The sequence below is a fragment of the Galendromus occidentalis genome, unplaced genomic scaffold (assembly GCF_000255335.2).
Source record: "Galendromus occidentalis unplaced genomic scaffold, Mocc_1.1 scf7180000075420, whole genome shotgun sequence".
Taxonomy (NCBI): Eukaryota; Metazoa; Arthropoda; class Arachnida; order Mesostigmata; family Phytoseiidae; genus Galendromus; species Galendromus occidentalis.
This window is the reverse complement of record NW_003803410.1, coordinates 411,397-550,667: the sequence shown is the minus strand read 5'-3', so window position 1 is coordinate 550,667 and position 139,271 is coordinate 411,397. Positions and strand designations below refer to the sequence as shown.

Genomic DNA, 139,271 nt, shown 5'->3' with positions numbered 1-139,271 from the left:
CCCTTGAATCATGTCGCGGATCATCGGGGGATACCTAGAATAAGATCCAATCGGAATGCGATAAACTTCTGACTATTCCATCGGGCCATTTCCCAAATGAACTTCCCCGTTTCCGTCCACCGAGGTATCTAGGATCTGCCTGACAATACAATCGATTCGCAGTATCGAGTCAAGTTCGACAGATCGTGAATGCGGATCGCCCCGGTGAATCGTTCTGCAGCTTGATGGTTCCATCAAAAAAATCGGTCAGATAAGCTGTAAGAAACGATGTACGCAACAGATGTGGAGAAGCCTATTCAGCAGATCCCGCGACGCTGACTGTCCAATCGGATTCCTGCGCTGTCGGTAAGGGGTGTTCGGCGGAAGGTTCAACGTTTCTTTGCCGTACATATTCGTGTATTTCCATTGCTTGGGGCTCCAGATAACGTATCGGCGAGTTCGACTTTTCTGAAGGGTCGCAACGTCTCGAATGCCTGAGATCGCGGCTTGAAGAAACACGAATCGATGGAGAAGGCTCCGGAACGACGGTGAGGACCATCGAGCGAGGTCTACGTCTGGCATCGGTAACTTCGACTCCATTCTTCTCCATTCTCCATCAGACGGGCACTTTTCGGGAACAGAAAATCTTGAGATACGTTATTGGACTCAGGAATAATATCTGGTACAAATAGATTAGAAGCGCAAGAAGAATGAAATGATGTCAGCCGCGCCGTAGGGAAGCGATCTCACATTCGAATTCCCAATGGAATGGATAGACCCTCTCTGATAAACGAACCTGGTTCGAGTGTATTCAAGAACAGACGAGCACGCCCGTCCTAATAATGGTTATACCGTACTTTCTACATGGTACGGTATTCCTATTATCTATCATTATAGGGGGTGGTAATATTCATGCCATATTCAACTATCTCTCGTTCCGACAGAGCATGGATTCCTCCCAACTTCCAGTCCCGCGAACCACATTCCATGCAATATCGGCGAGTCCCTTGAGCTTTGTCTTCGCGTCGATTCTAGAGCTCAGATCTCGGAGAATCGTATCCTGCCCGATCAGGAATTCAGTAATCATCGAGCTCCCCTCAAAGCGCTAATGACCTGGAAAAGAATGGCGATTCACAGACGATAGATAGGCTATCCTTTCCGTTTCTTCAAGAGCAGACGACCCAGGAGTTGACGGTCAGTGGAATGACATAACCGTTGCCGAAGATCCGGTGGCCGCGTTATCGTCATCGGCCTGTCCTGACTTTCTGGAATACACGATGGATGGAATATGGAGAGACCATAGCGGGCGCGCAGAAGCCAAAGACTTCTGAACGATGACATGCTGACCCCTTTCCAGCCAGCCAGCAGACAGGGTTTGCCAGCAGAAAACGACTAGCGCAACAGATTCTGATAGTGGAAGAGGAAGAATTAGAAACAGAAGAACCACCGGGAGCAGCGGTGACGACGATGATGCCGGCAAGATCCTCGCCGACGGCGCCAGCAGCACCGACGGTTTCAGCACCGCGGCCAGAATCCGCCGAGCCTGCCGCTGCCGCTGGTTGGTACTACAAGATCGTGCTGGCAGCAGCGAAACGTTAGCGTATTCAATTGGAATATTTCAATTGAATGACAGAATACGGCGAGGCGCCGCGTCGAGAGAACAGGCGATCACCGCAGACAATTCCTCATCCGGTGGATTGATTCACACTCAGAAACGAGCCGAATCGTTCGGATCAGCCCCGTCAAGAATTGGGCGGGCCTGGCTCCTCTGATCCCGATATCTGCTCCGGTAGTCTGTGGAGTCATCCTGAGGTTCATGAATCTATCCATCTCATCTAGCGGTCTCTGCTGCGGCTCTCCAGCGTCGGATACACTGTCCTGACGAGCGACGTAAAGATATCAACGATTTCGTTATTTGCGCAACACGACACGGGGGTATAGCGAACTCGCAGTCTGTCGCCCATCTACCGCCGATGGCTAAAGGCATGAGCCCCGCACGCAAAGGCCGAAGAGGATTTTTCGGGCTTTTCGGTTCGAGACGACTCCGCCCCGTCCCTCCGAAAAAACTCACGCGAGCGCGACGCCCTTCGCGGCAATCGGTGAACCTACAAAAGGAGCGACTTCGAACCGAGGTTAGCCGAGTACTATCTGGTCCCCGTCGCCTACGCACCGCCGGAAAAGCGGTCTATTTGGTCCGAGAGATCGGCGGGCGAGCAGACAGGCATGCAGCTTCCCGCATCTCGGAGCTGATCTTGGCGGGCCACAAATGAGCCGAGTTAGGCTGTCTCCTCGGTCACCCCCAGGGGGAACGGATCTGCGGGTGACAAGATCCGCAACTCAAGTAGATTCTATAAATGGTGTGAATCGGGTTCCAATGGAAGGGATGCATCAATCTACTCATCTCCCTTCGCGTACAGACCGGACGAATGGAGGCGAAGAATCTGGGAGGCGGCGATTGAGATTACGGAACCCAACTGCTGACGATCTTCTAAGAAGCAGCATCAGTTGAGAGCTAGCCGAGAACTAAGTCGGGAATTCGGTGTCGACGAAAAGATTCTAGTACTTATAACACTTCCGTGAAATAGATCACTCTCGGGCCGACAAGCCTTCCTCCCCATCGATGCTGAATAGTGATGTGTTTGCTGGGTCAAGGACAAACTTCAAACGAGCGAGCGACCTTCCTGAAACTTTTCTCTCTTCCTCGAAGATCGAAATCGTGAATCCTCAAGTATTGAGTCGCGCCACAGCTGCGATGAACCCGACTGAAATTACTCGGCTGGTGGACTGGAGCCTGAGCCGCTATGTTGTAGCAACTTTGAAAATTCCGAACTCGCCGCCTCTCTGCCCTTAAGAAATGCGCGGGGAAGCCGAGCAGCGCACTTCTCGACGCTCCCAGAGTCTCTCGTTCATCGAAGCGGCCTGATTCTGCATCAATGCTAGCATTGAAAGCTCTCAGGGGCGATGTCACCACCTTGATGTCCACGTGACTTCGGATGACCAACATCGGTTAGGGAGGTCCCCGTCGAAAATTCCTCGAGTCTGCTGCAGTCTTGGAATTAACATCAATGCATGTGATGGCTATTGTAGCTTCTTTTCCATTTTTTAATTGATGCGTATGATTAAAATTTCCACCTAATCATAAAATCTACGAGCCAGCTCATCCATCACTCGGATTCAAGGAATTCCGATACAGACACTCTCCCATACCCGATTTCTCAGATGATGAAATATTTCAGCTTCGTGTATTCGTCATTGATGAGGGTTGCTGCAACATGTCATGTCTCCGCGTCCAGATTCAAGAAGAACAAGCTGAGGCAGGAATTCCGTACTACATAGTCCGTGAGTTGCGCCTCCACCCTGCATTGAAAGGTAATTAAAGACTACGTTGGTGGATGTCGCCTCTCGTTATTTGAGTGTCCACAGGAAAACTCTTAGGAATAAGCAGGAATGAAATGCGCGGAAGCGTAGGAACTCCGCCCTATGAGTCTGGCGACTGCACTGGAATCAAAGAGGATGTGAAGCGGCGTTTTGCGTCTACGGGCATCGGGGAGTCGGGCACCTCAGTCTGTCGACACCCTCGTAAGACCTTGAGTCCAGTCTCCTGCACCGGTGGCTTCGACTTCCTGACCTAGACCCGGAGGTCATGTTCGATGCAGAGCACATTCGTCCCTGTATCAAATGAGAGGATTCCTCGATCTATGGATTCAAGATTTACAGATGTTGGAGCCTTCGGCCTGGAGCCGCCAGAAATTTCTCAGACTCATGCCATTTTTCTCGGAATCGGCGACGACCTCCATGTTCACATTAATTTCTTGTAGGCCTAGATTATGACAGAATACATTGGGGTGGGATTGAGAGGAGTCTGAAGCGGAGTTTCCCCTTGGCGGGCATTTGGCAATCGAGTACCTTTGAGGAGTCTACGCCGGTGCCGATGGCTTCCTACGACCAAGACCGGGATCCGATACAGCATCATTCGTATAAAACCGTAAATATTCTAATTGAAGGACAGTCTCTGACATACGAGTAGTCTCTAATACACGGCCAATGTCCAATCAAAGGGCTCTTCGATGGATAGATCTGAGGTACCCGAGTCGAGATCGCAAATCTCCTCTCGCGGGTGCTTTGTCCGAGTTTTGGGTATGCTGACGGTGAAAATTTTTTCGATTCAATATAGTCTATCAATATGAGTCACCGGTCTCGATCCGCTTATTCGAGGACAGAAGAAGCGGACGGGCGGTCTGCAATTGACGGGCAGGCTTCACAGGGGTCGAAAAATAGACGGGCATGCCCTTCAATCAGAATATTTAGGGTATATGGAAAGATTCCGCAACCTTTCTCGGACATCCGGGAATCAGACACCCGTCACGCATATAATCAGATCAGGAGTCACCACAACGGAGGCGTGAGCTTCGTGTTCAGGGAATCGGATCTAAATATTGAGCGAATTTCGTTTCCTTCTTTTCAAATTGGAAACTCCGGTCAAGCTCCTTATCTCTATACCAAGTCTGAATCATCCGTGTGAGGGAATGCCGAGTTGCAGTGTCTTCCAATAAGCCCGAAAGGCTCGAGTTAGTGATGGAGTGTCTACCGGATGGATAAAGTCACATTGAACCTGAACAACTCCGATCATCACACTTTTTAGCAAAGGATCAAGCAAATCGGTCCTTATTTCTTTCCAAAAGCCCCGCTCCCCGTACCCGACTCTCGCAGCGCGAAATCGCGCTAATAATGGTTGAGCATTGGGTAGCTAACGGTAGCCCGTTTATCGCACGGCAGGCTGCTCCAGACTTCACTGAGTTCGTAGGAGGGAGATGTTCGAGGTAATTGAGAGGCATTAGCCCGCTCCCCGATTCTATGGAGTTTCGCCTGAATACAACGCACAATTCCAAGCCTGCAGGAACCCTCCTCCATCGCATTATGAGAGGGAATCGCTTGCAGAGAGAATATCAACATCTCTAAGCAATGTTTTTACTAATAAGAGGGAGCTGCACAAGGGTTTTCGCACGTGATGAAGTCTCTGAGGTGATATACTAATCAGGCTCTCGTGAGCCCAGGGTGATCCGATCATAAGACCATGGGAAGAGGGGGGGGTTTATCATCGAGTTTTCGGAATTCCAGAGTGAAATAATTCAGTATAATCGAGTGAAAAAGGATCGGGTTTGATGCAGTGGATCGCGAAAGAGTCAGCGGACATACAATCGAGCTTGTGCTGTAATTGAGCAGAGGCTGCAACGGATCATCGGAGCCAACGTGTCTTGGGTCGAAGATGGGTCGTATCTTAGTGATTTGTGGAGCGATGCTCGTGAAGCCACCGGCCTCTCCGGCCTATTCGTGCAGGAGCCTGGAAGAACGGGAGCTGCGAGGCGGGGATCCAGGAGCTGCTCATGCATTTCAACTTACGAGCGTGATGCTCGGTGAGGCATTGAATCAACTGTTAGAAGTCCCATGCGGAGGAACACAGGCAGAACTCCTTCATTTATTATGTTAATATTTAGCTCGTCGTCTCCAGATCTAGTTCCAACCTCAACGGCTAGGCTCCACATTAGACCACCACAGGAAACCGTGGTAGCAGCTGCTCGATCGAGTGTCTCTCCGAGAAGTCTGGGGAGCGGGGATGGCGAACCGGGACGTTCCGAATGCAGATCGCGGTATCGGTCATTGGTCCCGGTCTCGAGATCGAAACGACATTGAATTTAGGGTCCACATCTTCGCCTCCCCCTCGCGGGACGATCTCTAGGGAGCCTCATTCACATTCTATGGACATGCTCAAGAAAAGCAAGCGCTGGAGGATTCTCTGATAAAAAAGTATTACGTAACGTTTAATCATCTTGTATCGTTCTGCCAACTCGTTGAAGTATCAAAGCTTCCGATGAGATGGGTCTAATTCAACAAATCAATCAGACCTCGATACAATCGGTGATCTCAAACAGTGTTGCTCACCACTCAAACCGGTCGTGCCGGAGACAAACGACGTCTCCCATTGTTTAAAAGAGAGTGAACATCTTAGGGAGTATATTCTCCGTTTGCAGGAATAAACTTTCGGTCATTGGGAATGGCTTTCTGCGGAGCGATATTCTCTCTAACGGGTAATATGGTATTATTCCTTTTTCTTCGCCAAAATCCGCGACGCCGTTGGTTCGGATATCTGCTCATCGGCGAGGTAGGGTATATTCGAGCCTTGGAACACCTTCTTGCCGATAGGTTTGAATATCTGGAACGATTCGTTGCGTTTTTAGCTCTCAGCAACCGGATGCGAGCGGGTCGGAGGATGGCCTATCAAGCAGAGGTTACGAAAATTTCTTTCCGCTCCAAACGTTCCGTCGGTAAACAGCATAAGTACTCACAAAAGTAAACGTTAATTGGGCTGCTTCGTCGATGGCCTTGCCCACCTCCCGCCGTTCTCCGGTGAAACGTACGTAAGCCCATGCTGCGAAAGTTGCGAAGAGGATCCCTGCAAAGGCATAAGTGATGATCAAGAAGGTTGGAAAAGGGAGCGAATGATTTCTAGAGCGAGAACGTGTGAGGAAGTCCCACATCATTCGAAACTGTTCACACGGACGATCCAGAAGCTACCGACTCGTCAGTCGTTGGTTTTTGGTTTATGACCTAGGGTATAAATCACGGTAAGGGTTCCCTTTTTCCCAGCGTCAGGCCTATCGTTCTCACCGCCGAGCTGACCAGACAAGCTACTGGGGAGCAATTAGAATCCGATTTGTGCTTACATATAATGATTTGGCAGAAATTCGCCAGGCTGTAGATGCCGAACATCGAGAAGGTGCTCATTGCAGCGAGTGCTCCGAGGACGAGACCAAATATACACGCTGGGGTTCTTGCTTGAGCGAAGAAATTCTTCCCCTCGTTGTATTTCTGGTAGGACACGAAAGTATCATCCAAGTCCTCTAGAAGCTTCTCTAGGTAGATTTGGCAGAACTCCTCATTCCCCATCTTGCGCGTGCCCTCGAACCTCCTCTTCGCAGCGTCTTTCAGCGCTTCATGGTGTTGGAAGAGCTCACGCGGCGTGATGTAGCTCTGTTCGCCACCGCAAATTTTCTCCATCTGCTTCTTGTAGACGTCTTTGCATTCACTGATCGCATTGAGATTGTTCGCCTCCGCGGTGGCGATCACCATGTTCTTCGGTTCAGGCAGCTCGTTTCCTCCGAAAATCTCAACGTACGCGCGTATGTACTGCAGGAGCTCTTTGCAGGTGACATCCCTGCCGTTGACCTGCTTCTTGACCAAGTTCTCAGGCGCAAGCAACGACGGTACCAACTCTCCCAGCTGAGTCTTGAAGTCGTTCTCTATGTCTGGAATGAACGAATGGGGAATTCGGATTCTGAGGATGTGCAATCGCAGAACCCTGACTGCAGCGGACGAATATCTTTCCACGGAAAAGGTGTCAAGCTGGAATTTCATGGGAAACGCCGATGTTCCTCCGTACCTTTGTTCCTCCCGTCGAACTCTTCGGATGTAGCGACACGGAGGCCGGGGTGAGGTAATAGGAAACATTCAAGCGAAGAGAAACACTTCCGAATATGCTTCCGCAACACCTGGAGCTCTGTGTGCTTCTCTGAGATTTGCAGTCTCCTATCAAGGATTTTCTGTCCACCCTCACTACCGTACGCAGCATCTTTGATGTAATACCAATCCCGCACCAAAAACAGCAATTTTTGGAATGGTGTCCCTTCGAGGTTGCCTTCTTCGTAGGCCAATCGCCCGTATTCAGTGAAGAGTTGCAGGTGCTGCAGATCGTCTTCTTGAATATTCTGGAAGGCAACAGACACATTGTCTGGGTTTCGTCGCGACGGAGTGCAGGGATTCCTTTATTTTGTAAGGGGTAAACTCGCGAGCCCCCCTAAACTAACCTGAGATAAGTTGTAGATTAATGTCGAGGAGGTCATTGTCGACAACGCGAATATGGTACAGCAGTCCTTGACGGTGGAGTCTGAGTCGAAAGTGCCTTGAGTGTCCATGAATATCACAGCGAGTTCCTCCCCCTTCGGAGTTTTTACCTGCCAAGGATAGAGTCGTTTCAAGGATTCCGCTTCGACTTGCTCAAGCGCGAAATTCAGCTAGCTCGCTTACTTTGAAGACCTCATTCCAGACAAGGATTCCTGTTGTGTCTCTCTCACAACCACCTCTCCAGGTGAAACCTTGAAGCGGAGTGTCATCGTCGCCCATCCAATCTTTCGACCCATTGGCTCTCATGTATCTGAGGAGTGAATGGTTCACGATTAGGCCTGGAACGTTAGGACTCTGATGGAGCCGTGTCTCATGTTTGTCCTCGAAACATCCCATACATCTCCCCCACGTGGCCGACTGATGGCCCGGCTAAAGATTCCTGACTTCGCAGGACGAATCCTCGATTCCCAAATTATCCACTATCTATTCTGTGCGTGAGACCAGCGTGAGACGAGCGGCAAGATGTATAGACCTAGGCTCCGCGCGATGATGCGAGCTCTTTTGTCAATGTTGAGCCGCGCAAATAATATCCAAAACTTTCCTGATGCAGACATTTGATTCTCGTCTCTTCGATTGCTCGTCAGTGGTTCTTGGTCCCTTCTGAGGCCAGGTCGACAAGTCAATAAACCCGCCGCCGCCACGACAAAAAAGAGCTGTCTGACTCAATGATCAAAAAATAAGTCAAGAACTTGACATCGTTCATTCTGCGACGAGGAGCCTTCTTCGAGAATGAGCACCATGATCGTCGGAAAATTCGGCGCACCCCCAGTCGCAACATCAGGACGCTCACGGGTTGCGGTGCGATATAACTCGCTCAATGTAGATCCCTCGTATTCATAGCATAGATACGCCGGCCAGGGTACGAACCTGAGAAAAAAGTCGAGTAAGAAGCTCTTTCCTTTCCTGAAGGCTCCGGCGACCGCAACGACAACTACTTTGAGATCACGAACATCTTCCCTCAGAAGCAGTTTACTGAGCTCTTCCTCATTCAGGGTGAACGTGTGATCCTTTTCAACGGCTAAGAGCTGGATTGGTCCCGCCACAGGTCCTCGCTCAGACTGGATCGCCCGCTCTTCTGGACTGATCGACGAGAGATCTTCCTTGACAGTCATGTTGTCCACTGGAGCTGAAATGGAACGAAGGCACCTGATCTCGAGCCTAAGGATGAGGACCCCAGGATGAATGAAAATGCATCTAATCGGGCCTCGGCGGCCAAGCACCGACTCGTCGACTCGATCTGCTTCTCCTGGGTGATCTTAAGTGGCGGAGCGGGGAATCTCGGGCCCTGATGGCATGCAGCACCAAGGGACAGATCTGACGGCCTCTCCAACCATTGTCCGATAGTCCATCTGTAGCCCTGCTATATACCGCTGATGGAGTTTCCTTCCGCTTATACCGATGTACGATATCCATGAATCACAGAATGCAAGCAGAAGATTTTGGACTCGGAGGCAAGAGGAATATGTCGGATGCGGGAATCATGATCGAGAGGCGCACGATGTCGTCGAAGCTGTCAATCTCATAGAAGCGCTAAGAAAAGTCAGACCGACAGATCCAAATGGATTTTCCGACGAGCTCGCTCGCGGTTCTCGGAGCCGGAAGCTCTTGTTAGGATAAAGTTGGATTTTGCAAGGGCTCTACGCTAATGATTTCAATCCAATCTGCTTAAATTCTCCGTCCGGCCATGCGTTACTAAGCCCGATTGCCACCCTTCTCGCGTGAATCTCCACAAGGTCTCTCGTCGCAGAGTGCGAATTCTCAGAATAGCTGCAAGAGAACCTCATGAGTTCATGAGAGACTTCCGACAATGGTCTCTCTAGCCTTCAAAATCGGAACGATTGAAGATTGAAGCAACCCTCGGATCACGAGAAGTGGCTCGGGAGATTTCTCTCCGCCTTCGGGATGACATGCGCACTTTTGTTCCGAAACCCGTCGGCGTCAGTCCAGACGTCATAGATGAGGAAGCGGTCGCGATCCTAACGAAAATCAGTCCGCTCCGGATGGCCAAACTGCGCTCAAGATCAACCATGGCACATCAAATCGAATTCTACCCGATAATCACGGTCTTGACCAGCAGTTGTGGCCTGAGCCAGCGAAATTTTAATGCATTCGAATCGTGAATCGTCAGCCCTTTCGTTCCGTGGGACACCCGTCAGCCGAGTCTACCTGGAACCCGCTAGAGTTCAATACAGGCAGCCCGTGGCTCAATCACGAAGGGCAAAACATGTCGTCTCGGTTTACATCGTGATAGAGGAAATCGATCGATTACTACGTGGCTCCCAGTTTTCGGAAAAATCCCCGCGATGTTTTCGTCATTCCAAAACAATTCACTGACACCTACCGATAAGTTGGGAGGATCTTCGTGAATTCGAAATAATTGGAAACTCTTTCTCACCACTGGTCTACAAGCAGGACTACTTAAGGCGATTGTAGCTGTCGCCGTAGTAGTCGTCGTGCTACAGCAGCGGCGGCTGGTGCTCTGCTGCTGCGACCCTGCTGATCGTTGTGGTTGTGGCGATGGTAAGAGGGAAGGAGCAACAAAACAAGAATACAGACGAAAAAGGCGATTTTTTGTTTGGCAAGCTAGATGCCCGCGCCAGCCAAAACGCTTCCAAGCAGGGGTGAGCTATCGCAGGTTGCTGTCCTTCCTTGCCCTCCTCCCTTGACCATGTGTCGAGACAATGATCTCTGCGTACCAAAAACATTGATACGCCGGCGCGGTGCATATTAGGATAGAGGACGTGAACTCCGACTATAAGGGTGCAGCGAGCAATACTCGGTGCTCATCATGGATCTGATCTAATCCCCCTTTATAATCACTAATCACCCCTACCTAATCCTTATAGATGTATATGGATGAGTTATGCATCTCTGGATATGCATATGTTCACGCGTAGATTGTAGACAGACATACATGTTTAGAGAGACTCAAGTTTGGAGTTTCTAGTTCGGTTCACCGACGATCCAGATGAGGTTTCTGAGGGAAAGATCTTTTCCGTTCGTCCCTGTACTTAAACAGCAATCGACTGCTTCCTGGGACTGAGCAGCGATCCGAGAGGTAATGGGGCGAGATAGTCACCTTGTACCCTCTGTTCGAGTTCATCAGATCGTGCAATGCGAGCCAAGCTATGACGCCCAGATACAGCGCAATTCTGTACTGGAGAGTTCTCAGCATGCCCCTCAGCGTAGACGGAGAATGTCCGGAGTTCTTCCCGGTCGGATCGAGACCAAGGAAGACTCGGGGCCTCCCCTGACGGGCTTTCCGAATCGGCATGGATCCGGAGTCTGCGACTCGAAAACAGCCATCAGCGTTTCCGTCAGCGTAAGGTGGATATGCACGGAGTGTGGGCATCCTCACAAGGCGCGCGCACCAAACACAGCTCTGTCGGTCGAAGATGATTCGATGGGTATCTCTTCGAAACAGATGAATTGATTCGCGGCGAGAGTTTGCCCAAGGAAGGACACCGATCTGCTGAGTCATCGCCCGTGCACGTTCGAGGATAACCGCACCGATAGAAATGCTATGGGAGGAGGTAGTTTGGACCCTTGGTCCCTTCGGGATCCAGCGTCTGTCCGGTCCTCCTCCTCCAGGAGTTATTCCGTATACGCTATCCCCCCTCGCTACAGCTTGAATAGAATAGGAAAGTCGAGGAAGGGAGTCTATGTTTCGTGCATACATTCATGTATAATGCGGAGATTCTCTGTAAGGTCTTCCTGTCTCCCGGTTTAGGCTCGTTTGCGACAGCTGATGGCGCATAAACGATGCACCCTGACACTCCGACTGCGAAGAAACTCACCGTTCGACGACAGCGGGCTCTCTTTCGTGGATCGCTCTTCTGCTTGAGAGCACGGTAGCGATGCCTCAACCATTGATGACTTTCGGAGCCAACAGCGCTCAGACGCGAAACGAATCCGAGAAAAAACGAGGAAGATGAACGCTGTTCGGATTTTTTCGAGATCGTTATTTGTCGTTATAGCTGGCCAAGCATTTGATTCTCGCGCTGGTCTGTGTTTTGCGATGTATTCTGGTTTGAAGTTTGGATCGAGCATTTTTCGTCTGCTCCGACGGAGACCGAAGGAGAAATGGGTTCTAAGTTCCGAAAGCTTCGGTCTAAGAATCTGATAGCTTTGTCACATGCCCAGATCTCGACGGCGACATCGTACGATGGTCTGACCCTTCTTCCCCGCAGAAGCATTTTTGCTGTGCTGGAATTCGTGTGCAGATTCTGTCGTTGTCTTCGTCGCTCCGAATGGTGCTAATGATGATCTCTGCCACATTGAGATGAGGCGGGTGCTGAGCGGCCAGCGTAGTCCATGGAACAGGGCCGACCCTACTTCGAGCGTAAGGCCCGATAAAACTCCCAAGAGATTCTCCGTAGGGAGCAATTCGACGACCAGACCTCTCGGGGAGTTTCCGATTACGGAACGTTGCTCTTCAGCCGATTCGTGGACCGGTGGCCTAAACTAGGGGCTTTGGTATTTCCAGCATCGGGCTGGGAGCTAGCGATACTCAAAAGCAGCGACTACGCCCCCGCAGCTGAGGTTACTTCAGAAATGAAGCAGCACAAATCAATCAGTCAATCTATCAATCATTATTTTCGGGTCACCTATTCCGAGGATTTCCGGAATTGATTCTCGTGCGGGCTCCATGCTGTGGACGAAAGTCCGATTTTTTCCGGATTCGATTCCGATACGGCTTTGAGCTCTGTTTTAATTCCGCTCTTTCTCCTGCTCGAGCGCTTCAATAAGCTTGTCGATATCATTCCTCGGCGGCATCCCCCTCCCTGAGATCAGAGAGCGATTGCTCCTCGATGGATGGATGGATGGATGGATCGATCGATCAGGGAGACCTCCACAGATTGTATCGCTCGATGAATCCGTCGGCGTCGTGAGGATGATTTTCAATCGCTTCGTTCGGTGCTCGCCTTACGTATTGACTATCGGATCGGAGTTGAGAACTCCAGTCTCACGGAATCCCACCTAGCCAGAGTTCTACGCGAGCTTGCCTTAGACCGTCATAGATGGATCCGCCCGTGTGCTCCCGCCCGCGGCGGCTCACCACTTGCGCATGGCGACTTGAGAGGACCGATGGTGGAGCTCTGCCGCGAGAGCTTGGACGAGTTTTCTGAGAGATTCCCATGGAAGGCAAGCTCCAGGAGTCGAGGCATTAGACTTCTATATATCGAGAAGGAAGGACTATCGCTTTTTCGAGTCGGACCCAGGTACCAAACTCAGCTTCTCGGTATGCGGTCCGCTTCATGAATGGGAAAGCCGCAAGGGCTCTAATGAGCCATCGGGGGTCGCCGAGGAGCCCGGAGGAGATGGGATTGCGAGAATTGAGAAATTTCTCTGAGTGTTCTTCCACGGTGAATCATTGAATGACGGAGGATCGATACAGTTCAATTCTTTCTGAGGAAAATAGTCTTAATCAGTCGGAATCTTGCCAAATAATCGGGAACGCTCTTTGTTGACGTCGATATCGGTCCCTGTTCAGGGTGTGTGTGGACAGTCTGCTCGTCCACCCCTAGTAGTAGCTTAGGCACGGAGAGTCACTGTGGGGCACCAGTAATGGCTTCTCGAGTTCGACGCCAGGAAAATCACAGGGACGAGAAGAAATTCCGGAACCTAATCATGACTTCCAGGATCCAGAATGTGTATTCCAGAGCTTCTGGTATTTAGGTCTTGCTATTACACTGGGCAAGAAGAATAATCGCCGTTTAAGTCCCAGAACTTCAGCTACTCAGACAGTCACCACCGTGGATCTCTCGGAATTCGTCTCGAGAGTCGCATTACGAACGGAAAAATTATAGATTGAAAAGATCATTGGGATCATTCGCCTTTTTTGTGATAGGCATTGCTGTCAGATTTTGTGATTCCAAGCCTTGTGCTCTAGTCAGGAGCTGGCACTGATCGAGAGTAGAGGTTCAGACCGCACGAGAAGTAGTTTCGAATTGTGCGCAAATAGATCGGTGTGTTCTCTACCTTGATTCTTGGTCGGGTCAGAGAGATGCAAGTCTCTTCCGATTGGACGAGAAGGAAGTCACCATCAAGATTCCCCCGGGCATCACACGTCTCATTCAACCCTTGGATGTATACTGTTTCCAGATGTGGAAAAACTTCGCTAAGAGATTGACTCGCGCTTGTGGAATGATTGGCCGCCGCATCGAGCGCCGTGACGATGCTCCACGAATGCAATCCCGTATATACAATCAATTCCAACATTCGGAATTCCGCAGCATGTGGCTGTGTGGGTGGCGAGAAGGCGGCTTCGACGTGCCGTCAAAACCTTTCCCGAAACTCGCGGACATGCTCTTCTGCACCGACGCTGCCGGCGCTGTATGCCACGCTTTCCCATTCATTAAGGGTGTTCACTGCAAGGAGACTGTCTGTGTCAAATGTTTCTTCGTTGATTATCAATTATCATATCCATTGAGAATTTCATTAAAGCTTCCAAAGGCTCAATGCTGAAGGGTCCCATTTCTGACGATATTTTTGGAGGCCTTAAAGTGGCCATACGCAGCTAATATTTCAGTTCTGAACTACTCTCGCGTAGAGGATCATATGACCAAAATTTCAGCTCGATCGGTCAAGACCATGTTCTGCCAGGACATCGACAATATTTATAAAGAACGCTTACGTCGAGAACTTTGCCGGTGTCGAAACTAGTCGCTGTAACTAGCCCGTTGAGAGACGTGAATCCTCCTTCCTACCAGGAGCCATCGAGAGCAAACGCGATGTCGGTCGACCCATCATTCGAGACCAAACTTTCCATCGCCGCCCGTTTCATCGACTCCTCACATACTTTCTCCGACATTGTACCCGATATCTTCGCGAATTTTTCGTATCGGCAGCAGGCATTCGGCATGTCCATGAGGCCGCAAAACATTTTCATGGCCGACGCGCCTTTCCCAATGCTCCTAAAAGCACGCGTGATGCGCACGTTGAGATTATTCACTCGGCTCTTCTCTCCATCTAGGGAATTTTTTTTCCGTATTCTTGTAGGTCGCTTTATGTCGACAGGAGTCGCAGGCGACATCGACGTGCATCGCGACTCCCTCACGTCTTACTACCGACATAGATAGAGAAGTATGACATTGGTTGCAAACTGCCACTTTCTGAAGAACGGCATTGAATGCTTCGATGTCTACCAAGTCATACGTGTTGCCTCCCCGATATCGGTCGTATGCTGAAAGGTTAGAGCGGACCTTGTTGGCGGAAGATTGATCATTGTTATCTACTGCTCCCGGTTGAGGATCACATCTCGTGTGATAAATGCTCCTACTCTGGGGAATGGCTTGAAGGGAGGAATGCTCGACTTATTTCACCTCACTAATTTATTGGCGGATACTCGATTGGACTGAGCGTCGCGCGTGCCGTCGGCTACCACATCCAACTCTCAACTGACGTCATTAGGGCCTACGGGGACGATCATGCAACGTGCACCTGACCACAGACGTCCCTGATAGATTTCGCCTATGACGCTCGCGAACGGGACGGAGACGTTTTATCCAGGACCATCAGCGGAAGGCTGGGGATTGATCTCCACGGATGAGGACAACGCTCTAAAGAGACAACGGCGACTCAAAGTCGGCTTTCGGCTCCTGAATATTTTACGAAGGCTCCGAGGCATCGCTGTGAGCTCGGAAACACAGCTAGCAACGTTGTCGGTAGTGATTGATCTCATTCAGGAAAAATTCTCGAAATTTATACCGTTGAGCCGCCCTGATCTCACTCAACTTTTGAGCATTCGCGAAAAAAAATTTGGAGTATGTTGGCCTCCATAAATCGTGGGGGCATTCCCTGGAGTAACTCCCATCGGATCGAATGAACCAGAGAACATTTTCCACTCTCCCTGCGGAGCATGGAGCCAGGAACCTCGGAGCATAACGAATAACGAGGAATTCCGAATATCCAAGATATAATCAGCTTTTTCACTGAATATGTAGTACCTGAGCATCCGTTGCGGAGGGAATGCGGAGATAATCCATAGTAGCCGAGGCATGATGAATAACCATTCAGTAATTCTCCGAAAATATACTCGTTCTACGATTGGATTCAGTGACCGCAACTCTGCGCTCAGGAACTCTGCGCAGTACAGAGTTCCTGAATCGTTGCCTTCCCACACACGATCTCCTCCGACGAGTTTGAGAAGTCGCATTCGAATTTGAATGCGGTGTAAATTCCGCGCGGGGAGACGAATGAGGACGAGTAGAGCGTGCATAGGTGACCAAGTATATATTCTCATTTGCTGCTCAGAGAGCATCCGCGACGGTATTCCGGCAATAACTCGATCGAATGCCTCGGCGTCTGCCGAGAGCCATCGACTACACTGAGGGCATTCTACGATCCGCTGGACTCTGGGATTGAACTAGCGAACCTCCGAATTTCAACTCTTTGAGTTAGCGAAACTGACCACCGAGTCCAGGGGCGTATACAGGATTCTTTTGGGAGGGGCCGGCAAGGTTTCGAGGGGGGGCAGAATCATGATGATGATGATGATCCCCATAGATCGCAATGTACGAAGGCGGCTTTTTGGGGGGGGGGAATGGCCCCCTCGGCCCTCCCCAATATACGCTACTGACCGAGTCATCGAGTCGGGACTCGGGACCTGAGTGAGCTAGCGAAGTGGTCCTGGAGACCGCAAATCCAGCTGGACATTCGGTAGCAGAGTGTGTACCACGGAAAATAATTGCAAAATCCTCTCTTTGCGCATTTTGATCCAACAACCCCCACCCCCTCCCCGACCTCCTTCTCCTTCTATTCACCCCCTGGGAACCTATTTTATATAGCTCCCTGCTTGTCGGGGGGGCAAAGAATGTGCCATCGATAAATCAGCCTCCCCGGTCCAAAACTGAACTCAAAGCAGGTAAACTGGATTTTAGCAGGGATGGGACGAGGATCCGGGGCTGCTTTGATTGATGAGCTTGAAGTATGGATTGATGTGGGATCGTACTGAGACGGGGTTTCAGATTCACCATCTTCACTGCCGTTCATTCCAACAATTGCGATCTATATCAGTGAGATGCTGCTCTCCGAGTTGAGAGAACAGCTCATCAACTTGGCTGTCTTCGAACGTTGTCCACGGTTGGGGAAGCGTGATGGGGACGTCTCCCGATGCTGATAGATCTGGAAAGCATCAGTCGTCAGCTCGGTCCCTCGCGAGCCGAATGATAGATTCAAAGGGGGGGAAGACAGCAAGATGAGAGGCAATGCACAAACCTATGAGGGGTGGTAGATGATTTTCACTCTTCGTCTTGTTCTCTTTCTTCTCCTCCTCCTGTTCCTGCCTGGATTTCTTCCATAGCTCAAAGGCAGAATTAAAAGCTTGAGAAATCGTCAGAGCGACCGCTTGAGCAACCCTTTTTTTCGAGCACAAGAAGGCATGACATTCCATCAATTCGTTCTTGTTGGTCGCTATGAAGGCAACGACTCTGTCATACGTAGCATCGGCAGAACAATAGGAGATCCTGAAAAGCATGGGATAGATTTGAAAGAGGGAGCACTCTGGCTTTTATTCGAGTGTCTCGCAGAGACTCCCGTTAATATCGATCTACTGAATGCCGCCCGCAACAAGCGATTAAGCTTATCAGCTGGAGTGCAGGTCCCGGAACAAAACCAACAGAGGCCCCTGCGAGAGACGAGTTGACTCCAGATGAAATTTTCATGGGATGTGCCTCTGATCTGGATCTCACATTTTCATTGCCAAACTTTTTCTTCCTCGGTTCCCCATAAATCTTCAATCAATGATTGCTAAGTAAGACTAATAATGGATTATGGAATAGCTACCCTCATTCTCCCGAGCCGCTGTGCTACCGTACCTAGCCTTTAATCCGTCTGGAAATAACAACGGGGAGGCCGCGTTTGGCAACAGAACACGTCCTGTTTTGCGATTCGTTGTCATGAATCGCGTCGCGGTCAATGTCCGCTTCAAAACACTGCGTAATTCTGTCAGCTTGGTGGCCAGCCACAATCGGACCGGCGCATCCGGCCGTCTAGCGAGTCGCAACTGGTTCTGATAACGTGTCGCGTTTCGGACGCGAGCTAACAGTTCTCTCCACCTTTCCTCGAATCCTTGCTCAATTTGCGTCTCCTGAGGATCTCTGGAGAGCTCCGCAGCAGATCACCGACTCGACACTGCAAACAGGGATCGAAGAGACGATCTAGGGATCAGGCTTACCTGTAGATACTGACATCGATGTGAACATCCTCGGAAGGCATCTCTCTTGTTTGAATTCCCTTCGGCGAAATGGTCACCGCAACTTTCTTCAGCTTGTTCCCTCCCGCTTTTGCCAGTTGGATAACTTTCTTGATAGCTTCTGCGGTCGATGCTTCACCCTGATTCATAGGAGCACTTGAGATATCGGGGTCAAAAGGGGGTCATAAATCAGAGTCAATATCCTTTACTCTTTCTTACTTTCGCGTTCTCGACGAATGTTGACCCTAGATATTCAAGGTAAAACGTCATGCCTTCCTGAACGGGTTCTTTTGCTCCCGAGCCCCATTCTTCCGAGAGCTCTGCAATGCCATAGGAAGAGACTATTAGGTGGTGTCATGGCTCAATAAATTACGGCTTGCTCCCACAGGACACTGACGAGCGGGAAGTTCCTGCTGAGGGTTCGGGAAGCGTTCGAAAATAAGTGAAGCTTTTCCGAGCTGTCATCATTTTCTATCGAAGCATCCAAGATACTTCGCATGAGTGATGTGGGAACTGAAGAATTCCTTAAGCATCGACTTCGTGATGGGAGTCGACTATGATCATCGTTGCTATGTACTACCTGCTCTCTTCAAGGGTTTCTTCACTCCTCCTGGGAAGGGTTGACGGCGACGACCGTCTGAGAAAGCTTCCAAGTTCTCCCCCTCCGACTAGTTGCCGACTTGAGACTTGAGAATCGTCAACGGCAGCGAACGGCCTATCTTACGGCGAAAAGGAGGATTGAGCTGAGCCAATAGGCATCAGAGGAACCTTGACGCTTCTTCCGGAAGTCTCTCGCCTCGAGATGTCACTTTGACTCAGCCGCAGGGCTTGGGACAATGGGTAGATTTCCGTTCACCGCATTGTCTAGGACGCAGCAGACGAGGGAATTCTTCATGAAATGATCTCATAAGTCGCATGCCAATCAGAATTTTCCTAAGAAGTTCCGACAGAATCTTCTCGGATGAGACGCCGAAGCAGATTTCGGCGCGTGTAATGAACGTTCGTTTTCTGGCCCCTCACCAAAAAACTCGTATGAAGGTCGATCATCATCACCAGCCGTCAAGAGACTTTCAGTTTTTGTATCGCTTGTCGAGAATAAGAGGGAAATTCGAATGAGGGAACTGAAAATTTTGTACGCCTGCGATAACCGATCGCTGAAGTCGAAACTCGAGCCTTTCCCCGGATACAGTATAAGGTGGCAGCAAACTCGTGTGACATACCACAAAATCGTAGCGGCAAAGCGCAATGAAAGATATGAGCGGTGTACTCAGCAAGCTATGGGAAACCACTTTCTGGCTTGCTTAGAGAGTAGGTCGCTTGGATTCTATGTCTCACGCCGCACAAAGGGTTGCAGCTCTCAGTCGACGGCCCGCTCTTTTGTCTGCCGCAATGGACGGGGAACGAGTGGAAGTCTTTATCCCTTCCATTCACGCTGTTCGTCTCACAAAACTGACGTCACCTCAGGAAACGCTTCCGTGGTTTCATGCTTCAGTGCTCGACGCGGCGTTCAATTAATACATTCGGTCTTCCCCTCGACTGGAGACAAACTCTGATCCGAATCGGCTGCTACTTATCCTCTCGAGAAGAATCAATATCTGAATGTCCCGTCCTCAGAGTCCATGCATGACATCTTATACGTTTCAGTAGCGATTCTCTATTCAAACCGTGGAATCCGCGATGTTTCCGCAGAAGCACAGAATCGAATGGAACTCTAAAGGACTTCACGGTGCCGAATGAAATGAAATCGTCCGTATTCTGGAGTTCGACGGGCGTTCTCCGTTTCCTAGTCCCACTCACTTTTATGCTTCCACTTGCCGAGGATCCCTGACATGTTCTTCCAACTGGAAGACATTCTGAAACTTAAGACCCGGCAGTCAGTTTCGTCCACGAAATCGAGAGATGTCGCTGGATCAGATCCAGAAGAGATGGCTTGACGCCTCTCGTCTCAGTGGTGGCGAAATGAATACGAGCTTCGAACCTCATCACGGAAGGCAAGCACCACTACTGAGGCGTTCTCACTATCCAGAGAGATCAACTCGAATGTGAGCTACGACATGACGCTGAACTGTTCCTGCTCTTACTTTTTCACGGCTTATGTCACAGCGTTGACGTTGTTTTCCTAATAAGGACTGGGTCACCGACAGATCGGACTCTCTCAGCAACACGAAACACTAGTCTTCACACCACTGACCGCTGGCAGCGAATTATTTGTTCAAGCATATTCCCGACGATCCTATATTGGAGTCAAACTTCTGTGGCGGCACTGAGAGCTCGCTCGCACTCCTCTCGGGATCTCTCTGATGATAAGTCAGCGAGCCAGCGAGTCTGTCAGTCACTCTGTTAGTCAGCCAGACAGTCAGAAATGGTGGTCTTTGGCAGCTGGAGTCTTCTGCTCCATGTTGTGTGGTAAGGGCTCGTCACCATGGTAATGCTCTGCGAGGGTTCCACGATCACCAGCGTGTTGCTTGAGGGGTGTTGTGATCGGGATCCATCTACATATCGCCGAGGAAGACGTTCCTCGAGCGGAGGACTCGCGACGGAGCGTCGCGTATCACCGCAAGCCCTGCGGGATCCCGGAGCTACTTCGTGGGCCCCCCGAGTTGGTCAGAAGGAGGATAGTCCATTTCCGCGCTTACTCCTTGATCCCTGCCACACTCTCTCGTTGAATCGCCTTGACTGCGAGTCTTCGCTCTTGGAATCGACGTGTGTTTCTTCAGAGTGATCCGTTCGGATCGAACGGATCTCTCTGACTACACTGCTTCACCCTATATCCGCGCTATCATTCTGGATGACGATCCGAATAATTCCAAGGAGTCGAAATTTGCTAGTGGTCGCGTGCGCACTGGGCGCTCTGTACGGATCTATCTTCTCCTCGTAATACTGGCGACTCAGGAACGAGTCGCTCAGTCAGAAGGACGAAAATCTCCCGCGTGGGCCTCAGAGTCATGAATCAGAAGCCGAACGGCCGTCCCTGGGGCGTCGTGCACGGTTCCGGCGGAAATAGTTTGAGGAGCACCCAAAGTGGATAAACATGATGTTCATATACATGGATGAGGTCTCATAATGAAGTCTTAGCCGACCTACAGTCCTCGTCCTCGACATGGCTGAGTGTCAGCTTCTCGGATCTCTCCAGTATGCGGTCCAGCGCACCGACCATATGAACTCAATCCACAGGTGGGCGAGCATTGAATTCATCATGGCACACGCTCGTTGCAATGAGTGGCTCTGAATCTCGAGAGATAGACCTCGCGGTTCCTTGGAGCTTATCGCACAGGAAAAAACTGGTGTGTCTCTGCGATACCCGTCTACAAGGCAGAGCGGGGTACTCTTGCCGCGTCATTCTCCGAGGTTCGCAGAGCTATCAAGGTAGCCCTCTAGGATTTCACCAAGGTGAAAGGACATGAATCGATGAGGGCTTGAAACACCTTAATCGGGTGGTAATGATTAAGCGTATTAGAATATAGGCTTGCTCGGAGAACAGTGAAATACGCGAATGCTCCTTCTCGATGTTTGCATTTATCGGGTCTGCGCGGAAACCAAATCGGAGTGCATGATTCGTGGCCCCGGCTCCCGATCGGAAGTTGAACATCCTTTCAGTGGTCATCTCGGCCCACAGCTTCTGCTGGTCTCTCACTGCCTCGTCGAGTTGCATGTTTCTTCATGGTGTTTCGAGAGATCCGAAGGAAGCGTGAGTTTCCATCGCTAATCGTCTTCGTCAATGGCCGCCGCAAGATGCTGAAGGCTTGGGATGAAGGGGTACTCGCGCGTATTCGTCGTACGAGCAGGGAGAGCTCTAGCGGCGTAGCCCCCCCTTTCACTGAGGGCCCCCTCTTCGCCCATGATTGAAGCGCTTTCTGATGTTCAGAACCGGTAATTCATGCCTCGTCTATGGAAAAATAAAAGGAATATCCAGGACTCCCGTCCCATGAAGACGTACCTGTGTTTAGGCTTCGCAACCGCGGTCATTAATCGCAGCTGCGGTTTTTCTCTAACATGGGACTCTAAGGGGGACAGCGGATAGGCGCAATCAATAAAAACGGTTTTTCATGAGATATGCGTTTTTTTGCAAAGCCTACCGGATTTTCATATAAAAAGTACATCGTTAAGACATAAAGAGTGCATGAGCTGTACTTGAAGCAGGTGCTCTTCGAGATTTCCGCGTCAGGGACTACACATGCTCCTCCTCGCTCACTCCCCTGATGAATGCCCGAAGAAACGTCATTTGACACGGCAATCATCCTTGTCCCGGACGATCCGTGAGCAGTAACTCAAATTTCGGGAATATTTTTTCCTATGGAGGACGCTTCTTGGACGAATCCGCAATAGGGTCGATAATGTGAAGCTGAATCAACCTTGAGGCCTCCCTTCCAAAGCCCGACTTGAAAATCAGAGTCTCCGCATCCATCGTCACGAGAAATACCTTGGCGGGCGAAATGACGCAGTTTTTTTCCCGGCAGGCTTCCGGATCAAGAATGGCTCCATTATTCCCGTCGCCGCCGCAATTAGTGCCGCACGACGGAATCGTCCTTGAGTAATCAATGCCAGATGAAGATACTTCCGAGCGCCGAATACCTGGTCTTCCCCGTCTTACTTCCATGAGAACCGATGCGATCTTCATGTCTCGTGATCCTCTAGAGCTCCGAAAAATAAATTATCATGACCTCTGTATTTTTTCAACGTTCACGTCATGGATGGCGCCCCCTCTCCCTTCATCCTAGATTTGCTCTCTATCCATGCCTATGACTGACTTTCTCGCTCTGCAGAACGCTTTCCAGAATGCCTCCCTCGAGAGAATCATGCCACAACCTCCATAGAGGACAAGAGGGTATAGGCCAAGTACTCGAGAACATCTTTCATCGATTCTCTCGTTAGGTCGGGTCCGGGTCTCGTATAGATACGAGTTTTGTCGCCGACTACGGTGAACTTGTTGCTTCGAGAGACACCGTGAACTCCGTCCAAGGATGCAATCTGACCCGAGGAGCTGACTGTGGCTGCGGTGAGCCTCGACGTACGCGCTCTCGAGAGTCCTTCTCCAATCGATGGCGGAGCATTCAATTATTCAGGAAGACTGTCAGGTTTTCGATGGCACCCGGGCAAGTCTGAGAGATTGAAAAAAAATGCGGTCTTTCGAATGTACATCGGAACCTTTCTGAGGCTTCGCAGTGTGGTGTTCTGGACTCCGCTGGCTCGATGGAAATCCCCGAAGAAGAAGAACGTGTGAAAAAAGACAGCTGCCTCGTTTATTTCATTGGAATCATTTGGCGCGATCCTGAGAGCGGTGATTCCTACTCCCATCGGAACAAAGGAATTCCGATGAATTCCATCAATCGTGGGGATCAATAGAATCGTATTCCGTGCGGAGTTCTCTACGTAGGTAGCACTCTCGCGCTGATGAATCGGAGGCTTGGCGCGTCTCGGACTTCTGGCACGAACGTGTCCTTCATAGAGTATGAAGCCACGACCAGGGTTCGATCGAACCCCAGAGCTTGGCGAGCCCTTGCTCGAGCCATTCGGACTCTAAATATTCAGCCTACCTAATCAGATCAAATTGCTGTGTACAATGTAATCAGTGTACTCGATGCGATAGCAGCCCAGAAGAACGAATGTGGAGTCACGAAACCCCGCACAAGGTTTTTGCGGGACCTCAGTTGGATCCCGCACAGCAGGAAGGGTTTGGTGTCCCTGCTGTAGGGCAATTCGCCAGGTTGCATGATATAATATCGGGACGGTCAAACGGGTGACGAGACGGTCGGAGGGCGCCTACGCGTAGTTCCAGCAACCAACGGGGATCTACCGGGTGTGCACTGTCTCGGGCTAACTTTATTTAGATTCCTCTCTCCATGAAGATGAATATGGAGAGATATGATATCGCTATCGATGATTATTCATCGTACAGGTCTGTGAAACGCGGCCTTCGGCCGCGCCCTCACTCCCCTGGGCCCGAACGGGAGCGATGACGGAATGTGTGAAAGTAGGAGGGTGGAAGGGGACGGGAGGAGACATTCGCAGGTCGATTTCGATGTCTCGAAATCGCCTCGGTCGAGATCGCGAAGGGAGATATAGCATAGCGTAGGTAACCTTCATCGGAAACAATCTCCCTCCCTTTTATCTTACTTTGGAGCTCTGATAAACATTCTGAGACTGCATTCTGAGGGGGATGGGGGTCATTGGAGGAAGGCAAGAAAGGAACGAGCATTTGTGAGCGGCGAAGAGGAAATAAGATCATTCCCTCCTCAGAACTCAGGGTGAGTAATGCACTTCGCCTGGTGCAGTTCAGCAGAAGATGAACCTCGGTCAAAACACACGGCTCTCATGAGAACCGTGTCCTTCGCCTCGATTTCATGGAAGTTGACGTCTGACTAAAGCGCTCCGTTCAACCCCGTCGTGATATCAGGGAGAACGGCAAACCGGTTGTTGGACGGCGTTCCTTCTCATCTCCGATTTCTTAACTGTGATTCGAGCGAAACGCCAGACGTAGGGTCCTCTTGAGTGAGCATCCTCACTTTTTTGTCTCACTTGTTCTAATTTTTTTATCAAGGTCGGTGTGGCGATGGTTCTCCAGAGCGACTCCAACTGATTCCGGCGGATTCCGGAGCGGATACCCAATGCTTCAAATGATGCGAGACCGACTCTGCAGGAAGTCTTCGGTCACGGCGACCGTCCGTGCAACAACGGCTGCCCGGACTGCGTGGGTGAGTCGCAGCAGAATAACTACCCTCAGGAGCTCGAATCGAAGCCTGTTTCAAGCGAGGACGAGATAGAAGATATCTCGAACTGCATTTTCGAGGCATTCAGCCATCATACCTTCGTAGCAACAGCTTACCGGGGTGCTTCGATTCGGAAACGTAGGGAGTCGCAAGAGACTCCCACATCCCTTTTACCGTCCCCGGCTTTCTCACCGCTCTTACCACTCGAGTCTCGGAGACATTCAGAATCAAGGTTAGAGCGCCAGCGTTTTCCCCCTGAGCAGCAAACGCTCCTTTCGCGAATCGTCGCTCTCCACTGCGGCCGCACCATCTTCAGTCACACAGCAGTCATGAGTTCGTGAGCTCCGAGGCAGGCTCTGACCTTCGATTCCCATGGCAGTGGAACCCGCTCATGAGAGACCTTCCACGAGTCCTCTCAATGAGTCCTCAATATATGGTCTCCCGATGTTAGCGCTTTCATCGTGTAGGGACCGGATTGGGAAGTCTTCGGGAAAGAGGGAAAGTCTTCGGGAACCCCCAAAATATCCTAATCAACCAGGGACTTGTCGGATTACCTGAAATGGATGTACTATTCGTGAGGATGCACCCTTCAGATGGGCCTAGGGAGATGAGCCAATGGCAGCTTCCTCAGCCGTAGATTGTACGTAGATATCGGAGGGCTGAGAAATCTTCGATCTGATTCTCTCAGTGTAGGAGCATGCTCCTCCTAACACACATCCAGTGTCTGCTTCCCGGCATTATATGCGGAGATGACGATTCTAGAGGACGAAATTTTCTGCGCAAATTCAGCGCCCTCTCTTGAATGCTCACATTGCTCCAACAGATGTGCCCAAGGTAGCGGAATGGTACGCCGGCATGCTTTCGGAAGAACTTTCTGTGAGACCTTCCGTCCCATTCTTATTCCACTAACAGCCATCATACTTACGCGGTCTCATCCGATAACAACTATCTATATTTCTGAGTTACATCGTCCGCCATATGCTACGAAAACCCCCATGATAAACAATGGTCATTGCTTGAGAGAATATCTCTTCAATGGGAAACTTCTCGTTCAGACCGCGTTCCTCACAATTCATCATCATGCCTGCGCTGTTGCAGATCGGCGACTGCGGTAGGATTCTGCAATATCCGGAAAGTATGCACTCTGAGATTCGCGACTCCGGGCAAGAAGGGCCTCGCGAAGTCCCGAATCCTGCGGGAATGCGACGTCCTTATTCCAGAGTCCAAATCTCGCTCTTGACTTCAGCACAGGATCAGAGAGTTTTGGCCTTCAGCTCGGAAGAACTACTGCGGAGCACAAAGCGATCGGAGTGCCTGAGCTGCTGTTTGCGATGGGCCAGAAGCTGTGCACCAAGCTTGGCCGAGCTTCAGAGCTTCCCCGAGCTTCCGTACTTCGCGGCACCCTCCACGCCATTGCAAGTCGCGAGTGCAGAGGTGCGACCGCGCACCCTCGCTCCGAATCATCCCCGTCAAACGTTCGTTCGAGCTATTCGCTCAGTGCTTGTTAATAGATAACTTGAGGTGAGATAGGAAGCTTGCCGTTAATGCAAAATCGGGAGGAATACCACTCTGGGAATCGAATCTCGAGCCGTGCTTCAACGGCATGACAATCTGCCGAGAGGAGCGGGATGCACGTTCCTCTGTTTGGAAACAGTTCCTCAATAGACTGAAGAGTCTCTAATCGTTCGCCTGACCGCCTCGCGGCCTTGCATTGGACGTCTGAGTTCGAATTGTCGGGAAAACCGAGCATTCACTGAGAGGTCTGAATCTGAAGCATTCCGGGGCGGGAGCTCATTCGAGCCGTTCTCTCATTCTCTTGGTTGGCGGCTAATCGACCTCAATACTATTTGTCGTGTATATTACGGAGATCGTTACCGTATCGGGCAGACGTTCGCAGACGTCACTAGTCTCTATATTTCCGGCGAAGCGCAAAAATCGGCGGCACGAAAACGCAACTTCCCGTCCATTTCCAGTCCTTCATGTCTTACTAATTATTGTCTACTCTACCATTCCGAACACCATGTACGGCCGGCTCGACGGCAGACTCTACAGCGTGCCGCGGAAAATTCTCCCTACCTCTCTTAGGCGTCGATCGGTATTCGAACACGACGCGAGTGGGTCTGGGATGCAAGACGATCGTCTAGCGCGGTACACCCACGGATAAGTGAAGCGATCGGGAGTCAAGCCAACGCCGCGGATTCCAATGGGAGCTCCCCATTTTGCAGATTCGATCCAGGGAAAGAAAATTGCCGTAGAGAGAAAATCATGATTCGTCAATAATCACGTGCTTGCTCGTTCCCACAGGGAAAAACATGGCGGCTGCATTCGCTGCGGAATTTCTAGCCAGGGCCAAAGAGAAAGCACCTGTCATCGTGGAAACTGTGAAAGCATATTGTCCAGGAGCTTGTGCGGATGGCTCTGGTCCTGGCGGTCCCAGCGAAGGATCCGGTCTCAGGAGCGGAACGGAGATGTCCAACTTCCAAAAGTGAGTTCGAGAACTATTCTCCGAAAGCTTCCTGTTTGACAAGCCCTCTTTAACGCCGGATTCGCCAATGTAGCTACACCGAAGAAGGAGGATACGCGGAAACTAGCCTCACCAACGGGGCTCGTCTGGAGCGACAAGGGAGCAGTGTAGAAATCGACGAGTTCGGGGGTAAAGGGAACGAACAAATCGACGAATGGCAAGCAGGCTGGAACGTCACCAACGCGATTCAGGTATATAGGCTTGCTCGGCTCGATACGATGAGGATTTTGAAACACGCAGCTCTTTGCTAATGTTGGTCCGAATCCGCAGGGCATGTTCATCGTGAGTCTGCCCTACTCAGTTCAACAAGGAGGCTACTGGGGAGTGTTCGCCCTCGTGTTCGTGGCCTACATATGCTGCCATACTGGAAAAATTCTGGTCGAGTGCCTCTACGAATACAATGACCGTGGCGAACTGGTTCGCGTCAGAGATAGTTACGTGTCAATCGCCAAAGTTTGCCTCGGCAGCAAATGGGGAAGCCGATGTGTGCATTTCGCTCAAGTGACCGAGCTCCTAATGACCTGCATTCTCTACATCGTTTTGTGCGGCAACTTGATGGTCGGCTCCTTCCCCGAAAGTACAATCGACCAACGCTCGTGGATGATGATTTTCACTATGGTTCTGTTACCGTGTGCCTTCTTACGGGATCTGCGGTCGGTTTCCATGCTGTCGTTCTGGTGTACGATGACCCATCTCTTCATCAATGTCATCATCCTCGGTTACTGCTTGCTCTGTGCCGGAGACTGGGGCTGGTCGAAAGTCAGCTGGTCGATCAATATGGACAAGTTCCCGGTGACCATGGGAATCGTCGTCTTCAGTTACACTTCACAGATCTTCTTACCATCCCTCGAAGGGAACATGGTAGACAGGAGCAAATTCCACTGCATGCTGAATTGGTCTCACATCGCTGCGGCCGCCTTCAAAGGTAAGCCGTCGTCCCCTTCGCGAAAAGGAGCAAGCCCGATGATGCCCGATAATTCCCAAAAGCTTGCGGAGAACTACCGAGTTTCATTCCCATCCCATGCTCGCTCAGTCTTCTCAAGTCGTTCCCTCCGCAGCCATCTTCGCGTGGATGTGCTTCCTCACGTGGACGGATCAGACGGAAGAGGTGATCACGAACAATCTTCCGACTCGGGGCTTCAAGATCGTCGTCAACCTGATTTTGGTCGCGAAAGCGCTATTTTCCTACCCGCTACCCTATTTCGCCGCTGCCGCCCTCCTTGAGCACCAGTATTTCAGAGAGCGACCGAAAACAATCTTTCCCTCGTGCTATTACATCGACGGCGAGCTGCGCGTATGGGGTCTAGCGGCGCGTATAGCCCTAGTCCTTTCCACAATGTTGCTTGCGGTCTCAATTCCGTATTTCGCCCTTTTGATGGGCCTGATCGGGAGTTTCACGGGTAGGTCCATTAAGCCCGAGTTTCGCATCCGATGCTCACCTCATTATAATTGACGCTTGTCTACCCGAAGATCTGTGGACCATTCTTGTTCCCGTCTAGGTTCATTGACAGATGGGATTCTGCTTTCAGGTACGATGCTATCCTTCATCTGGCCCTGCTACTTCCACATGAAATTGAAATGGAATCAGATGAATCATCAACAGATCTGCTGGGAAGTTTTCATCATCGTTTTCGGGGGATTCTCCGGAATCATCGGAATCTACACGTCGTTCGCTGGTTTAGTGGAGGCTTATCATCTACCAATGCCTCCTATACCAGTTCTGAATGAGGCCTGAGGACGCAAAAAGCTTTCGCAATTCCGGCGTCCTACGGGCGTCTCTAGATCGCCACTTGATTTGGATGAGTGAGCTCGGAAGCCAATGAGATTCCTTACTGAGGTTGTTTCGAATAATTAAGTAGTACGATTCTCACTCGGAAAACCTCCGAGGATTTCTGTTCTCGTTTCTTGGTTGTTCGCGACAACGATAGATACCACTCCCGGCTGAGGTACAATGAAGGAATCCATGGTCGTTGTCGTTCCCTTCGCAACACTTTCAGATTGAGTTGACGTGGGAAATAGGTAGATTCCCGTTGATATTTCAAAAGAGGCTCTCAATTGAAGCACCTACCAGACATCGCCTATTATAATGTTGCGGTTCCGTGGGGGAACAAACATCAGTTGCTACAAAGGATACAGATGATTGCCTTCGGTTGCAGGGCATCTGCCATAATCTGCGGCTGGAGCAATCGAATACTTGATTTGTACATACGTAGCTGTGATCTTCGATCTGAGTGAGTTGCGGTTGACTTGGTGTACTTTTTTCTCTAATGGAGGCTGAAGTTTCTTTCGCAGTTCAGTTGGCTGGCACTGTTTCTGGTTCCGGCGACCCGTCTTCATTAGCCGAGGGTCGCCTGCCGCTCCAAGTGCTGCGAACCGCTGCTTGAATCCCGTGAAAGGCATCGTAAGAAGAGAGCGATAGAACGATTCCGCGGCTCTCAATGTGGATCTTGAGAGTACCCGTTCTCGAGCGTCGATACTCTGCCCTTGAATGTTGTAGGTATTCTCGGAGAGCTTTCGTCGCGCACGAACGATCCAAAGCTGACGGAGATCATGGATGAAATGGGGCATTAGTCGGGAGCTCCAGTCATACCATTCCATGATACACATACAATATATGAGTGCACGACGTCTCGAATGGAATTCAGAATTCAAAGCGTGATCACCTTATAGGAAAGACTGGCTGATCAACTCTTCGAATGATTGAGGAGTCGGTTTTTATAGCAGTCCGGGAGCCGAGAGTGAATGCGGAGAAATTCATCACTCCCCCCACATTCGAGAGGATTGACTCGGATCGATTCCAATCGAACACAATAGACAGTGCATAAGCTACAATACTCGATCAAACAATTGTCTCCGGCAGATTCACTGCTCCGATGATTGGATTTACAAGAATAGTCGGGCAATCTGCTCAAGTCGATGGAGATCTCATTGTCTATCATTATCCAAGATTGAATAGAAGTTATAGATGAACAGTAAGGTGCGCAGCAGTTATCAGGAGAATCATCTGATCTGAGTTAGAAGAAATTAGATGATCTCGCATCCTGAGAGACGGTATGATACTGAAAACTTTGGATCATCCAAGGCAAGAGAACAAAATATGTCTTCCAATCCGGATCCGGAGGGGTGGAAGTTTTTGTGGGCTGAGTCCTCGCGAAGAGGGAAGGGCACGAATTCAGTTGCGTATCTTGAGTTCGGATTGAAGAGATGCCTCCGTGAACGTACGTACATCTCACATTGTAAAGTTTTCAACCTCGAGTCATCCTTGAGAGTGGCCAAAGGAGCCTAACCTTCACTAGCCCGCAGTATTCTAGCATCTTCATTCCTACTGTATTCGGGGATCTCCACATTCAACATCTAACGTGGAGGACAAAACTCGGATCATAACAGTCGACGAATCCGAGACTGCCAGCATGTTTCAAATAGGAATTTCCTCAACCCCTTTCCCCGATCCTCGAGTAGAGAAATTCCCGCTGAGTATTGAGCGAGATGATTGATACGAGCCCAGTACCGTTCGGAGTGCTTCTGAAGAAGAATGAAATGAAAAGTGGATCAGAATGATGATGACGGCACGTTCATCGAGAATCACAATCATATAGACATCCGAGGAGGTCACGAGCGGGACTTTCGGGGTGTCGTCGAAATAAGCGAGAGTGCGTATGAGGGACAGATAGATAGCACAAGAAACGAGTTTTTGGAGTCCATCATGTCTTGATTTGAATTGTAGTGCCGAAAAGTTGAAGACGGTTTCGTGTGCTGTCGCGTGAATAAACTGTGTTACTTTGACTGAGGAATCACGTCGCCATCCATTCAGCAGAAATGCCTATTGTATCCCTGTTCTGGCATGCCCCGGCGGTCAGCCAAAAGATCGAGATGTTTCTGAAGAGAACATGCTTCCACTAATCCAGGTGGAAGACGTATTAATACTTCGGTGACCGATCCCCAAAGGGTCAAATCGAGAACACGGGGGTTTCGATCGCTCTGCCCCATTGTTCCCCACTCGAACCATTGCACCGGAGCTCGCGGTTGACTCAAGTACCTCATCTGAGTCTCCACTAATCATTCATATTACATTCTACAAGAATCATGTGGGATCATGATTTCCTCCGTGAGTGAAGCATCTATCGGAATCTATTGCGCGCCTTTGTTATCCCGTGATAAATTATTCGAAGTTCTCGGTATTCATGGGAGGATTGGATTCAGCAACTACCGAAGATTATCCTCGAAAGGACCAGAGCCCCGAATCGAATCCGGCTACTAGCTACCATATGACGCCGGGCGTGCCGAGCAGACGCTCGGGGTCTCGTCTTAGTTGAGGGAACAATGATGTTCGAGATTCCCTGGGATGATCCTCTGGGAATACTGGGAATCCTCGAGCAAGTGACCCATGTATTACATGGCATATGCCGATGCATTCTCGAGACTTCGCTGCCGTTGGGCTTTTGCTTCTTTGGAGCAATTCCCATGCAGCCTTTCGCATTCGCTTTCATCCTTCTATGCGCTTCGAATTTTATGGGCGGCTCCGACTCCGATCCTCGAGGCCTTATGAGAGGTGCGTCAGGAGATATCCCAAATTCTATCGGAAGTCATTCGGAATCGTTTTCTCGTTTACTCGTGCACAATGCTTTGACACGTTTTTCAGGACACGGCTCGCTCCTTCTCGGTGCGTTGCTCGCTCGATCCGTCGTCTACTTTTTGTCCTTCGTACAGTACAATGACTATGCGCCTGGGGTCCCGAGGAACTGCCGCTGTGACGGTACGAATGATGCATCGACAGTGTTGAGCGGAGTCGTCAAGTGGTTTTATTCGAAATGGGCGGAAAGTCTCGAGTTGAGAAAGATCGTGAGTTGTGAGTTGTGAGTCCCAACTTCATTATTTGTTCGTTGTATCCGGATCGGCATTCGGTCCCTGTTGAGGTGCCGGTGTCGTTGTCGAGGAGGTACCAGGAGAGAGGGAGGACCAAGGCTCCCGAATCCTATTCGTGACATCTCTACGCTGGGGAAAAGTTAATTGTTTCCTTTATCCCATTCCCCAGCTGAAATCAAGAATGAGCTGTCGAAACAGATTTTGAAACTCCGCCTCTTTGACTTCAATTTCGGGGAACTGAGGCGTATCGCCCTTAGCGCAATGCAAGTGCGCAACGTGGAAACACATGCTGACACCCAGCGACTGAAGAGTTTTTCAATGGATTTCAAAATTGACTTCGAAGGCAGCCTGTCATTGACGATCGCCGGCATAAGGCAAATCAAAATCGAACTCAATGCAAGTTGATCCCATCCCAGACTCTCGATGAACTCCCACCGAGGTCGATCTTGAATAATCGCTTTCTCCTGAAGCAGCTGCTGAAGTTCGAGGGTATGGCTCGCCTACACGTGGGGCGCGATCCTTGTCCGCACTTCTATGTTTCGTTCCATTCGATGCCGCTCTATGTCATGCCGACGAGGTCTTCCATGAAGGTTACCATGATGAATCTGGTTATGTACAGGAACGGTATCGAATCGCTGTAAATTTACTCTCGGAAATAATTCCTCCATATCCAATGTCCAGGGAACCCGCAGAATCATTAGAGCAGCCGCGAGGCGAGCCATGCAGACAGTACTCAGAAGGGCTGCCATCCTGCCGAAATTTCGTCCCATATATGTTTCCCCCTTAGGGAACTCGAAATTGTTCGCGACGCGATGCTGCCTTGCGTGGAGCAGGGACATGATCGAATCTTCTTTGCTCATAAGTGTTGATCGTTGTTGGAATGTCACACCTGCGCCGAACTCGGTAAGCGCTCACCGCCGTAATACTCCCAACGAATTTTTCTCCGCGAGGACATAATCCGCAATTATTATACGAGCATTCGATAACTTTGTTCCATGAACTCCAACAGAAGCTCCAAGTGCTTTTGCAACTCTCCTCGACCCCTTTATTTGACCTCAGTCAAGCGATATTCAAGCCTCCGATCAGTTTCCATCTGAAGGCCTTCATTTCCGATGTTTCACCTCTCGGCATCGTCTTGGGCGCACTCATGGCGGACGACGGTGAGGCTGTGGAGATTCTGAAAATTGCCAAGGGTTCTCGGTTCGAAGACATCCTCGAGCCGAAGGACCGAATTCAAACGGTTAACGGGAAACCCGTCTTGGTAAGCTAGGCCTCGATCTTCGCGAGGGGAATCGGCATGCATGCATGCATCCATCCATCCATTTGTAGAAGCGGGAGAATCACCTTGAGCGTAATACGATCGATCGATCGATGGGCTTGTCTACAGAAGGTTCGCGACGGGCACGAACTACTGCAATGCGCTATCGGTCCGGTAGAGATAGAGGTTTTGAGGAATCCAGCTTTCCACTGGTCTTGCAAGAAGAGAAAAATGATGCCAAGAGACTCAAAACTCAAGTTGCATCGAGACCTCTACTACCAAAGCCACCTCGACAGATGGAATGAATGCAGCGCTGAAAGTGAGTCGATTTTGAATTTGACTTTGAGCTGCTGGAGAGCGACCTATGGGCTCATCGATGAAGTGAAGAGGATTCAGTCTCTCCATCGGAAAGTCTCTCATTTCGAATTCCTACTCTGTTCCTCGTTGTCAAGTTCGAGGCAAACTTTGAGAGTATTCCAGAATGCACGCGAATTCCACTTTCTTGGGCCGAAAAGCATATGAGCGCGACAGGGCATCCTCCGTTTAGAACAGTCCCGTCGTTTACGATGGCCTTCTATGAATCATTCAGGATGACTCTAGCCGAGGGTTACTCGATAATTAATGTAGCTGTCTTTTCGGTAAGTCCGCCTATCCCAAACAGTCTCACAATGAAGCAGATCCCTTCGTTCAGCTGTCGCTACACTCCCGATTGCAGATATCCCAGAATTCCGACAGCGAACTGCTGAGCTTTGCCGCGATCCCCCTGAGCCTAGTCCTGTCGAACTGCTGCAGAACGCTCTCTGGGCGAACGTCTCAAGTGAGTACATCGAGCTGAACTTCGACGAGCATTTCTCCCGTCCATTGAGTGAAGCTAATCGGGCTCCCTCTCTATGAAGATCGTGCCTCTGCTCAATCCACACATTGCTTGCTGGAGCTTTAGACCCGGAACGGAAATCGAAAAACTATTCGGAAACTCCGAGTTCGATCCTCGTTGGTGCCACGGAGAGATCGAGATGACTTTCTCTTGGAAAGCGATTGCCATCTAGAGTCGGAAGCTTCGCAGGGGAATGAAGCACAGCAATCGAGTCGGATAGGGCCCTGATCCTGCCAGCCTGGGAGCTTCGAAGCTCTGCGTCAGCGGTCGATGGCGATCTCAAGGATGCTAGCGATCCTCTCGATTCGATCCTCGGTGACTCCGATGGAGCTGTCGTCGGATTCTGAATTCGGGGAAATCGGCTCCACAATGAAGCCTCTCGGACATGTCGGCTTCCATGATAGTATTTGTCAACATGTGTACATCAACCCGCCACCGTCAAACCATGTGAATACCTTCAGGAATTAGCTCACCATAAATCTGGACTCGAAATTTATTCAATCGTTCATGGAAACCTGGGATTCCTAGCAGGAAGAGAGTTTGAGCACTCGACTGGCTCTGAATTGCTGGATGATCCGCTGACCTTGTGGGAGCGGACTGAAACCCCGCTAAGATAGGGTGGTGATGGTCATCGATTGAAACAACGGTATCAGGATGATTAGCAAGGAGCTCGCCGCTGCTCCGCAGGCTGTAGAGGACGCCTGTAGGGCGAGGATGGGATCCGACGCGTCCGTTTAGGAAGAGCCACCCGCAGCCTCAGCCTATTCGGGAGACATGGCTAGGCCCTGAGCTAGTCGCGAATGAATGATTCAACCCTGATCGAGCTGGCTGGGGGGGGGGGGCAAGAGCCAGTTTCGTGAATCGTGATGGAACCATCGCAATCGTCTTGTCGCGTAACTGTCCTCCATTGTCCAATTCAGCGAATTTCAGAGTGCCATTCCCCAGAGTTCAACTCCCAATGTTAGACGCAGACGTTGGGATGCGGGCGTAAGGCGCACGGAGGGGAGCGTCAATATTCCCGATTGCACAAGAAACTGGATGGCGTCGATGGCTTCCAGAGTTCGACTCGAGGGTGGTCAGAGATTCGAGAGCGGATCATTTCGATACTCAGCCGCAATTTCTGTGGCGAATTCTGGTCTGAAAGCCCTACGCCACTTCCCGTTCGAAAAACATGGTTCCGGAAATCTTAGTGAGATGGCGCCACTCGTCGCGTGCTCCAGGATCGTGAGAAAGGGCTTGGTGCGAGAGAGCAAGGGGAGCCGTGCGTTCGTCCGTCAAGCAACAAAACACGCTTCTGATTCAGAAGCATCCAACTACAGAGTAGAACGAGGCGGAGAGAGCTGTGTCGCAGTCCAAGTGGCCGCCGCAGCAGAAGCAGCTGTTCCGAGGATCCAGCAGAAGACGCGCGTCCGAATAAGTTTGCGGATTTATATTGAAGTTCAGCCGACGGCCTAGGGATGGAGGTGCAGTGCGTGTGATTTGGAACATAGGAGAGCCGTTCGACTCGAAGCCGCTGTCGAACAGGAGTGCGACGACCCAGTGGTTTTGTGATTCATCGTCATCATGATGAAAGGATACGTGCTATTCGTAGTGATCTCTCTCGCATTCGTCGCTCACTCTCAGGATACGTTTCAAGGTGCGTTACGATCAAAACCGGCAGAAATTCTCCACTGTGATCCCGGTCCGAGAGCATGGAGGCTCACGTTCCAGCGAGGTACTTCTCGATTTTCCGAACCCGCGCGGCGATAGTCCACAAACTCGGCAAGGGAATGATTTTTTTTCCAAGGATCGGCGTTTCCGGCTTCGCGTTGTTTCCTGAGTGCGAGCTTCTCGGTCAAAATCCCGAGTCCATGACGGTCCATGAAATTGCACTCGGACAGATACGAGCTCACGCTGCATCTCGCTCATTCTTGGAGCAGCAGAAAAAAAACTCCTCGTTCGCCGGCTTCTAAAAACCTGCCATCCATCGCGAATGTAGCGGACCGCGCTCGTTCCAAACCAGAACCGGCCTGGCCGTGAGCGCGAATGAACAAATGTCAGAGAACACCCGCGAATTGACTCCGGTTACTCTGCACCGTTCGTTCCATGATCGTCACGAGAAACCACCGTCGTCGTCACGGACCCCAAATTGAAATTATCGATAATAATCATATCGTTTGCCCGTCGACTTATTCACCCGTTTGCCTGATGACGCTGTGTGGCCAGAGCCGGCTTCACAAAATAGCGAGCTTTCCTGTCTCGAACGGACCTTTCGCGCTTCATCACCTGTCCTGAGTCAGTGATTGCTGTCGTCTGTCGTCTCGTGAAAGTTCGTCCGCCTCGTCTTTGTTCCGCTCTCTCGGCATGTGTTTCTTGTCAATCCATGAACTTGAAAATAGTCTGTTATCGATCTGTAGCGAGCCCATGGAATCATCGAAGGCTCCCCTCGATTGAGACGGCTCGTAGGCGTAGATGTTTCTGGGAACATCTTCTTGGGCAATATGTTGCTCGAACGTACCGGTTTCTAGGTTGCTCTCCTGTCGTGGCTGCGGTGCGCGCTCCGGTCGGCTTGGACGATCGGCTCGTTACCCGTCACTTTCGACGGCGACGATATGGGTTAGCGTCTTCATCGTCCTCCGATTCGGCGCCGAGGGTGGGCTCGCCGATAGTATTCAGTCCTGCGGAATATTTCCGTTGTGTATCCGTTAGCGTTTTCTTCTCGTTACTTCTCCGCTGTCCGATCCTGGCGGACGCCGCGCGTCTTGAATATCTACGTAGTACGACGACGGCGAGACTCGCTTGCTCGGCGCTTACCGTGGCCATTTGATTCTACGTTCCGTTTGTCGCCGCCGTCGTCGTCTCCTCGGTTTCAGAAATGTAAATCTCTCTCGTCGTCTCAAACCAACGCGACCTTAAGTTACATTCTTGTTCTTCGACGTCGTTGTTTTGCCTCCGTCCCCCGCCATGTCTGTCGGTGGTGAGTCGATGGCTTGCTCGTTTCAACGGTTGCCAACAGCACGCATACATTTACTAGACGAGACTCGAAACAAGCCATGCTGTCACCGACAGGCAGATTGGCTCATGGATACTCTTCACCGAAGGGAAAATGAATTCTGCTCTTGAAAAATCTATGCGACCGTTTCACTCCGAGGAGGATTCGATTCATCCGCTTCCTGGAGATTCCTAGCGGCGGAACCAACGTGGATACATAGTCGAATCGTCATACGACGATGCCTGCTCGATTCTGATTTCCGCTTGTGGGCGGTGCGGGAACGCTGGCCACGCGAGGAGGGAATTTGTCTCGGACTCAACAAGATATCATCGAACGATCCGCTGTGATCTGTCTAACGGTACCAGTAATCGCGCCCGGTGCGCGCGTAGCGTCGTCGTTCTCGTGTGGTCGCGTACCGTTCCGCCGCCGCTCTACCGACGATTAGCCGATTCCGGCAACACATGGCATCGTCTCCGGCATCGAAGTCTCGGAGGTAAGTGATTGAATGCCGGATCTTCTGCGACTCATGAATTGATTGTTCCGAGCGGCTTTCGGTTTGCGAGTGAGCTCGCAGATTCGACACAAATGGCGCGTGAAAGCACCTTGGTTGACTGGTTGCTTCCTCCATTGGCCAAGCTCTGACTCAGATCAGGTAGTCGGTCGGTAGTTCGGTCGAACGGACGATGGGGAGTTGGCTAGGTGGATTTGGGAGACGACCATCCATTATAGTTTGCATACTACCCCTTCTCCCCCCGGTGTCTTCCCTCGCTAAGTCGTCTGGCCCGGTCGGTCGAGTATCTGGGGAAACTAATGGTGTGAGCGGTTCGATCCGTGTGAGCGCGACTCCGGCAGGGTGGACCGCCAAGATGCTCGGCTGGCACTGTTTACATCGATGCGTATAGCCGGCGGCTAGAAGAGTTTAATGGAGCGCGCGTCGAGCGTGGAACCTCATTCACTCTCAAGCGTCTCGGAATCGGTCGAGACCATGGGCGCGCCCTGTGTTGTCACGAACCTGATCGGCAGTCAGTGAGGATTGCTGAGCAGGTTCTCCGGCGAAGAACTAATTAATCAAGAGGGAGCGCGCTATCTCTCGTGTTATCGATTCGCCTGCAGACAGAGGTTGACGTTGGGATCGACGTAGGCGTGCCATCGCTGCTGGAATATGCCGCTTGTTCGGCTACCGAAAACACCAAACTCACCAAAACCGACTCTAACGCTTCGGTCAGACGCCCGCGAACCGACCTGATTAATGGACTAATCCATTATTATTGCTTTTAGCTATCAAGCAATGTCGACGAGCCTGGCTGGCCGGCCAGCTAGCCGGCTATCTACTAATTGTCACTAGCTCACTGACGGGGAGGAACCTGGCGCGCAGAGCGCTGTCTGCGGGAGAAGCTTGCCTAAGGCTCTCACAAATCACTCGAAATCTATCCTCTGCCCGTGTGTGCTTTATATTGCATGCTCCTACTCGAATCACTAGATGCGGTCCTCGTCGACCTATAGGGACTTTTTGTCGCTCGTCCGGAGCCCGCAGCTCCGGCTCTGACGATATCTCAGTTTCCGTGGAGTCTGAAGATTCAAGGAGTGTCTTCGAATGACCCGTGCGCTCGGTCTCCTTAGCATAGACGATTCGTTTGGGCAGACGCTTTCAGACGGAGCACAATCATTAGACTGAGATAATAATGAAAAGTGCTGGACGTCAGACGCGTCACGTGCTTCTGCGTCCTGGAGAACGATCAGGCTCGAGCATGGAGTCAGCAAACATATCCCGAAGAGAGGGCGAAATCCTCCGAATGCAACTCGAGTAGAAGGGTCGACAGGCGAGGGCAGGATTTCGGCAGATTATTGCCAAAAGAAACAGGATGAAATCGATGGTGCTAGGATCTTACCCGAGGTCCCACCATGACTGAAGTTAGAAGGTTTTGAGCGTTCTAGGGAATCGGATGGACCAGCCACAAGCTCGAGAGGCAAACGGTGGTGGAAGACGACACCATCGAGCCGAGAGACCTCCGCGAGCCGTAGGGAGGCTCTCAATGGTACCTGCTCCCGCGGTGAGCCTTGATAGGCAGCGCTTTCCATTCGCCGAGCGAATTCATTGGGAAGCCCGACAACATGACTCGGTCCTGGGAGCAGGACGTGGTTCATCGTTCTGATTAAATATCGAATGCTTGAATGCTACCGCGAAGAACGATCGCCGTGAGCTCAGATTTCATGCATCCGGTACGGGAATCCAGAGTGAGCCTCCCTCTCGTCATCACTGTGTTCTGCCTCCAAACTCCTTCTGCCGGGATTTTTCCTGGAGCATCATATATGTACAGGATCGGACCTCACACTGGAAGGGCATGCCTTCTTTCGCGACTACTGAAATCATGAATTTCCATGAAGATTGACGAGAACGGGGCCCTGCTGAGCTTCGCCTTTGTCAAGACCCAGTGGAATTCCGTTCCGCTAGACGGGCTATGGCGGCGTCGAAAGGTTTTGAGCGAAGTCATTTTCAAGGGAAATCGACCGCTCCTCGATCGGGGAATGTCCTCGTCGGAATAACGGAGGCACTGTTCGAACGCAAGGCGACCGATGCGGAAGAAAAAAAATCCTTTCCGAATCGGTAGTTGACCGAGATTTATGCGCCGCGTAGTACGAACCAGGTAAACCACAGACACACGCTTTAGCCCACTTAGGGCATGCCTTTTCCTTGGAAAAAGGGACTTCCCCCCCCAACTTACCAGGCTCCGGCTCTGGAAGGAGAAAATTATATTGATACTATTCTTCAAACACCGACCTAGACAGGGAATCGAACAGGGAACCGGTCTCCCTATCATTCGCCATCTCTGAGCTCGGGGAACAGCGGTCAGTTGCGGCAATCGTTGCGTCTCGCTCTTCGATCCCGACCGAAGAATATCCGATCGGAGCAGATCCTTCAGAGACTACCGGGTCCATCAATGCAGGTGGAGCGATACGTGGGTCCGAAAGCACCCTGTCGGTCAGTCTGTAAGTGAGTTTCAGGCTCCGAGCTGAATCTTTGGAGCGAGTCCATTCACCACGGGAACCTTACATAGGCAAGTCGGTCGCTTCTTGGTCAGGCGGGCAGACGCTGGCAGGGTCCGTTAATCAGCGTTATCTGGACAGGAGTTCTTCTTCTCCATCCTCACAAGAGCCGGCTGCGAGAACCACTCATGAGCAGAGCCGATGGTGAGCTGCTTTAATCATTCTTTTTCTGCTGCTGCGGTGTTTACCTTCTTCACAGAGGGACGAGGGAAGAACGACGACGTCCGCCGTCATCGTCTCTGGAGAATCAAAGTCCCCCCCTTGACCGGCTACCGAGGCTTCCAGCGGTCGGTCAAGTTGCTCAAACAAGCTCTCGATGCACTTTCACAAAGTCACGATATGCATTTCCAAAGGGCGCGGCGAATGGATTTCATCTCATCCAAGGGTGTTCTGTTCAATCGAATCCGCAGAAGCGTTGAGCTTGAGTCAATGCAGAATGGAACGACAGACAGATAATGAATAAACGGCTGGATTACCGAGCTTCGATCAGATTTATGCAGGATATTCATCATGGTGAAATTCACTCAGTGGATCGCAGCTCGTCAGCACGTCAGCAGGTGGCCAAGGGAAGCCCTGTCTTAACAGGGCTTCCGAGAATCGCTACGGAATCCGCTGGCTGCAGCTCAGACGGCGATGTCGGCCGCCCAACCTATCTTGGTTGCAAGAGAGCTACCCAGGAAGCCAAAGTATTCTCCCGAAGACTTGTTGTGCGGATGATACTACCACGGGGGCTACCGAGCGGGTGAGGCGGCAACAACGAATAAGGTGGGGTGAGTTCGGCCAAATAGCCTCTATTAGGCTTTTCTTGCTGGGCCTGTTCTCTTATATTACCCACCAGGCCGAGTTAGCGGAACTCGTGGCCTCCTCGGCAACATTGCATGCTTGGTGGGTCCTCGGGTCGTTCGGTTTTCGTGAAATTGCTTAAAAGAACAGTCAGCGACTCCTATGGACGAGCCGGCTTCTGAGCGAAGCAGGCCGGTCGATTAAGCAACAATTGGATTAGGGAACCGGTTCACAATGAGCGCGTCCATCGAAGCACTGGGGCAACATTATATGAGCAGCAGATCGAAGTTGCTTTCATTGGCTGTCGTGAGCCGTCATGAGAAGCACAGTGTAGGCGTTGTTGGCGCCGCGGGACCTAGGCCGACGATCATTCACAACGACTCGACTTTGCGTGAGCGCTGGCCGCACGAGCGGAAATATAACAGAGACACACCTGCTATGCTTTCCGAGTGTCCCACGTGATTACGCCTGCGAATTCAACAGAGGGTACTCTCCCTCAATAGCGGAACCTTTTCCCGCGTGTTTCGTTTCCGTTTGTCGGGAATCCTTCCAGAATGAATGGAGATCGATTCTCGAAACTGCTACCGTTTGGCAGCCACGTCTGATTTCGGTCCTGAGCTACGAGCACGCTCTCCTTTTGTGATGACGCGTCAGAAGAATCGGTAGCAAAAAGTGAGGGCCGGGTCACTTGATAACAGGAATGGAGGTTGCCGAGGAAGTTGCGAGCTTATTGCCGCTTTCCAGAGGCCGATCTCTCCCGATTGATGACGCCAATTTCCGGTCTAGCTTCCGTTTTTTGGCTTCTGAGTGAATGCACATTAGAGGGAGAGCGCTCCACTCGGGTCTTGCCCGCTCTGACATCGGACCCCATGCTGAAACTTTGCCTCAAGTAGGAGTTTATCGTCACATTCGCTCTGTGGGGAGGGGTTAGGCAAACATGGAGCTGGTATGCGGTGCAAGTCAACGAACATCCCTAAGATAGAATAAATTTGTCCACAAATCGGAGCTGCTTGTCTTCGACACGGTGTGGAAGCCGACGGGGGCGTGGGTCCTTTTCATAAAGACATGAATGCATTCACGGAACCGTTTGAGGCTCCTTGTTGCATGTGTCGGAGTCGAAGTAGTTCTGTTCAAAACTGTGGGTAAAGAAACAAGGGGTCGTTGAACTGTGGATTCGAGATCCACAGAGTGAACGGACGTTTCGAACTGTTTGTCGAGCAACAGTAATATAATATGCTGATCAATGAGAGCTTACGAGTTTCCGAATGTTCAGAGGAATTTCCGCGTCTGCTTCGACCTGTGATTTGTATCTTCCATTATTTGTCACCTTCGCCTATGAGAAGGATCTCTCGGAGGCTGCGCTCGGAACGATTCCCTCTCCGCTCCCTAAAAGCAGCGATCGAACGTCTTTTTCGACCCAAGCGAGAGGAACGACTCGCCCGCTTATTTCGCTAGATCGCCCCCGGCCACCTAAATTCGCTCTGGCCGCATGTTGTCTCTCCACCGAGACTTTTCTCATCGTTCCCGGGACCCGAAGCCATTCTTCCGATGAGTCGATGATGAGTGCGAAACCGGTGGCAATATTCTTAATCTAGTGTCTGCCCCAAGTTCGCCACCAAGCGAGCTTACCTCCCTCGCGTACCCATCTACCTGGAGTAGGTTGAGTTGCTCCGAGTGAGCGGGCAACCCCCGGCGAAGTCTCCTCGTCGATCGAGCGGTGGTGACTCACCACCAGCACCACCTCCACCTTTGTCGGTGATGCTGCTGCTGCTGCTGCTCCCATTCTTCTCCTCCATCTGCAGGAATTTTTTCCTCGAGAGCTCCCTCGCTGCTCCCATGACGGTTGGGATTCTTTCCGTCGGCCAACCTGTGCAGGTTCGAGAGGCTACTTCCTCGAGATTTTCGGGTGCAACCGCTCTATGTAGCGGTTTGCACCTAATTTCGGCCGCGATCCGTTTCCGATCATATTGGTCGAAAAAATGTCGGGAGACCACGAGAAACGATGAAGAACGGCGAAAGTTCATAAGAATATTCCTCGGCTCATCTTCCAGTCGTCCGAAGAGATCCTCAGCAAAAAACACGGGCAGGAGAGCTTACAAACTATGGCTGCTACTTATTGGCGGCAATCAAATCATGCACCAGCGCCCGACTAGTGTCGCGAAGTCCTGTTGCAAAGCCGGTTCCACCCGAGAGTCAAAGCCGCGGAGAACGGCTCAGTCAAAAGGAGCGAACTTAGCTCGCTCGATTCGTGAAGGAGTCTCTCACCGGTCTTCACATTTACTTCGCCATCAATTCTCATCGGACGTTGCCCCGTGGGTCTCGTCTCTCGCTTTGTTTAGGCGGCGGCGGCTTCCGGCTTCATCTTCACAGTGTTTACAGTAACCCCTCTCTGTACCTCACGCTACTCTCTTTCTTCATCCTCGTGTCTCCTCTCCGGTCTTTATTTGCCAAGCAGTGCATCTATTGTCTCTTGCCCCAACCGCTCGCATGGCGGGGCATGTCGTCGTAACACCGCCGCCGCTGCGTCTCTATTCGCTTTTGATTCCGGGGTTGTCTTCGTTCGAACGAGTCAACGTCGCGGACGGGCTCGCCATGCTCTAGAAACGGTCGACTCCGATCTCCGAAGTCTAGGGACCAGTCCTTCTCTATCATAGGACCGCATCGGGAGCCCATAGGAATAATTTCCCAGGGAGGAACTCGCTGGGCTTATCGAGCCTCATTGAACGACGATGTGAGCTGCTGGTCTAGGTGCTCTATGAGGAAATGAAACTTTCAAAAGCTTCGGGTGTATGGTGCTCCACTCAGAGGGAACGATGCGGGCAACGGGCCTATTTGTCGTCGAAAAACATGCAAAACTGCTGTTGGTGTCCGCATCTACTCCAGCGCATCCGAGCTTGCATAATTGACGCGAAAACGTGAAAGCCACGACAACTCGACGCCGCGTCTCTCGGGGGCTTTCCCTATTTCGTGAGGAGGAATACTATATTACGCTGTTCTCCACTAGCGTCTGATTGCCTACTGCTTTCAGCGACCGAGATCCGAAAAGGAACAGGAAAAGGAACTCTGGGTTCGTGCTCAACACAGCTCGATCGAATCCGGTAGACGGACTCCGTGCCGGTTCCCGACAATAATCGGAGCATTACCGCGAGGCTGGAGGAGGCGAAAGCGAAAAAAAACTTCCATCTTCGTCCCTCGTTGAGGAAATTGTGAAATATCAGCCTTTCCTGGCCGGAGTAGCCTCCGCGGTGCGCAACGAAATTGAAGTCGGAGCTTTTTCTCTGATCAACTGTGATCCGTCAATTTAGTCACCCTCTCCGGCACATATTCCTCCCGGATCATCGTTGCATATCTTCCTCTGCCGAGTCTTCCTCCGTCCCCAACTCGGGATGGCTAGATCTGTCGGATGATGTTCGCTTGGATAAATGATCCAGATGAAGGGACCACTTTTGACTGGGTCTGTATTCGAACACTTCGATTCAAGCGGGCCGTCATGGCAGAGGGCCCTCGCGGAGGGATCCATTAGTGCTCTGCTGGCCAGCTGGTCCAACGTGAGCGGCGAAAAACTCCAAACCAAACAACGTGTTGCTTGCCCGCCTGTGACTGTTACCTTCTTCGTTTGGCTCTCCCGCTCACTTGGTCGTTTTGGGCTTGCCGTTGTTCTGATCCCTAGGGGTATAGGTTCTCACGCGACACGTGCCGATCGAGAATATTTTGATCTTCTCCCTCGTCGTAGCAGCCCAGCGTTTGGATGGGCGACTCATACAGTACCTACCTACCTACCTAGACGCATTCCGATATCAGAAGCAGCGCTAGGTTTCCTAGTTGCGACGGAGACGACGACACTCGCGGCGACGATAGTTGCTAGGCGAGTCGTTCTCCTCTTACACAATATATCAATGTCGGCTGGGATGCCATCGTCCGTATTCATAATTCGCGACCATGATACACTCGCTGTATAACAAGCGTCGTAAATTTGGGCGATAGTGGCGGCGGAGATCTCACTCCGCGCGGAGCCGCGCTCCGACAAGAGTTAGCTGAGTGGGCAAGAAGATACATTGGAGAAGTTCCTTTCATATTCGAATTATTCTATGCAAAAGAGTGAGCCCACTCCCCGCTGAATATGGAGGAAACTTGAGCGGGAGGGTCGGAGAACGCCGTGCCCGGCACACCGCGTCCGCGCGAGTCAAGCGACGAGCGCGTCCTGAGCTGAGTCGTGGCAGAGAAACGATAAACATTCCATTAGGACCGGAGCCCTTTGCGCAGAGATGCATCGTTCCCGAGATAGCGGGCGTTACGTACGGCAGAGTTCCAGCGCGACTCGGGAACGCCAAGGAGAAGGAGCATAAAAAACGGCCGGGCATAGTTGACAAATAGAAACCATGACTCGAAGTGGATGAAGCGAGCTTTCGGTCCGGAGTAAGAAAACAATTGTTTCGGGAGGATCTCACCCTGTCGAGGGAAGAATCGATCGGGTAATACGAGAGCGGCGATTCTTATTTTTTGTACAGCGTTCGCCTTCGGTGTGGAGATCTGCAGCATCGGCGCGAAAATTAGCTGTTCCCTTCACCACGAGAAGGAAACTTGAAGCTCTTCTTCCAACAATTCTCCTCTTCCAATTCTTTTTTCCTCGCTCTCCTTCTTTTGGTAACATGATACTCGAGCCAAGGGCAGCTACGAGGCAGATAGAACGACGAATAAAGTCGCGCTGCACCGAATCAAGAAGATGATAGTAAGGGATGTTTATCAACATGGAAGGTAATATGTTCTCCTTTCTTAATGTTCTCCGGTGTGGCTGCTCCCGTCGAATCCGGCCAAGCAGTCGTCCCGATTCCAGATAACGCAGTAGCTGCTTGGTTCCGGCTCGAGTATCTTCGATCACCGCAACACCGATCCTGCAAGGTGGAATCGGAATGGACGTGCACACCTTTTCAGCAGGGAGATCTCTCAGTCGCGAGGCTGGTTGGTCGCTTGCTTTCAGTTTGAGCGTTCGCTCATCTTTATTCACCCCTCGAGTCCCCTTTCGCTTCTCCGTGCCGCGGCCGCCAACACCACGACCATGGAAGCCGCCACCGCCGGTGCTGCAGCGACCATAGGTCCCTTCGGCAGCGGAGACAGCACGCTTCGAGTGGGGACTTCAAAGAGTCTCTCTATGTGTTTCTAATATGGGGCTCCGGCCGAGTGAGAGGCACGAACGAAACCTGTTGAGATTCGTTTTAGGGAGCCCTCTTTCCCGTCACCCCTCGGTTTTCCTCTCTCGTAATTAGAGCTGACGGAGTTTCCACCGAAACAAACGAACAATTACTGAAGACGAGCTGTGCCTGAATAAAGTTCAGCCCAGCGCGGAGCGAGGCAACCTCAGGGAAACCACTCCGGCCGTACGATAACCCGCGGCATGCCTCCGTATCTATCGACGTTGCAGTATCTCCTACGAAGATTTCGCTTCCCATCCGTGGATATGGAAAAAGGGCAACGAGAGGACATCGATCGAGCGTTGCGAACGGAATAAAGACAATGCAAGGCCGGATTGAGACAGGGCGTCGCGGAAAGGAATATAAACTCTTCGCCCATTGAAAATTGTGACTGCTCATATCGATATCTGGCCACAGATCAGGCTCCGATCCGTCCGCTGCTGTAGATTCCGAAATCTTCTGCAACATATGGACGTTCGGGGCGAGCTTCCGCACTCGTCTGAGCTCAGTCAGACATCGACGACGTGATCGCTGGTTCCCGCCGCTGCTTACCACAACAGAAAGGGTAGACGATGCTGTCGATTGTGTTCATAGCCCATGATGAGAGCCGCACTCATCATCATCGAGGGAACTCCCTCAACAGATGGTCGACGGGCGTGCGAGCGAGAAACGCGATTAGTTTTGACAGACGAATCTAGTCTCTTTTCTTTGTTCGTTCCGGATCTAATTGGGCTTCATTTGAAGGAACAAAAGCGGATCGCTCGGCCAGACCGAGATACGGAGCGAAGAGGGAGAGAAACCCTTCCAATACCGTTCTCTCGTTGAATGTGAGAGAAGTTCTGCGACCGTTCTCACCGATCCCACTTTCAACGTTCGTATTGACGAGTCCAATTCAATAAGAATGTCCACTCTCATGTCGATGTGCTGTACCGTCATCCGAGGGCTCCAATCCACTTCTGTGGGAATCTTCGGAAGCGAACTGTATCGACGAAAAATCCATAAATCATATCTTCAGCAAAAGATCCGGGCTGAACGAATAAACAATACGAGCTCGCCTGTCCGATTCCGCGGACTCGGTCGCCGGAGAAATTCATGTACAACTGGCTCAGAGATAAGTCAGCAGACAATCGAGATTGGCTTTGAGTTAATAGGAGGCGCCCAATCGACTAACGAAGTGAAACCAAGCGTCCTGGAGCTTGGCTGTCGCGCTTCTGGGTGACAATGAGAAACGATAGGGAGAGCGGTCTGTCTGTCTGTCTGTCGGTCGGGCGAGCAGGCAGGCGAGCGGGCAAGCGGCTCCGCTGGTCGGTCTCCTCTTCGTCGTCTTTTCATTGAATAGTTCCATTCCATTCGTCGTCCGCCGTTTGTCCGCCGAGTGTGATCGTAGGGAATTCATCGATTCCTTCAATCAAAATCAAAATCATCGATCGCTGTCGATGCCCTTGGTGGCCCGGGTCGGGCTCGCAGGTCTGAATGCTTTAGCTGCGAACTGGATGTGAGCTCCAACATTCAGATTCGAAGACGACTCGGAGCCACGGAAAGACGGTGACCTTTGAGGGGCGGAGCATGTTTTTAAAAGTCGTTCTACTCGTATTACGTTCTGCTCGAGATACTTGTGATTTCACGTAGATTGGACTTCGCTCGCTCATTCGACTGCAGCGAGCGACCAAGTCTTACGCGGTCAATTTAAACTCAATCCGTCTATACGGCGGCCCACCTGTACTGCCTACCGTCGCGTCGATTCCGTTTCGATTCCCTCATTCACATGGCGCTCGTCGGTAAGAGCCAGAAGATTCCTAGCAGCGTTTTTTCCTCTGATTCGTTCCACTGGCATAGCTTCAATAAGAACCGTCATTGATCAACGACCAACGTACGAGGGAAACCGAGAGACCCTGAAGAAACGAAGACAAATATGTAATCATCTAGTCCGTTCGTCGACTCCAACATTTGTGCGGGTACAACGGCGCGGCGGCTTCTCCTTCCAAGCCATTCGATGCGCTTGCCGCACCGTTACCCGCTGCCCACCACCCGTCGCCCGCGTATTCAGAATGTCTCTGTGCTGCTGGAAAGGAATTCATGAGGTTCCGTGAGAGATCTCCGAATATCGCTCCTCGGTGACAGTGACTTCTCGGAGTCGACAAATCACGGCTGTGGCGCAAGATGCCCCTGACACCCTAGCGACGCTTCACTCTCTTTTTTGACAGTTTCAAAAAAATGTTCACAAATGTCATGGCTCTCGGCTCGCTCGAACATGTGTCTCCTCGTTTAAGGGTTCGTTGACGACCAACTTGTAGCTGGTAGACTGATGAATCCGTGTTCCGAGTCGTTAATGTAGAGTTTCGACTTGCCATCCTGAACGATAACTTCCTGCTTAGAAGACATGGGGACGCGTGAAAGCGCGTTCGGTTCAACGGGAACTGTCCCAGGCCGAGAGGATATTCAGATTTCAGTTTGACTGCAGGGTTTCTATAAATACCGTATTTTTGTCCCGAGTGAGTGACTGAATGCCCAAAGACCGACTCGGTAACGACTCCGGAGCGAAATTGTCGTTGTGGGTTGTCGACTCGCTGTGCTGTGGTTTTCGGCGCCGAGCACACTCCACCCGCGGGTTGTTCGGGCTTCCAGACCAGAAGCGGAGTCAAGGCACGTTGGTGTCATGGTGATGGAACGCACCGCGTTGATTGACTGCATTCAGAGCACCGAATGAATATGTCCCTTGAAGGGCGAGCCTGTCGCGCGCTCGCTTAGTTTCTCGAACACTCGCTCACTAGATATTCTTATTTTTTGTCTTTCTTTCCTCATCGTCGATAGCATCTCGATAACGAGGTCTGTCAGGGCAGGGCGGACGAGCGCCATGTCCTGCAATGTATCCGATTTACGAGACAGCGTGGAGATGATATCCCTCCGTCGCAGGATAGCTTGAGGCGTGCGAGTCGAAAGGCGCGTCTTCTTGCCTCTGACTGAGTGGGTCGAGAGATGTGATAACAAGTCCCTTCCCGAATTTCGATCGGAGCTTGTCCACATCATTAAGATTGGAACGCGAACATTCTTTTCTCGCTCCCTAATTGAACGCGTTTTTCGAAGACTCCGCTGTCCTACGGTTGGCTTTCTCTATCACTCGTCTGGCACCAGTCGACTAGGGGGCGTGAATGTTTCTCAGAATGCCGCGATCTCTTTCTATTTTTGGGGTTAAACGGGCTGCGATTCGCCGCAGCGGTGACGGGCCTGTCTGCTTAGTCCATCTCTCGCATCAAGTAGGTACATCCCGGAATCGCTTCGATCTGATCGATGGGCTCCTCATTGAAAAGGGCTCCCCGGAGCATTCTGTGAATGTGATCCGGAATCGCTTCGAAAATCAAGCATCCGAGCGGGACTCCGCATGTTTGGCCGACTCTCGAGAATGCGTCGCCACGTCGACATGGTGCGAGCAAAAAATGTGGACTGTCTGTGCGCCCTCGATGATCTCTTCTTCTCGTGGTGTGCGCCAGAACACCCACGAGTGGCCCCGATATCCTAGCTGGCTGTCACTTTCTCATGGCTGGATGCTCGCTCAGAGGACAGACCTACTATGGGATTTATCACAATCCCAGCGACTCGGAGCCGAGTGATCCACAGCACATACTTTCAGCGCAATGTATCAGTCTATATGGCGTTATGATTCCTGAGGTGAACTCGCACCGCAGAGCGAGTCTACGCGGTTTCGAGACTCGCTTTCCAGACATTACTGTGTTCTTCTCCCGCGGGCGCGAAAAACTTTCAAACGCCGGCTTTTCTCCCGGGAGAAATCTCTCCGGAAGGTGGAGGTCAGTGGTCTACCCCGATGGAGGCAGAGTGCCGGCGGATGCCCGCGTATTCCCGAAGTCGCTGTTGTGACGGGTGCCGGCGGCGGTCGCGGCATTGGGCGAGCAACTCCCGCTGGCAGTCGCAGAGACTCCGTTTCCGGTCGGAGATAGCCTCCCAAGTCGGCTTTCGTTCTCGGACCTACTGTGCAGAGGGGTCTCGAGCGAATTTTCGGTCTATCGCGACTCCTTCGGCCTGAAAACTCTTCCAGATTCCGGAAGACCGAGCTGACCAAGCTGACGCAACAAAGAGCTGTTCTCGGAGCCTATGACCGGATCGAGCTATCGATGCGAATGAGCACCCCGTGCATGAGTGTGACTGACAAATTTCGATAACATCTTTTCACGGCAACGACCGCTTCCCGGATGCTATGCCTCAGGAGCGAGGAATATGTTTCTTTTCGTTACGCGCTTTGAATCGCATAGCCTTGCGAGAACACAATTCATCCGCAGGGCGTCTCGACCCCACTTGCAGCGCTTGCTGCCATCGTATTTCATTCAACGATTCGGAGCTTCGACACGAGTCTATTGGTCGCTTGCAGGACCTACGCGAGACGAGGATTATGGTCGGAAATTTCAGTGTTCCGTGTCAGAAAAGAGGCATAGAGCACGCTCGTACCTAAATCTCTCAACACTCGACGATTCGGCGTACAGGACGCGTTTCTGACACGCTCTTTCTTTCTTCCAGGTGAGACTTCGGGACACAAGGCTCGAATATCGTGTGGTATCGTGTTACTGCCGGACGCGCTTAGGATCGTTACTGTCTCCTTTCTTTCGCTTTCAACGATCCATAGGGTGTTGCCGATCTCGATTCTGATGTTGTTTCGCTCTAGAGTAGAACTCTTACTAGATCGCAACACCATTCCAGCAGCTGTGCTTACCGAAAACCGGTTTATGGGGTACCTTAACTACCGGCAGTTCAACTTCGAGCGGCTCCCTCGAGATCAATACGGAATCGACGCCCCGCGGATCATCGACAAACTTCCTGTTATGGGTCGTTTTCGGGAGCTCTTGGTCGGAGCTTCGCAGCTTTCCCCTGCGGCATTCGATTCTATTCGAAGGCTATAGCTTTCCTTGACGACGTCCCTTCCAGAAACGAGTTTGTCGACAATCGTGGCTATCGGATGTCTCGGATAGCGTGCGTGGTTCGGAGCTCCTGGAACGGGTGCTAAACGCGCCTCACAATGTGAGTAGCTATGCACAGACAATGGGGCTCTCCGAGAGATTCCACGCTGCCGCCGGCCTTCCGGCCGGAGGCTCCCACAGCGACCGCCGCGGTATACCGCTGCGCGCGGAAGCTCCCATCGAGGTGGACAGGTTAGCCCTGAGAGGACTCTCGCTAGGGACGTAGCGATGTCCTCATCAGCCGCGACGCGCGTCGTCACGATCTCCCCCGCGCTTGGTTTCCTTTCTCTACCCTGGAATGATTGAGGACGATTCTCCCCATACGCTCACGAGCAAGCTCGGTTAGGTGTCGGGTTCACCTCATTGGAGGCACGAAAAAAGATGATCTCCGCTTTTGAATAGATCGGAATTCATCCGAGAGGCAACTCCGCCGCTGCCCTTATCAGCTATTGGCAACTCGTTGGAACGGAGCCAACGCCCCCCCCTCCCCCGTAGCTCACTCTGAGGTCAGTGGCCGAGCTCTAGTATCTGGGAATCGTCGCACGACTCATTGGAGACACGACGGAAATTCGCCGTCGCATACTCGCGCACACACAAACGAGTCGACTGAGCGTTCGTTTCCTTTTGTTATCAACTGTTCGGATTCGGTCGGCTCCTGAGAAAGCGAACCGCGACGACGGAATGCAGATTCGAGCAGCCCAGCAGGCTCTTCGAGGGAGAGATGCAATTACTCCATTCATCTCCGATGCCGCCGTATCTGACTATCAAATTATCGAAGACAGCTTCTCCCCCGACGCATATCCCGGGACACGTATTGAAATTAATGGAAGCGATCACGAAGAATCCCACAACTTTCCGTAAACTGAATCTTCTACGCTGCCGCCGCTGCTTGTTGGGTCCTACCCTTTTCACAACTCAAGAAGCTGGGGCACCGCTCCGGAGATGGAGCTCGTCACTCGCTCGGAAGGGTGAAAGCCATTCTCGGAAGGTCTCGAAAGTATTATTGTTGATCCTCTCGGAGTGTGAGCCTTTCGTGGAGGGAAAAGGCGATGATTTTTCGCCATTGAATCGACTAATGAATCTGTAGGGAAGAGCGAGACGTTTCTCCGAGTCGAAAGTCGAATCATGGGACGTTGGCGTCTAATTCTCGCCAGACATCTCCAGGGTCCTCCAGGAGTCACTGACATTTCGTCTCGTATCTCGAAGTCATTTGTCAACGCTATCACTTCCGTCAGCGGCAACGCAGCCAAACGGGACGCAGGCCATGACCCTCAATCAATTGGCGTGGAGAATTTTCAATAGTCGTTTCGGAGCAATTTTCGATTCGCGGCGATCGTTGCCATTTTAAACCAGATCCTCTACGCTTGATCGATTCCCCGCTCCAAACTGCATCTGTAGTTCCCCAGCTCGTCGTGCCTACCTCGTGCTGCGTTCGTATCCGGGTGACAGGCAAAGATCGCCTGTCCGCTGCAAGGATGCTTTCTCTCAAGCTTCCCGATGCGAGAACGTGTCTCCACGTCTCAGATCGAGAAAAAGAAATGCGCAGCCATTGATGATTCCAAATTGGAATGATTCCAATCGACTGTCGGACATTTGTCGCCTAACTTTCCTAAAGATGACTGGTATACGAGGATCGACAGGAGGAAGGAAGGGACCCAATACTCCGGCATTATCGTAGCTTCTTCTGTATTCACTGCCTGGATAATACCTTGTGTTCCTCGGGGAGAGAGTATAGAGGTTATCTACCATCGACACGAGAACACGCTTCTCGCCGTCACTGCCTCCCATCAGAAGCCGAGGACCAAACACATACGAGGATGTCCGAGGGCCCAGAATCCCGCAGGCACTCGTTGATTGTCCCGCTTTATCGCCACGCTCTTATTGATAAAAACAAGCGAATACAAAATAAAATCAGTTTTTATCCGCCGAATCTCTGCTCGACCGTCGTAAATTTATCAGCAGCCGCAGCAAACAAGTTAGGCAGCCTGTCAGTCAGTCGGTCGATTGGAGCCGTTTTCTCGACGCTGACCGAATTCCTGCATATCATGGATCGCACTTGGTGGAGGCGAGCAGGCGGTCAGAGAATTTCCTCAAGGAGCCAATCTCGAACGGTGCATGCCTCTCTGATAAAAGTTACCTGCGGCGAATCGCGTCGGTGTGCTCGAGAAGACCCGATGAAAATACGAATCGACCGCGTCCTCATGATGAAGCAAGCGAAAATCCAAAATTATTTACCGCGCTTTAATACAGTCTTCATCGGCGGCCGTCGGAGCTTGTCGACGCGTCGCGACGCGTTGTCGTGAGCTGGTGATTAGCGTTCAGAACGTGAGCTTTCGGCTGCGGCGGCAAGAGGAAAAATACACTCCACGGGAAACATAACGCTGATTAAACATCGTCAGCAGACCTCGAATCAATCTCTCGTCTTAGTCGTCATCCGCTAGCTTGAATAAACCAGCTTCAGGATGAATAAATTAGGCATCACAATCGGCCATGGATTCGAACGCGAACATGGTCGGCGCCCACTCAGATGAAGGAAGGAAAATAAGACGGACCTGGATTCGTCGGCTCAATCGGGAGCCCTCTTGTTGTTTCAGTTGTCTGTCCTCACGCGTTCTTGAATCCAATCAAATCCCCGCGGCCGGTTCTTCGTGCACTTCGTTCGTTACTTGTGTCGGTGGTGCAAATCAAATTTTCTCCCATCTGTCAGGTGCCCCATTCCCCGATTCCTCCCCCGCCCCTCGAGCGCTTAGCCCCCGCTCGTGTTCAGCAATGGGAAGCGAATCAAGAACTTGATGAGCTCGTGATTGTTGCTCTCGCTCGACTCCCGTTGCAATCACGCCATGAATTCGACTCTTCTGGAAGAGCTTCCAGTCCACGGTGAGAGTGAGCGTGGAAGCTGCGAACGGTCCCCGGGTTATCGCCTCGCATTCGATCGGCGAGCATGAACGAAGGCGTCTTGAATTCAGTATATTTCAGGCGATGTTCTCTCAAGCCTTTTCTCCATTCTACGGGTTGCCAGTCCTGCTGGGAAGCCGTATGAATCGCGGTGGCACCCTCTCGTATGTCCCCGAAGTCGGCCGCTCCTCGTGGTGCAATTAGCGCGTCTTCCCCTCGTCGTGGTCCCCGGGCTTGGGTCTCGCCCCTCCGCGAGCTCCTCTATCCTCTCCGCCACATGCCGCCGCCACCGTCGCCATCTTCGTCCCTTATTCTCCGCTCCCGACAGACCCCTCTCACTCGAGCCCACTATGAGCCTCGGTGCTCCGAGCTTGAATGGGGTTTGTCGCTTCACGATAGCGCAGCGTGCGGGGGTGAAAGTATCGCCATTGCGACTGCAGGGTTAATATTAAACCTTATGTTGAGCGTCGTCGTCTGCTCTGTCAGAGGTTCCCTCCTTACGCGCCCCTCAGTGACGCGAGAGCGGGCGCGAAGCGAGGAGTGCGTCGGAAAATACGGTCATCGAGAAATATATTGCGCATGAACTTTGACGGTTTCCAAGCCGCCTTCTTGTGTGTACGCTCACATCTTGAATGGCTGCCGGTCGACGGGTATTCACTGCGTGTTAATTCTCTCTCCAAGAAAGCTACTTCTGCTGAGCAGGTGGGGTCCTCTCGCCACACGATCAAATTCAACGATCCAGGAAAATCGTAGTGTTTGCCGCCCTCTCTTCATGGAGTTGGCTCTAAATACCTGTCCTCCCTGAGTCGGAGAGCCCGGCTGCGATGCCGGAGAGACGTTCCGAGGGAATCGCAATCTGTAAAAAGCGTGCATTCGAGGAATGGTGTACGCTCGATTCTTCTCCCCGCGGATCCGAAGCGCTCGCTCGGGACCGGGGACGTAGTTTGCGTCTCCCGACGATGACTCGGCAACGACGCAACGGAAACATTCGGAGCTTGTCTACCGACGCTCGCGGCGTCCCTGAGCTCGGGCTGTCGGTTTCAGTGTCGCGCACAGAAGTGGGTTCGGGCCCTCGTTAGGATGTAGTAGTTTTCATCTAGTTGGTAATCCGGCCCAGTGATAGCGCGACCCCGAGCCGGCGGAGAGCTCCAGGGGAAAGACTGACTAGATGAACAACAAACAGGGAGTTCATGGCACTACCCGGGCTGGTCAGGTGGGACTCGAATCGAAAATCGGTCAATATTCCATCTCGACGCATCCGGAAAGTTGCAAGCTCACTCGCACCAGATTCGCCTTTCAGGTCCCGGAACCAAGCTTATCTATAATAAATCATATTGGGATACCGGATGGTTTCGAGGGATGTGCGGTTGACGATATGTTCGCATCACACCAGGTGTTCCGACGGCGATTTCGTGTCGCCGGCAAACCCCGCCGATCGCTCACTCACACGCCGTCGTCGCGCGTCGAGTGAAAAACACGGAGTCTGCGACGGAAAGTTCAGCCAATGTGCTCGTGTGTCGCACCGACAAGCTTGCGAGCAGGCGGGTGAGGGGGGAACGCGCGGGCAGAATCGCTTGAAGTGCGCGCCTAGCTTGTCGGACGAAGCTCGGAGTCAACTAACATGGTAACGCTGAGAGAATTTACACAAGAATCGACCACTCAGCAGAGCGTTTCATTGAAGACAATGACGCTGTAGCCGTCAGTCGCCTGTCTGTCCGTCTGTCGCTCTGCATGCCTGTCATCCGTTGGCTCGGTGAGCTCCCTTGTTCTTCCCCGACTCCGAAAAGTCAACAAAAGAAAGATCGCTCACTGTCGCACTCACCGACTGAACCTCCCACACATCAAGCCGGTCCGGTGGGAAGTTTTCCAGGAGTGAATATATCCCCATCATCATCTTGTATTTAGCCGACAGTGGCGGTTTATTTTACAAACATCGATGGGAGAGAATCCCTCTTCCAATTGACTCGGTTCCGACTCATAGAGGAATCTCCCTTTCTCGCTCAGCCGCGGACCCCGCGACGACGCAGAGCTGTTCTTGGAGCTTGCGTGCAAGCTTAGCATTTGTCAATCTCGGCTTGTTAGTCGAAAAGCTGGCCGGTTGATCAGCAGGGTATTCGCCGCTGGGGCTTAGCTGCGTTGTTTGACTCATTGAGACAAATACACTCGAGCCCATTGGGGCATCCCGCCGAATCCACCCCACGACCTAAGCGCGTCCCGACCGCCCTGCGAGTTTCATTACCCCGACGAGCCTGGAAATGCAACGCGGAAGTGAACACAGCTTATCGTTGACTCAACAGGATCTGTCAGAGGAGTGGATTCAAGACTCCTGGGAGGGGCAGCTTCTGTCTAAATGAAATATAATTCCTCGACTTCTGGCGACGCCACGACGTGCCGTACTCATGACCAGTGGGTGGCGGCTTGGCACAATCAAAAGCTGCGACGAGCAGGAACCTCACAGATAGGCTGTTACTAGGAACAAACTTCGGGTCCTCGATTATTGGGACGCTAATTGATATTTTCGCGGTCGCGGTCTACGTCGCGACGTCCTGTTTGGTGGAAAGTTTAATCACGAGCTCCATTAGGGCAGCGATCGCGATCCATGTGTGAACCTACGCGGAGTGATAACGTGACTCCAAATGGAGCGGAGCCACAGTCTTTGCCTCCTGTTCTCGTCCGGAAGCGCCATGCATCTCATCACTGATTGAAAGAAGCATTGGAAAATTCAGGACTGCGGGGAGCGGAGACTCCTACCCATCTGACGCTCGGCTCGGGGCTGCGTCTCCCCTGTTCGAGGTTCCGATTCGTGAATCCTCCTGGAGATGAATGAAGAAATACTCGGCGGAGAATCACCGGCAGGTTCGTCCAGGGTCATTCTGGCCCGCGTTCATGACATCAACGAGCTCAAGCTCCCAGGATCGAGCGTTCTAGGCACTAGGTAACGCCGAGATTACCCCCTCCCGTTCTACGGATCATAACCGACAGATCGCACCAATAATATCGCTGCTTTCGGAATTGTCTCATACACGTGGGGTGCTCCCGGACCTTCCTCGTCTTTCCCCGATTCGCAGTCTCAGGAACGTGGCACCAGCAGCGGCTCCCGTGCAGCTTTGTTGCTTTTAATCGCTTTATCGTGAAGAGAATCGAAAACTCTTACGCTTCGAAACCCTCTTCTGAGTTTTGTTCAGCGTGACTAGAGAGCTGAACGAAAGTGAGAATGAGCGCGGGCTTTCTGAGGGCATTGTTTTGAGGCAGGCAACGCTCAATCTGAGAATGACGGGAGCGACGACTGAATGAAGGCTGCTCCCGTGCTTGAGCGTTCTACCTCTGACTTGTGCCGCGTTCTACTCACATCACGTGCTGGTGTGTCGTTGTACCGCTGACGCTCCCGTTCAGCTTCGACAGCGCCTCTCGGCGATTCTAAAATGTTTCGGTGCTCGAGTTTCTTGAGACCTTGGAAAGTATCGGGTGTGGTCGTCCATCTCCATCGAGCAGCTACTCGCACTATCTTCTCGATTTCGGACGGTTACGAACACTCTTCTCGATTGGACGAAGATTGTGTCCTGGGTCGATTTGGGGGTTCTCACCCAGCGCCCTGCGTCGAGCGAAAAAGTCGCGTGGCTAGAAAACGTGAGCTTGATTTATGAACTGGAAGGAAACCCGCATAGCTTTTGGTCGATACTGTAGCCGCAGCTTTCGTGAACGCGTGGCTGGGGAGCGAATGCGTACCAATAGGTATCGCCGCGAGTTTCGATAAGCTCGAGGGAACGCTCCGCAATGCCATTCCAGTGGTATGCCAGAAGAATGTCACCGGGCGGCCGAAAACTGTCTACGCTCAGTAGATACCGCTGGACAGCCACGGCCAGGGAAAACGGAAGAGAATCCAAGATAATTCCAAATGGAATGAAATTGCTTCCCGTTAGCGAGATACGTCTCGAACGCGCGATTAGCCTCCGCGTTCAGCGTCTGCCGTGAGCGACCCCTTCCTTTTTCCGTCGGAGCTCACGAGGAAAACGAGCGGCGAGTCGCATTTTGCTCCCGGAGCGAGTAAATCGTCGCCGGATGCATGGAGCGCCATCAGTAATTAAACTTCCCGCGGATTTTCCGACTGATGGCCGAGGACAGGCTCCGAATATTTGAGAAGACCGAGGTGCACGATGAGAAATGAAGACATCAGGATTCGCTCGCTTTTTGGATTAGGCGGATTAACGTCACCGGAGCATATATCTGAATCTACGGAAAGTTTCGCCGAATCGTGTTGGAAACTCATTGCCGGAATCAAACTTGTCTCGCTGGCCAAGCTGCGTGGTCGCTCGATCTGTCGGTCTGACATAAGGTGTGGCTACAGAAAACGCGCTGTGTGACCGCTCGCCGCTTCTGGTGATCGTTTGAAAGAGGGAGACGCGGAAGATTCGAAGAGCGTCCGACGACGACGACGCCGCCGCCCAGCCTCGATGAAGAGTAGACATAGCAGCGCCCCAGTCCGTGTCGTCTCGACTCGAATATGTAGCATCATCGCTGGAAGGAGATTGTCTATGCGAAGGGTTCCAAGTTTCCCATATCTCAGTCGAACGGAACGCCTTCGGGACGCGCCGATCCTCAAATGATTCAGCCAGTCACTCCAGAGCATGGGTGAATCGTCGGAACTCGACGTTGTGTTCGCTCGCGTTCGAGACCAGTGGGAAACCGTCACTCGGTGTCGTTGGTCGGATTGACGGCTGAACAAGAGGACCCTCGCTCAGAAGCGAGAAGAACCCGCTCGGGTCGACACTAACGAGCCTTTGCGGGAAAGTTGACTTGCGCCCAACGAGTGGCTACCGCAAAGGGGCTGGCTCGCGCCTTGTGATGCGGGGCATATGGGATCGCACACAGCCGGGATGCTCAGCTGGGACGGGTCAATTAGCTGTCGCCGATACCGAAAATATATGTACATATATGTGTATTTATCAATGTTATTCGTTGTCTCTGAGAAGAGGATAGTGTGAACTTCTCCACCATGAGGACCCCTCACACGATCTCGCCCTGATTGACTGAGTATGCGTTGGGTCTGCAGGCTAACTTGCAGGAAATTCATTCGTCTCTTATCCGATGCGATCGCTTGCGGACAGCTCAGTCGTCAGAAGTCGATGTTTTCCCACTACTTGCCGTCCTGTATTTGGTTGAAGTTGGATTTCGGGTTTGGCTTCAATGTGACCGCCGATATCGCTCGACTTCTTCCCTTTTCTCGGGACTCGATTCTACACTTTTTCGCTTGGAAGTGGATCAGAGTCGCGGTTGGGCCTTCATGGAAAGCTCGCAAATTAGGATCTCTGCCGACCGTTCCCGCGAAGATCTCGCGAAGTCAAAGGAGAAACAAATATGAAGAAGCGCGACTCTCCGGGATACGAAGACTTCCGAGGGATCCGCCCCGAGTTTCTTTCAGCCTGCATTCTTCGCGTGTCGCTCGGAACCCGGCGAAAGTAAATCGGGACTAAGTAATTTCTCTCACCGGCCGATCCATTTTTCTTTCCAGGTGAGTTTCGAAAAATGGTTGCTCTCCGACTGAGCTCCGGTGGAACGCTACGGCGAAACGGTCCATTGTGAGTCTCGCATCGTGGATCTCGGCGGAAGAACATCGGTTGTTGGGTTCCTCGCACGACACAAAAAATAATATCGTCACCTCGAAAAAAGACAAAGGAAGCTGAAGAAAAGGCTTGCCTTTGTGTGCATTGTGCTGCCAACCGGACAACCAGCGAGCAGTTGTAATGGCTCGGAACATCAGCGGCAAGGGCAGCGGCAGGAGCACCGCAGTCGCGGCGGAGAGACCTGGTGACGGTCGAGCATGTTGTAAAATGATTCTCTATTTCTACCTAATGGTCTGGAAGACTACATACAAAACTATTCCTCCGAACGCAGAATACAAGAGCAGGAGAAAAGATTTGGATACGAATTGAAGAGGTACGATCCACTGGGACAGTATCCGGAGCAAGCCTGTGACCGTGGTCGGCATCCGCGACGGTACCGTGACCGTCACAGCTGCTGTGGGGGGGAGGTGGTCCAGAGGAAGTTAATCTGCTTGCGGGGCTTATCTAGCAGGTAGCGGAATCGAGAGGGATGCAATGATCTACGCTTTCATTAGCACCCTCATTACGAGTCGCTCATCTCTCGTGAGTGGACATGTGGCTACTTCCCGAGACTTACGAGCTGCGGTAACCCGTGTCTGGCCGCCAAGACAGTCGAGTCTCGACTCAACTCGACATACGAATGAATATGAATGAACGGGAAACATTCCTGGTCCCCTGAGTTCTGCACTCAGTCTCCTCGGAATACTGAGGCTCCCTTGCTTTGGCGCTCGCGAATCGGGGAGTGACCGTGCTCGCGACACTTTGGGAGGGAATTGCGTATACGATGCAACGTGAGTTCCTCCCGAAATGGTCGCTGGAGGTTCGTTAACAAATTATGCTCCTCGGGCAGGGCCCGGATCGAAATGGAAAAATGAGTTCCTAGACCCTGCCACCACATCCTTATCGACTGGACCTCGCTCTTTGTTTGGAAGAGTGATATTCTCACATGTCAGTCTCTACTTTCTCTGATTTCATTTGTTAGTTGATCTGTCTATCTGGCTCTCCCTGGCAGCGGTGCTGGTTGTGCTGCAGCGTTGGCAAGGGAACACCAGCCGCAGCATCTCCAGCAGTGGGAGCAGCGAAGCTCGCGTCAGAGCTCTTGTTTAGATCCTTTCTCGCGAACAACGAGAAACCTTGTTGAACTGTCAATGGCTCGATTACTCGCTGCCATTCGCGTTCGTCGACGCGCTACCACCTCGTCTGTTGTGTTTGTGAAGCAGCAGCGATGAGAGCTGTTAATCTCGGGAAGTTCGTGGAGTGCGAGTTCTGCGCTTCCCCAGAATTTATCATCGAACAACAGCGGCCGCAACCTCCCACCATCGGACGGGTTCACTGCGAGTCTCGCGTCAACGCTCATCGCTCATGAGGGCTCATCGGTCCAGCATCTATCTTCGTAGAGATAAATCTGAAATCATTAGATGGTTTACGCTGAAATTGACTCATGTATTCATTTCTACGTACTTATGTGCGGAAACGAGTGTCATCGTCATCGATGAGATGGCTTGAGGCCCCGTCCATATTTTCGGCACGAGCCGCGACCGTGGCCCACCGGAGCAATGCTGTCGAGAGAATTTTGTGAGCGGTCAGAAATTAATGAGCTTTCGAGCTTCTGAAAGTTCCACGGTACCGACGAGCGGACGTGGCCACTTTTCCGCTGACTCATGCGTCCAACCTCGTCCTCGGATGCGGCCAGAGTTCTCTAGGTCCCTCATCTTCACTATTGGGCATTATCATGATATACCAGGACTTCGTATATAGCTCTCGTAGAGTGCAGGAGAGAGAGAACTCCACGAAAATGCAAGTTCGCCGCTCCGATTGAAGAAAAAAAAGACATGTGTACTTACGAGCAGCAACTCGGCGCAAGCAAATCAAATTGAGGTCCGAGAGAGTTTCGCCTTGGAGCGGTGATAATTGCGCGAGGCAACGCTCACTGTGTTCGGAACCCAGTCAACTATCGTGGTGAGGCAGTCTTGATTCAAAATCATCTATCAACTCACTCATAATGGAAGTGTCCAGAAACAGCAACCGCGCAGTTCCAAAGCTGTTTTCTCTTCACCCATCAGTGAATGCAAAGTTGCTGTTGGCGAGTGAGAAGCTGCCCGCAACCTCTTCCAGGTATGGTCCATAACAAGGACTGCGGGCTGCAGTGAAATTGGGTGCATCATATTTTCATGATAATGAATTCTCATTAAAGCATGTGCGGAACGAGGTTGAGTCTGCTCAGATCTTCTGCATATACTGCGTAGTCGAGGCTCATGCCGCTCCGGCGCTCCCCTTGTCGCAGTAGTTGTTGTTCTTGACGGACTCATCTTGTTTTACGTGTCTCATTTTTCTGATACCGTGTCTCCTTCACATTGTTCCTAACTGAAAATTTGAACGAAAATCAGCCAAGCACAATCAACGATCGAAAAGCCAGGACCGGGGTCCTTCTTGAAATTTTCCGTGGATGTGTCGATGAACGCAGCCGCGGCTTCAGATTGGAGGGGTCGTCTGCTCTTTTTTTTCGCCGAAAATGTTTTGGATCTCGTTTTAAATGCGATCTTCTCCTCCCCTCTGTCCAGTGTGCTATCCGACGAGGGGACTGCTTAAGCTGCACCGCTGCAGCTCTACGGCCGTGGCATAAATTTATGTCCGCCATCAAGCGGCCGCCTAATGACCGAACGAGCGAGCGACCGACCATCGACCGACCGACATAGAGCATGGAGCGATGTTGCTCCGAGGACGGAGCCCTAGCGCGTGTGCTTTTATACTTTTTATATACTCCTCGTACGCATTTCTTTCTATCTGGAATTCGTCCAAAGTGACAGCTCCATCGCGCGATTTTCGAGCCAGAAGATCGATTGGCATCTGAGCGAAAAAATATGTATTGTAGTCCGGAAGGAACAGCGCCTCGTTCACTGAGCGAGAGAAGCGAAAGAGGAAAAATATGAAAACTTGTTGGTGTTTTTGCTCCAAACCGAGTGGCTGTTTTGCTGCTCGCTTGCTGCGCCACTGTTGTGGGCTTTTAAGCAAGGCGCTGATGTTGGTTCTCGGAGGGAGCTCCGGTCTTCGTAATGACGATGGATGAGACTCGAAAAGCTGTATGACGGATACGACTAGTCGCCGCCGAGCCGCTGCCACCGCCGACTCTCCACAAAGGTAGTACTGCGGCGCTCTTGCTCGTGCCGTTAGCCCCCGTTTTCAAGGTGACCATTCGAATCAGAGCACGCGACACGCGGTGGTCTCAGCATTCGATCAGAAAAAGCGGCCACGCCTCACCCGGCAGCGCTTCGCCTGCTCTGGCAGCAGCTACCGAGGAGCAGCTAAATAAACCACCAGCGTCATTGTCATGCTTTGTTTTAAGGAAGATATTAGGCTCGGATCTTCGATATGACGAACTTGCTCGAGAGAATATCATGCTCTTCGACGGAAACTATCTGGCCCAACAACAGCGAGTGAGGGAGATTCAGCGGAATGAATTCATATCGCGAAGAGAAGCAGTTCTCGCTGCTTCAATTATCTTGAAGTTCAGCGATTTTCCACAGAAATCGGGTGTCCCTCTCCGGATCGCCCTCTCCCAGCACGTGGTATGGGCGTTGGTCGCCGTCGACGTAGCTCGTTCACTTGGGTAGCTCCTGATGAGGTTCGGGTTGCCTCTGTAGCGGAGGGGATGAAGTCCCCGTCCCCCCTCCCCATTGCGTTTTAGAAACGGATAAATTATAGACCAGAACCTGAATATCTAACCTTAAGTAGGAGGCTTCGAACCCGCCTTCTAGGTCCTGCCCGAGCTGGAGATCTGATTCTGTATTATCTACATACTTTTCTTCCCAATTAATATGGAAGGATGGGCAAGATCGCGAGACGAGGAGTAACCGGCCAGCTCCAAAACAGTCCTTGCCATGTTTTACCGCTGCGTCGAGCGATCTCGAACCGAATGACCAGATTTCATTGATTCCCAATTCACGACAGAATTTTTTGGGGCGGGATGCGGCGCTGGGTAGCGTGGAACAGTGTGAGTGACGTCGCAAAGGGCATTAGCCTCGCCGTCGCTTAACGTAACGTGGAGCGAGCTGCTGTCCAGAGCTGTCATTGGGTCACTAAACGCGCTTGAGATCGGGCCGGCGAACGGGCGGGCGCTCGAACGATGGTGCGGGTGGACGGGCTCGCTCACCGACGCACAGGCGGATCGGTAGGAACTCTTTTGTACGGGATGCTGAAGTGTTCACTCCACCATTGACCGATGACAGCTATCCAGCTCGGCGGACCATCCGACCAAGCAGCTGCGTGATTAATAGCTTTCAATGTAAGAAAGCTAGCTCCGTGGGCAACGATGCCGGTGTCGGATGCTGGACGTGTCTTCGCGGTGCGAATTTTCATGAATATTCTGCGAATGTCAAACTTCATGCGATACTTCATGGGGAAGGGTGCTAGGAACTGGGATCGGAGCTGGAATCGGAGCGGCCTCCGTCTCGTGCACGTCGATATCATGCGTGGATAGAGCACGATGATATCTATCAAAAGCGATCTTTTGTTCCGACTTGACGTTGCTTTCCGGTGCTTCTATACTCATGAATTTTCCTCGTTCCATGGAGTCTGAACTGTGACTCGGGTCTCTAGGTTGGCCCACGGACTCGCAGAATACGTCAGGTTTGGAACTCTTGTGATTTTCCGGTGTGGACACGCCGGCTAGCTCGTGGAGCGCATACGATATTTGGAGGAACACGAACATTGTGGAGGAATCTGACATCGGTTGGACCCGTTGGTCATGTACGACCCTTGGTTCGCAATTAGCTTTTGTTACTTTCGAGGAGCGAGCGTAACATGCGTCGAGGGCCTTCTTCAAAAAGAATTAGATAAGGTATCGCATAACCGAGACACTTGTGGCGCACAAGCGACCATGGATACGGCTCAACGTACGTAGCTACTTGCTCTAGGCTGAACGAATGAAAATCGGTGGAAGAGGAACATATCGGGAAGCTTGCGCGACGATAAACTCCCTGAGCGCGGGATTGTGCGAGGGCATGTCGCTCAGACGAGATCTTCGACTATGAGCACGCTGTCGACAATATTTCAAAGGGGAACCCGTTGTGACTATCAGAGCAGTAGGAGTCGGACAACAACTGCGTTTCGCGGAAGGGCTGCTGAAGCAGATGGAGGTCTCGGTCCTGTTTTCCGCCGACTGCGGATTTTTGTATTGTCCTGCTGCTCTACTCCGCTACTTTCTCCGCTCGCTCGAAAGTTTCGAGCGTCGGTGGTCCTCGAGGCCATTGCTCAAGTCGGGCCTTAATTATTGTCGCATATCTCAGCAAAAACGCCCGCCATGCCAGCTGCGCTCCATCGATGATGTTTTTGCAGAGTTTTTGAGAGATTTCCACGATGTGCAGCTCGCGGAATCGTGTGTCCCGCATTCCGCAGCGACGAACTACAGATCTGTGTTTGCGAGAGCGCAATGACGAGATGCGGACTCGGTGGATGGTGAAGACCAGCAGCTCCTGGGAAGTGCCGACCGCGTTCGAGACGGCAAGAATATCGGGAAGTGGTGGGAGGGAGGGCGAGTGATCTGCCATGCAGGCGGACGGGTAGACCGGCCGGACAAAAACGGAGGAGAGTCCGACCCCTGTTGCGAGGGAACAAGACAAGATTTACTGCACAGTCTCAACGTGCGGCGGCCGTTCAGAGCGGAGCTTCTTGATAATATAAATAATTTTGGAAATATTCGCCGTTCTATGGTGGAGATGTTCGTCGTCGTTTCGCCAAGCTTCGGTACCGGAGCGCCGACCAGCATAGAAAGACGTTTTGGACCGGCCGAGCGGCGGTCACCGCTACTACATAGTAGCTCGAATGCTCGGGCACCATGACCGGAAGGAACAATATTAAAAGAAAAACAATGCGGTGCTCTCCGGTGGCTCCGCTTCTTCTGACTGCCGCTCGTTCCCTGACGGCTCTCGTGTCCTGAAGCCGGAGCAATTATCCATAATTTGCCGTTGTCGGTAACTCTAGAGCGGTATGTGTGTGTGCGCGTGTGTCTTCGCACACCCGAACAGCTCCGAGCTGCTCCGAGTAATGACTGTTTTAAACGAAGGAACGAGCAGTCAGAAGCCGAGCGACAGAGACTCGTTTTCTGCGTCAGGAAACAAAGCTGAGCGAGCATGCCTCCCTCATGCCTGGACGTCGGCTATTGATTTTCCCAGAGCCAAATCAGTGATCGAACTCTTCTGGCTGTCCCATCGGTGAGCCGTCGAATTCCTTCGACCGTCGGTGGAAGGAGACGATACTGAGCCCACAGCCCTGATTGATCTCGAGCCGAGTCCTGAGTTATTTCATTAGAGGGCTAGGTTACCCGGTTCGCACCATCGGGACGACAGTGACGTTACACTGATCGGAGAGAACAAAAATTACATGTCTCTCCCGCGGCGATGTTCCAAGACGATGACACCGTTCGGGCGAGTGTTCCCCTGCGTCCACGCAAAAATCACTGTCTGCGGACTTTGTTCTCCTGGCAACCGATGGTGAGAAGACGAAAGGACGGCAGAGGAAGCAGCCAGCGGTCGCGCCGCGTCCAAAAAAGCGGCCCACCTCTTGAAGAATTTCGTCTCGTCAGTCTCGCCCTCGAATTGTGGCCAGCAACTCAAACATGGCCATAGGAGTCGGAAAACGTAGGAATCGTGGGTTTAGGCCTGAGGAACTCATGTCAGTCGTGGATGTTCTGCGTTCCTGGTTCCAGACTTCCTGACCCAGCGCCACCGGCTGAAGACCATGATGTCACGCCGCCATTATTCGAGCATGATTTCAAGTGTTCGGAGCCAGGAGTTTTCCCTTCCTCTCGCCCAAGACTGCTCCAATGGCCGAGCTCCTTAGGATGGAGAAGAGGCGCGGAGCAAGCTTTCGAGGGACTGTGGAGTATCCCCGGACATATCTCGTTTGGATATCCATGAGAGCGTGGGCGGGCGGGCGGACGAGCGAGCGACAGGAGTTCGGCATGAACGACATTCATGCCCGATACGCGAGCGGGCCACGCCCACTCTGAAATGGATAAAGCTGTTACATGTGATTCATGACAATGTGGCGCGATGAACACAGGACTCGCGCGGAGATATTCTCCCTCTTCGATTTCGAGCGGAGAAATTTAGATCTAGAGAAATGTTTGGAGAGAACACGCTCGGAGCGCGGGCCCGGAGCTCTACCCGCGGCATCCTCGGCCGTGGTGTGCCATGGAATCGCCGCACAAATGCGCGCTGCCGAGCTCGCTCATTGCCTGCTTTTCATGAAGACTGACGCTTGTCCGAGCCCAAAGAGTCGGCGGTTGATTCAGTCTATTCGCCGTTGGCTCCCTTCCAAGGAACTTCCTGCGCCTGTCAAGTCGACGATGGGACTCATCGCGAAGCCATGAACGAGATCCGCCAGCGGAGCTCGTAGAAGCCTTCGGGTACAGAGCCGAAGCTGAGCCTACTGAGCCAGCCCTCGGCCTCCTCTGACGAAGTGGGAGAAATTCCTTTCCCTATCTGATTCCGTCTGTCTGAGCTCAGAACTTCCAACAGGAGCTGCTGCTCCGGAGGACCAATATGGATCAGAGTTGAATTTCCGTGGAACTCAAATAAAGTCCCGCACTGACCTCGCGCGTTGTATGAATCGATCCGTTCATGAATCGATTCACCCATATACCTATGTACTTGTTTGACGAGTCTGACTCATTTATGAATGGTTCTGCCTGCGAGGACTCACTCAGCGTCGATACGATGTGTCGCGGGGTGGCTGCTGCCTTCAGTATTTGTGCTGCTCGCGGCCAACAGACTCCGCAGCTTGTGGATGGTCGTGCATCATATCGTGCAGCCGAATCTTGCATATGGCACTTCGCAGCATCGGGGTGACGGAGTGACTGACTGACTGGTTCGCTCGCTCCAGGTGTCGCTCCGCAGTCAAACAGCTCACAATGCACTCTAATGGGGGAGCTGCGCGCTTGCAGTATGGTCGCCTACCTACTTGCGTCTGTGTGTGGGTCGACGAGGAGAGGTGTGCGGATCGAGGTGCGAATCTGGGTACCTGAATCTCGTGGGCACGAGAGCACATTGGGAACGTGTCCCATTGTGTTCTCGTGCGAGGACGGCTGCTGCCGCGACGACTGAAGAGCAGTACTTGAGCATGAGCTTTTGTATTGGAGATTCCGAAGAAGCATCAAACGATTGGAACGATTCCCCGAGTGTTGTCCTTATCGCGCCCGTTAACAATGGCGACGAACACTCTCGTCGCCCGAGAGGCTACGGCCCGACCTCGCAATGAGAGGTTCCGCTGCCAGATCAGTTTGTGGGGATCGTGGGCAGAGCGCGGAAAACGCCCCGTTCCTTGCCGGATCGGAATCCCGCAAATGGATTCCGGAATGACGATTCAGATGGCTCTGATTCAGATGCTCGGGCGTGCTCCCTTAATGAATTATCTGTTGATTCATAACATAATCCAGAATATAGGTACGGGAGATAGCGACCTGACTGCTGTTCAGGTCGTCCAATCTGCGTAACGGTAGCATAACAGATGTGCTGCTGATGTCCATCCGGATCGCTGGATTCGCGTCGTCGGCCGCGATGGGAGAGAATCTCATTATCCGGAGCCTGAAAAACATGATGGGTTCCCCTCGGCTATGATAGATCTCTGAGGTGCCGTGTTTGATCTCTCGTTCAATGCCATCCTTCACCCTGAATTGGTTCCAATTTCGAGCGTGCTTCAACAAACAATTACCAACGATTTTACCCGAATGAGTCGAGGAAGGTGGACTAATAATTTCTGAAGGGAGTTTCTCTCTCGACGGTTCGGGTCTCCGAGGCCTCCGTTGAAGCTTTCATCTGATCAGCGTGAAGTCATTGGACCGGAGATATCCTCAGTTTCGAGTCGACTCGGACAGCGACCATGATTGGGGCCATGTTGATTTTCCTTCGGAAGTGATCGCGCACCATTTCACTGTGCATGAGTCTGTAAGGGTGGGATAAGTTGGACTCTGATGCGTTCCTGCGTCCGAACAAGCAGATTCACGCGATCGAGAGGAAGAAGTTCGGATCGAGGCTCAAGTGGGATGAACTGGTTCCCTCCCAAATCTCCTGCTCTGAGGAACGAACAGCCACCGGAAACACTGAACGGAGACTTTTTTGGCTGATGGATCTTCGGATAAACGGATCCATTCAAGAGAGTGGCAACCGGCCCGGTCGAGAAACTGGGATTCCAACAAGTTTGCTGAAGACGGATCTCGGGGGGAATGCAAGCAGGGCCTGTCTGACACCGTTCACGCCGAGCATCTCTCACGCCCGCGGAAGGAACAGGGTTTTTTCCCTTCGTTTCCCGAAGAATGTTAGATGAAGCCATTGGGGGCAGGAGCTGTAAGGCGAGAAGATACGACGCAGAAAAAACGAGCGAAAGTTTCACAGTAACTTAAAGCTCTACGTACGGTGGCGCGGCGTCTCGAGTGAAGAATTTTCTTGGGCAATGCATGTTCTCGGACTGGAGCCTCGCGGAAACTAGCGAGTTTCCTTCGATCAAATATTCTGAGTTCGTACTCGAACGCTTGTCGCAAGAGTCGTCTGTCCGCGGTGTGGGCCAGCAGTCCAGCTAGGTGTTTGTGTGGGGGTGGGTGGGTTGTGTATGTGCGTGGCTATGATTGCTTATGGGCCCCTCCATTTCCGAAGGTCATTCCGCGCCGCGGATGTCAACGCCTCACTGGGATTCATGGGACATTCGAGAGCGGAGATCCGCGGACTCAGAGCACGTACGGGACAATATTCGACAGTATGTATTACCGAAATCTCGTGTCGTATGCATTGCGATGCTCGCGAATTCGACGGCAGATATTTAGGCAGGCCGGGCGTCCCTCGCTCCGGTCTCCCCGCCCCTCACGTATTCATTGCGGACGAGATAGTGAGCGTACTTCCGTCAACTGACCCCACAGAAGCCTCGATTCGATCGATTCATCAAAGTGGCTTATTCTGACTCGGTCGCGCGGAGGATCAGCGGGCGATCCAGTTGCCGTGCGCGGTGGGAAAGGGGGGGGGGCGGCGGACACGCCGATCGGGCTTGCAGTCGGAACGCTGTTAGGAGCAAATCCCTATCCGGTGGTGTTGATGGAATTGCTCAGGCAGAGTTCGAAACCAGAGGAACCCTCTCTCCGTCAATGCGGTACGACTCACGAGCTCCCTGTTGAGGGATATTCTACCGAGCTTTTCCATCGAGAGCGAGCCCTGATCGTTTCGCTCGCTCAACGATGAGTGACCGATCTCATTTGTATTTCTATCTCGCAGCTACCTCTGTCCTAGCGAGCGGGGAGCATGCACGGACCCAGAGGCTCCTCGTACAAAAACTCTCGTTGCTGAGTCGGGCGCATGCGTCGGAAGGCGCGAAATCAGGGCTATGACCACGAGTTTCGGGGACTGCCGAGAGAGGGCACAAAAATCAAGCGAGGTTTATTCCGGTTCCCGAAGATCAGACGACTGTTCGAATGAATTACACGCGATCAATTTATCGTTCGACGGGCGATGGTCAACTCCATGCTGCTGCTGCTGCTGCTGATGCCGCTCCTACTACGACTACTTTAATGGAATACTGCATGCCCGCCACTATGCAATCTCCGGACTCGTCCATGCTCCATTAGTGATGTAATTGACCTACGCGCTGGAGCCCATGGACAGCAGGCAAAGCGGCCGGATATTTATCGGAGTTTCCTAACATCGCATGCAGGAGGGCGTCTGTGGCGAGTTGCTTGTCATCGCTGCTGTGGGTTCAGAGCCATTTCGTCAATTTGAACGACCAGCGCTGCGATCAGCAATATCAGACGGAGAGACTAGGATCTGTTGCATCATATACTCTCATCGGATCTGTATGAGTTTAAACAGAACGTTGGGCGCGACCGCCGTCGCTCAAAGCTCATCCCCAACTCTCTGTGGAATTTCGATAAGAGCGACCATTGAGCTGGCAAGTCTTCCCCTGAGATCCCCAAGCTCGAGGAAGCAGACGCTCGGCGAAGGAGAAGACTGCGGCGATCCGAGACGCCTCTCGTCTCTCGATTCTTCGCCTAAGCCCGTGATTCTCAGCTCTCCGAGCTTTCGGGCGCGTGCCTGGGCTCTTCACGCAGACCCTCGTCGAGCGCCACTCTGCTCGAGGTGCGAGTACCGGCACATCTGGATATCGGATCGCAACCAAAAGCGCACTGGGCTACAGGAAGTATTCAGCTTGTTGGATCGTCTGGAGCAAGTACAGTCGAGATGAAGAAGGACGAGCGACATTTACGTCTCGTCCGAGGACGTCCGTCCGAATTGATTCTATCCTCCGCGTATCTACGCAGTGTAAAGGTTCGATCGTTTCGGATCGGCCATGGTGAGGGATCCGAAGCTGCGGATTTGAGTCGGCTCAACTTCGGACTGCGGGGGAACACGCCTTGGGAGAATCACGGTTTTCCGGAGGAAAGTGATGCAGCGAAGGAATCCTCAAGTCGGGGATCATCTTCTCGCGTAAGAGCAGGACCGAGATGCTGATCGAGTTTCGGGCAGTGACATCGACTGTGTGATTCGATTCTATGCGGAGAAGTCATCCGCGGAATCGCTCATTGGTCCTCCTTTCAATCAAGCAGTCATCCATCCATGGATCCAGTCAGTCTTCCTGAGCGAGCCACCCCTCTTGGAGTTTTCGGGGCTTCTCGAGTTTCTTTCACTCTGGCCGGATGTCTGAAACATCTGGAGCCAGCAGCGAATGAGCAAGCGGAGCTGCCCGAGCGATCGAGAGGACGGTCGGTCGGTCGGTAGCTCCGTCGCTCAACGAGCCATCCGGAGTTCGCTTAGGTACTTTAGTTAGAGGTCCCGACAGAGTCTAGCCGTGGGACACTGGAGCGCGCCTGAACAAATAAGAGTCAGTCTAGCGGGATCCTCAGCCGAAGGTAAAGCCGTTGACACACCTTCATTCTTTCAAGTGGGGGGGGGGGGGGGGGCGGAAACAACTGACTTATTCTTCGAGTGAAGCCCTGTGGATGAAATTCAGTGGCACAGCTCCCGTGATGCCTGCCCAGCCTCCATAGAGTGAGAGCACAACCGACCTGAAAGCTTCATCAGCTCTTCGGGGGGAGGAATTCGACCGATTCTATTGGTTGATCGTTGCTCCTGTAGGGAAAACGTCAGCGGTGTGTTCCAAATGTTCGACTCGCAATGAGATTTTTCAACTGGCCGATACTTTCCAATAGCTAGCCTCAATATGTGGCCTACTACACCGGCAGCGACGCACCGCTTCAGAGCGCAGGGCAGGGCACACATATTGAACACGGAGGGCCCATCGAATGGAAATGTATTGCTTCTCGAAAGTTTGTTCGCTTGCTTTCTCGCTCCCTTGCCGAAGAGGTGCGTCGAAGAGCCGTCCGTCTCAATATGGGCGAATTCATCAGATTTTCCGGCTACCGTCGACTCTCGAATTATTCATGCTGCTCTAGGAATCTAAAACGTCCGTAGAAATAGAAAGCCCCTAGATCATAACTAGCACGTAGACTTTGCCGTCGAACTCGTGATGCGTCGCAAACACAGAGATTCGAGTCGGACACGAGAAAGCGTTCCATGCCGGGGGAGTTTGGCATTCTAACGAGAATTATCATGAACCCAAACGTCTCGTTGGCACCATGGGTCCGAAGAGCCCCACGAGCAATCTTGGTCTGGGCTGCCAGAGAAAATATTGTCAGGACATCCTCGGAGCTGCCGGGTGCCGGCTCCGGAAAAATATCCTTGCTGCCTTCGTTCGTACATGGGGAAATGTACAGCGGAGAAAGCTCCACTGACAGGAGACAATCTCCTCAAGGCGTTTCCGTCGCCCGGAAGCCTCGAGAAAGGAGTGAATGACTAAGTGAGTGAGAGGTGAGTAAGTGACTCACTCACTGGTTCGGGGTTCGCCAGCCGACGGGCGAGCGTATATTTGCAGTTTCCTCCGGTTTCCGTTCAGATGCCACGTAAGAAAGAAGATACACGTCGCAAAGGCGGAAGACGACGGGGAGGAAAGAATCTCCTCGCAGGTTGCTTTGTTTACGTTCATGCGCGTGCTCCGGCGTCCGGCTCGCTCCCTCGCCCGTTGTGCGTTCGCTCGTCGGATGGAATATGTCGTGCCTTCATCGGAACACTTCCGCATTTAATATGTTACGACGATGATGACGATGCGGTCGAGGTTGCTGCGCAAGAGCATATGGCTTGGGAAAGTTTGACCCTATTCACTCGTTGCTGGGCCCAGGAATTTTACCGCCTTTGCACCTGCGATCTAATCTCTTCGTTTGCCCGCACACTTCTTAAAATGGATGGTCAAAGGGCTCCCCGTCGGAGAACTCCTCCCGGCCGCAAGCTCCCTTAAGAAGACCGCAATCTGTGATTTCACGCAACCAAGACGCCGCAGTTCGAATGAAGAATCTCCCGCGCTCACTCAGGGGAGCATCGTAGCGATGTTTCGGAGTCAAGAGAATTGAGGATATTTTTCGTCGGTCGGAGCCTTCGATATCGATTTTGATGATAATAATAATAATAAATTATAGTTATTGACTCATAAGGATTCGAATTGTGTCATGGAAAGGAGCATGGTCGGTCCTAACAGCGATTTTCTGTTGCAGTCGATGACGAAGACGACGTTCATGACGTACATGAGAGCCCGAAATCAACGACTACAACACTGTAAGTCACCACGAGACGATGATCTCGACATGATAGATCACGGAGAAACACGGAGAGTCGAATGTCTGCAAAACAGTCCATAAAAACAGGCTTTGTTTAATGAAACAACGAATGATCTCCGGGATGCATGGCCGGAACGCGGCGAGCGATAGTGATCTGCACAACAACGAACAACCGATATTATGTGGTTCCACCCTCTGATCCTCTGATTCCGCTCGGGATGACGATAGCATCTCTCTCCAGCATGCCGTCGACATCTTCCGACTAATTCATCCACCAAAGGAGCTTCCGAAATGGATGGCCTCTATCCCGCTGACTGTTAGTGTTTGAAGCTCCGATAAGAGACGGATATCCCTTCCCGGAAATGTATATTGTCAGCTAATGGTACTATGGAATTTGAAGCCAACACCATAGTGAAAAACCGAGCCCCAACTCAAGCTTCTCCCTCAATTCCGCATCAGTTCGTGGTCAGAAACGATTCTGCTCCCGATTTGAGACCAACATGCGGGTTCCAAGGTCCTGAATATCATGTGGGGTGGATTTCTTCCGGGGCCGTTTCAGCGGAGATTGTATGGAGCCTTCCTTTCTCGAGGTCTCACCTCTGTCCGACGGAATTTCGCGGGACACTTCACCATGAACCTCCTGTAAACTCTCAGGGAAAGCACAGCCTGGTATGCCGCAGATCTCGCCCGAGCGACTCCGTGATGCATGCGAGAGCCAGCGTTGATTAGCGCTCAGCAGTCCTGTCGGAATGCCCGTGATTCTTTGACACTCAATCGGTCCCACCGGAATCGCTTGACTTCTTGAGAGTTTTCGCGTGAAATGCTCGGGAAAGGATGGCGAGAATAATTGAGGATTCTTCTGACGACTCCCGTGAGATCCACGATGCGGTGGTCCTCTTACATACAACCGGCGTCAGACAAGGTGGTGTCGGCGGCAACGGCGAAGTTACGTAATGTGGACTTTGCGTGTGTCTTGCCGCTCGGGATATTTGTCTGTTGAGCTTGCTATTAGTTCAGTTACTACTCACAAACAACAAGTCTCGCATCTGCGCGTCATTGTTCTACGGCGACAGAGCCGCTTTCTGCTAGCAGCTGCGGACCGGAAGAAGACAGACGTCCACGGATCATCCACAGACACACACACACACACATACACTCCACGAGCCAGCAAGGCGAACAAACAATTATCGAGCGATATCCGAACTTCATGAGAGCTTGTACAATTGGATTGAGCAGTCAGGGCTCGACGACATTTTTCATTGTTCAGCGGGAAAGCCATATCCACCTGGATCACGCCCGATGCGTGAAAAAGTTTGAAGTCGCTAAACAGATCGTGTTCGCCGACAAAACGCTTGGAAGAATAGCGACCATCGGTGGTCTCCGACGGAAATCCCAACAGTATTCGATTCCCTTCCCGAGAAAAAAACTATTCCGGTTCGGCTAACGTTTCGCGTACAGGACAGAGACGACCCGAAACGAAACCTCCTAAATGGCTCATCGATCCGCTGCTTTGGAGCCCGTGATCGAGCTTCGTTCAAAACGTTGCCGGGCCATACTCTCGGTATTGTGCGCATCGGGTTGTGGCCAAGTCAACGCTCGGCTCCTTCCGAGTCTACCCAATGAACAAATTAGTGGACCCGCTTCCATTCCCTTAGCCAGCAGCGCCGTAGGTGTCTCCTGTGTGAGCACCAGAGCTAAATGAGATTAGAGGTCGACTGCGGAGAGACGCTGTGTCGCTCGTTCGCCTGCCCGATAGGATGACGGAAGTTCGCCAGCTGCTGCGGCTCGTACTGTTGTGGCGGCTGCAATCCGGATTCGCAACTCGGTGTCTCACCCAGCTTTTGAGCGTTGCATGTTCCCCATCGAATCAACTACTTTGAGCGAGCAACAACTTCAAAGGCACAAGGGTCGCTAGCGATATTTTTTTGGAGTTGGAGAACCTAACTTCGATCTCCCAGACCTTGTTGCACGGAGCTGGAACATCGGAGACGCCGGGTCTGTTCCGAGCACGACGCACAGAATTTTGATACGCTATCGATTGTAGCCCTCGAGCGCTGGTTTAGGATGTTCCTGATCTCGTTCTGAGCGGTGAAATTCAATTCTCCATGAGCGTCCCGAGATAGCGCCAGTCGACAGACGCGAGCATATACGGTCCTCGGCTTTGACTGAACCTCATAGGAGATCGATATCCGATCCTGCTCAGAGTTATCCGTCGACAGTAGGAGAACGCTACCGCGGGCAAAGTTCCGCGGACTTTCCTACTCCTTGCTCTCAGAGACTGTCAACTGGAGTATCCCGCATCTGCCAGCTATCACTCACCTACATCCCTTTCCGAAAGCCGCTTATAACGGAACGCAAGATAAATTATTCTGGCGGGAATTGAGGTTTCACGGCAAACTGTGGAGGCCGCAGATTCTACCTCATTTTCTCTTCTGTTTGACAGCCGAGATCTGAATGGAGCATGGCCCGATATCCTTCTGCCGGACGTATAGTAACACATATCGGTCTCCATCCGTCACTCCGTCCGCGCATCTGCCCCTGTTCCATCCGAAAGATACCATCTCGCGTGTTGGTTATAGAAAACCCCGTCGAATTCATTCACATTCGCGGAACCGGGCTCCGAGAAGACTTTTCGCATACTGGAGACTGGTAATTAAAACACACGAATAAATCGTCTGAGAATTTGAAGGAAAACGGATCGGTATGTGCGGTAGGCTAGCCACGCTGACCGATCTCTGCCCTCTTAGCAGTTGAGAAGCATCTCGCTGAAAGTATCCGCCGGGAGATCGTCTTCCAGGTACGGACGATGGCCATATTGTGAGACGCATTGATCCACCACGAAGCGAGAGGCATCTCCGGAATAGGACCCGGGGTAACAGCTCCAGAAAGCCGTGTTTTGGCGAACGTTAACTGAGCCGGCGGACATTCGACAACCGAGTAACGAATCCGGTGAGCACCGGGAGTGAAGAATGTTCCCTTCCCAACGGAGCGTCTCGGCAAGCTGTCGAGCGCTCGGCCACTACGGCGCGGCTCGTTGTGTAACTGAGGCGGTCGTTGAGGCGCTCAGTCAGCCGTCCTCCCTCGTGAGGTCAAACGCCTCCACAAATACAGAAGAATGATGCCCACCTGATGTTCCTGAATGACATCGGGAGATCGTTCGAGCTCATTGGGAAGGTCTCCGAACTACGATACTACGCCGTGCCACCCCGAAGGAGCGAACTTCAACGAAGCTCTCCTGGGTCTCGGTGGCATGAGATAATAGATTGAGCCGGGGAGTTTGTCGCCGGACTTTGCGGTCCGGCGGAATGATTTGAGCTTAAGCTAAATGGTTTTTCGAAGGAGCGTTCGCGCTTCCCAGGATAAGATTCCCCGCGTCGAAGAGAAGAGAAAAACTGATCGAGCACATCCTGTTGGGGGAGAAAACACACCGATGAACCAAATCTGCCGCCGACGACGACTGAGACATCCACTCAGTTCGCCGGTTGGAGGCGGCTCGATAGGCACCAGGATTTCATTACCCGGAGGAAAGCAGGAAGAAATTCAACTTCTGCACTTGAGCGATCGAACGGGTGCGTAACTCTGACAGTGACGGAGGAACGCCCGACAGACCTCCAGCTCGACACGGAGCCGAGTAGGCAAGGATATTTAAATTATAATTAGAATGCTGTGGAAATGAGGGCAGCGAGCTCTGCTGAGCCGCGCCGTTGTCTCGGACCGTCACTTCTCCTCCACCGTTCGGTCGTCGCCTGCTTAACCTCATGCCTCGGCTTCGTGAGTGAGGTTCCCTTTTCGTGTAGCTCAGTGATCGACCCACTCATGAACAGACAGCTGAAGACAGCCCGCATTTTTCAGCAGTAGCGACAGCGGAAGAAGCGCCGTAAAAACCGTGGCTTCTGACGTGCTTCCTTCGATTCGCTCTCTCGCTTGATTTGCCTCACATTGATCCTCAACAGCGTTCCTATGGAACAACTCAGAATTCCGATTCCGCCGGGGCGATCTTTTTACCTACAGAAGAGTTTTGAATATCGTTGATCCGAAGCCTTTCGATCGCACGGAAGCGTGTTGGTTCAAACTCTCGCCAGCCGAGGAGGGTCCTTCCACGCCCCAAGGCCAGCCAGTCCGAACAGACATTGACCGTTTTGAGGACCTTCTCTCAATCTCTGGGGGAAACGTCCCCCATGAGCGTCCCGTGTGGAAGACACAGGCTTAGCCAGTGACCTTTCACACGACTCGAAGGGGTCATCGGAGACGAGCGGGCGACCGCTATGACTACAGCAGCCTATCTGACAGTGTCGCAGGTCTGTTACAGTATTTTCGTTTCTCACTCTAAGTCTGTCCTCGCTCGTGGCTCTCGGCGGAAACTCCTGTCAACCTCGGAAACTGAGATGTTTGCGTTGTTTTCCCATGTTCCAGCGCCGCCTGGTCCGATGACTAATGAGACCCCGTAAGGCACAAGATTTGAAACGCATATCGAGCTGAGAGAGGATTCGATCAGAGTTCCGGGAGATTCAGGGCAGATGGATCTCAATTGCCGACGGTGGGTGCGCGTGATCCTCCTCCTCGGGGAGGTCTGACCGTAGATCGGGCTCACTTAGTTGGCTCTGGTGTCTGTGTATTCCGCTGTCAGCGGACGGTCGCGCAAGCCAAAAGGGTGGGTGGCTTGGATATTTTCTGTGTGGTCTTCGAGTTTATTCCCTCGGTGGTAAAGGAAAGGCAACAACGATTCCTGTCACCTTCCGTGTCTGGGTTGCTGCCTTTGGCTCGGCTTGTTGGGATGCGTCGGTGTTGTTATTCTTGTAGAATAACTCCGGTGTCACCGACGCCGGGCTTCTTTTTTTCGTCTCGTTGAGACGACCCACCGCCGGCAGCGGACGATCGGTGGCATCTTTCTTCTCTTTTGGCTCGTTTATGTCGAACGCTCTCGGTCGTCCAGAGTGATTGGTTAGGCGAAGCGACCACGATGTTCGGCTTACTTATAGTAAACGACATCTGACTGACTGATTGTTTGTCCATTGGATAGAAGTGAGTCGCCCTGCAGGCTTCGGCATTCCCCTTCGTAATCCAACACAGCTCACTCCGTCTCGGGAGAAGTCCGTTCGCGATATATTCACCGTGAACGGTTCCGTCTCAAACTAGCGGAGAATGACTCCATGGTGTTCCTGAAGAAGAAAAATACGGTCTGTTTCATGCAGTCTGTCGCAATGATCCACCGGCGCCGGAAGAGGGGGCTGAAAAGAATTGCCCCCGCAAATCCAGACTCTCGAATTACTTGACGGGCAGACAGAGGATGGACGAAGAGTAGTCTGACGGTCGGGAAACAATCTATCGAAATAAGCAGTTCAAGAGCTAGAGGCCATTGAAAAGAGGCCCCTCGAAGTACAAACCGACAGATTGGCTCTAACCAACCGCTAACGGTTAATTGCCGAGAGGGTTTATTTATATTGCGTCACTCCCACACTGTTACAACTCCATGTTTCTCTGGCGTAGGTAGCTCCCTCCTCCTACTACGATGACCGCCGCACCAAGCATCTAGTATGACTTCTGGCTGACATTCGAGGGCTTTCAGAGGGTAGCGACCATAAACTCGATATTGCTCATGTTCGCTCTTCACAATCGACTCCTCGTTGACAACAAGCGCCGTTCGCTGTTCTCAGTCAGATGATCATCGAGCGAGCCTTTAGGGAAGAGCAAGAGTTCGGATCCTGTAAAATGAGACAGGATCCAAAAAGAGCATGTCATGGCGCGGCAAACGCGACGATCATTGGTCGCACCGACCGAGCCAGGCTCGCAGAGAACTGACAAAAATAAACTGAAATCCTGACGTCAAGTGTAAACACAAAAACTTCACACCACCACCGGTGCTGGATGGAGTCAGGGCGAATTGACGGGTGGACGAGCGGGCGGGTCGAGCTATCGCTTCAGGTCGCTTATAGCTAAGAGTCTCAACTTTTTCTCCCTGTCCCTCTGCGGAAGACTTCGTCGCTTTGCACCGAGAGACCGCAATTTGAGAAACCTTCAGCAAGAAGATGTCCGCGAAATCAATCACGGATCTGTCTTCGATTCGTCCCAGAAAATGATTAATTCTCCAAGTCAGGGAGTGGTTCGCCCGAGCTCCCATACGATCAAGAATCTTGGAGTGCTCTCGCTCAACGTCGAAGCCTCCCCATTTGCCTCCGATTATTTGTTTCCGGGATCGATCCCGATTCATCAAAAGTTGGTATATTATGAGTTCCTGACTCTGGGATCACGATCCGGGCGTACGGATAACTCTCGAGACGGGAGCGGATGAGAGAATGAACTTGATTAAGTTTTGGAAAATGATCGACCGAGGTCCATGAGTACTTTTCGTAGAATTCGCGGCTCAGTTTTCGAAGAGGTGAGGTGTGTGAGAGAGTCCTGGTGGATTGTCGGAGAGGGTCGCCCAGGTCACAGACCAAGGCGGGGTGGAACGGTAAACAATGCCGCTCGAAGCAGCGACGACGATGACGATCACGCTTAGGAGGGAAAGCTCTCCTGTTGTCGTACCGATGTTGTGATGACGACACACCCCTCGCTCTTCTCCAAGAGAAACTAACGAGGGACGAAAGGACAACAGTAGGGTGTGGAGTGACCAATACAAGAACGCGGTATAACGAAGGGCATTCACTTTGATGTTGTCAAAGCGACGGACAAATTGACGAAGAAATTCACCCCCGTGGAGCGACCGCGTTCGTGACTCCTGAAGGGTGGCCATCGCTCGCGGATTCAGATCTCGGAGGAAGAGCCTTGTGAAGTTGAGGAAGGCACCGCTGCCTACGGTGATATCCGCGCAGGATTAAATCTCAAGGAGTCGGCCGACCCACGTATACCCCCTGTCCTACACTTGATCCCAATGGGAGCAAATTCGCTCTCGATGAAACAAAGAAGTCTCGGAGAATTCCGGATAAATTATTATTCCGGTTCGTTTAAGGCCGGGCTTCCGTACGGGTAGTCTGTTTATCAGAGAGCTCTCCCCTCTTCCTGATCCGATGGCTCTAGGTCATTGCTGACTGGCTCTTCGATCCTTATCCGGTCATGAGGAACATTGGCTCTAATGAATAACGTTGCGATCGTTCGCGGGCAAAGAGCCTCGTCGGGCGAAACTGTTTTCATTTGAGAATCTGCTCAAGACGGGCAAGCCCGCGCCTCGGACCTTGAAACGACAATAACGATTCACAATGACCGCCGTAGCAGGCTGTACATCAGCGGCGGACGTATTTGTGGGAACAGTTCATCTGTGCGAGCCAGAGCTAGTTGAACGGCCGCCGAGATGGACTGGATCGGGGACAAACCGTCTGCTCCCGATCACGCCATGAAACTTGTCACCGCTAACGAGTGTGAGGCACCTGGCTTTCGAGACGTCAGCGCGGCATTCGTAGGCAAGAACCCCCGCGCGAGCGACCGTTCGTGCGTCCTACATATCATTCATCACGGCTTTTTACGATACGACATCGATGCCACCTCTGCGATATAGGCTTTTCACCAATCTTAGCGACGATCTCATCCTTTTCGGGGAGTTTTATGAGACAGGATGATTCATTTGACAAGTTTTCGACGCTCTTCATTAAGCGCTAATCATCGCTCTCCAATTGGGGAACCTTTCATCCGACTTTCAACGTCGATCTTCCGCGTCTGCGCGCTGCTCGAGCGCTCAATGCGGAGAAGCCTGAGGGAGAATATTCATCTTCGAGGGCTCGCACAAGATGGGATCGTAGACCGTAAAGCTCAGAACGGAGCGTTTACTTCCTGTGTACCGTTCGAGTCGGTGTATGTCATCCGTTCTCATCTTGTCGGCGATCCCTCTTTTTCCTACCATGGAGAAAAAACAAGGATCGGAGTCACTGGTTTGGAGAATATGGCCCTTCCCGTGTAGAAGACTACCGGAAGTTTCCGAGATCCTTAAGACTCCGAATACCAACATACGTGAGGTTACGATGGGAATCTCCGTGTCATAAAACACATCAAATCACGGGACGGACGAGCTTTCGTGATACGTTGGCGACCCGAATACCTTGTCGGTCCCGCCGTCACAGAAGGCGCATGCGACGGATATCCGCGATTTCGCATCTCCTCCGGTCCTGGGATTTCGGTCACGCCCTGTACGGAATGCTGCACAGGCCGAGACTATGAGTGTCTACGAATGAGCCTGGGTTCGGATCAAGAGTTCACCCTCGTCATGTGACACACATTATTGGTAGCAGCATTCACGTTCGAGAAATGAGCAGCAACATTGATGGGAGCCACTAGGAATATAATTACAGAGATTATTTTCCATTTCTGATCCTAGGCCGGAGACAGACTTCAGGGGATCCCAGCGACTGGCGAACGCAGTATTCCGTACGAGGATTCCGCGCAGCGCTTATCTCATATTCGGGCGAAACTGTCTGCATACACAAAAAAAACCTTAGCCACATCACAGCTTGACATGTGGTTTTGATGAAGGCGTGCTTGCACGAGATCGCTGATGAGGCTGACATGATGTGTCAGATTCTACCTAAAACACGAGAGTTGCGTTGTGCTCGAACGAGGATATTTTCTCTCTCTCTCGCAACAACTCACGCGCTCGCTCGGCCAGAGACAGCGAACCTCGAGATCTGATCACTGACGGCCTGGGAATAATTTCTATGGCGCTCTTACATTGTCGGATTTGGCGCTGTTATTCATTCTGGATGCTCAATTGAGGACACCAGCGTCGATCAAAGCGTACGAGCGAGAGATCCTCTGTGTTTGGGAGACTCGCCGCTGTTTCGATCAACTAGTTGTTTGAGCTGATTTAAATTCGATAGTGTCGTTGTGATTGACATCCAGAACAGAAGCATCGCCATCGCCCTCGTCTAGGCGATGGGTACCAAAAAAACTGCGATGAGGCTTGTCACCTCGGGTGTGATGTCCGTCACACGCATTTGCGTTTGACGGTTGCAAGTAGTTCTGAAAGCGATCCAGCATCGTCTCCCCGGGTCGAGTCGCTGCGAAGCCGAACACGAATTTCCGCCCTGTGTCACCCGCCAATCGATGAGCCGAGCACCCGAGAAACCGTTATTTTTCGAACATTTGTAGTCGACCTTAGCCCACAGAGGGATCCCATCGTATTGGCCCATCTCTGGATCAGATCTCTCCCCCAGAAGTCCCGAAAATGTTTCTACATGATCCTGCCGGTACGATCGGCAGCCCGATAGTGGGAAAAGCTGCATGCAGCGGTCTCTGGAATCTAAAATTCGGATCGATGATGGAAGAAATGGCCTTCGCGGAGCACCATCGACTCCTCCGGCGATTTGTCTAGGCGGACCCTGCACCGATCCTATCTCGTTCCGCTCTCAATCAGCTGAGAATCCCATTCCTAGCGGAGACGTATTCGTCTCCGACATACACAGATATCTGGATTCAGATCTGATTCTCGCTCCCTTCCTGGAGCTCGGCGGGACTCGCATTCCTTCAGAGACGAAGAAGTTGATCAGAGTCAGATGAGCGGGGCTCGATTGAAATCTCGATCTTGTTTGCATTCACTTGTTTAATTTACGACTTATGTCCCACACGTCTGCGCTCTCACGGCCGGCGAAGCGAAACATCTCGTAACGGCATCGGCACCCCCGCATCTTTAGCAAGCTGAAGCGGTAGCCGAACGATGAATAATTTCGCAGGGGCGAACTTTTCTTTCGTTCATTTCCCTCGTCGTGCTCATCGTTCGCCCTCGATGAGGACTGACACTGCGGCAAGAAGACGAGTGAGTGATCAATCGCTTGTTGGGAGTTGCTCGAAGTCAGGTGAATCAAAATGCAAATCGACGAGACGAAGTTCCGAATTCTGCTCGAAATAGTAGCGGATAGATGAGACGACGCCGCGCCGGTCGCTCGTCGGCAGACGCTCGCTGCCGTTGTCACTCTCGGAAATATTCAAATGATCGGACAGGAATACTGCGAAAAAGACGCCGACCATCTCCGGGCAAGCGAACTGCCTGAGCGAGTGGAGGCACACATTCTATGTCGGTACTTGCCTCGCACACTCGGCCGACCGGTCGGCCGTGTGCTTGAATATTGGGCCTCGTGTTCTCCACGGGAGTCTCAGCATCTGGCCGTTCGTAGACTAGCGGGAAATTAGCGTGCAACAAAACAGCAGCCGCAACATACTATCTCAAGTGATCATTTTTCTTTGGTTTGCCTGTCATCCACTCAGTCCACATCGTCCCGCTCGCTTACTAGCGTTCTCGATATGCGTCCATCCGTTCGTACATATATCCCGTCCGTCAGTACGTTCGTAGGGCGCCTCTCGAAAAATGAAACAAACTCGTCGTCACCGGCCGTCGCAGCAGCAACAACATCACCGTAGATTGGAACAGCTTGCTCAATCGTCAGTTCCTGTGACATTCGCCGCATGATAAACGACTCGACTTGTTTTTCATGCTCTGCGAAAAATTCATTGTGGACAGCGGCGACCGTGAACACTTTCCGAGTTTACTGCGACAGGGCATGAACTTCGAAAGTAGACTGCCTGGATCGGAACGAAGATCAGAGCGTGAAGCCCGAGGGTTCGACGAACTACAATATCGGAGCGTCGCACATGTCGCGTCCTGATCATTCTAATGACAAGGACGGTCAGTTTTCAGCCATTCCGAAGCATCTGTCCACTGATTTGCTGGTCGTCCGGCTGAACAAATGAAAACTGCACCGTTTGCTAACGGAGATTACCTTTACAAGCAGGGCCAGGAGGATATTCCGCTGTCGAGAACAGTTGTTGTTGTTTTTGTTGAGGCTTCATGATCTGACCCCGAGCGCTGCCAATGGCCGTCGAGAACACCACGACGCCGACAACAGCAACAAGCACTGCTGCTGCCTCTGCCGCCACTACGTTGATGTTGTCTGTGTTCTGTAGAAGGGTGTGTAAAGAGGCTCCGTCAGAGAAAGTCCGGCAAAGTGACGCAGGCCAGATGCCTGCTAAGGCGAATGGACAAGCGGGCAGGCATGCATGGATCAGCGAGCGTCATTGATTTTGCCCAGATCCCACATGTGGTCAGTGTATAAGAATTTGCATCCGAGAAACAAGGCAAGGCGGCAAGCTCCCTCACTTTGCGTGAGTGAGCAAACACTACAATACATATTAGCAAATCAGCTGCTTCGACGTAGCGGCCGCGATCGATGACACTACAACCAATGGAGGCTCAATTTCGGTGATCTCCAGGCCATTCACAAACTGGCGGGGTGCACCGCCAGGGGACCCCGTCCCATTCTCAAAAAGATTAGGCCTTAACTTGGACACACGCTCAGACAGACTGACACGCGCAGAGCCCCGACTAATCCCTGACACACGCTCGGGGTCGGGGCTAAGCGAGACTGGGAATCGGGATTCTGGGTACCGAACCCTCATGGTAATCAATCATGGCCATTGCCTCGGCGGAGTTACCCTTGAGCGAGGCTTACATATTGAAATATGCTCAAACATCGAAGGGCTCCGCGTTGTCCTCAGGCGGTCTGGACGACTTGCTTTCCGTGCGCTTAGAGTGGAAGATATCGTCGGAAAACCAAAAGGGCCTCCATTCCGAATCCATCGGAAGCTTCCTGACGTCGTGTCGCAGGAATCCCTGATATCGACTGACTGATTCTGCCAGAACTCCATCATCAGCGCGGATTCATTCGGGATTCATTCGAAATAATTTTCTCTCGCCGATTGCGCCCATCGTGATTTGTCGCACGTTTAGGGGCTTACGACGATACGGCTCCGAATCAGCAAATGGCAAGGATGTTGTGTGTGATCGCCGATATGTCTGTATGTAGAGAACATCGCCCGAGGATGGAGGGCTCCGCGATTTTAGAGGAAATCATTTTGATTGCCGTCCGCAGTCTGAATGGAAGGGAGTTTTTCGACTGACCCCCCTCCCAGAGCAATCAGACTGACGGAATGATTGACAGGGACCTCGACCGGCACGTTCCAGTCGAATCTCGTGCAAGAGGGACGAAGAAAGCGCTCGGCGTGAATTACTCGACAGCGGCAACGGGATCCAACCATCGGAAAAGAGAAGTGACGCGTCTCTCGGTCGACAATTTTAATCTGTCGATGGGATTGAGTCAGGGCGTCGCTGTCTTTGGGAAGGGAAAATCGACAAGCCGCCTGGTCGGTCGGTGGGTTGGTTGCTTGTTTCGTTTCAGATCGGACGTCAGTTTCAATCAATGCATCTGTCGTCACCGGTCGGAGCAAGATGTTCTTTCACTTAGCTGCCACGCTCCGGAGTAGGATCTCTATAGGTCTCGGCGTTTGGAAGAATAGGAGAACAGAGAGAGACCCTGATCGCTGACAGCTCCGATCGTGGATCCCCATCTCAATGTTACTTGGGATTTTCGCAATGGAATACGCTGATGAAACACAGAGGCATTCCTCCTTCCCGACGAGAAGATCCTTGATGAGACGGGATGGAGTTCTTAACTCTTTCCATTTTATGCCAGGACGGACTCCGGACCGTAAGTCAGCGTGTGCGATTCGCCAGCGCTGCTCCTAGCTCTCTGATATATGAATCTCGTTGAACCCAGTCTCGAATGACCACACGCACAAACTATTTAGCCCAAGCAAGGGTTCCGCTCGGGCAGGCCGCTGAAGCAGACTCAGCTCGCTCTATCGCTTTCTCAGGGTGATGTCGATGTTTACAGCGAGCTCGTTCGTATGATCATGTTTTCCAGCGAAACTATATAAACACCGATATAGTAATCACAGATCTTGAGTTTATCCGATTGAGCCCTGCCTGAGCCTCCCGATGCAATCGAGCTCCTGAGAGTTTGGATAATGATTGATCACAGCTCAAGCGAAGTCAATGCTCGACTCCCGTCCGGAAGTCTTGCCTGACGATGTTACCCCAAATTCGGAGTCTTGCGAAGGCAGATCCGCAACCGAAACTCACCGCAGGGATTTCGGGCAGACAAAGAAAACCACGATGGACGATGGCCCTCAGACGAGATTCTCCGAGTAGTTTCGTTGATCCGAAGTCTCTTTCGTTCCCCCATATTCATGATGAAGACTTCTCCATTGAGTGAAAAAGCGCTCTCAGATGGGGATGGCGAACGAAGGAGGAACTTGTACGCATTTGTCAATGTCAATGTTATCTTTCTGTGGTCAAAATCAATCTATCCTTGGAATGGGTGATTTTCGTCCTAGACCGTACGAAATATATTCGTGTTTAGTATGTTGAATCGCATCCCCGATGGTTCTTCCGAACCCACCTGACGACTGAGGTCTGCTTGCTCAGCAGCTACCAGAGGTGCTCAGAAGCACCTAGCACATTCATTTACCAGTATCAATATTCACAACATCGTCGAGCCTGATCTGTTTACTTATTAATGGCGTAGTGGGAAGAGCGTTGCGGTACATGCTCCGGAGCAGCGGCGCCGATAAGAGGCTTCGCGTCGGTAGTATGCCGAAGATTTTTCAAAGAGGCCTTCGAATCGAAAACGTCACTTGCTTCTTCGCTCAAACGGAAAAGGATGTTCCCTCGCGCGGTAAGAATCCCGGTGTAACGAACTTCTCCTACCGCTGCTGCTGCTGCTACCGCCGCCGCCCGTCGTCCCGGTGGTCGGAGTCGGTCATTATTGGGCCAAACGGACCACCGTTCGAGACGTCGGATCCCGATTCCTTCCTCATTATAGCGCATGGCTGCTCGCTCATTCCCCTGAACACTGGTCGATATCTCCGGATAGGAGGCAAGGGGAAGAGCTGCGGTTTCCACTTTGGCCGGGGAAGCATGCGATATGCAAACTCTCGGACGTTGCTATATCATCTGATCAACTCTGCCTGCTCGCCTGCTGGGTTCGCTCGGCCTGTGGGCCTGACAGATGCGGTGGTAGTTCAGAGAACAATGACAATAAATTTATTGGAGATAAGATAACCAAGGCTCGCTCGGTGCGGGGCAGCTGGAAGTGGCTTCGCTCTGTCCAACTGACCGCCGCGAATTCGTCAACTTGATAAGAGCTGTATCGTCACAAATGACGTCGGAGGGGGGGGATTCAGAATTCTGGCCCCCTTCGAGGGCGGGACGGACCATCTTCATTCATCGGCTTCTTCCAGCACCCTGGGCTTCTAAATCGAGGACTGACAAATGTAGGGATACTCAAGGTCGTCATGAGGTTCCCTTCGAAGCGTTGTGTCGGGAGTCTTCGTCTTCTTGGAAGAGGGACAGACGCCGGGTTTGTCGAGCACCGGGAGAGGCTGAAAATGAAGCACGGTCGAAAGTCCGCTGAAGCTGAAGTCGCATCACAACACTTCGAGCCACGCCCCGAGCTGAAACCAATGGCACCGAATCGGCTCGTTCGCACGTCGCGTCGATGTCCTCTGGATTTGAAACTGATACACGAAACTGTCTTCAAAGAAACATCGGAGTGTTTCTAAAATACCACACTATTTCACTTTATCTTATCGCATCAACACCATCCCCGTCCGACGAAGAAACTAAGTGTCCTGCGTGGGCGAGGACCGCATCGAGTTTTTTAGCCACTTGTTGTACCGAGCTCTTAGCAGATTAGAGTTCTCTCGTTTTTCGATCAAACATCGACAGGGTTACTCGAATGAAGTGATTCAAGTCTGTCGATACTCCCCCGGGCGGAGCCCCTTTCTTGGGTCCCCGGTCTCGATGATGCGGCGCATGCGGCAGTTGATCTCTTCAATTGACTCTCGGTTTGAATACTTCGGGTTTAAGCTGATAATATCAGGATGGAATTCTTGAATCGTGTTGAGTGAACGCGATAGTGAACAGTGATTTCGCTCCGGAATCGAGTCGAGGATCGGAAACGGGGAAGAACGCGATCAGGCCTTGCCCTTCCTTCGATGAGCTTCCTTTGCCGTTTATAAGCGAGGATCCGGAGAATTTCGCCTGGCCGATAGGACCGCATATCGAAACATACAACCTGTCCAGCATGGCAGGTTCAGAATTTAATTTCCCCTCGGAGCTCGGAAAACGCCCGGGAAATCGATCCTGAGAGCGCCACCAATGAGATTTCCACGCGAAGAGAGCAGGAGAGGAATGCTGCTGCCATGTTTCGCTGCTGTCAGGACTCAACAATATCGCTTCCTAGCAGCAGCAAGCTTGCGCCGCGCGCTTCTGTTGGAGAGTTAATGATCGGAATATCCGAGAGACCCGGCGGTAGCGCCTTACTGGTGGTCATGTTAGTGACGCTCTCGATACTCGAAGGGAAGCGTGCCATGCGATTGCGGCAGAAATACTGACTGAGCCGAAACGAAGCTCCGGAGCCCAGCGAGATCCTGCTGTCATTTATTGCCGCATCGGCTCATGCGTCGTGCGGAGCCGGTTCATTTTAGGACAATTCTCTAAGTCGGGACGAAGCAGAAGACGGAGGAGCTTCTCGCTCCTGTCTCGAGCTCTTAGGAGATTCTCGAACGTTTCTTGCGTTTCCGAGTCCCCTGAGTGCTGTACACCGCGTACTTTTTCGGCTGGCTGCGCTCTACGGCAACTTCAACTGGTGTCAGAGTTGATGCAGGGTGGCACGACGACAGCGGAGACTCGAAAATTTCCCTCTTGTGCGAAATCAACGACTCTCTTATCGGTGCATTCGCAGCAAGCCTGCCGGAAGGAGGGCGAAGGGTCCGATGACGTTACTGCGCGTTCGTACGATCCCTTCGGCGTGGGCTGTCCGATAATAATCGAGAGATCGCCAAAATCCGAGTTTGACGGGTCCGGAGATGTGTATCTCAGTCATTCGACTGTTACGCTGCGCGGATTGCGCGAGTGATCGCGGTCAGGATCCTAACCTGGTTCAGGTGCTCAGCAATCGAGACCACAGGGAGTTTGGAGGAGTTATGCCGTATTTATCCTCGGGAAGTATGCTCCAGCTGGAATTGGCATTTGAGGCGTAATCGGGGTTCTAGCAGAGGGATCGACACCACCGACGCCTCCGGGACCAGCAGCCGTCACCATCCCAACCGTCATGGCCATTGAGGGACTGTTGAGGGACCAGCTTTCGGGGACGAGTGTGCTAATGATGATGATTCTACGGGGAGGACGTTTTCCAGGGACGAGTGGCCATCAGGTCCACTAACGACCTCCCCAGTCCCCACACCTCCGGGTAAATTGAGACTCGCGACCACGATTTGGGTCCCGCTCCACGCCGAGGCCTGCGGTGGCCTCACGCAACTGACTCTTAGCAGACGGAAAATATTATCTAAGTTGCCCAAACTCCCCTTGCGCCCTATTTGACGAGAGCTTTGCCTCGATCGTGTCCTGGGAAATTTTTCTCCCCTTCACTGTGGGGCTCCTCGAGGTTGTTGTTGCTGTTGCCATCCTCACAAGGGTCGAGCGGATGCGTGTGTTTTCGCCATCAACTCAAACATCAAAGTCTTCTTGTGAGCGCCAAAGAGAAACACATTGGACAACGAGGGCTGCCACTCCACGCAAGCGACGTTCGTCATCGGTTTACAACCTCGGTGTGGGAATTTGCAGATGCATTGCGCTCCAACGTGGACTCTATCTCGCGAGAACACGGCAACTCAGTACACATTCCACTGTCCATTACCATCCTCCGTCTGTGCGTCCGTGCGTTCGGGTCCGGGAGAGGTGGACACACCACCGGGGTCTAGTTTTATCAAACGGCTATAAAGTATTCCTAGGGGGAACGGGGTACCGGGGCGTATCCCTGCGAAGTCTAGAGGGGGACGGTAACAGCAGAGCCCTTCCCTCGGGGGCTCCTACGGACGGACGTCGCGATCGTAAATTGTAATCTCCACGGAACTAGCCCGGACACGTAGCGCTCTCGTCCCGACCAGGGAAGCGAATCTCGATCAACTTCGTATAATTAGTCAGTCAACATTTGATGCTCTTTTATTACCCGGTCTCTCCGTCAAAGTTGAGGGCATCGCGTTTCACAAAGACGTCGTCACGGCGACCCAACGCGAGCCCGCAAAGAATGCCTATAATATACGCGCCGGAGGGTCGCAAGCTCCGCTTTCATTCCTATCTGATGAGCCTTCCTACTCTTTCCTTCCCAAGAGCATGTAGTTTATGCGGGTTCTTCTTTCTCATGGGACCGTATCGAAGGCCCAAGCTTTGAGGCACTCCACGTTCGTCGGGCTGGCATGAATCAAGAACTCTACCCTGACGCGACTTCGGAATCGTCGAGAGCTGTACGGGACACAAACTGCTATCTGTATGTAGCAGTTCTCAGACTTCCGCCCTCCAACACTCCCGTCAGCGGAGTGCGGAATTCTCGCAACCCCCTGGAATTCAACACATGTTCTGAGAATGCCGAGCGCCGGCCTTGACTCAGCGCCGCTCAGTCCTGCTCAAAGCGTGAAGCTATTCATGATAAGAAGGATCTTCTTGTGATTAGCCGTATTTTCGGAAGATGCCAGCCTCGCCGGAGACTCTAGTCGCGGGTGTTGCCCGCGTGTGCCCGAGGAGTGCTCCGCGTTCTCAGGTCTCGATTCTTCAACCTTACTTATGAGCCCCGTGTAAGAGAAACAGTGCTCTGATACAATAATACGCGATGAGACGCGACCTCTTCCTATTCTGGAGAGAATTGGGGAGGACATCACGTACAAGAGCCGAGGTGTATCGACTCCTTCGTGGAAGAGAATACGAGCAGAGCCGCTTGCTGTATTCCTGGTGCGGGGCTGAAAGTCGCGTGCAGCCTGGTTACATACTGTCGAGAATCTTTGAAAACGAGATCGCGTGGGAGGTTCCGCCAACAGGTGCGGCGAATAAGAAATTCCCGAGCAAAATGACGGCTGCTTCACAGTCTCAGTCACCTACTTCTCGAATATCGGAGCTGTTCGCGATTTTTCGAAGAGCTGCGTTCAGTGGCGGCGTTCCCGGCCTTTCGACGTGACGAAAATCAGACATTACCCGTTTTCGAACGAATTCTTCCGCGTCATCACATTCTTATATATCTCAATATCCGGGCCAGCTGATTCTCTCCTCCAAGATAAAGAAGCCGAAGGGAAACGACGGCGTGACTCTCTTAAGCAAAGACGGAGGAGCTACGGTGTGATAAACGGCTTCCTGTGGGGGCCTTCGTCGGTCTGCGCAGGTGGAGAAGCACCGTAGATCACCCACAACCACTGTGGGATTCCCGACAAATTTCTACGAGACTGTCCCGAGCAGAGAAGTCGATCTAAAGTGGTCTACGAGCCTTTCAGGGAACGAGGGTGACTCTGAATCTAGACTCTGATCGCGGGTCCTCTCCTCTGTCTCACAATTCGGTTGTTGATGCGTCATTGATTCTTTTTCCTTTCTCGGGGGTGTCATTTATTGCTCAGCTTCGAAAGTGTTGCAATGATTTTGAGTATCTTGCATATGCGATCGAATTCGGGGGGATGAGGCTGGGATCAAAGAAGTTCTCTCCGATGCTCCTCACAGGGTGTTGGGAAGAATTCGAAGATGAGAGCGACGAGCTCATTCGGAAAATCGCCATTGACCGAAAGGAAGCAGCAATCAGATTTATTTCAACGCAAAGATGTGTTAATGATCTTCCGCAAAGGAGGGGACACCCGAGCTGACAGAATTGAATAATTTTCGGAATGCGGGTCTCCGATAAACCGCAGCACAGCGATGCTTCTGTCCAGTGGAGCAGAACTTTTTATGGCCCTTCCGGTGAATGTACATTAGGCGGTTTTACAGCGGCATTCTTCCGATACTCGACGTGTACACGCGCGCAATATCATTCGTAAACCCTATTCATTCCTATACGGATCGGGCATTGGAGTCTCCCCCATCCGTGGCTGCGATTTTCACTGGTGGCTGTGAGTCGGACAGGATACATGCGTCTATCATCATCAGCTCGATGATGCTGATTTGCCCAGGCAGCTGATAGAGTCCGAGAAGAGCTTGCCCTGTTTCGTCCGCTTGTGTAAACTGCGTGTGATTCGCTCCCGTGGCTCTCCTATATTTCTCCATTCCATTCCACATTTCTTCGGAATCTCCGCCCGGAGAGGCCTCGCAGCGGTAGCCTGTAGTGTTTGTTAATCGAGAAACGAAGAGACGTACATGGGGTCGAACGAGCTAGCTAGCGAGCGGGCGGTCCATCGTCGTCTGGATCAACCGACGAACAACAGGCAGACGAGCTACAGGAACCGGGGCGCCGTCATTGCCGGATCCGAGGCGGATAGGCACAGCTTCAAGCATTCCGGCTCCTTAGGAGATATTGCCAATTTCACAGTACGCGCGGCAGCGTTGAGGTTTCTGAACGGGGATGAGTCGGCGAGATACGACGAGAAGAGACCGTCGGTCGGATGGCGTTCATATTGAACGCCCACCTGTACGGCGAGCTTCCTACGCCACTCATTCCCCTGGCGAAAGTGAAAATATTTACTCGGAGTTTTCCTGATGATAATTAAGTTTCACAATAATCTTGTTGATGAGCATGATTGTTGAGCGGGGACTTACCTATCGTCTAACGTTTGTTCATCCTTCCAGGGACAGTCAAGCGAAGTGGACGGCACCGGATCGCGAGGAGCACATACAGAGCGAGCCGCATTCGAAAACCGAGTGTAAGTTTTAAATAACTGGTCGTAGATTAAAATCACCGACTGTGCGATACTGCAAGTATTCTCTTGCCTAGGAGGACTTCCGGAAACTCGAAAATTCACCGACGCCGTTTCTCTTACAGCCAAATTGCATGTAAAGAAGGCGCTGCAGAATATGACCAAGTCGCAGGGAGATACATTGAAGCTACGGTGTGATTTCGCCGGCGCCCCGGACGGCGGGAAACTGAGGATCACGTGGCTGCGGAACGATGCCTCCCTCGAAGACTTCGACGATGAACGAATCACGATCAAAAACTCCGGCCCTCATTCGTCCCGCCTAAGAATTTCGGAACTCGCGTACCTCGACCGGGGATTCTATTCCTGCAGGGCTCAAACTGAGGACGGTCTCTCTGCCGAGAGCACCATGATACTCAAAGTCAAAGCCTCTGCCCTCGGTGAGTTCCGACCGGATGTGAATCAATTCTATCCACTAACCATTCTACGCTCAATCACCGACAGATACAAAGATCGGTGGCAGGTCACTCACCTGCATCCGAATCGCTGCCTAGAAACCTCCCCTCCCTCTTATATGAACCACCTTCCTCGGAATTGTCCGAATTCTCAGAAAGTCTCCAGCGGTGAAAAAATGCGAGTCACAAAGAGCCGCGACTCGCGCGAACCCCTAGGCGCGTGACCTATCTCAGAGCGCGACGACGACGCGACGACCCTTCTCTTCTGCCGAATACACGGCGTAGAGAGAACTCTCGTGCTAGCTGGTTAGCTAGCGTAACTAGATGAGCACGGAATCGTTTAGCTCCAGTAGAAAGCAGATTGCGTACGTTAACGTTTTAATCTGTATGTGCAGGACGTTAAGTGGCAGGGGCAGCTGCTTCCTACTCGAGTCTGTGAAGGCCTCCCGGTGCATGTAGTCACTCTCGCGTCAAGTGACTGCGTACAGGTCTTCTACACCGAGCGACCGGACTACTTCAGATATCGGAGCCGGAACGAGTCGGCTAGTAATGCAGCTCAAGGCCTGTGTCTCCGTTTCAAGCTCTATCCCGAAGAGCACACTTCATCATTTCTTCTGTTCGTCGCGACGATATTCTCTTCTGCTGTTAGTCGCTTCCACCTTTTCTCGGGTCTAACCCCCGCCAAGCGGCTGCTCGGGCGTTGATGTTGGTGTTGAGAGGCACTTGACTGACGGGCTGACGGCACTGGTGAAGTGGGAGGTTTTAGTATTCAGCTCAATAAAGCACCTCCAGTCCATCCCAGCCATGTCTTATGACAAACCGGGAATTGAATGCGAAATATTTGCCCCGCTTTCAAGTCTTCAGACAATTTTCGGTCCTTTCGAGAGTATTGGCAAGTTTCCAGTTGACCGTCGAAGAGGAATGACGCAGCTTGGCGTTCAGCTGGGGTCCGCGCGCCCCCGATAGTCCGTGCTGATTTGGTCCGAGGCTCTCCATCGACCGACGACGATGGCACCTCAGCTCACTTTGCCTCACCTCACCCACCCTCCTCTCAGCATCAATCCAGTCTGAGTGTGCATGGCTATATGTTTTTCTGTGACGCCCATGAGGCGCCCCTGCTGGGAGCTGAAAAACGCAGGAGGTCTAAAATGTCAAACAAGTCGAGAAAGGGAGGAGGCCGCATAGCTGGGCTAGGGGGAAAACGACGCGACGTATATCTCGTTGTTCGCAATCGAGGCATTTCTGAGACGATCACCGGGATTTCTTCCGATTTGCAGGATATCGATTGAATATGTTCTGGATTATCCCTAGTCCTGATGAGATCATCCCGAGAATCAATCTTGGAGTTTTATGCTCTCGGACCTGATGTTCTTTCTGCCTTCGAAGAAGAGCCTGGGCGTGGGTTCGTGGCGCTCGAAGAGCTCGGTCATTTGAGCTGTCTACGCAAGAGACAGAGCTTATCGCGCATGACAACCTTAACGTCCATCCGGAAGGGGGACATCTTTTTCTTCTACGCTCATCGCGCGCTTCAGATATACTCCTGATAAAGACTCGCGCTCTGATCGTCCGCTAGCTCCCAGAGCGTGCCATCGGCTTCCCGGTCCGGGACCGTAGTTGAATGTTGTAAATGCTGTAGTGATTCACTGACGTTTACGCCAAGTTGCGGCGGATGGCACATTCACTTAGTGGTAGTTAGAAAAAAATCAGAAGGTTGTAGGTTAGCACCGAAATGATCTGAACGTCTCCTTGGGTGGTCAGGGCCTCCATGCGTGATATTTACTGCCTCTCGTGAGGATAACGGGCGCAGCGTTATTTCAACAGTTAGTCGGATTTGACTTCGTATTTGTTTTGGAACAGCCATCTCCCGTTCGTCCATCCGCGTGTTTATTCGATCGTTCATCCGAGTTTCCTGCTCTCTGCAATAATGTTATCAATCAAGATACTCTTACTCAGAGAGTAATTTTCGAATTCCTTACAGACTACGATAACCGGAACCAAGGATACCCCGGTTTGTTCGCGAATATGCCAACAAACATGGGCGGCGGAATACCGAGCATGGGCAGCGGAATACCGAACATGGGCGGCGGACTGCCCAATATGGGAGGCGGGTTACCGAACATGGGGGGCGGATTACCCCACATCGGCGGTCTCGGAAATCGTCCGATGGGCGCTTCCTTCGGGAAAAACCCTGGCAACTTCCCGCCGGGATTCGTCAAAGAATTCGGCAACATGGAGGGAAGGTGAGTATTGATTCTTGGAGCGGAATTCGCAGTATACGTAGAGGATCCCTCGAGGTGCTCGCGAGCGCCCCGTAACGAGCCTCCGAGCGCTCTTCGACCATGCGCGAACGTTCTGGGATTAAAAAGGTTACGACGGAGAACGAATGAGATGCCTCGACCGATAAGTGGTTTAGATCGAGAATTTTCATGTATCCATGTATTCTCCCTGTACCCGCCGACAAGGCAGAACGAATGCCTCACGCTTTGCTTGACGTGGATCGGCAAGCTAGTGCTCGGCAGTCTCCGGAGAGGCAGCCCTCTGTCAGTCTGTTCGCTTGACTCCTCGTGCCGAGTACGCACGGTAGCCTTAGTGATAAGCGTGACGGGATCTCCGTCTAACGGAAACAGCGATCGGTCTCAAAGCCTGAATTCAGTTGGCAACGCCGGTCGCTCAGGCTGTTCAACGTAGCAAACGAGAGTGATATTCAAGGTCTGTGAAGCACCGGCCATTGGTCTTCAGCGTTAGTTGGAGAGGACCGTTCCTCCGGAAGCAAGCTCTGGGAGGCAGCCGATCGCTCGGAACCTTCGCTCGCATGCTCGTTCGTTAGTCTCCGCACGCCAGATGTTGCTACTGGGTGGATGAAGACCGAGCGAACCGCAGTAGTTGTCATTGGAAATTCACTCGAGAGAGCGTTTGGATTATTCCTCCCTTTCTCCGTTGATTATTTTCTTTCCGAGCCCGCTGTTTTTCGACGCCTGCTGCAGCACACCAGGATAGAGTTGCCTGTTGTCCCTGCGTCTACCACCACTGTGTAGATTGATGGGGACAAGCGTCGACGAAGACGACGACGATAGAATGGGCGGGGGGAAGGAGTGAGGGGGTCCTTTGTGGTCTGCACGCAGATGTCGCTGGAGAAATATGGAGTGTTACCGTCGTCGTTACCGCGCCCTGCTCTGGGTGCGGAACCGTGTTGTTTCTTGGCGCCTCGCTTGTTTCTCTTCTTTGTTTCCGATTCTCCGGGAACGACGCTCGACAATGAGCGAGATTCTTGGAGTTTCCCGTTTTGTAAACTTCTCCGAACGTGTTCACATCCACTTACGAAGCGATCGATACGGAGAAGAGCTTTTTGTCCCGTTGCCGATTCGCTCTAAGCTGCGAACCACATTCCCGATCGCAGCTGGGAGCGAGCCGGGAAAAAGCGTGGAAGCAGCTAGAAATCGTGGAGCTCGGCGACGAAGTCTGTCCATCAAGGTTTCGATTAATGGTCGGTCTGATGAAAACCTGTCGGCTTTGCGAACTTGGTTCGAGGAGAGCTGAGGCTCCTTCATCTATATTTCGGTCGAGAGTACATGAGCTACGAGAACGACTCTTCCTACAGCCCTACACATCAAGGACATTCATGACCCTTATATTATCTCGATAGAGAGCTCCCCTCTCGCGCAAGTCTTCGGCAAACCTCGGTCCGGCGATTTGGAGGACAGCTCCGATTGAGAATGGCCGCTCCGGGAATGATGCGGCAGACGCGAATCGGTGTCCCACCCGACCGAAGCCCGCGCTGAGGGTCAAAGGAACCGCACACAGCGTGTCAGCTCTCCTGTTGATCTGATCGAGCAAACAGTCTTGCAGAAAAAAATGCCTCCATGGCCCTCCTGACCGATGGGTACCCTGCGCGGCCTAATTTGGGAGACGGATGCGTGCAGCCAGCGATGCTGCAAAATTCACTGCGCTGACAACAACGGCGTGAATATATTCGTGCACATCCGCCTCGTGCGACGAGCGGATGCCTGTGTGTAGCGAGACGAGGATGCCGTACACGTTTTTGTCATGAATATCTCGGGCAGTCGGATTCGACCAGGAAGTAGCAGCAAGTTTCGCTTGCACCCCGCGTGGAGGCTCCGCGCAGGGCTTATTAACTTATGCGCGCATCTCCCCAAATGGAATACAAACTCCTGCACTAAAAGAGAATGTGTCCCTTTTAAGCTGTATATCTCGCGATCTGAACGAGCTTCGATGAACATTCCTCAGTAGAAATCTCGCCATAGGGCTTCGAATCATTCGGGAGAATAAATCCTTGATGAGTCGTCACGTCTCGTGGTCCAAATATGGAACCCCGATGGACCGAAGTGCAAATCTTGGCTCAAGTTCAATCTTCGCAGCTTGTTGGAGCCCTGAACCGATCCTCGGTGCTTCTGCCGAGCGATTCGAGGCGTATCATATATGTAATAGAGCCTCCTTACCGCCCTGCAGTCGACGCGGGCTGACAGGAAAAAGAGTCAGGGAGAGGAGGCCGCGGATGCGATTGACAGCTCAACATCATCCAGGCCGGCACACACTCAAAATTCCGGTCGACTTGTTCGCCAGAGCCCGCTGTCGTCTTGCCGCGGTTCAGGGAGCAAATGTCACTTGATGAGATACACCACTCAATCGTCATCTCCGGTTCGGCGAGTCCCTCTACTAGTGGGGAAGCACTCGTTCTGGGAATGCGTTCTAATATCAACGAATCATCTTGACCTTCTAGTGAATTCCATCCCGACGATCCCAACACGTACTTGAGAGGAGGAAAATGCGAGATTTACCGCGGAGCCGCCTGCGAGAACTACCTCAGCAACCAGACCGTATACGTCCGTCCCGGACTCAGTATCCCGCATCTGGAAGAGAAACTCGCCGGAGTTCTGACTGTCGTCAGGAGCTCTCACGATGTCAGTCCCGAATGTTTGAAATTCGCCTTCCCATCTCTGTGTATGTTCGCGTTCCCTCCCTGTGACAAGACGGTGCATGCGCACAAGCCCCAAATGGGTAAGTTCCTTCCTCATCAACTCGTGGACGTCTTGCGCGAGAGTTCCCTCTGATACTTGTCACACGAACAAATTCCGAACCTCGCATCTTTGCCGTACTCTTCTGCCTCGAACCGAGATCAATCGTTTCGGCAATGAAAATAATATTAATAATGGTAAAAGTCCTCGATCTGGAGGCTTTGCGAGATGACACGATGATAATTCCTGACTTCGATGAGGCTCTGAGCAGAGAAGCTATCCATCCGTGCATATTTCCCGGGATACCCACATTACCGTTCCCAGATAGAATGAGAGGTATACGGACTGAAAACATTTGCTGATTTCCAGTTTGCCGTGACGAATGTGAGCTCTTGGAGGAAAAAATCTGCCGAATGGAATATTCGATAGCAAAACGACATCCCGTCATCGGCCCAGCCAATATACTGCCCGACTGCAAAAAACTTCCCGAGCGCGAGTCCAGAGAAGGGGCAAAGTGTCTCGCTCTCGGAATACCCCTGCCGAAAATCATCCAGCTCGATGAAGGTGAGATGTCCAGCATTCTTCACCGATTAGAAAAGGAGGAAGCAAACTTTCCACCGAGCTCTCAGATATTTGTGGAGCATAAGCTGCGGCTCTTGAGCAGCAAGATGGTCATTCGAGCTTAATCCCTGGAGTGAGCTGGAGAGTTTCGTTTACTGCGGAGCGTGCATGCCTGCGTCGAATGATGTGCACGATCTTACTTTTCGTACGGCGTTGGCCGTGGCGGCATTACGGTCCGAAAGACGGTGGTCGCTCGAGCGAATCTTCCCCGCCCCACTACCCCGCCATGGAGCAGTCTGGCGTTGTGACTTCCGAGGAGATGACAAGTGGACTCGTAATAATTGAAACATATTCAATTAGAGAGGAAAAAGGAACTCTCTGAGGGGAACTGCTCGTTCGTGGGTCGGTCGCGTTCCATGCTGCCCACTCGGCTAGTGGGACCCGGCTGTCGGACAGCGGTAGCTCATATATCAGATCCCGAACGTTAATTAGATTGTGAATAGACAGAGAGTCTCCTCGATCCCGTGAAGCCCTACCGGGGAACTGAAAACAAGTTCTCTGATTTCTTCAGATCAGCACTGTTACGAAGGCATAGGAGAAACCTACCGAGGGGCGGTTTCAGTTGGCATATCTGGAAACCCCTGCCAGCCTTGGCATCATCAAATCCTCTACTCGAGAGTTGCAGCCCATGAGGGTATTTTGGGCGGACACTCCTACTGCCGAAATCCCGACGGCTCGGAATCGGGACCATGGTGCTTCACCGAAGGAAATCGCAAGGAAATCTGCAACATTCCCAAGTGTGGTCAGTGTCACGATTTCTCCCCGCCGGAGCTTATGGATGATCCCCGGGCAGAGATTTTGGTAGTTTCCCGTCTCGCAGAGAATTCACCGGTTCCTTTGTTCCAGCAGACTACATGTGGTTGTACGTGATCGTGCCTAGTGTGGCAGCGGTTGCGCTGGTGTCCCTCCTGGTGTCGGTATTTTGCATCCGTCGCCGAGCTTCATCCAAACCGCCGCCCACCTCGCTGGTCAACAACTCACTGCAAGCCTTGAAAGTTGCCAAGAATGGATCAGCGACTCAAAGCAGGATCAACACGATGGAACTGAATAAGCTCTTGCCTAGGACTCAGGTGCGCGCACCCGAGTTCCCGTTGTCCTCGATTAAGTTTATCGAGGAGCTAGGCGAAGGTGCTTTTGGAAAAGTGTACCGAGGATCCATCATGGGTTATGATTGGTTAGCAACGCAGCAGCAGACGATGTTCAACAACCGATTCCTGAACGGGACTCCCAACGGGGAGCTCCCGGTGGCCATCAAAACTCTGAAGGAGAACGCCACCGCCAAGGTCCAACACGATTTTCAACGCGAAGCGGAGCTGATGGCCGATCTCCACCATCCGAATATCGTCTGTCTCGTCGGCGTTGTGACCAGACAAGAGCCCATGTGTTTGCTATTCGAGTACATGGAACATGGCGACTTGCACGAGTATCTCATAGCGCACTCCCCCGCCCGAGCCGACTCGATCAATCAAACTCTGGAATTCTCTGATTTCCTGCATATCTGTCGACAAATCGCCGCGGGAATGGAATTTCTGGCGGCTCATCATTACGTGCACCGTGATCTGGCTGCACGCAATGCTCTCGTGGGCGAGAACATGACGGTTAAGATATCAGACTTCGGTCTGTCCAGGGACATATACTCGTCGGACTATTATCGTGTTCAGTCGAAGAGTCTCCTTCCCGTGCGATGGATGCCTCCAGAGGCGATCCTGTACGGGAAATTCACTGCGGAGAGCGACGTCTGGTCGTTCGGCGTCGTTATGTGGGAAGTCTTCTCGTATGGCTGCCAACCCTATTACGGTTACAATAATCAAGAAGTTATCGACATGATTCGCGCTCGCCAGCTGCTCCCCTGTCCTGAGGAGTGTCCTTCACACGTATATTCGATGATGGTCGAGTGTTGGCATGAAGTGTCAGCGCGTCGACCCTCTTTCACGGAATTGCACGCCAGATTGTGTTCGTGGCAGGCTATGCATGCGCGAAGCGTCAGCCAAGGTAGTAGAAGTCAATCGTCTACCACCAATTCAACCATGCTCAGCCAACAACGGGTGAGTTTGCTCGGGAAGCGAACCCCTAGACAAAGTCCAGTCCTATCCCTAACGAAACAGTTTCGAATCTCCTGAAATCCTGGAAGGAATGCCAACTGAGAAAAATGCTTGTCTTTCCAGAGAGCGATGGATACTTCAATGGATCGGTGCTCTACTCCGAACAGCCACGTTTATCAGCATTTAATACACGATCCTAAGGCATAAGATACTTGCCAGGTCGGACCCTTCACAGCTGCCCGCTCCAAAGCTTCAACCCCATGGCTGAAAGGGGCTTTCTGAGCTTTACTTTCGAGCTGTTCTTCTCGCAGTGCGTTGAGGAACATGAGTCGGAAATCTCCGTCGACATATCTCCAAGTTGTCGATAGTCCATTTCACGTAAACCGGACAGTTAACTCTTCCGCAAAACAATTCTCACATGAGATGTCCATCTAGGCTTCAATCGGGATCCCAGAAGCTGTTCTGCTTCCGGAATTTCCCGACGCCTCGTGAGGTCGGCTAGGCTAGAGAAGAATCATTGATCCAGACCTGATTTTCGTGAAATGGACGCTATACATACGTATGTACATAGCTCTGGTGAAATAATACCCGGGATATATCGAATTATATAAAGGCGAATGAGGTATTGGGCGGTAGCCACCACTCACGCAACATTGTATGACCGAGTTGCGATTTTCGAATTATTGAATTCCTTGAGGAACTTCATCAGTCAGCCGACGAAGCTCACATCGGTCTTTTCAAGACGCCGGCAAAAACTCTCGATGTATAGATTCAAGCGCCAGGGTCGATTCGAAGGAAGCTCCAGTATCTCGGGGAAATTATCCCTGAGGTGAGGAATAACAATAATAATTAGGGGAGATCGTTCGCCCGCTCTCCGAGGCAGGTCTTCGCCAGAGCTTCGGAGCGATCCTACTCAAGACGTGAATCTCGCTTGGATTCTCCTACGTCGAGGTCCGCAGCTCTTCCTCGACTAGCTGAATTGGGACGGAGAGATTATTCACAACGACAATCCAAGGCTGGGAACTCAGAGTCAAGGGTACATAAATTATAAATTACTTATAATGCGCGGATTCACTACAAACTTCGATAAGCAATAGGGTCTGAGAAGTCAAATGATTGCTCAACTCGACGGTGTAACCTCACACAGCGCGGAGGTCGATGCATGGATGGAAGAGCGAGCGAACGATCCCATCTGAGCATGCCTCGATTCAATGCATCGAAATATGGGCTTGTCTTCAAGAAAAAAAACGAGAGCGAGCACAAAATTCAAGCCATGAGTCTGATCTATCAAAATGTACATAGAGCTTCCAGCTAGGGAGAAACTCGTAGACACCTACTGAATCAGAATCTTCGACGCCGCGATGGCGTCGAATGGCAGAGGAGTGTTTGGGATATGAGTGGGATGATAGAAATGTTTGATGAATGTTCGCAAATGAAAGGGATGGGCTTTGCTGCAAGAACTTTGATATCACCCTGGGTGCCACCAGATTGCGCTGTTGCGTCATTCCCCGTAGCTGACAGTGACGATCGTCGCTTCTTCGATAGTGCCCGGCCTTTCTTAAGAATCTCACATGACACAGCTCACAGCAGTCGAACATGGAACGTCCTCTCGGAGACGGCGCTTCGGCGCGATCGGTGGTCACGCAATCTGTGTAATTATACTCTAGTCTGAGAGGGAGAGGGGAATCTAAGAGCAACCTCAATAAATGTAAATGTGAAACGTATATCGCCGGTTGACACCTTCCATTCTCTCTCAACTTGATGTCGACATGTTCTGTCACTCCAAAAAAGTTTTGCTGTAAACGAGACCTTGATACAGGGCCAACGAATAAAAATTTTCCATGAGCAGATCTCAATCTGAGTCGTTCCATGAGAGGTTTCGTATCCGGTCTGATCCTCCACCTCCCTGACGTGAAACGCCTGGACCCGCGTCTCCGACACGCGTAGCGCAAAAACTCACCAGCTCCAGATCTAGAAAGAGATTAGTGAAGCAAGACTCCCGAGGATTGATACCGTACCCCAGATTTGATTGCGCGCCTCTCTATTTCAGAGATATTCCCGCTTCACCTATCAGGACTTGCCACTCCCGGAGTGTATGAAGTTCTTGAGATCATTGATCTCGTGAATGAAATCGAATCGCGGCTCAGAGCTGTACGATTCAAGAACTCGGTCGGCTCCCCCTAGTCGAGAAGCCCCCGGCGGACGGCGCACTTCTATCGACTGGACCCATTCAGCGTTTGAATGCCCTGCCCGAGCTCCTAACTTCGCGATACCTAGCGTCTCCATGGGATTCTTCATCTCCCGTCCACATTGACACCGGAATTTCGAATACGGACAGTAAAATTCTTTTTCGTACATTCCGAGGAATATGGGATTCAGAAATTCGTGCTCCCGTGGCCGAACAATTGGATGTCGCAGCTCATCAGTCCATTGGGAAAACATGATTCCGCTTATTGCTCATCGAACAGAGCTCGGCGGCTACTTTGTAGAGTAGGGAGTCTCCTTGGGCAGTGAACCCCCGACTAGCCGAGTTCCTCAAATGAATGCCGAACGACTAATTGAACTTCAAGCCCTGGAATGAATCGGGATTCCAGATATTCTTCGCTGTGCCTGAGTTACTTATGAGCTCCCCTGCTAGTGCACAGCCCTATGCACCGTGATTCACTCACTCTGTTTTCGGGCCGAGAAATCATCAGTCGATATAGTCTTTGGAAGGGGAATCGGATGAAAGCAGATATGATTGGGGAACTCGACGTTCCGGCGGAGTCGATCTCCATCGACATCGCACAGCAAAATTGACATTCCAAAGTCGAGAGCCATCGTGAGCCCAGCTCGATCCTGGGCGATAAGTTTCTCCATCAGGAATCTAACTTACGCACCGTACCATACTTGACCTTATAACTGGCGCGAGACCGCGGAGCTCTGTGGATCTCATGCTTGGTGACGACTGGTCTTCGGTACCGACATCCGCACGTCCGGTACATGCACCTTTTCGGTGAGACTAGGGAAGAGTTCCCTAAGTGAGTGACGTCTCCTTCCGCGACAGGCTAGGGGTCCCGGTCCCCCTCAGAATCTCCGGGATATAGTTCTCCCTGCGCGACTTTTCATGCCCGAGTTCGAAGGAGCTATCCTAGAATTACTTTTCCAGGGCGCTCTGTCTGTCAATCTCGTGGTCCGAAACCCCCTCTGGAGTGTGGACTCTGGACTTCGGGACAGCTTCCGCGCGTCGACTTCGTATGTTATCGAATGTCCTGCTCTCCATTGTTTTCGAGCTTGAGGCATCATCTTTGGAGAATTGTGAGATTCGTTGTTCGAGGAGCTCACGCGTGCGGTGAGCGACCAATTACCGTCGGATTGTGTTCCAAAGAGAGGAAGTATTAGATTGCAGGCATCCTATGTACAGAACTAAGACAAAGGAGTCGCCTTCCTGATTGAGCTTGCCTTCTCTTCGAAGTTTCGCCAACTTGACTGACCCTGGTCCGTCAGGGCTTGAATCGGATCAAAGCGAGCATGTCGCTTGACCCGGTCCCTCGATTCTAGGGGAGAAACACGGCCAATCGAGCACAAGAAATGACTTCGATACAACAATTCATAGAGTAAATCATGCTTGTTCTTGATTTCTAAAGCTCTCCTATTTGATTGGCGTCCAAATCATCACAGCAGAAGGGGTTTCTTTGGATTGAGCTTCCTTTGTCCCCCTGTTTCTGATACGATTGGAGTATCAGCGCGGAGTACAATACGAAGCACTCCCTAAGAACGAGGGTTCTCTTTACACACTTTATTCGACGTAGTCTCACAGGACATTCTTAGGAGGATTCGTAACTTTCCCCATGAACAAATCTAGATTCAACTTGTTGTTCCTGATGGTGAACAAAAACGGTTTGTTGAAGGTGACCGTATTCTTCAGCCTGGTAGGCACCATGCGTGAGCTGGCGGTTGCAGCTGAAAGAGTCTCGCATTAGTTCACAGCCCGGCGAAGCAGTCGATTCTCCCGATACATTTCCGATCAAGCTCACCTGTGACAACTCCTGCTTCGGTTCCCTGCTCGTCGATCTTGGCGTACCCGGCTTGTCTTATGCCGGAAACATGTAGGCCCCCGGCACTCATTCGTTGGAGGTTTGCCTGAGGAGTGAAGAGTGTTTTGACGCCGAGCTCCGCGAGCGACCCTTTGACGTCGACCTCTGACGAGACAACGAATCTGGGAACTTCGATTCCGATTGTGCCATTGGGTTTCTTGTCGGTCGCGAGCAGTGCATCAAAACCCTTGGTTTGATTCAAAAATTGCTCTATATCTTCAACGCTGCTATCATTCTCCCCGTTCTTTCCCCATGGACCAATGATGTACATGTCGTAGTCAGTGTTTTCGTACGGCAGCTTCACGGTCACAGAATGAGCGACTTCATTGAAACCGATTTCGACGTCATTCTCTTTGTACATGAACGTTGCATATGCTTGTTCTTTGTCCTTGTTGTTGAACAGTCCCTCGCGGCTCATTCCTGGAAAATAGTCGAGAAAAGCTCGTTCCTTGCCCGGGAATAGAATTATATCTGCCAACTCAGCGTCCCCTATCATTTCCTGAAGACACACCCGCGTGGAAAGGGTCCTTCCAATGAAATTTGAAGGTGATGATCGAAATCAAGACGAGCTTCGTGTATACGTCGAGATCTTCCTTGAAGAACTTGTCTATGTTGCCGCTAGTCTTTTCGGATATCCACTTGTTTATCGTCTCCGTCACCATATGCGAGCTCTTTAGGAAATCCACCTTGGAAATGTCAGCATCGAACATAGAATTCAATCGCTGCATGTAGGGTTCGTATATCTGGAAGGGAAGATAGACGAGAATTTCAGGTTGGGTCGCGAACATGCCGCGTCAGGCTCTGCGGAAAAAAACTCACATCTTCTGCAGAGTAAGCTCTAGTCAGATCCATGATTTCGCCTTTTGTATTTTTCCATTTGCGAATCTGGTAGATGATATCGCTCTCGATGTGTTCCTCGTCGTTCAAACCGAAGCGGGCGAACTGCATCAGTTCATCGAGCTCATCTTTGGTTCGGTCTTTGGTACCTGGGAATGCAGAAGAGAAGATTAGTTCATTGAAGGATGGAGGTATAGCGGAGCGAACTCTCGACGGGCCAACAATTCTTCGTGAGAATCATGCGACACAGCGAAGGAGCGAGAACTCACCGAAATAAAGCATGAATAGGACTTCCATCAAGGATACCGGAGAAACGATTTTGTCGTCATCCGGTAAACCCTTGAAAATCATGAAGCCGAGGTAGTTCGTGATATTCGACATAGGAGTAACCGCGCTCTGCCCTTGTGGCCTGTACCGACCTTGCACCTGAACTTCGACCGGCGAAGCCAGCGTGAGTGTCCAGTACACGCTGACACATATGAAGAGCCTCATGTTTCTCGACTGGAACCGATCTTGAGTCAAAACATTGTTAGACCGGATCGAATCTTCGAAACTTGCGTTTCGGTTGAACACCTAGGTAAACACGGAATTCAGCACTGATGTTGAACGTTCAGCGAAGATTTCCCCTGACCACCACGGAACGAAGATCACCTCGGAAGGAACATGGAGGAGCGCTCACTCAGCGTTCCACCAATGGGAGTGGAAACAACTCGCTCGGTAACATGAGGGGACGCAGCGAATTCCCGATGCGGAGAGATGAGTACTTTCCTGTGACGTCACGCGCGCCGATGCCACACGGCGTCGACCGTCACAGAATTTTTCACAGAATTGGAGGAGACCTTTTTCGCACCACCGCATGATAGAATATTGCGCAGAGCCTATTCCTGCGGTGCTTCTCAGAAACTCGAAAGCCTGTAGTTTCGTCACCCGATTCGATTTCTGTCAATTCTGATTAGATACTCGGTACTTCGACGAGCGGGAACGCCGATCTTTGCCGCGCTCGTACAGCTTGTCTAGCCTAGCGCATAGCGAAAACAATCGAACGGTTCGCGGACGCGGTTCCGATATCGTCTGAGGAGGTTCGCAATAATCTCACCCGACTTCCTCGGAGTCACTCGCGCTTGCTGTTGCTCGACTTTGTGCGTCGACAGAGACTCATTGCAATTCGAGCCGTTAGTCAAGGCGAGGGCCCGCTCGGCGATAAAGAAGACAACACATAGAGAGGAATGGAATCACAATCCGTTTCCATTCGGGCGCATTTTCCTCCATTGCTACAATCCGAAAATGCGCGTCGAATCATGCATGTTTTTCTCCCGAAAGGATAGGCCCGTCCCTGAGCACCCAGCGGATGATCTTTCAGCCTCCGTTGAGCAATGATTCGTGTCGGACCGGATAAGCACTGGATTTGGGACGAGGCTGATTTGCTTTCGAATTCTCATCAATGAGCCCTGTGATCACACCGACGCGGAATCAGCTCCCATTCAGTGCCCGATCGAATGCAGCTTCTTCAAATGGATCCAAAATTCAGGATACGAGAGTCTGTGGATATCGGGCAAAACTGGAACTCGTTGCCATTCTCGCCCCTCATCGCTAGGGAGCCACTCCGGACCTGCGGACTGAGGCCTGTCAAATCAGATATTTTCCTCTTCGCTCGACAGTATCGAATTTGAAATTTCATCGTGACATGAAAGGACCTGAACGGGGAGTAACCCTCATGGCTAGAGGGACACTAGCCGGCCAAAGCCAAAGCGACACGGGGGGGATGGACACTCGACGGCAAAGAGTCCCTCCTGAATTTTTTCTCGATTTCTCCCTCCAAAACAGATTCCCAGAGATGATCAGAAAACCCTCGAACGAAGCATCGGACCAGGGGACACGGTTCACGCCGGAAATCCTGCCTCTCAGCGGAAGGATACGAAGGGCCATTCGATGATGGCCATTAACAAACGAATGCTCGTAGCTTGGCACGAATCCTGCTTTGTACTGCGGTTCAGAAACTCACCAATGCACGGGTCAGCGGGGCACGTGCGGCATATTCTTGCCTGTGGAAATAGTCAGCCTGCGAATGAGATTGATATTTTCTCGAGTTCGATCATTTAAGTAGCTCTGCGATGATTGCGCGACGGAACATTGGCGCGATATATGACACCTGGACGCGCAAGATTTTGCGAGGAAATGCATAGATATCGCGGGCAAAACTCTCGGTCAACCAACACAGATTACCAGACGAACCAAGGAGCCCCCGCGAGGGGTATTGGGTGGGTATTGGGTGCCGAGGATCGAGCGAATACAGAGAGCTGCAGGAAGGTGCTACCAGAGTAATGCTCAGAAATAATATGTTTCGATCGTCGTAGGTCATAATCGATTAATCCCTGCTTGTCAAAACAACTCCTGCTGACGACAGATCCCTCGATTGGAGTACACTTGACCATGATATCCGGAGGAGAAGGGGATGTAGACTGAACGCAAGACGAACCTCCTCCTCCTTATGCGTTCGATAGATGCATGGAGAATTTCCGTGGAAGAGAGCTCGGTCCTGATATGAATTCGATGCGATTTCCGGGATGACTTCATTTAGACGAGACACGCTTCGACTGCTGCGGTTTTTGAGGTCTCGATCACGGCTCATACATTCTCGCCGTCATCATTCCCGCGCAAACAATCGCGATCAGTTATTATCGCGAACACTGGCGCCTCGTAGGGCAAAGTTGTTTCTACCGCTAGCAAAACTTCCGGCACCAAGGTCCTGTTTTCTGGCTGCGTCTTCAACACGTGACGAGCGAATAATCTGCTCCTGAGGAGACGCGGGGCTTCCGACATACGATTCTGCAACGAAAGTCTGATTCGAGCATCAATTAGAGCGAATCCGCTGATCGAGACTTCCAACAGATGACGATCTCATCAGTCGCTGCTCTGCAGGAGCTCTGTACGGTACTCAGCCTGAGCACTATCCAAGATGGCCTGTCATGTAGAGAGACTTGATTCCGAGAGAGGACGCGAAGTTTAGACTTCGAATAATTTCTTCCGAAACCTACGTCGAGATAATCCCGGTTCTTCGTGAGGCCCCGTGAATTTTGCAGTGGCCTCTAGGGTCTGATTCTCGGCAGAGTCCGCGAATGCTCCGCATGGATGAGCTATCTTTTCAGGCTTCACCTTCCAACGTAAGAAACTTGACCTCAGAGCAGCCCACTCGCACCCCGGTCATATCGGATCATCTGAGAGATTCGAGAGAGTTCATTCCGATCGGCGGTTCTCATCAGTTCGATCGAAGCGTCAGACAATATCCTCGATTCATAATCAGACGATCGACGCTGCTATTCATTCAGCGCCGGAAGCGAAGTCCAGCATCGACCATTTGTGAATATCTAGAGAATGCTCTCATTCCTAGGCTCTGGATCCGGATAAACAGTCAACGAGCATGAGCGGGGACTCTCTCACTACCGTGATTGATGACGCACGCACGGACGTATTACACCGACCTATAGAACATTGGATCTTGACTCGAGCACTACCGATGGGCCGTCCCCCTGATGCAGGCTTCCTCGACGGACCACCACCGACGCCGTTGCTTGAAACATGCCAGAATCATTGAACAGAGACACCCGCTTTCTTGACTCGAGGCGCGATATTCAGATAAGGGGACGAAAAGAAGACGCCCTCTTTCTTCCCTATCATTCGTGAAATGGATGAATTTACACATGCTCATCGTGCGTATGCGTCGAGTCGTGGAAATGAGACGAGCGTCAGGAGACGTCACTGCCAGGTGTCGTTCTCCAAAGCAAATCGTGCGCGACGGCTCCCACTGATTTTGACATGGAGGTGTAGGAGGCGAGCCGCCAGCAAATCCCGATCGCTACCATCGCCGAGAAGGAGGATGTAGCTGTCTCTCTTTTCTCTTTCGAGACGCGTCACGGGGTCAGGCCATCACGCGGAGAGCATCAGGAGTGACCTGATCGTAAGATCGAAGACATCCGGAATAAACTCATGGGTTGGGCAATTTATTCTTGTCCCGCCAGCGATCCACATTCAAAAATCCATGACTTATGGTCGTTCTAAAAATTCCCATACACACGTAATGAGAAGTCGGAGCTGAGAAGATTCCCTCGGCCAATGAATATATGCGTCGAGGGAATCTCCTTCAGACACCAACGTCTTCTCCTTGGTCGTGATAATCCTTCCCTATCGAGTGAACTGCTGTGACGACAGCTTCAGGCCCGACGTTTCCTTGCCGACCTCGGCCACAGAGCATACGACACACACTGTGCCCTTGAACTGGGGTTGGTACGAGGCTTGGCAGAGGGGACACTGGACCTCGGGTTTCCCCCTGAAATGGAAAGAGGATCGATGTCAAGAGCTCGACGTTCCACGATATTGGTGGTGAGGGCGATCCGTATTAGCGGACAAGTCCCGTAAGGAGTTCATAGCATACCTGTAGATCGGCACATATGCCGAAGCGCAGAGATGGAATGGGTTGTGCTCATCGTACTCGATTGGCAGAGCGTCCTGAGGCGTTTTCTCGCAAACCATGAGAATCTTTCGGATCTGTTGCGCCGAGTCTGGTTTCGGTCCGAGCTCGAGGAAACGTCGACCGAAAGAGGCGGCCGTTTTGAAATTCTTGTTCTTGTAAAAGAGGAAGGCAGCGATTTTCAGCGTCAAAATCTGATGCGTGGGTTGCAGCTTACAGTGAGTGAAGTACGCCGCCATCTCGCACACTCGTCTCTGGTCGTCTGGGCTGTCTTTGAGCACGTTCCTGCGCTCGAGTTCCATCGACAGACCGACAATGTATTCACGACATACTTCGAGAAGCTGTTGGGCTTCTGTGACTTCTTGCTTGGTCTCAACAATCATCAGAGGGATGTTAAGTAACAACGAACGAAGTTTGTCCACCGCTTCTTGGAACTTCCCAGCTGTCGTAAGCTGATAACATTGCTGCAACCTTTCTATCAAATCTGTCAATCTGCAGCCGAGCGCTGGGAGAGATTTGTTCTTCCCGTAGGAACGCTGGGGGAAACTGTACATGGTGGGCGTCAACGGGAAGCCTTCGACGGCGGTTCTGGAGCGGGCGAACGTAGCCATGAAATGATTATGGAATGGAGCGAAGTTCACGATCCCCACCTGGTCGTTGAGAAGTTTCATTGCGGTTTCGAAACTGCCGGCTAGAATGTGGTCGACGGCTAGTCGAGATTGATCGACCCACTCTTGACAGACGCTGACCCCACGTGTTGGTGGGATGAAGAAACCGACGTCCGCCGCGTCCGCCCCCGCGGTGTCGAGGAGCTCCGCGGGAATTTCTACGTCGTCGACACCGATGTCCCAACCTTCGCCGTCTCCGCCACCGTCTTCGAGATCGAGCTCGGCATCATCGAATTTCTCGTCTCCGTTTTCTTCGAATTTAAGATCGTCGTCTCCCCAGCCGGCCGGTTCCACGTCGTCGAGATCGGCGACGGCAACCGCCGTCTTCTTGCTCTGGATAGCGACGGTATCAAAGAAGCCGCGGTTTACGCTCAGGAGAGGCCAGTTTTCGTCCAGTTGACAGATTGGAGGAGGCGGAAGAATGAGCGCGGCCGAATCCAGCTTGTCCGGCAATGGCACGGCGCTCCCCTCCAATCCCTCGGCCAGCTGCTGCGCTTCTCGGTCGAAACGATGCGTAGCGGCACAAAGATACGCTAGATTCTTCTGTCCAGCGTTCTCGAGCAGCCTGATCCGCTCTCCGACATCTCCGAGATACAACGCGTTGGTGAACTGGGCCGAGAAGTTTCGGTTAATCTCGGCGATTTTCATCATTTTCCGCAGCTTCTCGAGATTTCCGGTGATCAGATATAGGAAAGATAATTTCTCGAAATTCTTTGTTCTCTGGTAAGCCATTTCGACGATCCGATGATTTCCTTGGAGGAGGGCAGCTTCGGCGAGTTTCTCCCAACAGGTTTTATCGTCCATGTTCTTCGCGGCCTCAAGGGCTGCGTCGAGGTTTCCGCACTCGAGCGAGAGCGCGAAACGGGTCCGTTCGTCTTTGACGAAGTGCAACGCAACCTCGGGGTAACCTTTCTTCTGCAGGTATGCGATTATCGATTGACCGACTAGTTTAGCGTTCCGTACCATGTGCAGTACTTCGTCATATTTCCGATTGACGAGGGCAACCTTGAATTTGTATTCAGTGAGATCCACTTGCAGGATACGGGGTCTTGCCTCCCTATCCAGGCAGAATATACTATTGCCCTGAATCTTGGTCACGTATATGGGCACGTCAAGCGTGCGGATGATGCCGTGATCACCGTTCGGTAACGAATACTTGATGTGATTCGATGTCGTATAGACGAACACGCCACAACTTTCGTCCCAAGCTCCGCTCTTCAGCCTCATGGACTCGTTCAGCTGACACAGGATCTCCAAGCGTTTATTGCACAGCGTGATATTCTTCCTCCGTAGCAGCGCGACGCGGCTCATGTCCTGATTCCATATGACTCGCTTGACATTGGTCACTTCCGCGTGCGCGATTACACGGTTCTGCACGTCGACTAAGTTGATACCGTCTTGGTCCTTGACAAGGAGTTGATCAACACCCGCAGGGAAGATCTCATCAATTGGAGCGGGGTATTCAAGCTTTTTCGTCGTCTCGTTCTTCATGTTCTTGATGACGACGCTTTTTGTCCTTTCGAGGACTGCGAATTTGTTTCGCGCGACCCAGATTGCCGTGATGCCGGCGGAGCGTTTGATTTCGCCCGATTCGCGGCCTTCTTCCTTGGGTATCATAGCAAGGTCGTAAGAGGTCTGTTCAATCATTGTTTGCCTGACGTTGATGAGAACAGCGTTCTCAGCTGGATTGTACGAGATGCTGAAATACAGAGTGTTTTGTTCGAATCGATGCGGTCAAGTTATCTATCGCGATGGAATTGGCATGGATTCGAGCCCTCCGCAAAAAGCAAAGTCCGCATTTTCGTCGGCATAACGCAGAACCTAGTCTACGGAATGTTTTATGCGAAGCAGCTTATCGTTCTCACCTGTAAACCGGCGCTCTGGTCCCGCCCTTGCGAATTTGCAGAATTGCGGTGTCTTTCGCAGTCGCTAGATCCAACTTACGCAAGTGTTTCTCCTTAACGTAATAGAGGATATTTTTGTGTAAGGTGTGAGCCGGCCTTTCACGCTCCAGTTTGAAAATCACCATGCCATTATCGTGGCCAGCCGCGAAAAGATTCGAAGTGGGGTGCGCTGCCATTATCCAGAAGCGATCGTGTTCTCTGGAAAACGAGAGCGTTTATGACGCGCTCTCGACTACATGTACTAAAATGTGTACTCGTATAATGTATATTGTGAATATGGGTGTGAGTATAATGTGTATGTACATTGGATATTGTATATAGGTATACACAATACCGGTATGCTTCATGTGGGAGACATGTATATTCATTTCTATCTATCGTCGGAGTCCTATTCGACCGAGACATCCCGCGTTTTTGACGAGTTCTGGGAAATTTACCTCCTGAAGGTATGCAAGCACGTTCGCTTCGCCATGTCCCACACACGAATACTCCGGTCTTCGGAATTGCTGAGAATAAGCTCTTGCCGGGGATGGAAGAGAACGCACGAAACGTTCGCGTAATGGCCTCGGCAAGTGTCCATTTCCCAAGCTTTGGTATCATTCAATCGCCACAGCTTGACCTGACGATCATCTGCGCCCGACACTACGAGGGGAATCGTTGGGTGGAAAGCAGCCCAGTTGACGCCCCGTTCGTGGCCATCGAGGAAGTGACGAACCACTGCATCCGATGTGCCTGTCGATGAGAAACTCCGATATTAGGTGACCGAGTCGGCGGGCGATAATTCCGCGAAACCATCAGGAAATCCCGCTCGCCGGCATCCTAGACTCTGGGGAGCGGAGGCCGGGCGAGAGTTCCAGCGATAACACGCATCAAGTTTAAGAAGACCATCGAACAAATCGACACCCTGGCCCCAGAGACCAATTGCAATGCTCTCGCATGCAGCCCGACCTGTTAAAAGCCATACCGCCCCACTTGTCTAGAAACTAAACTCACTGAGAATCAATTGCTTTGTCCCCGCTGCAACAATTATTAGAACGAGTTATTGGAGCAAAGTTTCGATCCAAAGCTCCGAACGGAACCTGCATGAATTTTCTCCAGTCGCCGATTTCAACCATTTTCGTTTCTGCCCTGATATCTCCCCCATCGCATCACCTCACGGTCCGGATTAGCGTCCAAACCTTCCTCACCACTGGTTGGTTAATGCAGGCAGATCCCACATCGCGTTAGAGAGGAATGAGGGAAAAACGTTCTTACTTATTAATTCGGACGTACCGAACAAGTCTGTGTGACCGGGATTCTTCAGATGTTCATTTAGCCCGCCTGGTCCAGGAGCAACGTTTTTCTTCCGCAGTCCGGTGAGATCCCAGACTCGTATCGTCTGGTCCAGGGAAGCGGATACCATCAGATCCTCCGAAGGATGGAAGTTAGCACTCATGACGTAGTGAGTGTGACCTGTGGATCGAAATAACATACTCTTCAGTTCTTAGTCTTCTCTCTCCCTTGGGACAGAGTTTTCATCGGGTCGACTCCTCTCTCCATGTTCCATTGTGATTGTTATCCGATTCCGAACACTTGGACTCGCCTGTGAGGACACAGATGCAAGTTCGGCTCTGCCAATTCCAAATTCGAATAGTCTGGTCGTCAGAAGCGGACAGGATCCAGGGGTACTCATGGTGGAATGCGGTCGTCCGAATGTAGTCCAAATGACCCAGGAGCGTGAAAATGCACTTTGACTGCTTATAGTTCCAGACCTGCGGAAGATGAGAGAGACCAATCGAGATAAGACTTGATTTCAGGCTTAGAAAATTAGGAAACCACTGAAACGAAAGCGGAGCGTGGCCTCATCCGGATCTCGCTCGAGTCCGAAATTTCTGGTGATCGTTGCCACCCTAGAGCCGTCCCCGAGGACTGCCTGGAGAGAGCTCCCGGCGCTCGAAGCGGCTCATATGAAGTCTCGACCATGACCCTGACGATCGGTTATCGGATTCGAACGTCGATGAGCCCTAATAGATAGCACGATTCACTAAGAATTTTGGCATTCTAGATCCGCCGGAGAGCACGGCAAATGAAGCCCGCTCCACCGGCTTCAAGACACGTCATAACCCATCTGATCTCGGGTGGACAGGTCGACTTCGATACAGAAATTCTATGGACGACCACGCGAAACAAACATAGTCTCAACACTGAGTTCAAGGCATATTTTGCATGAGTTCCGTTTTTTGAAGGAGAACACGATCGCTGAGAATTGTATGTGCCTTCTCGATGCATCTGACAGTACCCCAGTAAGCGGCGTTAGCCACCACCGGCTCTCCCGTATAGAAACTTGCCTTTATTTGATAATCATCGCCTCCCGAAACGAAGAGAGGCTGTTGATTATGGAAACAGATTCCTCTGACGGGACCCTCATGTTCCTCAAATTTCTCCAATAGTGTGCACATACGATAGTCCCACAGCTGGATGACGCCGCTGTGTAACGAGGTGAGGATCCAGGGCCGTCTCGGATGAAAGCTCAAACCCTTGACACGAGCCGACTTGGACTCGAACTTCGTGAGCATGATGTATGATCTGCGTCGCCCAACAGGGCACAAGGATGATTCAAGTGTCGCAGATGCACAATATACTGCACCTATTCGTCCGCACTCACTGGCCTCTCCGTTCTCACCCGCTGTCGTGGCAGCGCCGACGACGACGACCACCAGAGACACACAACTACACACAACACATAACTAGCGGACGACAGCCCAGACACAGGTCCGAATCCCAAACATGTATTGACACATGGTATTCGCCCGCGTTTTGTTGAGCAAACGAGCAGTGGGGAGATGCTTTGGGGCAGTCACAGCAATCTCAGAGTGAAGATAAGTCAAATAGCCGAAGTCAGGGGAGGCAGCGTGCGAGCTCCCCCTCCCTGAGCTCTTGCACGCAGGGCCGCAGAGCGAAATTCGAGGCCCGGGGGGAATTTTGACATGGGCCCCTCTCGATCATGACATGGGCCCCTCGTCTGTGATCTATCAATAGAAAAGTGATGCAACGAATGGGTCAGAGCAGCAGTTTTCTTTCCATGCACCTTTTGGAAAGGGGGGAAATTTAGGACGCAGACAAAATTATTAGACTAAAGCCTGAGCTAGGGGCCCGGGGAAAAAAATCCCGGTTCTCCCCCCTCTCGTCGGGCCTGCTTGCACGATGGTGGCTGTTGGAGACATCCACGATAGTGGCTACCTGTCTCTGCATGGTCTAATGTTTATAGATCATTACTAAAGCCCGTGGTTTCAAGCGAGCATTCATGATGTTCTCACCAAATAATAATTATGGATCAATATCCTTGCTCAGATTTTCTTTAATCTTTTACCTCGTTGAAAAAGAATGAGAAGACTTTTAGGGAAAATAGTAGAAAACATATTCGGCAATTAATAATGAATAATGAAAAAGTGACAAATGCTTAAAACCATGGGCTCTTATCACTGCCAAGCATGTGAAAAGAGCAGATACTTCTGTTTAGTCCCGTGCTCAGTGAGCGCCGCGCCACAGCTATAGTCGCACCCCGTACGATCTTCCATTCAACATATTGAGAGCAACCACGAGAGATACTGTCCCATACCCCCTCTCTATACGTATTCCGCTTTCATTCTTGCATATGCTCCGCCGACCCGCAGTCTCTTGAGCGTCCAAGAGAACTACGTCCAGAATACAGCATTGCCATCGTCAATTTTCTGAAGGTTTCGAGGCTTCGCTCTCGTGCGACTGTTCCACGATCCGAGCCGCGGCTACTCCCGGCCTACCGTGGATTCCTCCATGCCGCCCGGGATGTTCTGAAACCCGACGCTCCTTCGTACAGTTACCGCGGATTTTTTTCTCGTGCTGACTGCACCCCTCGGAGGAGGGGTTTTCCTCGGCTGCGGGGTCCAAGGAGAAGTTGAGCATCGAATAGGTACTCGGCACCCGAAGCCTAGTCATGCGACAGTCTAGGGCCGAGTCCGAGCTCACATTCTCGATACAGAGCAGGCCTGCAGATGACATCTTCAGCGAGAAAGAAGAAGCCAGAGTGAGCCAGATGGAGGCTCCTGGAACTCCTGACTCATGTCAGAGCTGATGCCCATCGATCCGTAGGCGAAGAACCTCAGGATTATGAGCGAAAAGGATCGTGATTCGAATAGAGTGATCTCAAGATACCGAACATATCAGCCGTCGATTCTCTTCAAAGCTGTCGGCCATGACAAATAATTACTGCCGAGAATGACTGAACGAAGCTCCCTTCGGGTTTCATGTTTTCCTTTCCTATAGATCAGGGGTGGGCAACTTCGCGCGGCCCGCAGGCCGCAACCGCGGGCCGCATCCAGCGTGTCGATGGATCATTCAGTAGCTAATTAATTATTCGAAAAACGCGATTTCCGGAAGGGGCCGCTTGCGGCTCGCGAGCCGTGAGTTGCCCACCCCTGCTATGGATTATGTGTCGCTCAGACGCCCAATATTCCACCCTTTCCACCGTCGCACGACGCGAGCCCAACTCAGGGGCGTGGAACCGAGATTGAGACAAACTGCCCTAGAGTATTGATCCGGCGCACTCGATTTCCACCCAATCTTGACCTTGGGAGCGGGGATCCCCAGCACGTCCCCAACTTCCTCTACGAAGCGTACATGGGACGATTGATGGCATCAGAGAAGCCATGAACACATGAACCGAAGTTCGGAGCTAGGAACCTCCCAGCGCCCTTTCCTATCACCTGGAAGCAGGATGTCCAAGTATCCGACCATGGTTAGTCCTTCTGCTGAAGGACTAGTGCCGATCGGAGCATACGATTCCGGCGCTGTCAATTCAGAAGGACATGCAAAGGCTTGCTCACATCGACGTGGGAGCCACCTGTGGAGTTATCGAGATCCCCGAAAAAAATGTTCGACGACAGGCTGTTCACTTCATTACCGGAGCTCTTCAGGCAAGTGGCCGTCGCTCACGCCGACCGGGCCCCGTCTTCACCGTCTCCTATGCGTCCCTGCCGGTTGGGAGCCGGGCTACATTCACGCGCATGATCCAACTCCGACGTCCTGCATGGCCACACTTTTATGCGAACAAAATCTCTCCAGACTTCGATCTCGGCTTGGGTGACGCCTTCAGGACCACCTTCCCTCGTGCCGAGATGAACAGTGGCTTGCTCCGCTCCAAGAAGCTCCTGAAGAGGAGGTTGATGGATCTCGACCTCATACCTCATACAACGCTATAATCCGACTCGTTAGGAGAGTCTGGTGGGGAGGCTGTCAAGAGGCAATTTATTGTATTTAATTTTTTCTCAATGTAGAGGCTCGGGAATGCCTCGACCATAAGTAGAGCGATCTTTGTGAATGACATATACCGATTCTCCTACTCATCGTGTAGTTTCAACTTTCCTCCCCGGCCCGCCGCGAAACATTTTCCACTTCATCTTCGGTGAGAGGAGAGTCTGAAGCTGTTCATCACAAAAATTTCTCCTAGTCAACTTATTGAATTCTCGTAATCTGTCGGCATATCTGTCGCTGAGCTTCTGGCAGTTGTCCCAGGATACGGCATAAGAGGGTAGCGCGTCCTCGTAGGTGAATGGCCCTGCGTTTGGGACATGCCAGCGCGTTAGGTGGCCCGGTGCGCCTATGTCTGGAATGGGAAGGCTTTTCATCACTGGAGGCGTTGATAGTTCTCCATCGGATCAGTCGATCGGTAAAATCACCTCTTGCTCGGAAGCCTATTTTGGGCCCCATACCGATCCTTCATAGGGTTAATCGTTCCGAGGAATCACCTCTTGTGAAATCAGTCACAAAGACTCTCGTTCGGAAGCCTGCTCCACATCGTACCCACAAGCCAATGAATGGTGGATCGAACTTTCGCACTTGGATTTCATGACAGAGCGCCGGCAGCTCGGTCACTTCGCCCCCCGGAACCACGGTAGGGTCTCCTCGAAGTTTTATGAGGCCCACGTATTTCCGCAAGGACTCTTTGACCTGGAGGATCACAGAATGGGCGGTATGAGTGAGGGTGGACGCAACTGATGAATTTCATCTGCAAGGAATGGCTAGAGGAACAAGCTTCACCATATCTTCGGTGACGTGTCGGAACTCATGCTCCTCGAGTATGTCTCCGTCGGGAAAGCCATGAAGACGGGTTTCGCCAATTTTTATTTGCAACTCTTGGCACCTGCGAAGGAATATTCCCCTCTGATCGATGGGAATTCTGTCGGTAGCGAGACTCTCGAAAATCGAGTCACAAGCTCACCTCTCACCTACACGGATCCATAGCAGGTCCGTGATCGATTTTGCGATTTGGAAAGCAACGACTCCAGATCCGCTTTTGTCCGGAATGATCGATGAACGAAGATCGAAAGTGCCCATCGAGCTCAGAGATGGTAGCTCTAAATCTGCAGAAAAGTCCCTCATGTCAACACTCATCATAACATTAGAGATAGAGACATGGAGCCTCGATTTCGATCTCGCGCGACTCACCGAAACAGATTTTTCTCTTTATGCTCCCGATGAATTCGTCAGGCTCCTCGCCCCACTCCTTCCGGACAGCGAATATTTTCTTCAAACTTTTGTGGACACCGTGCTGGCTTAATTTTCCGACCGCTCGATTCATGTTCGGAGTCAAGACCAGAAGTGGGCTCTGAACCCCGCGTCAAGTGTCGCGGAATGTCTCCGCGAGATAATCCCAGCAGGGCGAGCTCTCTGGAAACTCCGCGAATACTTATCCGAAGCGTAGAATAGAGGAGTCGCAACCGCGCGCATCGCGGCGCACAGTGCCATATGACCGGCAGCAGAAAATGGCGGCGCGCTCGTTTGCTGCTAGATCAGCGGACCGACGACCGCAGCGCCTCCAGACCGGCACGCGCGATCCTGGATGCTCTCGGAGAGATTTCTCATCTATTCACATCTTCACATGAGAGACAATATCGCGGTCCTCGACTGAAGATCGAGAGAATAAACCTTTATTCCAACAAGCGACAAGGACGGTGAGATCTCGGATTTCTTATTCCGAAAATTCTCGGAGTCTAGACTGGTTGTGATTCTCTGGTCAGAAGTCAGAACTCCGATTGTCCCCGGATTCCTCATCCCGAAGGTTCTCGAGGAATGGCCCGTGGAATCGAGAATCATCTTGCGAGCTTTCATTCTTCGGGTACCATGAGCAGTATCTGCCTTGCCCGCAAGGCTTCGACCTGGATATTCCGGAGGGAGACGGAAGCAATCTTATCCAGCTAAGTTCTGAACTGCTACATTACGACGAATCACGTCCTCAAACTCATGGAAGGATTTGAGGAGGACCGTGTCCTGAAAGCTGAAGCCCCGTCGCATTCGACGGGGACCGTATCGATGGAGCGGATGGGGGAATTCGACGTGCACGAAGATGTTCTATGGTTTTCCAGGAGCTTAATGAAAGCTGACCGCGTTCCAAGAGAAATACCTCCAGAGGGAGCGGTCTCAGGAATCGAATAGGGAATGATAGCACGACGATGCTTCTATGAACGCATCAAATTTCGCGGAACTTTAACGGCGGGCATTACCCTTACGTCTTTCCGGAGGTCAGGCAGGATTCATATTCGTTCCGGAAGATCAGAGTAGGTAAAATTCCCACTCCTTGCTTCAGCGGTGTTGGACGATGTGCGAGATGAACCCCGACGCCGTGATCGACTTCAGACGCGATGCGGGAGCACCAGGAGGCCTTCGCGGTGCGCCGGAGCGCCTCTCGCTCGAGGACGCGAGGCGGATTCGGACTACTCGGACGGACCTTGAAGAGGGGACCATGAGTCCTCGGGAGCTTTACTAGGGAGACTAAAGATCCTGATCGATTTTCGCCTTTTTATCTTAGGATCAAGCTCGAAGGATATTGACACTTCAGAGCACATGGCCTTGATTTCGATCGGTGACTGCCTTGGAGTGGGGGTAGTGACGGGGAGAGCCTTGAAGGGCAAGAGGAGGCTCCAGGAGGAGCCAATTATACCGACGCCGATGATCGGAGAGTCAGTCGATGCATTGCCGCACCTTACGCACGAGTCCTCATAGATGACTTGCTATGGGGACAGGGCCCCCGACTCCGACGCTCTCCAGCCGCCCACTGTCGGTCAAAGTTCTCCGTGGGTGCGAAAAGAGTCGAATCTTTTTTCACATGTCTCGGAACTTCCCATCCCGCACTACTTTTCCGAGCATGAAGTTTTGAACTCTGACGATGAGGGTAAAATGCGGTTGAGTCATATCCGTATCGGTGATCAGAGGAAGAAGGGGATGGCTCTGAGGAATCAAAGTAGAGGCTGTCGAAGTCGTGCCCTTACTTCAAGGTCGTCCATCTATGGGGCAGCAGAGTTCCCGTGGAGCGTCTTTTCCTATAAAGAGCATTCGGACTGGTGACGACGGTGAGTCCTTAGCAGAACCCATTTGCCTTCTTCTCGGGGACAGGAGGGAGAAAGATGGGACGCTCTGATCTAACGATTCTACCGATGACCGACCTGGAGGAAAGAGTTCCGCCGCCTGCTACAGATGAAACTCCGATGAAACCCCAGTCCGTGGAGTATGGCCCCACGCTGCGAGCTGTAGAACGAAGTGACTGCGGAGCGGACGTGGAGGTAGCAGGGCAGCAGCGGAATCTTCCTGAAGCCTTCTTCGGCCCGGTCTCACAGCCGTGCGTCTCTAGACCTCGCGCTATTAATTCCGGGACCATGACGAAGAACGTCGCTCTAGGCCTAGTATCAAGTACATACGATGACGAGTTGAAGGTTGGGCGCTCTCAATACGACTATATATTTTCTGAAACTGACTGTATCCGAGCCTGACAGATGTATATGAACAATTCGACAATGAGCGAGCTCGATGGGCTCTGAATTACAAGCGCTTGGATATACTCAGTTATAAAAGATCTTTGGGGAGTCGCTGATACATGTTGGGATCCTCAAGCAAACGACATCATGAGATGGTAACACGCGAGAATCTTAATGTGCCGTTATGCAAATTCGGCGATGTCGTCGACAGCTCGAGCTGCTGTGTTGAGAGCCTAGCAGTTGATATTCCACAGATACATACATGTGTGTCAGCCCTTCATGAAATACCGAAAGTCTCCGATCTGGAGAAACGGTACGGACCGATGTGCGCTTCGCGAGGACGTTGACAGGAATGAGTTCACTTCTCCCCATATCCGCTTGGGAGAATGCTCGACCGTAGGATTTCGAACATCATTCTTCGTCGAAAATACGGCATGTCGTTCTGCGTGAAATTGATTTCCGCGTCTTTGGCTGCAAAATCAGCATACTTGAGAGCGAACATGCCGCAGTCGGAGCCGTTCTGTTGCTGTGGCAGGTTCTGTATGTTGGTGAGGAGCCATTGCCCGGCGTCGAGTTGAGAATTCTTCTTGTCGCTCATCTCTTGGCTCAAATATTCCAAGAGAGTTGCCAGACACGCGTCGTTCCGACCTCCCATCGAATCCATGTATTTGATTTGCTTGACTCGCAGATCAACGATGGCCATGCACCAGTGCATGCCCAAGTGGACGGGCACGAGGAGGATGTCGTGTGCAAAAATATCGTCGCGCCTGGTCCATCGACGAACGGCACTGTAGCCCATCTCGATATAGCGCGTCAGGAAAAAAGTGTTGAATGCGTAGACCTTGGGGAGCTTCTGGGCTTCTTTGCTCCGATTAACTATGAGGTTCAAATACACATTAATGATGGCATCATTCAGCCAATTCAGACCTAGCAGAGTCTCGAGATCCGCGCGCGTAACGGCTTGTCTCGAGACATCTACGAGAACTTGGCTCGCGGGGGACCTGAACGCTTCCTTGATAACCAGGATCATTTCCTCGCTGATCGGCGGAATCTGGGGATCGGATCTCCCGGCAGCATCGGTGACAGCTTCTGCCTCCTTGAGAGATTGACGGTATTTCTGTACAGCCCGGCTTCGACGCTTCTCTGTCGAGGCCCGCTCCTCTTGCAAAGCAGCTAGACGTTGGAAGAAACTTTCCTTCCATTTCTTCAAAGCTGCAGATCTGGCTCCGCTGATTGATAGCGGTACCGTCGTGTCGATGTCATTGATGAGCACTCTCCTATACCGTCTGATGTGTTGTGAAGTATCCTTAAGCAGGAGCTTACCCAGGCAGCGTCTCCTGATCGACCCGAATATTTTCTGGAACAATCGCAGATGGTGAATTAGCGCGAGGAGCCAAGCCCATCTTCGTGCGGGTGGACCTCGTTCGGTGAGCGTCTAGCCCGTCCTCCTGACTTGAGCACTTGACGAGGGCGTCGAAGTCTCGAAGAGGGGACCCAAAAGCCGATCGAACATGTAATCTTGATGAGCGAGAGGGGGAGAAAAATCGAATTGATTGGGGATCGGGGGGTCCCTCCCGCTGGATAGGACATTATTCACCCTACGTCCCGGACTTCTCCCAGCTCCAATTCCCAATATATTTCCAGAATTCAATCGAAGAAGCTAGTTCGAATACGATTAGGCAACAAAATTGCGGAGTTGATGATTCGAACCTTTATTTGCGGCGCGATTCTTAGTCTGTACTCCTGAACGCTCATCGCCTCTCCGCAGGTTTCTGTTGCGTCGTGGCTGCCGAACTCATCATGACGAGGATTTTGAACATCACCGGAGTATTCCATAGACGACACGAACACTAATAAACTTTTCTCTTTGTGATCGCGACTCATACTGCTCATTGCACATACATACCAACCGGCGGCTCCTCAAGGCAAGGTAAAAATCATACGAATGTTTACTTCTGTCGCTACGATTCATGGCGGGTCATTTCAAAAAGTTCCGAGCAGACCGCGCCGAAGAGGAGAGAAAGGACTCCATCATAGCCCGAAGAGACAGACACCCCACGGCATTGCTTCGGCACGACTCGAGGGCGGGTTCTGATACAATCGGAAGAGTCCAGTAAGCGGGGAACTGCACAGATTCGACATGACAGAACTGAAGCGTGCCAGAACAAGACCCGAGCCCGCCGTATTTCGAATTCCTCGGACGTATAGGCCAGCCACGAAGACTCGCGCAAGGCGATGCGGGGCATCGGGGGCGGTCGCCATGAAGCCGCTCATGCTCCCCCTCTTGGGATAGGCAGGAGAACACTTTCACATGTCTCGAGCTCTAGATGAGACATCTCACCTGGCGAGACTTCTCGCGCGGAATGTCTCCTCCGTGCCGAATTCCTTCAGCTGTCAGGGCATGTTGTACATGAGAAGAAGGTTATCTCGTTCTGGTGCTTCCGAGAATGCCCCAATACGGGTAGCCCTCCTGATCATTCTACGAAACAATGACAGATGACGCGGGATGAAAAATGACAAAGACTTGGTCGCATCAAGAGCACACATTTTATTGGTCCTGAGGCACTGCCTTAACGATATCAGAGTCTCCGGGATCGGTGATGCTGAGCGTACATACGCGGAAGTACTTTCCGCATGCGGTACCGAGCTCGATATTGTTGCCGTTATAATGGTGGACACCAGTCTTAGCAAGCATAGCGTAGTACTCGATCTCAGACTTCCTGAGAGGAGGTGTGTTGTTGGCAATAATCACTAATTTTGCTTTGCCCTGACGGAGTGTCTTCAAGGTCTGTTTGTGTCCCAGGACGTATTTGCCGGACTTCATGACGAGAGCCAAACGAGAGTTGATAGACTCCAAGGTCTTCTTCGTCTTCTTTTGAGCAACCATCGTGGCTGGAAAAAAATAATTCTTACTTGAAAACGGAATTCCCATGGATCGAACGGACCGTGTCCGGAACGACAAAGATTATTTGCGACTCGTAAGACTGTTTACTCTTCCACAGGGCGCGAATACGTGGAGTATCCGCATAATTAAGGAAAAGCATGTTTGTTTCCGAAGCTTTAAAGGACAGGATCATTCAGGAAACGAAAGATCTGGCAAGCGAGCTTCGTCTCGGTCATTTCGCATAAGATCATAGCACTGTCAGGCTTGTTTCGCAAAGATGGATGCTTTCTGCACAGGGGAGAATGTCAGTATCTTTGCGTGGTCCGAATCGCAGATAGTAGGCAGTCCCGAACCATAGCTAAAAGAGCTGTTTCTGTTCGGAATGTCCTTAGACCTCGCAATCGTGTTCGGAACCTCGAGGTTGTTTTCATCCCGAAACTCTCAATAAGTCAATAAAGGGTTTTGTGAGAGACCGTGCGTGATCCGACAAGCCACCGGGCCGTGAACCATAGCGAGGAATCTCTTCGATTTACGAGACATCCTTTGGCAGCGAGTTCTCTGATCAACACGCTGTCTTTTAGTATCTCGGGGTGCTGATTGGAGACCCTCAGGAAGCTCCAGGCCTTATTCGCTCGGTCCCAATACGCCCGATGCGACAAACGAGTCAGCAACGCTCGAGGCAGTGAGTCGGCACGACTTCAGATTTCAGCTCAACAACGTGTGTCTGCCGGAGCAGCCGCCGCGCCGTGCAGTTAAGACAACGCAGCACAATCATCCCTGGTCAAAATATATTTGCGAAACAGCCCTCAGCAGAGACATGCGACGCATACTACGTCTCTGATCACATCAGCGAATTCTGTGAGCAAATACTCTCGATACTGGCTCCACGTGTGACGACAAGAGCAACTTCGCCAACCGGTCACGATAAACCCGAGATTTCACCAACGAATCTTCCAACCCTTGGGTCAAATGAGATCTTCTCGACAAACTATCGAAACTCATAGGAGCAAAGCTACGGAATTCGATGCGAAATTACCGAAATCTGTTGTCTTCTGTAGCACAGAGACACACCAGCCTTAGGCCTCGCCGAAAAGAGTGTCGGATCGCATTCGTAAACGGAGGCTCGGGAATAATATCGAAAGCGTACCACGAAAGTACCACGCGCGGGGCTCATCTCGATAGAACTGAGTTTTCATCGGGGATTTCGCACTGAAAAAAACAGGCGTTGGGCTCCAATACTGGTCTGGATCGAATGCGAGATCCTGGCTGTCCCCGATGATCGGTTGCTGAGCTTCATCGAAGATATCGTATTCACCCCGACGCACCACATATTTTGGCGCGAGGCGCGAGAAACTTCATCCACTTGGCGCCAAAACACTTGGTCAAACCGAGTAGGAAACTTCCAGTGCTTCACGGTAAGTTCTCTCCAACTCCATATACTTCCTGGAGTGAACACTCGGAGTGAGCATGAGCCAGATTTGGAGTGGAGGGACGCGCGGGGAATGGTTTAGGACCCACGTCGATCCCGGCATGCTCACGCTTATCCTCTCGAGAGCCATTTAACTCAGCAGACCTTTAAATTCGACCCCTACCAAATTCTCCGCTGTGATCGCGTGATGTGTTACGATCATTTTGCGCTATTCCAGTGAAGTATTTCCCTACACCCTGATTGAAGATGCCTCGCGGTGACGGCAGACGTTCACGACAATCGAATCCTCCCTCGGAATCAGATGTCCCTGAAGATAGGAACCGCAGTGAGCTCGACCCTCTAACATCATCGCCCGGCCGAGATCTACCCCCATTCGAGGACGAGAACGAGTTAATTGGGGGCGATGGAAACGACAATGTTGTGGACGAAGAGGAGGATGAAGGAGAAGATCTCTTTGGTGATAACATGGCTGAGTAAGTAGTCTGTGAGGACGAAAAAAGACCCTCGCACCTTCGTCTGGCGGTTTTGGAATGATTCCCATATTTTATACAATTCAGCCGATAACTTTCGGCAAATTGGGCCTTCAGCCGAAGTCTCTATGAATCAGACCGATAATGTCGTACCTGTTTGAACCTGCAGTGATTATCGCCATATCCCTGAATTGGACCGCTACGATCAGAGGGGTATCGATGAGAACTCCGAGTTCAGCGCGATGTCCGAGGGGGACCGACGGGCGGCTGAGGAAGAAATGCGCAGGAGAGATCGAGAAGAAGGCCGGGTGCCCGGTGGAATGCGACGAGGACTCGAAATGTTCGGCGGTAAGCCCCGACTCTTTCTCGAGCGCAGAGATCGTAACTTTCGGGATGATTTCGGATTGTAACTGACACAGATCTTCGTTGCTCCATCAGAGGAAAGCAGTGAACTCGATGATCGCCCCACTCGCCGTAGGAGACTCGCTGAACGAGCTGCCGCCGGGGAAGAAGACGATGGGATGGATGACATGGTCGAATCCATTGAGAACCTCGAAGACATGAAAGGACATTCCATAAAAGATTGGGTCACCCAATTGGGTCCTAAGACTGAGATCTTCAATCGCTTCAAAAATTTCCTACGCACCCACATCGACGACAAGGGCCACAATACTTACAAAGAGAAAATTCGCGCCATGTGCGAGCAGAACAAAATGAGCTTAGAAGTGACCTACAACAATCTCGCTCAGTCAGAACAAATTCTCGCCTACTTTCTGCCTGAAGCGCCTGCCGAGGTTTTGCCGATCTTTGACGAAGCAGCGAAAGATATCGTCATCGGAATGTTTCCTCATTACGAGAGGATCCACCACGAGATTCGAGTGAGAATCACCGAGCTACCGATCCTCGAAGAGATCCGAACCCTCAGAAAGATCCATATCGACCAGCTCATCCGTACGTCGGGCGTAGTGACTTCGACCACAGGTGTCCTCCCCCAGCTGCGCATGGTCAAATACGATTGTGCCAAATGTAAATACGTGCTCGGTCCGTTTGTCCAGTCACAGGACAACGAGGTGAGACCCACTTCGTGCCCCGAGTGTCAGAGCACGGGACCCTTCATCCTGAACGTGTCTCAAACAATCTTCCAAGACTACCAGAGAATCACTATCCAGGAAGCTCCGGGGAAAGTTTCCGCCGGAAGACTGCCTCGATCCAAAGACGCTATCTTGCTCAATGACCTGTGCGATTCCTGCAAACCCGGCGACGAGATCGAAATCACCGGAATATACAGCAACAAATTCGAAGGATCTCTGAACAAAGCGAACGGTTTTCCCGTTTTCGCCACGGTCATAATCGCTAATCATATTCTGAGGAAAGACGAAAAGGCTGCTGGCAAGTATCTCACGGACGAGGACGTCAAGGAAGTGGTGAAACTTTCAAAAGAAGATAACTTAGCCGAAAGAATTATGGCCTCTATCGGTCCCTCAATCTACGGCCACGATGACATCAAGAGAGCGATCGCTTTGTCCCTCTTCGGAGGTGTGTCGAAGAATCCCGGCGACAAACATAGGATCAGAGGCGACATCAACGTTCTGCTGTGCGGAGATCCCGGTACTGCCAAGTCTCAGTTCTTGAAGTACGTTCAACAGATAGCTCCCCGAGCCATATATGCCACCGGTCAGGGCGCTACGGCCGTCGGTCTGACAGCTTACGTCAAGAAGAGTCTGGTCACGCGCGACTGGACACTGGAAGCTGGTAGGAATAGAGATAGCTCATGAGGTCGCCGACTCTAAATTCACTCACACCCGCCGAAGCAGTTTCGAAACTGAGTGACCATGTTTTACGTTCCAGGTGCGCTCGTGCTCGCAGACAAAGGAGTATGTCTCATAGACGAGTTCGACAAAATGAACGATGCCGATCGGACTTCCATCCATGAAGCTATGGAACAGCAAACGATTTCGATTGCGAAGGCCGGAATAGTCACATCTCTGCGTGCTCGGTGCACAATCATCGCCGCAGCTAATCCGATAGGAGGCCGATACGACCCATCGATGACATTCCACCAGAACGTGAACCTCTCCGATCCGATCCTGTCTCGATTCGATGTTCTCTGTGTCGTCCGGGACACCGTCGATCCAATCGAGGACGAGCGTCTCGCCAGATTCGTGGTCGATTCCCATGCTAGACACCATCCTCTAGCGTCGGCTGATGAGAAGAAAATCAAACCTGTATCTCGGACGTACGAGCCCATCGAGCAGGAGCTCCTTCAAAAATACATTCTCTACGCCAAGGACAAGATCGAACCCAAGCTCCATCAAATGGACCAGGATAAAATATCCCAGCTCTACTCGGACCTCAGGCGAGAGTCCATGGTGACCGGTTCCATGCCGATCACGATCCGTCACTTGGAATCCATCATTCGACTCGCGGAATCGCACGCTCGAATGCATCTGCGAGAACACGTGAACGATGACGATGTCAATATGGCGATTCGAGTCATGCTGGACAGTTTCGTCTCAACTCAAAAGTTCTCGGTTATGAGACAAATGTCCAAGACCTTCTCGTCGTACTTGACCTACAAAAAGGATAATAACGAGCTTCTCTTGTTCATCCTCAAGCAGCTGATCCAAGAAGAATTGAGTTTCCAACGCAGCCGGCTGGAAATCGAACCAGAACAAGTGTCGGTCAGTGTGGACTATCTGAAGCGCGAGGCGGCTCGAATCAACATCACGAACTTGGCTCCGTTCTTCAAGAGTGATCTTTTCTCATCTCATAATTTCCGATTCGATAAGAAACACAATACAGTGACGCTCGTTTTTTGAAGACATTAAAAAGTGACGCGGAACCATCTCCCGGGATCCCGAAAGCTTTGCGGGATCGGAAATTTTAATTGTACACAAGGCTCGATTGGTAGATTGCGTTCCAGAATAAAACTGTTGCATTCAGAACTTCTCAATCCGCCTCATGGCATGGTCTTCGAGCATGGTTCTTGATGGTGAGAGGATGGTGAGAGTTCTCGATGACGGGATATCTTTCTGAACGTCCGAGAGATGTCCCGTTCCAATGCTTACTGCGCCGCGTCGCCGCCGCATCGGAAAAGTGCTTGGAATCCTCTCCAAGCTCCCTTTGCTCAGGAACCGACAAAAGTACCGAGTGTTGAATTCATGTATCGCATCTGCTATGGGGACCAGCATCAGAGAGAAATGGAGGGAATCGAGGCAGTCGAATTGTCAGCCCTCGTGTTTCTCCGAGCTCGATGTTCATGACAAGAGCGTCATTTCACGATAGTATTGCTCTCACGAAGCTTGAGCAAACGGCTGCACCGGCTCACGGGGATGAATTGGATTCCGGTGTGAGGCGCAGGGAGGGATTGAAAACGCTCAATCCGCTCTCTATGGTCGATGGCTTTCGCTTTGGCCCTATCCGGCGCCCGAGCTCTTGGTACGAGACCCCGAGCTCTCGCTGACGGTTGCTCACGTCGCCAGGCACTTTCGCTCATTTTCTGGCGGCTAGATCATCTCTCAATCGTTGGTCTTCGCCATTCTGGGTTCGTTCCACGAACCAGGAAATGTTCTTGATCCAACGACTGGCCGGTCGCCGACCCCTCCGTCGCGCCGGTGAGCTACTTTTGCGCAAAGTAAACCAAACGAGCCAAACGATGACGTAGCGGACCGTCTTGTTTGCAGCATCACAGGATCGCGTCACGCGAGTGAATCTCGCAGGCGAAAGTGCAGATGAGAGCGCGGAACGTCCTCTCGATCGGATTTAGACAACGAACGAACATTCCCACGGGGTTGAATACAGGATCGGGTCTTGATCGGGACCGGCTGACTGAGATTTCACCCCTAGAGAATATTAAGTTCACGGTATGCTTTCTCCTTCATTCACAGAAGCTCGTCCAGCCCTCGTTTCCTCTGCCGCTCGACATTAGCGGATCCCCGAGCGAAGTTCGAGGATCGTCAGGCTGCGATAATGGCCATCGAGCGTCGGCTTTGCCAATCGAGAGGGCGGCGAAAGGCAAACTGTCGATGATCTTCGGACGGACGATAGAGGCTGAGATTGGGGAGACAATGGATAGGTTCAGGGGTCCGCAGGACTCGTCGTCGAACCTCAGGAGAACCGTAGCAAGGAGGCAGCGAATTCCTCGCGACGGATGCTCCCCCGTTTCATAAGAGGAATACGCTCCTCCGCACGCTCACGGAGCCTATATAGTACTGAACAGAGTTCTTCTAGAGGCGACTGCCGCCTGAACGTGGCTTCGGGGCACACGATAACAGAGCAGCAGTCCTGAGTTCCTGAGTCGTTGCACTATTCAGTAGATGTTCAATCGGGGCTTGTTCTACCGTAGTTTGTTCTGCACGGCCCGTTTCTCTTTTCTGTGACGGGGATGAATAGACTGCGTCCTGAATCGGGGCCGTTGGCAGCAGACGTTTCTGCGACGAGCGTCGCGCCGGCGGTAGGGAACAAGAGCAGGGAATTTGTGCGTGAGCGCACTGGCTTTGACCGGAGGAGAAAGTGTTCCCATAGCGGTTCGTTACGTCCAGAAAATGCGCTCGATCTCTGAGCTTCGAAAGGGAATTTCACGGCATGCTGAGCTCACCACAATTCGCTCAAACGAGCATCGATTCCAAACCTCATCGCATGTGGAACGAAGACCAACCTCCAGTGAAGATCCCTGAGGGAGGGATATTCTTCGCTCTTGAGCGGCAACATCGAGGCCCACCAGCTTTTTCGCAAGCTGGACTCGGGAGCCTTCGGTCCTCTTACCCAACTGAGATTCGTCGAACAGTATGCTGTAACATTCAGGTCTAGGGTTACCGCTCCCGTGTGCTATGCCCCCCTGCTGCATAAGATCTGTCTGAGAAGCTCGGGAGGGTTTCTCTGATCGGAGCCAACGATCGGATCGTTCCTGTCGAGAACGCGATGGGTTCTCGATGAGAGAATCTAATGCGACAAGACATCGCGAGAGCTGCGTGTAGGAGCCAAAAACAATGGTCCTGAACTATCAAGGCTTCATTCCAAGTTGACGGGGAGCAGAGTCGCGGCATCTTTGGCTGCGACTCCAAAAGCAGGATCCAACAATTTACCACGCCGACGCGACGCCTCGGAGACCCGAAACTCGTTACGTGCAGCGATTCAGTTGTTAGGGGGTCAGGGTAGAAGTTGCGTGTGTGTGGAAGTTAGGGTAGACCTCTGCGAGAGCGTTCTAGTACGTATCAGTCAGACAAAGTCGGTGGGGGACAATCACGAAGCCGAGCTCATCATAATGGTTAAAGCCCGGCTCTTCAAGTGGGTCTTGACCCTATTCGCCTAACGTAACCAGGCTACTGCCTCGAGCCGCTTGACATCGAAAGTGTTTCACATCGCGGCCGCTCTTTTCGTGTGACAAGATACCGAAAAGGAAAGTCATTCCATTTCCCCAGCAGCCGCGGTCACAGCAGAAACACCACACCGCGATGGTGATGTAGTCGTCGATGGTGCCGGCATCGCCGCGTAATCGTTCGGTCGTCCCGTCAGTGAGCCACGAAGTGAGATCGAAGTCGCCTTCGTCTTCTTCTGGAATCAGATCCAGAATCGCCTCCCACCCTCACATGCTCGGTGGCTGCCCGGGTGACTGGCTGCTGCGCTCATCGTTGTGTTCCGGGGTCTACGACATCACGCGGCGACCCAGTTCGGGTTCAAACCCCTCCGGGCCACTTTCAGTCTCCTTATGAGGCGGTCTTACGCGCTCTTGTGTGTATGTCGGTCCGTGTGGCAGCTTGGTCGACCGGCCGGTCGGCCGTGCGTTCGTTTTTCGGCGGCTCTTGAAGATCAGCGGCGGCGGCGGCACTCTCACACACTTTATTCTGTGTGCAGCGATTGCGTGTGCGATCCGACGAAAGAGCCGTCCAGAAGAACAGAGCGTTTTTTCTGGCTCAAGAGTCGAAGTCAACGTCCCTTGGTGAAAGTCTGGGTCAGTGGCGCTTTCTCGGGGGATGGATGGCCCACTTACTTTTCAGACACACCAGAGAAAGTTACGACAAACCCGTCGCAACATATTCCATAGTAACGAGCCGGTGACTATCTATTGAAACAGAAGAATCAGGCCGACGTATGCGTTGTGCATCGGCCTTTCAGCGGGAGGAGCGCGCCTCCCAAAGAATCGGTTTATTATTCGGAATGCTCCTCGGATAGAGCGCGAAATTTTCTCCCCGCGGGAGCAACCCCAATCAAAAAAGTCGCGGTACATCTCCTCGGAGTTTCTGTACATGCCTCATCTCTCATAGCAACAAAACTCGAATATTCCTCCGACCACTATCAGATCCGACCCGATACAATGGAGTCACTCAAGGAGAGGCCATGAGCGCGTTGATTTCCACAACATTTTTTCTAGAGGCTTCCTATTGTCAGAAAGTTCTAACTTCGGTTTCTGTTGTGTTTTTGTCGAGCCCGCGCGAGCTTAGCCGCGGTGCCGAATAGTTGCGAGAATGAACCCCTGAATGTGAACGTTGGAGAAAAAACACAGAAATAGTTCTCGGGTATTTTTAGCAGCAGCTCTTGACTCAGGTCGAGGCCTCGAGGAAGAATACGCAAATAGGGCCCCCGGTCGGAAAATATTATGAAATAACCGTCAAATGTCGGGATAGGTATGATACTTATTTGCACAGCATGGAAAGTCCCGGAGGGTGTATGCCTCCATTCCCGCGGAGCCCCTGAGCTCGGTATTGTCGCTATCTCGGGAGCATCCCGGATCCGCATGCGATCGCGCCCGTGAGGGAAGAGGTCGCACCTTCGAACTCAAGAATTGAGATAGACTTCGAAAATCACCCCATTCTCTACCAGCTCTTTGTTTCCGAGAGGATCCGGAGTTTGAACGATAGGGCCGATCCGGAGCCAGGCTCGATCGTTTCGCTCTTAGGTATTCGCTTGGCAGGGAGCTCGGAATCTCTTCGAACAATCTCGATCGGTCTGCGTTCACAATGATAGAACTCTAAGGCGTTATCTGAACGAAGCTCGGGATCCGAGGAAAAGAGAGCCATCAGTAAGTACGCATTATGCAGAGGTTGGGAAATCTAGGAAGCGGATTTTCCGAAGTCATGTTCCCCCGGCAGCCAGATGGACAGAAAAACGTAGAATGTCAGCGCAGGTGTTGTGACCTCCCTTCAGGGAAACACCATTCAGTTACTATGGGGCTGCGCGCGTTTCTAGGTCAACTATTTTATCCTAGACCTTAACCACGAGCTGTGTCTAAAAATAACAACAAGCGTATTCAATTCGTTGCAGAGCCACGGTTCTGTCTGCTGCTCACATCTTCGACGAAGTCGACGTCTACAGAAGAAGGCCCTACCTTTAACGGCCTTGCCTCCTTCGGCCGTGGCTTGATACAGTATCCGAGATACCTGCGTCGGATGTGGTTCCTGGTTGTGCCAAGCATGCAACGGCGTGAGACGTCGCTCGGAAATGCCATTCGAAGTGTGAATGAAAAGATGAATGGAGCAAAGGAGTACCGGTCGGAGCCAGAACGTTATTCGATGAGGCTCAGAAGCCTGTCTGGAGGATACGATTGCGTTGCCAATCCCTTATGACATCATCCGACGCAAGCTAACGTTCCTATTTCGAGAGTTGATTTCCGATCGAAGCGTCAGCGACATCCTCTGCTCCCGTCGTAAGGGGATCCGCGTAAGCCCCGCTCCCTCGATTCCGGCGGGGAATTGAAGCAACCCACTCACCTGTGTGATGGAGTTCAGACTCGGTTTTTCATTGCTTGCTCTTCTCGCGTGAACAAAAACTGCGATGCGAATTGCTAGAAGCTCAGATTAGTTTTGGTCTTGCTCCGATTTTTTTTGCGTGAGTATTCCGAGTTCGAGGTCTGGCGTTACGCGGCTCTTGTCGATCATATGTCACATCCGGAAGAGAAGACACATGTACCTTGATTAATCATGAAATTTCATTGTGAATATTCATGAAAACAAATCGGGACTCGATATTACTCTCCTCGGACCCTTGAATATCCCTGGAGCGTTCAGCCCTCTCTTGACCGGGAGGCGCTGGAGAAAACCCGGAGGCGAGATGATGGAGCTCCGAAACTTCGCTGTGTCGCGCAACCCTACCGCTCGTTTCGTAGAGTACGTAGACTCGATTCCGATCGTGAGCGGAGCCTCGGAACGACACCCGTTCGTTGATGACTTTCGTTGGGAAGCCGAGCATGGTCTAACTGACTGAGACATTTGGAATCGTTTCATATTCATGCGTCTCTTCCACACCTGATTCACAGAAGTCAAGAGCTGCAAGAATCTGTGTAGTGTGCAAGTGGGTCGTCTTTCAAAACGGCAACACTGAAGGACGTCGTCGAGTGAATTCAAATCCGCGAATCCGACGCCGCTTCCACAGAAGATCCGTCGCCTTGGCATTAACAGGGCCACACAGAAGGCTACGAATGGAGGGTTCATGCAGTAAGTATTGCGGTACATGTGACGTCAAAATCTGGATACCGTTGTCTCGCTTGTCAGTTCGATGGGAAAACACGGTGGACGTCAGTATCGGTTGCGATATCGAGCACCGTTATAGATTCCGATGCTCGAGTTTTCCGACGGCGTTTCCGTAAACGAGAGCGAATCGGTGGAGGCATCTGTGTTGTTGTGAGATACCCGTATCGTACTGAATGATGAATGAACCATTCGAGATCCATGGACGTTCGATGGACACTTGCGACTCTGTCTCCGAGGAAGAATCAGGCACGAATTCGCGTTAGCTGCTGACAGCATCCAAAGGCGACCCCTTCGATGGCGAGGAGCTCATTGTCAGCCTTCTACCAGGCTACAGTGTTGAAGAGACCGAACACCGGCTAATACCTCGGCCGATGCACGTCTGATCGTTGTACATTCATGCATGGCTCTCGTAGTGTTGTACTGCTCTGAACATGAAGTCCTAGGCTCAACTACGAGAATCGACCGCTGCGCTGGTTTCCTCTTCGGGCGTTTGGGTCGTAAATATACAGTCCATTATGCTTGGGTCGTCAGAGGGTCCTAGCCAGAAGAGTGAGCCATCAACCATGGACGCTCTGCTGATCGGGAATTCGGCCCCGCAAACGGCAGACCCAAACCCCGTGCGACAGGAATTGGAGACCTCCTCAATCTATATGGGTTGACTCGTGGAACTCTCCGTTCTCCTGCCCTGAGCTCCTCTGACACACGCTGCGATCCTGCCGGATCGAAGGGTTCCCCGCTCGTCCGCCAGCCATCCTGAAAAGGACTCAAACCCTTGCTCGGCTGCGTTTCTCATTAATGCGGTACCAACCGAGCTGTAGGGTCTGTAACCCAGAGCAGCGCATAGCCAGTCAGTCATCAGCAGCTTGAAGTCCCTGAATGGAAGGAACCTTCGTTTCACTTTTACAGAAACAACAGCTCCAGCCCAGAAGTCCAAGGAACAGGTGAACTTGGAACTCACAGAAACTGACCGACATTGTGTTGAATTTCAAACGAAGTGAGCGAGCTATTCAACGATCCGGTAAGGGATTTGGCGAAACGGGGTGACTTCATCAAACTGTGCGATTGGACTGTCGGCGTCGTTCTGGCTTTCGTTTGGAGCCATGGACAGAGTTCACAGGCAGCGACACGTGGTAGCATCGAGGTCGCTGAGACTTCAGTCTGCTTCTACGATATCCAAACATTCGGATATCTAAGTCAGGAATGGGCCGAGTCCACAATGGACTCAGAGACTCGACGACTAATGGGCTTCATGGAATCTTCGCGGACAGACCCACTCGAAAGTGAAGTTTCGCTTGTCTATGTATAGCGCCTCATCCGATCGGGGGCTACTGCCTTATTGTAAGATCAGACCCAGATTCCATGAAAGATGACCGGCGAGTTGGCAGCGCACCTTGTTTTCAGCAAAAGGTGAATACTGACGAATATTCTCGGCTCGGATAGCCCGCTGGAGCGAGCTACTTTAACCACACTCTCGGTACTTCAATTGACGACCACCGACCCAACCTGGGTAGCACGTCTCGTTCTACATAATACTGCACCAACGAAACTGGATGCAGCAGCCACATCAGCCTGGGGCGACACCAGCAATGAGGTCGCCAGTCTTCAGGACTGAGCGCCTCCCTCTCTGCTCCATCCATTTGTTTTTCCCCGACTTGGTGCCGGTGTCAAGAATGAATTCCTCAGTCATCTCATGAATCTGCCGATCCCGCCTAGTGTGGCTTAATTTCTGCATTAGTATTGTATGATTCTCTATATTATTCTGCACCTATGGCGGGAATGTCCGGCGAGCGAGGAAGGAGAAACCCTCGAGGAAGGCCTATCGCTTCCATAACCTATATGAATAGCGAAATACGACCAGAGCGATTCATGGAATCGGGTTCGAACTCTCGAAGTTTCGCGCGAAGAGCCCAGAGATACATAAGCCAGTTTTCCTTCGAGGATTGAAGGATCGTATCAATCTCTTCGGGATAGCACCCATTCAGCTATCCCAACGATACAATATCGGCTCAGAAGATCGGTGTTCCGCTCGGCATTGATTCTCGCGTAGAAAAATAATCGGAAAGTCATCGTCATCGTATTCCCTCTTGCCCGGAGGCGGCAAGAGAGAAAAAGGAGGTTATGTCACGCATGGCCTCAAACTTCAGGTCACGGTGCGTATTTCTGGGCTTCTTCTGCTGTTTGGGATTGGACCGAGTCAAGGAGGAGTTATGCCGTTTGAAAGAACAGAATGATGACAGCGTCTTTTCCCTTCGCGAGCCTCCGATTCTAAAAATCGATGCCCATCATGGGATTGTGAAGCCTCGTGGGTATGATGTTTCAAAGCGAAAGCACCTTCTAGTGGATCGCCCAGAGCATTCGCACGAGCAAGGCGTGAAATAGAATAATTACGGGAACTTCTCAATTAATTTTCCGCTGAACTTACGTTCACCAAAGTTTGAATCCTGCGCAGAATATTTACCCTACTCTCGCGGATTCATTGGACTGGGATACGCGTAATGTCGAATCCATCGCTTCGCAGCATATGAGTGTCCAGGGCAGCGATCATCGTCGACGTTTATGAGTCCCGAACTTTTAGGAGCTCGCATTGTGCAAATGCTCTTCCGTCGAGCTATCCATCCCCAATCAATCCTGAGTTCCTGTCCAGTTTTCGCAGCGCTTCCGGGTTTTTTCACCGAGATTCTGCCCCCTCCGGTGAAATTCTCGATCGGAATTTCTCCTCTCGGAATCAGTCAATTGTCATCCTGGGCGACTACGAACTGAGCCTCTCGAGACGGTCGGCGACGCGCAGAGAGCGTTTGCTACAGTGTTTGTACCGATCGCGGGAGAGTTTTATGGGCAAAGCCGACGACGAGTCCGACCTCGAACTCATTTGCATAGCTTAGCGAGCAAGCGATGAAGTGACTTGACAGAGACTCATGTCCGACTCGCGCCGGGTTCTGATGACAACTCTGCCCGCGTGAAGCGGGCGACTCTGAACGGCCTGAAATTCTGGGACGATCGTGAATCGCGTCAACAAGAATACTGACGATTTGGACAATTTCTTCCTATTGCACGTCGGGAGAACCTAAATGATCATGAATGGGTAAATCGATAACATGAATATCGGGGAGCATCGCCACAGGAATCCCTCATTCAACCCTACGAATTCGATGTCCGACGCTTCTCATTATTGTTCTTCTCCCGGCGGCCTCCTTCCTGACCTGGTCGACTCTAATACCGCCAGAAGAGTCTTGATCGAGACTATTTTCCGGTCAAAATTTAGGGCCGGCCCTCAGTTCCTTATATGGATGATCTTATCACCGAGTTCAGGAAGCTCGAAGCGTGAACAAGAGGCGCTCTGGCGAAATCGACGATACGACAACTGATCTCACTATCTCTTCTCAGCATGGTCGAGCCGTCGACTTCCAGCTAGAAATAGATGTGGAACACGATCAATGAACGTGGAACAGATATCACAGGGGGATTCGAGAGATATGTTATCCCATCTTGACCCTCAGGGCAGAGGGAGCAGAGATGAGCATCGTCAGCTCATGTAATCGTCTCCGGTCTCGGAGCGGAATCAGCAGGAGGGGGCTGCTGGAGGGGTTGAGCATTGCTGTCCACCAATAATCCACATGCCTCGATGGATCTGATTTCGAACGCGCCGTAGGAACCCGACTGATCGAATGCGCTCATCTTCGAGGGAGCGCATGTTACCCCCGAGACGCAAACTGTGTTCTAAATGTAGCTCATTAAGACATTGACCCTATCAGCTAGATGGCGGCTCGGTGAAGATATAAATAAAACACTTCTTCTGTGGAGCGACCTTGGTAGCGGCGTTCAGCGGGGGCAAGGTCACTTGGAGAAAGTTGTCAGAAAGCAAAGACAAACACATAATGTGAGCGCGTGAATGCGCGTGTGGTCGCTAGTGAGAGTGCTCCACTTAATTTCGCAAATGTGGGTCATCCACTGGTGACCGTAATCTCCGCACTCTCTGAGGAAGCTGATGGCTTGGCGGAAGGACCCACGACTCGCTCGCCGCGATCCATCAAGACAGGTCCGCGGTTGTTTATGCCGATCCTGCCGTCGAGGAGATGCGTTTGGTCAAGGATGAACATCTTCGTTGTGATATGAATCGCTGAATCAACTCGAACATATGGAATGCGACAGATAATCAACATCCCAATAAGACAGGGTTAAAGTTTAGGATATGCTGAAAGTTTCGAGGATTCCAGAAGCGATTTCAAACTTAGCGAGAGATTGCAGGCTGAATTATTGAATCGCTCTCCCATCGGTCCTTGATCGGGAGAA

At 51.8% G+C, this 139,271-nt stretch overlaps 10 protein-coding genes across 11 annotated transcripts; 3 read left to right on the top strand and 7 right to left on the bottom strand.

Moving 5' to 3' along the window:
• Positions 1-5,769: 5,769 nt before the first annotated feature.
• Positions 5,770-10,472, bottom strand: atl (atlastin GTPase). The gene is made up of 8 exons (XM_018642241.1): positions 10,280-10,472; positions 8,806-9,064; positions 8,062-8,188; positions 7,842-7,988; positions 7,418-7,742; positions 6,702-7,283; positions 6,324-6,430; positions 5,770-6,190 (listed from the first exon to the last, which is right to left on the bottom strand). The coding sequence occupies exons 2-8, from the start codon at positions 9,048-9,050 to the stop codon at positions 6,077-6,079; spliced, it is 1,647 nt and encodes a 548-aa protein (XP_018497757.1). The 5' UTR covers positions 9,051-9,064; positions 10,280-10,472; the 3' UTR covers positions 5,770-6,076.
• A 6,446-nt stretch (positions 10,473-16,918) lies between these two features.
• LOC100900513 (low density lipoprotein receptor adapter protein 1) lies at positions 16,919-20,229 on the bottom strand. Its single transcript, XM_003737251.1, has 6 exons — positions 20,112-20,229; positions 19,931-19,992; positions 18,353-18,453; positions 18,116-18,273; positions 17,158-17,405; positions 16,919-17,064 (listed from the first exon to the last, which is right to left on the bottom strand). The coding sequence occupies exons 1-6, from the start codon at positions 20,114-20,116 to the stop codon at positions 16,919-16,921; spliced, it is 720 nt and encodes a 239-aa protein (XP_003737299.1). The 5' UTR covers positions 20,117-20,229.
• A 6,923-nt stretch (positions 20,230-27,152) lies between these two features.
• On the top strand, positions 27,153-29,099 carry VGAT (vesicular GABA transporter). Its single transcript, XM_003737250.1, has 5 exons — positions 27,153-27,325; positions 27,399-27,555; positions 27,635-28,289; positions 28,423-28,764; positions 28,894-29,099. Exons 1-5 carry the CDS (start codon positions 27,153-27,155, stop codon positions 29,097-29,099), a joined length of 1,533 nt encoding a protein of 510 aa, XP_003737298.1.
• Positions 29,100-37,791: 8,692 nt separating this feature from the next.
• LOC100900230 (tyrosine-protein kinase transmembrane receptor Ror-like) lies at positions 37,792-101,225 on the top strand. The gene is made up of 9 exons (XM_029113343.1): positions 37,792-37,823; positions 92,863-92,936; positions 93,056-93,367; positions 95,361-95,622; positions 98,121-98,398; positions 98,725-98,919; positions 99,488-99,718; positions 99,823-101,021; positions 101,142-101,225. The coding sequence occupies exons 1-9, from the start codon at positions 37,792-37,794 to the stop codon at positions 101,223-101,225; spliced, it is 2,667 nt and encodes an 888-aa protein (XP_028969176.1).
• Positions 101,226-104,765: 3,540 nt separating this feature from the next.
• On the bottom strand, positions 104,766-107,079 carry LOC100907440 (leukocyte elastase inhibitor). The gene is made up of 6 exons (XM_003737216.1): positions 107,028-107,079; positions 106,201-106,443; positions 105,914-106,080; positions 105,606-105,837; positions 105,035-105,514; positions 104,766-104,960 (listed from the first exon to the last, which is right to left on the bottom strand). Exons 2-6 carry the CDS (start codon positions 106,421-106,423, stop codon positions 104,812-104,814), a joined length of 1,251 nt encoding a protein of 416 aa, XP_003737264.1. The 5' UTR covers positions 106,424-106,443; positions 107,028-107,079; the 3' UTR covers positions 104,766-104,811.
• Positions 107,080-109,915: 2,836 nt separating this feature from the next.
• On the bottom strand, positions 109,916-115,639 carry alphaCOP (coatomer subunit alpha). The gene is made up of 7 exons (XM_003737215.1): positions 115,296-115,639; positions 114,551-114,719; positions 114,241-114,420; positions 113,406-113,700; positions 112,930-113,166; positions 110,361-112,763; positions 109,916-110,255 (listed from the first exon to the last, which is right to left on the bottom strand). Exons 1-7 carry the CDS (start codon positions 115,521-115,523, stop codon positions 110,111-110,113), a joined length of 3,657 nt encoding a protein of 1,218 aa, XP_003737263.1. The 5' UTR covers positions 115,524-115,639; the 3' UTR covers positions 109,916-110,110.
• A 2,943-nt stretch (positions 115,640-118,582) lies between these two features.
• Positions 118,583-119,730, bottom strand: LOC100900086 (uncharacterized). The gene is made up of 5 exons (XM_003737248.1): positions 119,431-119,730; positions 119,204-119,345; positions 119,023-119,125; positions 118,786-118,932; positions 118,583-118,588 (listed from the first exon to the last, which is right to left on the bottom strand). Exons 1-5 carry the CDS (start codon positions 119,561-119,563, stop codon positions 118,583-118,585), a joined length of 531 nt encoding a protein of 176 aa, XP_003737296.1. The 5' UTR covers positions 119,564-119,730.
• Positions 119,731-121,927: 2,197 nt separating this feature from the next.
• Positions 121,928-122,935, bottom strand: LOC100899944 (sentrin-specific protease 1-like). The gene is made up of 2 exons (XM_018642136.1): positions 122,900-122,935; positions 121,928-122,784 (listed from the first exon to the last, which is right to left on the bottom strand). Exons 1-2 carry the CDS (start codon positions 122,933-122,935, stop codon positions 122,092-122,094), a joined length of 729 nt encoding a protein of 242 aa, XP_018497652.1. The 3' UTR covers positions 121,928-122,091.
• A 1,322-nt stretch (positions 122,936-124,257) lies between these two features.
• On the bottom strand, positions 124,258-125,717 carry RpL30 (ribosomal protein L30). 2 transcript variants are annotated; one of them, XM_003737214.1, is made up of 3 exons: positions 125,654-125,706; positions 125,451-125,452; positions 124,258-124,625 (listed from the first exon to the last, which is right to left on the bottom strand). In XM_003737214.1, the coding sequence occupies exon 3, from the start codon at positions 124,618-124,620 to the stop codon at positions 124,282-124,284; it is 339 nt and encodes a 112-aa protein (XP_003737262.1). In that variant the 5' UTR covers positions 124,621-124,625; positions 125,451-125,452; positions 125,654-125,706; the 3' UTR covers positions 124,258-124,281. The 2 variants fall into 2 exon arrangements, with proteins under 2 accessions (XP_003737262.1, XP_003737261.1); XM_003737213.2 differs by lacking the exon at positions 125,451-125,452 and having other exon boundaries at positions 125,654-125,717.
• Positions 125,718-126,006: 289 nt separating this feature from the next.
• Positions 126,007-129,365, top strand: Mcm2 (DNA replication licensing factor Mcm2). Its single transcript, XM_003737212.2, has 5 exons — positions 126,007-126,032; positions 126,264-126,519; positions 126,686-126,864; positions 126,955-128,268; positions 128,365-129,365. Exons 2-5 carry the CDS (start codon positions 126,293-126,295, stop codon positions 129,333-129,335), a joined length of 2,691 nt encoding a protein of 896 aa, XP_003737260.1. The 5' UTR covers positions 126,007-126,032; positions 126,264-126,292; the 3' UTR covers positions 129,336-129,365.
• Positions 129,366-139,271: the final 9,906 nt, after the last annotated feature.

Excerpts from the sequence above, each read along its gene's own strand:
- LOC100900086 (XM_003737248.1), bottom strand. The coding sequence starts at position 119,563 with ATGAATCGAGCGGTCGGAAAATTAAGCCAGCACGGTGTCCACAAAAGT. Across the intron at positions 119,126-119,203 it reads TGGATCCGTGTAGGTGAGAG|GTGCCAAGAGTTGCAAATAA; the intron begins GTGAGCTTGTGA and ends ATTCCTTCGCAG. Across the intron at positions 118,933-119,022 it reads GACACGTCACCGAAGATATG|GTCAAAGAGTCCTTGCGGAA; the intron begins GTGAAGCTTGTT and ends GTGATCCTCCAG.
- atl (XM_018642241.1), bottom strand. The coding sequence starts at position 9,050 with ATGACTGTCAAGGAAGATCTCTCGTCGATCAGTCCAGAAGAGCGGGCG. Across the intron at positions 7,284-7,417 it reads GTTCGACGGGAGGAACAAAG|ACATAGAGAACGACTTCAAG; the intron begins GTACGGAGGAAC and ends CGTTCATTCCAG. Across the intron at positions 6,431-6,701 it reads TTTCTGCCAAATCATTATAT|GGATCCTCTTCGCAACTTTC; the intron begins GTAAGCACAAAT and ends ATGCCTTTGCAG.
- LOC100899944 (XM_018642136.1), bottom strand. The coding sequence starts at position 122,935 with ATGGAAGGAAAGTTTCTTCCAACGTCTAGCTGCTTT. Across the intron at positions 122,785-122,899 it reads TTCCAACGTCTAGCTGCTTT|ATTCCGCCGATCAGCGAGGA; the intron begins GCAAGAGGAGCG and ends TCCGATCCCCAG.
- RpL30 (XM_003737213.2), bottom strand. The coding sequence starts at position 124,620 with ATGGTTGCTCAAAAGAAGACGAAGAAGACCTTGGAGTCTATCAACTCT.
- LOC100900513 (XM_003737251.1), bottom strand. Across the intron at positions 18,454-19,930 it reads CGGCAAGTGGAAGCATAAAA|AGCTCTCGGAAGAATGGGGC; the intron begins GTGAGTGGGACT and ends ATGGCATTGCAG. Across the intron at positions 18,274-18,352 it reads CATTCGTCGAGAACGCGAAA|GGTGAAGCATCGACCGCAGA; the intron begins GTAAGAAAGAGT and ends CCTATGAATCAG.
- alphaCOP (XM_003737215.1), bottom strand. The coding sequence starts at position 115,523 with ATGCTCACGAAGTTCGAGTCCAAGTCGGCTCGTGTCAAGGGTTTGAGC. Across the intron at positions 114,421-114,550 it reads TTGCATCTGTGTCCTCACAG|GTCACACTCACTACGTCATG; the intron begins GCGAGTCCAAGT and ends TTCGATCCACAG. Across the intron at positions 113,701-114,240 it reads CGGTCACACAGACTTGTTCG|GCACATCGGATGCAGTGGTT; the intron begins GTACGTCCGAAT and ends TCTCATCGACAG.
- VGAT (XM_003737250.1), top strand. The coding sequence starts at position 27,153 with ATGGCGGCTGCATTCGCTGCGGAATTTCTAGCCAGGGCCAAAGAGAAA. Across the intron at positions 27,326-27,398 it reads GAGATGTCCAACTTCCAAAA|CTACACCGAAGAAGGAGGAT; the intron begins GTGAGTTCGAGA and ends TCGCCAATGTAG. Across the intron at positions 27,556-27,634 it reads ACGTCACCAACGCGATTCAG|GGCATGTTCATCGTGAGTCT; the intron begins GTATATAGGCTT and ends CCGAATCCGCAG.
- Mcm2 (XM_003737212.2), top strand. The coding sequence starts at position 126,293 with ATGCCTCGCGGTGACGGCAGACGTTCACGACAATCGAATCCTCCCTCG. Across the intron at positions 126,520-126,685 it reads TTTGGTGATAACATGGCTGA|TGATTATCGCCATATCCCTG; the intron begins GTAAGTAGTCTG and ends TTGAACCTGCAG. Across the intron at positions 128,269-128,364 it reads CGACTGGACACTGGAAGCTG|GTGCGCTCGTGCTCGCAGAC; the intron begins GTAGGAATAGAG and ends TTTACGTTCCAG.
- LOC100900230 (XM_029113343.1), top strand. The coding sequence starts at position 37,792 with ATGGCATCGTCTCCGGCATCGAAGTCTCGGAG. Across the intron at positions 98,399-98,724 it reads TGCGCACAAGCCCCAAATGG|TTTGCCGTGACGAATGTGAG; the intron begins GTAAGTTCCTTC and ends GCTGATTTCCAG. Across the intron at positions 98,920-99,487 it reads AATCATCCAGCTCGATGAAG|ATCAGCACTGTTACGAAGGC; the intron begins GTGAGATGTCCA and ends TGATTTCTTCAG.
- LOC100907440 (XM_003737216.1), bottom strand. The coding sequence starts at position 106,423 with ATGAGGCTCTTCATATGTGTCAGCGTGTACTGGACACTCACGCTGGCT. Across the intron at positions 106,081-106,200 it reads CCTATTCATGCTTTATTTCG|GTACCAAAGACCGAACCAAA; the intron begins GTGAGTTCTCGC and ends CTGCATTCCCAG. Across the intron at positions 105,838-105,913 it reads GAGCTTACTCTGCAGAAGAT|ATATACGAACCCTACATGCA; the intron begins GTGAGTTTTTTT and ends CTTCCCTTCCAG.